This window comes from Corapipo altera, unplaced genomic scaffold (assembly GCF_003945725.1).
Source record: "Corapipo altera isolate COAL_440 unplaced genomic scaffold, ASM394572v1 55, whole genome shotgun sequence".
Lineage (NCBI taxonomy): Eukaryota > Metazoa > Chordata > Aves > Passeriformes > Pipridae > Corapipo > Corapipo altera.
In genome coordinates this window covers 11,039,533-11,182,990 of record NW_020884882.1, presented here as the reverse complement: position 1 = coordinate 11,182,990, position 143,458 = coordinate 11,039,533, and the positions used below count along the sequence as shown (strand labels likewise).

Below are 143,458 nucleotides of genomic sequence, written 5' to 3'. Positions count from 1 at the left end.
CATAAAGGGTTTATTTTGCTACTTCACTGACATCTAACCCAATCCTTATGACAGAAGGGGTACAGGTTGTAAATGACTGTACCAACCATAATGACCTTGCTCCATTACCCCTCATTTGCACAACCCTTCCTGCCACAGCTGTGATATTACCAGGCTGGGACTTCCCAATCTCAGTTTTCACTGTGAGCGTGCCAAGATGGTTTTTCAATAGTGTGCTTTAATCATGTTGCCTCCTTTAGCATGAGTGGAAACACGGCTCTAAAACCCTGGCCCAGCATACATCATGATTAAAAGACCACCTTACCACTATTCTGCTAAAATAGGTACATTCTGAACTGGGACCAGTGTTGGAGATCTCACTTCTGGGAAGCAGATCTGAGCATCTGAGTTGTACCAGATATTATTCATCCTTTGTATCCTTGCTTACTTATTCTGTTTGCTCTTTTCAGTGTGCATTCCCTGCTGCATTAAGGCTATGATGCTAGTTAAAATGCTTCATCATTTGTCTATTAAATTAAAAGATCATCAGGGCATTAAAGTGTTATTTAGTAGCTGCTGTTTACACAGATTGGTCATTAAAGATTCCAAGCTCCATTTAGCTCAGAGCTCACAAAGCAACTCATTAAGCTAAGACTGCAAGGCCTCCATTCAGCAAAGCAACTAGAACGTGCCCACATACCATTAAATTCAGTGAGTTTTAGGCTCATCATTTTGACTTTTGCCATTCTGTTCATGGGACATTGCAACTGTTTCTAGGGGTTATTTGAAGGGATAGCTTTTCTCATGCCAGAAAAAATTCTTAAAATATCATCAAAGTCAGAGAGTTGAAGGCTATTTTAAAAACAGAAGTACATCCAGCTGTACCATGAAAATTTATTTACAGTACTTGTATGTACAAGCTTTATACTTGTGGGTGAAACTCCCAGTGTAGTCTGTGCATTGTTATTTGAGAGGAGGCAGCCAAGAGGCAATGACTGGGATACACCTAGACCAAGGCTGACTAAAGTGTTACCTTTCTGCAAGGCTGAAAAAATTAAACCCAGTCACAGAACACCTGCATCACTCATTTATTATGTTATTCAATAGAGCTTTTTGTGTTGGCTTCCTTGTTTCTCTGCCTCCATTGATGCTATCGTAGATTAATTGGCACCACTGCAAATGTTCACAGCTGTCTACAAGATGTTGGTGAGTGCACTGTGTCAGTCAAGCATGCTATCACCAGGGAGATGAATTTATTTCATTCTTCGGGAAGACAGTTCTGTAATGTGACCTAATAAAATAAAATCTTTCAGCGAGTGTTGGGAGCATATCCATCAGTCTTCAGGTTAAACCAAAAAAGCTAAGCTTGTGCTGATACTTTGTCATTTTAGCAGTTATGCACTGAAGTTTTAATAAAGAGGTCATGAGACAAATCTTGTTACATACCATAAGCAAGATTCCTATTAAGCTTGGGATGTACAGAGGTTCTTACCTTCATGTCTTCAGTCTGGCCACAGAGGGGCTGAGTTTACATGTTTTACCTTTGTATGCATATGTACACAGGTGTGATTTGTCAGAATCATAAAGTAGCATTATGTCTGAGAGGTAAGGGGATTATTATTCACTTAAACATTTCAGCCAAAGTGACTCCATGTTGTGTTTGAGTCAACTGATGTGCTTTTTGTACCTTGCACTGGCTGAAGCAGTTGTTTACAGTCATTCCAGATTCAGACTTTTTCCTCTGAGAGGAGAGGATAACGAAACCATCTGATGCTTATGGTGGCTCCTTTTGGTTGGAGGGTGACCTGTGGCACATAAGGCTGGGGTCAAAGAGGTACTTCTATGTTCCCAGGAGAAAGTTCAGCACCTAGGCTACCTCATGACCCTTTTTACACAAAGACAGAAGATCTGCATACACGTGTTCATCCCAGGTAATGAATTTTTTGTGCCTTTTAACCTAAAGTGTTGATGGAGTTAGAATACTCAGCCCTATTTTGCTCTTCTAAGGAGACTTTGCAGAAAGTTTTGGGTTGTGCTTCCTGAAAAAGTGTGTTTCTGTTTTTTTGCTATTGGCTTTTCATAACAAAGGCACTATAATATATCCTGTTTAATGTTATATTGACTTACCATAACAGACTGCCTGTTAAATGCAGCTAGAATGGAGTCATTACACCCTCTATCAAGTTTCATAAAGTAGTAACCTTCAATTATGTCTACAGAGACTTGTTTTTCAGATGACAGAATAATTTATCTAAGAACACTAACCAGATTCATTTTGATTTAGTTCTATGATCAGAAAGAACTGAGCTACCCAGAGCAAAAGCATTTGACCAGTGATGAGATTTTTACTTTTTAAAGTCCAACCTAAAATGCCTTTATTGCATTTGCTCTATGAGACCCCTCCTTAAAAGTACATTACAGGGTTATTGTAGTATTTCTCTTGAATTATGAGTATTATTTGAAATGACAGTGTATCAATGTCAAGCGCTGGTATGCTCTCAGCATTTCTAATTTTTTATTGGAAATAAAGTAATAGAAAACCTAGGCAGTATGTGTATGTTGGGGAAGTACAAAAGGAGGAAAGGAAATTGGCTCATCAAAACCATTTTACTTTATTTTTTAATGCAAATCTGAAGAATGATTCCTTCAAAATAGTGGTTTCCTGAAGGCCATAAATCTTTCTGCATTGGCAGCCTGTCTTAATTGTTCCTAGCTTTGAGCTATTAATTCAAAATATGTTCTCTTAATAATATTCAATTGTGATTTTTTTAGCCCTCACAAGAGAGAGATGTGCAGTTTTGTCAGTAGCCCGTGCTCAGCAGAGATGTCCACATGCATAACTTTGACAATAGCTGGGATTCACAAACCCAGGGCTTTCTCACAGCCCCCCTGAGCAAGCTGTGCTGATGCAATGTGTTGAGTGTGCATTGGAGGTGGAGAAGGTGGTTTGTGGGACAGTTGGAAGAGGTGGACTTCGAAATAAATTAGATGATCTGGAAATGTGCCCTTCTCATTAAAATTGTGACTGTTGCAAAAGCAATTGAATCCCCATACCCTGTGTGGCTGTTTTTGTGCTTTGCACAGGAAAAGCACTGCAGGGGGATGTTTTGAAGGTCCCGCTAGAGAGGCAGCAGAACTTGTGCTGCAAAAGACAGGACACAAAAGGTCCTTGGGAACAGAGAAGCAAGGCTATGTTTGTGCTGCAGTGGGCAGCACAGTTGTCCCACAAATGGGTGAAGGTAGTTCAGGTATTGCATAGTTCCTTGGTCCTAAGGGAGAAATTATTCCCCAGCCTCCTTGGGCTCTTCTCTCCTGTAATTGCTGGGGGGTGAGGTGTTTGCCTTTTCCTTCTCTTTAGAAGTGGTTGCTTCCTTCTATGGATAGGCAAGCAGCTGAACCCCTGGCTCACTGAGGCTCTGGCATCAGCAAGGTGGACTGTGTGTCCCATCTTTTGGGTGAATACTCTTCCCTGGTGTGTTCTTCTGCTCCTGCAGCTGCCTGCTCTGACCAGGTAGAAGGTTGGCCCTGGAAGTGCCACCTAGATCATGTCACCTGCCCCTTGCTCATGCACTTCTACCCTCTTAAGCTCTCCTGAGACTGTGCAAACAAGGAGCAATCTATTGTCTTACTTTTCAATGTGTGAGAAGTGCTGAAATTAAATATAGCTTCTGCAAAGCACAACTCAAGTCAGTAGCTTGCTATGGTGTAACAGTTAAGGCAACAAGCTCAGCAGGTGTCAAAGAAAAGTTAAAAATGAACAAAACCAAATGAAGATATTTGAATATTCCAACTTTAGCCTATAAACAAATGACCAAATATATGAGGTGAGAGAAGAGTGTTCCCCAGCACAGCTGGTGAATAATTATTGATTAGGAGTGTAATAATTTACACAGTAATGCCAGGGACAGTATTTGACTAGAATGGACATTAATCTCCTGGTAGAGGAATGGTCTTGTTCCTTGTCTTCTGCAGTAGAAAGAAAATTGATCAAATGGCTTAATACATGCTAAACAATCATATTTCAAGTTCAGACATTTGTATTGCTGTCACATGTAATTATTGATTTCTTTGAAGATCTTTTAGCCAGAGTTAACATTCCTCTTGTATTGACCTACTTAAATCTTTGGTTTAGATTCTCAGCTGCCATGCAGCAGTTGGTGTGCCATGTGAAAATCTACCTGCTTTCTTCACAGACCCTATGGATTAATGGCAGAAAGATCCCTAATTCTCAATTATGTTGGCTTCTCATGGTTTAAAGAGAAAGGGGTGAGGAAGACAGAGTACTTGGTGTTCTTAGCCTGTCTCCTTTTATCGCTGAAAGCGGGCAAGTTTGAGTCCCCACCCCGTGGGACTTCATTAATACTTCTCCCAGGTGAACTTAGCCCCACACAAAAGGGTTCTTTGTATTTTGTCTTTAACCAGCTCTTTGTTCGGGCAGATATCCAGGCCAGCAGGAAAAAAGTCAATATTCTCTGTTGAATCAGTGGCTTTTTCCTGCTATAAGTTTCAAAAGAGAGTTTCAGAGACAAAATGCTTATAATTGGCTATAGAAATAAATGAATACAGTATATGTGTGTGTGTGGAGATATATATATATATATGCATGAGGAAGAAATAGACAATTTACATTGAAAAATGTAAATTTTCCTCAAAGAGGAAAACTAGACACTGGGGGATTTTTTTCATTTAAAAAAACAAATAAATAAAACCACACAAACACACTAAAAAAGCCACAAGGGCATTGCCCAAATGGATGTGGGCCTTGCACAGCTAAGCAATTGCAATTCTTATTTACAGTACCTGGTAAGATGAAAATAGCCAGAAGTTGCCCTCATGCCCCCTGACCTGACACCAACATTTTTGCTGTGTGTATGTGGTTATGGATGAAGGGAGAAATGCAGAACTCTCTTAATCCAGGCACGTTTTCCAGAGGGTAGAAGCTAATGGTGTATTTGGGAGCATCTGTACCTGTTAGTTGCTGCTGGCAGAATTCACACTGCTTGTTCTGTGGGATGCCTGGGACCACCAGCAGCAGGTCTGTGTGCTGCTGCTCTGAACCACTGAGCGTAGGTCGTGTGTTTAAAGCCATAAGTGGCTCAATTGTGTTCATTTTTCTTCTTGCCCCTCTACTGATAATTAATATTCCAAAGAGCCTTGTACTGGTAATAACTTCTGGAGAGAGACTGAAAACAGGCAGCTTTAATATGAGCTTCTTTTAAGGCTTGCAAGAACAGAGGACAGGTACTATGCCATGCAGAGCTGTCTGGTGCCATCTTGTCTCTTGTTACTGTGATACCTGAGCATCTGCGGATTCAATGTAGTTATTCTCCTAATACAGAATGTCCTCATTTTAAAGGTGTGGCATGAAATCAGTGGGAGTCACATCCAGATTCATCAACATATTTCAATGCCTAATTAAGGGCATAATGATGACAGAATGTTTTGGGTTAGAAGGCACTTTAAAGATCATCTAGATCCAACTCCCTTGCAGTGTGCAGGGACACCTTCCACTAGACCAGGTCGCTCAAAGCCCTGTGCAGCCTGACAATTTCCAGGGATGGGGCATCCACAACTTTCTGGGCAACCTGTATGACAATGAATACAGTAGTTTAATTAGGAGACAAGTGTCCTATATGCCAGACCAAATTTCTTTCTCTAAAACAGTTTATAAGTGATTGTTTTACCTTGTAGGTGTTGCAGTGAGATTATTCTTCCTCAGTGCAGGCATTTTTCAAAGAAAATATTTTTTTTTACTCAAGTAAACTCATGTCATCTGAAAGTGTTATGGAAGCGGAAGGAAGAAAAAGAAAAGTGTTATTGCTAGAGTAATTTTAACTTCTGAGTTTGAATAGACTAAACTCCTTCTGGAAATACCCTCTACACTCAAGGATGGGAAAATTTTTTTAATATTCTTTCCTTCCTCCTGTTGAGAGAACGTGCAACAACCTTCGTAGACAACCATCACGCTTTATTATGCTAATCCAGGCCTATCAGTGGCAGGTCTTTTTCTAAAGACCAAAAAGGAGAGGAGGAAAAATAAATTTAAAAAAGGCCCAAACAACTTGCTTTTACATCATCTCACCAGAATGTAAACTAAAGTGAATCTTTGATGTTCCATGCACAGATGTTGTAGCCGACATGTCTCATGGCAGGCACCAAGCGAGAAGTGACGGAATGGCAGGAAGTTGAGTAGACCACAAACATCCAACGCTACAGGGATGGCCTGGAGCAGCAACTTACACAAACACAACAATCTAAATCCATTGTTAATCAAAGCAGTGCTTTCCAAGGTTCGATGGAAAATTGGTGTGGTGCTCAGGACTCTGATTTTCAGTCGTGGTTATTGATGCTACAGTTCTTGGTCAACGTGGAGGCACCTGCCCAAAGAGGCATGCATTTGTTGCAGTCTGCCTGCATGTAATAACCTATGATACCTGGGTGCTCTTTCAAGAGTTACAGATTTTTGGATAATCAAAGAGTTAACATATGTCAGTTGTTTGCCCATGGATTAAACCAATATTTTGTTAGCTAGACTGATACTCCTATTTCACGATTTATTATGCTTATTTATTATGTTCTTGGAGTATCAGAGGGCAGGGAGGATGTCTTCCTCTTGTCATACAAATAAACTTCCACAAAAATTATTTTAAAGGATATTTGGACTTAATCACAGACTTCTGACTACACATATGCTCAGTCTTAACAGGGAGTTTAAATCAACCAGTTCTCATCAGTTACATTCATATTTCAGGTCTGAGATTTGAATGTGCAGTGTTATAGAATCAGCTGCATTATAAAGGGGTGAAAGTAGGAAACCGGATTTAAAGGGCAGTGTTGCATGAGAAATAAGAGAAACTGTGAATGCCTGTATTCAGTAAAATGCACCAAAAAGAGCCAGCAAAGAACAATACCCAACACCATTCCTTTATGGGCCAGCAGAACTTGGCTGCAAAATGACTGCATGTGTTTGCACAGCCATCACGTGAAAATATGTGTTCCACCTTCATGTTGTTCATTTAATTTCCCTTTTGAATCATGAGCAGCTTTGGGAGCAGTACCTTGTACCATGTTAGCAGCAGTCATCCGCCCTCTGAGTGACTTCTGGGGGCAGTGCTTGAGCTTACAAGCTTAAAATTCTTACTGCACTCACTGATGCAGCAAATGCCAGTGGAAAAGTCTGGCTGGAACAAGCTCATTTCAAATGCAATAATAATGCTCACAGGTGATTTTTGTTTTTCTCGTGCTCTTCTCTCCACTGCCTGTGTGCTTCCCTGTGTACTGCTGGAATAAGATGCCAGCATGCTGGATAAGGAAAATCTGATGTTACACCATGTTACAAGCATAGGTTGTTCTATATGATGGATGCAGTAGGATTCTGTTGAGTGCATCCATAATGCTACTGGCCAATGTCCTCAGTACTCTCCTTTGGCTTTTGATGGGTTTGATATTGACAGTGGATTGTTCTAATTTCTCCAGACTTCAAATAAAAAGTTCAAGATGGTAGGAGAGTGCCCAATGTACTTGGACATAAATATTACAAAAATGTGTATAAAAAGATGTGTGCAATCTGTCAAGAAATGCAGCACAAGAGCTGATAAATGTTACCAATTTATCATCAATATTAGTATCTCTGAGTGGGGGAATACATTTCATATCTGTACTGCTGGGAGTGTTCCCAGTGGGGAGTCAGAGGGGACATGCTTGGGACAATGCACTGTTTTAAATCAGCTATGCAAGTGTTGGTGAATGGCAGCAGATTTATCATCTGAAATTATTCCCTTCAAGTAGTTTCTTTATTGTAATACCAGGAAACTAGTCCCTTTTTTTTTTAAGTACTTTATTGAAATCATCTGGCTATACTCTACCTAATAAAATGGTAGTCTATGGCTGCTGGACTTCCTGTGAGAAAGAAGAATTAATCAGATATGCACAGACACTATAAAGGGGAATGGAAGTTGTATCCGTTGCTGTAACATAATGGAAAATACGTTGGATCCAGGCATCAGTGGGTGTAAGATGGTTTAAGCACAGGACAGATCACTGGAGCCACATCCAGCTGAAGATGGCGTGTTTGTGTAGCAGTTGCTCATGTACTCGAGAAAAAACAAGCAGGAACACTGGTACAAATGTTTTAGAAGTTGCTTTTGCTGACTGAAAGGGAAATAAAATAATGTTTGAAAGCTGTTCTGGGTGGAAATCCTCCCAAGTGAAAGGCATTGTTGTTTACCAAGGGCCTCTTGCAAAGAAAAACTTGTTGCATCAATGGGTGCTTCAGAGATGTGTGCATGTTGAGCCATCTCAGATGGTGGTGAGAGCTCTCTTTCTAGAACCACTTGTATAATTTAGGTTTGTATTAGGAAAAACCTTGCTTCTTGTTTGCTCTGCATGTGCTATTGCAGTTGTCTTGTTGGTGTAATATCTAACAGCTCACTAATCATGCACTAAGTGACATGGCTAATAAAGACCCTGTGTGCTTCTCATCGGGGCAAACCTCTCTTTACTGTTTTGATTTTAGGGAGTTGTCTGTTTGTTTGTTTTCCTGAAAATTGTTTGTTGCTCGTCTCTTGCAGCAAAGAGAACTGCTTAAAATGCATTAGGTCTCTCTGAGAGAACTTCTTTTCAATGGATAAGGAGGAAAGTCAGTAAAATAAATCTGTCATTGTTTTAAGCAGATTACTTCTTTCTTTACCCCCTGAAGGTAGGGAAAAAATATTTTGTTTTTCCAAGAACCAGCAAGGGAATTTTAAAAAACGTGGATTTGGTCTATCTGAACATTCTTCTCTCCCTGTTACCTGGTGGATCAAGTGAAAATGATTGTAAGAAGGAAATAAATTCATAGAAGACCAAAATGATGAAGACTGTGAGACCATGAGGAGACCAGGCTGCAAGGCAGACTGATATGGGAAAATGTAGTGTCTGGCAGCAAGATAACAGGACTTGTGGTGTCTGTGGCCAGATTGGTTTTGATGAATGACCAGCTTAGTGGTGTTGTCTCTATGACTCACTTCTTAGCTATCTAAAGAGGTCCCAGCTAAACTGTGCTTGCTGTTTTACACTCAGCAGTTTTCTCTCTCCCACTGTGAACTCGTGGTTGGAAAGCACTTGAATTAGCTCTGTCCAGGGTAAAATTTTGGTTTGGAAGGCTTGTTTTATATCAAAAACATATTTTTATTGTTTGAAAGAAAATAATTTCCACAAGTCTTTTGTAACATCGATCTTAAATAAGCGATAGATAATGTGGTGCATTGTCTCCGGCTAGTACTTGTCTTCAAAGGCAGGAGTACTTAAACTGTAGCAAGGAATGGGCCATTCCCTCATTTGCACCTTTCCCGAGACGCATACATTAGCAGTCACTCTGGAAACGTCATGTGGTCGTGGATTCTTGCTTTGAGCTGATTTTGTCTTATTTATCCCTTGCTGAAGCCGGGCTGGCAGCTGCCTGATTACTTAATTCAGTGGTTCCCAGACAGAGAGAGCAGCCTTCCTGGCAAGCGGGTCACTGAGGAGGGACGAGTTCAGGGGCTTTCTGTGACTTCCCGGCAACGCAGAGAATAGTGGATAAAAGGCTCGCCTCTTTGGTCGCTGGAAACTACATACCCCTCTTTTTTGCCTGTGACCACTTTGAAGGAGTTGGACTCGACCATCCTTGTGGGTCCCTTCCAACTCAGAATATTCTGTGAAGAGAAAAAAAAAAAAAAAAGAAAAAAAAAAAAGCCCTTCCCGTGCCACAAAGCCCTGTGAGAGTGATGGATACTGTGAAAATACTCGTGTCTGGTGGATCTGTCTAGAAGTTTAATGGCATGCCTGCATGACGACATTTAGGCGACATAATCCAGGGTAGTTAAAGTGTGAATTTAAAAGGGCTGCACAGCCTTGTAGTTAGAGTAAGACAGCTTCCATTCTGGATAAAGGTGTCTGCCCAGAGGTCTGATGTAGTCTTAACTCATCAGCTGTGAACTTGGAGTGATTTTTGCCAAGTGTCCCTGCATAGCTGAGGAGAGGCAAGATGGAGAAGCAGACAAAGGAAAGTGCTTAAGATTCCTTTCTCATCGGTTGCATTAATTTTAGAAGTTTCCTTCAGCCAATCCCCACCCACCCTTCAGCCTCAGTCCTGGTGGCCTCTTCCTTTTCCCTGCCCCAGAAGGTCCCCTTCATCCTGCTCACCCTGTATACATTGCAGTTGTGGAATTGCATCCATGTTTTTTATGGTAAAGTTGCAGTCCTTTATGCCTATGTGAATATTGCACATAATTTTTCATATTTTTGAACTATGTCCACAAGCCTCTGGGTGCCAGTATAAATCTTTTCTTTTATTATTTTTTTTTCTTCCCCTGATTGTGCAAAGAGTTTGTTTCTTATTTGCAAGGGTTAGGAGAAATGCACTTCAGCTGTGAGCTGTAAGCCCTGTGCATTTTTATATGACTTTATTCAGTAGCACCTCTGAGTAATATTTACAGTGCCTTGCAGTGGGCTTCCAAACTTTGACTTCTGCACACACACAGGCAAGACAAAATATCTGTGGAGGAATATTAACTCTTATATTTAACTGCAGGCTAGTTCCCCAGGCTACGTGGGATAGGAAGGCAGGCAGGACCCCAGAGCTAAAGCAGTCACCCTGCTTTTATTGGTAATTTTTGTCCTGTTGAAGACAAAAGTAATTTCTGGCATATGGGTGATATCTGAGGTTCAAGGACCAGAGATGGCACAGCTGACATGGGGTCTGCTGCTCAGGGAACAGTCAGTGACCAGAGAGGAGGCCTCTGATTCAGAGCCTGGGAAGAATCTCCCTCCTGTACCCTTCAATGCTCCATCAAAGAAAGCTGTCAGGGTTGAGGTTCTTTTTAAGACTACTCACAAACAGCCACCTATGAATCTGTTCATGAGCAAGACGAGCAGATTTGGTGGTCTGTAGAAAATTACTCAACTTCAGGCAAGTTATGAATAGAAGTTTCTATTAATGTCCACCCCAGCCCTTCACTAGCTGAAGTCACTGACAGTGGAAACAGGCTCTGAATCAACCTGAATGATATGAGTGAAGTAGTTTTCATTATTTTTTAAAGAAGTCTTATTGTGTGGGAAAATCTTATTGTTTGGGGGAAAACATTAACAAATAGAACTGGATTAGTAACTAGCTTTGCTGCTTTGAGGCTTTCCCAACATCATCCTGGGTTTTGCCTGAACTTTTATTTTTATTAAAATCAAGGGATGCTGTATTTCTCCCTGATTCATGATTTGCAAAAGTGAGGGTAAGGAGTCTTTTCACATCGCTTGTGCAAGAGGTGCTGGAACACAGGTTCTAGTGAAGATCACTGAAAATGCAGCCTCTGCTCAGGACATGGCTCAGCCTACTGAGAGAAACCACACTACAGCAGCTGGAACAGCTGGAATGGGGGAAATTCTGCTGTGGAGGTTGAGGGGAGACAATCTGGACTTGGAAAAAAGGTTCTGGGAAGAAATACTCAATTATGGCTTTTGGTGTAAGCTCAGGACTAACAGTCTCAGTCTGGCATTTGGGAGGGGTTTTCTTCTTTTCAGTGTGTTTTGGAAATACATCTCCTTCTTTCATGTCATTATGGCAGACCCTTTTTCATGGATTGAGAATACACGAATTCTGGGGACATGCTTGTGGATTTCAGAATGCAGGTGACTTGTAGCCTGTAGGACTATGTGGGATTTTGGCTGTTAAGTGGCTGATCTGGGAGGTGGCGTGGGTAGAAGAGAGATTCTGGTCCCTCAGGCCAGGGAGATATCCTTTCTTATCTTTATTTAATGAAGGTGGGTCTGACTTTAAACATGCAGAAGTCTAGTGAGCCCTCAGGATGAGGATATGAAGTGACTTGTAGTTGAGCCTTTTCTTTCCCCACTTTTTGTTCAACTAGTTCCAGCTCACACATTGTTTCTTTGCCTGAAAGAAAAGCTCTTGTTACACTACTGGAACACGCAGTGTGGGTGGCTTTGGGAAGCCTGTTCGAACCCAAGTCACACAGGGATGTGGGAAGTAGTGATAGTAAATGTTTGTTTTAAAGCAGAGATCCTAGGTATGATTTCCTTCCTTGATATTCTGTTCAGTGTGAGTGGATAACAGAAATCCAATGAAAATGTACCACACAACCAAGGAATATCCTGCAACGTGCTCTCAGCCATTGAGTCCAAGGTTTGAAAACTGTTGGTATTTCACTGTTTCCCTTGAGAGTTATACAACAAAGCACTGTCCACTGGAATATCTTGAATAGGTTGGTGAAGTAAAATCACTCTGACAAGGCAGATGCTGTCCCTAGGGCAAGCTGCCCTCTGGCTCTGTGGAGCGGTGGAGCTGCTACCTGGAGCACAACGCTCAGAAGATGCTGGGTTGGCCTCCATGCAGCTGGCTCTGCTCCAGTCCCCTCCTCCCCTTCAAGGGAAAAGGGAATTTCAGAGACACCTTGTATGTGGCAGGATCAGCTCCCACCATACAGATCCTCTGCACCTGCTGCCCTGGGAAGCTGTGTAACACAAAGGTGGTGTACAGCCATCTTTGCTTCCTCTGCCTGAGTTTTGCATCATGTAGCTCATCCTGACCTCACCTCACCATGTAGCTCATCCTAACCTTCACCTCTGCCCCCACTACTTCAAGAGCTTGTTTTGTTCTCTTTGACATTTTCCCAAGTACATTTTAATTGATTCTGCTCCCTCCTCTTCTTCAGTCTCCTGGCTACTGTTCATCTATTCTTCATGTACAAACAGAAATAAACAGTTGGAAAGTGGTACAACTCCAGGTCAGAGCTCAGCTAATGCCTTCATCTTCAAAGGCTTTGTCTATCTGGACAAAGAGCTGCTGGTCATGGTTGCCTTGAGATGTCTTTGGCACCAAGGCAGACACTTCTGTCTACTGGCCAGGATTCTACATTTTCCCTCTTGGGTTCAAAGGCAGGGCTGTTACCTCCAGAGCTACTCACCACTTGGAAATTACTTAGTGAATCATTTTCCCTCTGTGCAAGACCTTTGTTTCTAGAATGAAATAATCAATTCCATTTTGTTTTTTTCCAAGAAGAGGGTAGTTGTCTGGGCGTTGTATGTGAGTTTGGTGGGAGGTCATTCTCTGTGTTGTTTCAAAGAGGTAATTACAATAAATCATTGGGGAGGTATAGGACTGTCCCCTCCTAGTGCAGCCTTTTGCAAATGAGTGATGATTATTTGCTTCCTGATGGTGCAATTGTATCTGCTCTGAACTTACCATTTGGATTGCATGCTGCTGTGATTATGGAATTGCCTCTCCGAGGCTGCCAGACACGTCCAAGGAAGCACATGTGAGCTGACCTCTAGCAGAGGGCCTACAATTGTTGTTTCTTGCCCCTTAATCCCATTCCCAAGATATGGTATTGCTAAGACAAAGTTTACCACCTGAGCTACCTCAGCAGGGCAGAGGACAGTCATGCTGGGGTACAATTTATCCTGGGGCAGGATATTTCAGTCAGTTTAACTAGTCTAAGTGACAGTGACATTGTTAGGGGACTCAACCTCACAGGTTATAGCCAAAATACAGTGGCTTAAGTGGTGTATTAATAGACTCATAACTACTAATGACATTTCAAGGATTAGACACAATATCACTCAAGTTTGAACTTGAGGTCTGGGAGCAAGCTGGCAGAGATTGGTTCTAGTTGTGAAATATCTGCAATTGTTAGAGTATTATAAAAGGGGTTGACTCTGTGATGATAAATGATGGTGGCTTACACAAAAGAATAACACCAAGGAAAAAGCTGAACTGTTTTGTTCACAGTATTTCCTCCCCTTACAAACAGAGGAAGCAGTGGCTTTGGAATTAACAACTTAATGCAACAACAATGCTACCTATATTTTCAGCTGGGCAAAATACTGCAGGAAAAATAATTTATTGTTCGTTGTGAAATTGGCAGTGAAGGCAACTGTGACCCAGGTCCTGTTAAACCCACCAGCTCCAGGATTGAGAAGGTTCTCCCTCTGGTTCTGTGTCCCCACAGAGCAGTTACCTCCTCTGCCCACACCAGGGTCACGTTCCAGTTCCATGTTCCCAAACCACTTGGCTATGAAGCAAGCATGGCAGAGGCCTCTTTGGCTAAAATGCTTCTGAATTTCACTGAATAATTAAAAAAAGGATGAAAGGAAGCCTGAAATGTGTTGGTTAGGATGCTGATCTGGAAGAGGAGATACTGGGATCCAGACCCTAGAAATAACATGGTATTGTTCAAATACAGAGTAAATAACTAGGTTAGGCTGTCGGATCCTGCTGTGATGGCAAGGTACTCAAATACTTTGGTACATTTAGCTATCTAAACAGGTGTTTATCTATCTAAATTTGGTATGGTCCCAGTGATATTATTCTAAAGTATCAGGGACACCTGAAACACCAGCTGTATGTTGGCCTTTTTAGATAATAACAATCTCTTTACTGTTTGTGTTCCTAAGGCATAGACTTTAGATGCCTGGGCACCCTACTTGTAAGTCACTTACATGCCCCTCATCCTGGAATAGGGTAGGAATTCAAAACAAAAGTTCATAAATTTCAAGCTAATATTCCAACTGAGATACTACCTCTGCAAAAATGTTTTTCATTCCCAATAGAAAAGCAGACAGGGAAGGAAGAAAAACATGTGACAAAGGGAGAGGGAAGAGGAAGAAAGGAAACCCTTTATCCAATTTGGTAATACTTTTGTTGGCTTGTTTTTCTATTTAGACCTTCCAGATATAGACAATCCATAGAAACCACTAGTAAAATTCACATAAAGATAGTAATTTGACCCATCTAAAAAAATGTTAGATCACATCATCTGTAAATTGAGAAACTCTATGGTATTGTTACAAAATCCATTAAATTCAAATGTTGTTTCTTCATATCTGAAATAAACCCTTGTTGACTTTGATCTTTACTTTATTTAGTTATAAACTTTGAAAATAGCTTGTCTGTATGCTTATGTAACTTCACTGTCTTTCTGCCATGAATTTTCTGCAGTTTCTCTGATGACCATAGTGTTTAGAGAAGGGATGATATTTAAATCCACTAGCTGAATTTTGCGGAGGTCTGACATCTGATTCAGCCCCATTACACTCACAGCTGGTGTATTTCTCAAAGAGCCATCATCAGCTATGCCCAACTTCAGGGACTTGCATCTCCAGTTAGGGATGATACAACATTTTCCCTCTACACTTGGTGATCCTCATTATTTGCCTCTGTGCTCCATCCAGTCTGGTCACTTGCTGTTGCTGATGTTGGGTACCCAAGAACCAAAACTCAAGGTTGTGTGTTCAGGTGTGTTGTTTGAAGTGCAAAGTTGCCTCAGTCCACCTCTGAAGTGGTCCCTGTGTCTGTAGCTTCATGCAGGCAGAAAGCTGATGGAGACACGGTTGAGTGAGGAGGATGTGAGTCTCTGCTGTGTATGATTTTGCTGGCATTGTGAAATCAAGCCTTGCAAATTGAGTGCTGTAATTGTGCCTCATTGTGAAATGAAGCATAATATGCCCACATTCATGCTTTGTGTTTTGATGGAAAAGACACTTGCCAATATATTTGGAATTGGGTGATGCACACAAAGCCAGGAAGAATCTTTTCTTAACCTTCACACCTCTGTATTTTTCTTACATCCAGTCAATGCAGTTGTATGTAATCCAGGAGGGAAAATTTCCATGGGGAGAGGTAGTACGTTCAGTCTTACCTATAATTATAAAAAAATAAACCCAAAACCCTCTATAGAGCAGAAAAATTTTGTGTGTTTCTAGATGTTAGGAAGAGAGCAGGGGAGTATACACCCTAAAAAGCACCTGCATTTGTTAGGTGCACACTAGAGTGTGAACACAATACTCAGACAATTTGGATTGTTTTATTGTGCATTCAATTATCCCAGCTCATGGGAAATTGTTGCAAATTAAAGTGAGCTAGTAATAATACTCCAAGTATCCATCAGTGCAGCAAGCAGCACAGAAATAGGCTTTAATGCTTTGTATGCACCATGTGCCTCTTGGCATGACAGCACGAGTTGGGGTTCGCTGTTGTAGTCTGTCTTGGTATGTCAATAAGTATTGGAAACTGAAGATAGATAAATCTTTCCTCAAAATGCATAGCCAGCATGAGAGAAATGGAGCCAGACAAGCAATTTGTAAGCAGTTACTGCAAATCAGAGGATGGAAAAAAGAAAAGGTGTTTAGGGGGACGTTAAGATCATGATTATGTTGTTGTCCATCAGTTAGTTCTGATCTATGAAGCAATATTGTTCTTCACAAAATCTCACTCTTTTTACTCCTTTTGCATCTCCAATCCTGTCACTTTACCAAGGGGAGATCCTGGTTTTGTGCCCCACACCCTTCCTACCAATGGCCCAGGTCTGCTACCACTTCTGCCTTCTGGTTTGGGGTGAAGACTTCTCTTAAGTTGGGCTCCCACTGAGTCAGACATATGTACCTCCTTTCCCACTCCCCAGGCTTGGGGTGATATTCCTGTGGTTAGATTTTAAAATTCTCTAGCATGCTTAACGATGCCTAAAAGAGAGCTTTTGGGACACACTGAATCTTTCAAAATTGGTTTATTTGCATGTGTGACTTGAAGAGAACTGAGTTCCTCTTGAAAAAGTAGAGCAAACAAAACTCCCATTTAACCTCCTAGGAAAGATTTAGTTCCTTGAGTTTAAATGAAAAAAAAAAAATTAATATAGATACATCCTGAACTTCACCAAAACTTGTTTGCCATTAAAAGTTATTCCTGAGCTTGCAATTGCAGAATTTGATGTTGTAAGCAAAGCAGAGCCATATAGCACATACTTTAAAGCAATTTACAGTACTGAGAATCTAATAAAGGTAGCTGACAAGATAATTGCCAAATTATACGAATGCATTACCACCACTCGCACACAAGTGCTCTTTAATTATTTTTTGGCATCTGAGGAAAGGAAGAGGAATGCTGAGTTAATAGACAACATGTAATCCATCTGTGTTTGTTTTGGTGCATCCTGGATTTGTGGAAGATACCGACATGAGATGTTGCCTGGGGTACAATGACCTTTGTGAGCAGGAAAAAAAATTGCCACTCACTAAACTAATAGCGTAAAACAAGAGAGTTGCTTGTCTTTGGATTATGACCCGGTCACCTAAAGCATGTGGGAAAAATGCATTCAGATAAAGGCTACAAAATTGTTAACACTTTTAATTATGTTTAGATTACAGAGCATTATACAACTAGCAGAGTCCATGTTATTGAAAACCTTATCAGCTGCCATTCAGTGAATGCCCCCACTAATAAAGTGCTTCATGGAATTTCTGCATGTATTTGTGCCTGGTGTTTGTCCAGCCACATCTCAGGGATTTCCTTCTGAGGCATCCATCTGATCCTAATCCCAACCAACAATAGCCATTTTATTCTATTATACTCTATCACACAGTAATTAAAGAAATTATTTCCATGCTATCATTATTATTGTCTGTGGATACATCACAGATGAAAATAGGAAAAATTTTTCTTGTTAAGACAGTCATCTGCAGTATTATTCAGCCACTTGTCTGTTATGCTGTCTTGATCCATTTAGAAAATTACTTCAAGTTACAATGATATGGAACTCTTTAATAGCATTATTGTCTGATTTCATTCTCTCAATTTTTATTTTTTTTTAAATTAAGTCTGGAGTCTATTCTGTGAGGGGCGAAGGTAGAATGATCTTCATTTATAATACTCTGTTCAAAGCTTGCTGCTTCAGATGGTGGAAACAAAGACTTAATGAAAACTGACTTAGAATAGGAAATATTGGATATGCATTTCTTATGGATAGGATAGATAGATGGATAATTCTTCTTGAGAAAGATGGCTCACTGGCAGTGCAGAATACCAGGATTCTGTGACCAAATAGCTCTCCCTGATTAACGTGTTCAGCATCCCCAAAGTACTCTGTGGAACCAAACCTGAAAACCTTGAGCTGGAGGTTTGGTTCTGCAGAAGCCAGGCTGGGGGGTCAGTGTTAGTGTTCAGCATTGTCCTTTCAGTGTGCAGGGAAGGGAACACGGCAATAGAAGGAGAGAGTGGGAAGGCACGGAGAGGAGCTTGGAGGAGAGGCAATTAATCTTGAGACTGTGCCACAACCTCAAGCACAGCAGGCTCCTTATCTGTAAGGAAAAGGTGAGATCGTGAACACAGCAGGCTGGAGATATCTGGCACAACCTTGTTGTATGTGTTCTGATACCTGACACAACCAGGTTCTTGGGGAGAATAAAAGGGGTAACCCTCTCCAATAGCTGCACAGAGCAGGGAAGTGATGACAGGTAGTAGATATCTGCTCACTGAAAGTTTGTTGGAAATCCTTTCCTCTCAGAATCCAAAAGCTGGGACTGTTTTATGGTCCAAATCTATTAGTCTAGGTTTCCAAATTAAAAGCTTCCAAGAAAAACAAAGACTTGCCTGAGGCATAATTTGAAAGCCCTGATTTGGACTTGCAGGGATGGGAATATACTTGGGAAAAGCTTTGGATGGTGATTATTGTTCAGGAGGCTGCACCTTTCTCCCCCCCCTCCCTTTTTTTCCCCCCCCTTTTGAGCTTCTTAGTTGCTTTTTCCAGCAGTGCAAGGTGATCACTTCTTCAGTCACTGGTGTCATGCTCTTTGGTGATATGTAGAATTTGAGCTTGAGAGGGCAAAAAGAATTGTAGCATTTCATGCAGTTGTAATATCTGGAAGAAAATGAAAACCCATTCAGAGGATTTGTGTTCACCATTCCAGCAACTGGTAACCCTGGGAGCCAGCACAGCCTTCAATGTGCCCACTATCGATCTGCTCTCCCTGGGACGAGTTCCCAGCAGCTGGCTTCACTGGGCATGCAGATTCACTGCTTCTGACTGTGCTACCTGAATGCAGATGTTTCTATCACACAGCAGTTTTCTGACGTGGTGTGGGTACAACAGCACTACGAAAACAGCTGGATCAGCTTAGAGTGCTGATGGGACAAGGTACCATCAGCTTTGTTCCATATGAGGTCACCACAACCATTACACTCCATACAGGGAAGCTCCTGATAGCAGTGTAATTGTTTTGGCTAAAAACAGTTGTTTGGTTTTGAAGGCATGGGACTTCCAAGCAGGTCTTCTCTTTGTTCTCTGAGTCAGGACTGTGGTTAGAGCTGTAGACATGACATCTGTTCTCATTAGTTACTCAAACTCCATCACCTCTCTGATCTGACCTCCAGATTTACCCCTGATTCAAGTATATGGTTCAATTGCAAGTTCATTGGCTTCCAGGGTGCTTTTCCTAGATAGGAATTTTGAGACCAGCTTTCTACTCAGTTTTGCTGTTTCCTTCTCAAATCCAATTTCCACTGCCATCATTGGTAACAATGGGAAATCTTCCTCCAGGTGTTTGTCAAAACTAGAGCCAAGCCTGCAGCTCTCAAAGCAGTGTACATCATTTTGGGTGACGGAAAAGGGATGTTTTCAAGAACATCATATCAGCATCATCTCCAGCACAGAACAGTTTATCCTTACATTGATTTTTTTTTTTAAGTGCTCAGAAATTCATGTCTGAGGAGCATTAGCTGGTTTTCCAATAGTATTGATCCTCTAGGGTACTTAAACATGTGAACTATGTAGGCACCAATACATAATGAATAACATAATTGCAGGAGCTTTACCAGAGCATTGGTACTGAAGTAATCTTGGTCTGCAAGTGTTGACTTAAGAATTGTTGTCTTCTCTGATCACTTTGGTTTGCAGGTTCATCAGGCAGAGCTGTACTGTGGTTGATAGGGAACACTGTAAGAGCATTTTATCACCCTTAAAAAGAACTTGTTCTATTAATTTTCTTTATTTCTTTAGATTTTTGCTCACTCAAAAAGTGGGGCTATGATGACCATGTCCTAGGTGTGCAAAAATCTGTGGAGGGTGGGAAAATAATTACCAAAAAATCTTCACAGTTGCTTTAAAGATTTCTGAATTTCTAATTTCAGAAATCCTCCAAGTGTAGGTTTTTACTTCTGCTTTGAATAATCCATACATGTCACCAAATTTTGGTTCAATTTTGCTTTCTCTTTTTTTAGTAAAAATAGGGTAAGATCGACAGGCCATGTTTTGTGCATCTCTAGTTTTAAACAACTTTCCAATTATGAGTGAATAATTTCTCATGATGTTTTTCTAATCTCATGGGGTCTCTGAATTAGATTTCACACTCATGCAGCTAAGAATTTAAAAACACTGGAGTAAGACCTAAATAGGTGCTTAAAACTAAGGGTGTAAGCAAGTGTTTCTCTCAGATGTAAATGACTGTAAATTCATGCTGCTGTTATTTTCTGAAGGGTCGAGTATGAGTCATCTTATTTGAGCACCACAGTGGTCCTGAGGTCTGTGAAATCTCTAGTGCACGTAAAGTTAACCTTGGATAAGTGGTTGTGGCATCTGGACTTGGGTTTCAAGAATACATTTTGTAAATGTAAATCTTGTCTCTCAGTATGCTCCAAGGTTTGCTTAAAAACATTGTTCACGTGAATTTCCTAGCGGAAAGACTTGCTAACAAATTATACTTGGAGAGCAGCAAAACTGAAGCAAACTCATTTGCAGGGTAGAAAAAAAGACACACAAGGTACTACAGACAGCAGCCATTCAGTTTTCACTGACAGCATTTGCGTTTCAACACATCGGTGATTAACAAAAAGTATTACAGAGCACAATAAGAGCTGGGCTAGACTCTCTCTGTGTTTTCATAGAGAGAGCAACTATGAAGACTCCCTTGCTCTCATAATTTATTTTTCTGTTTACTACTCATGATACTTTAAGTAGTTACACTGCTAGCAGGTAGAGTAACAACTGATTAAAGCTATTTCGGAACTACTTCTATTTAGTTGTAGCTAATAGGCATAAATATTTATTCTGTAGTTATCAGTAAAATATATTTTTCTGTAAGTACCAATAACAAACCAATCCCCTAATTACGATATAAAACAGCTGGTGGCATTCACAGAAACATTTCCCTTTGACAGATAGAGCAGAGAACAGAGCTATTTTCATTTGGACCCTTTCAAAGAAACAGGAAAATAGGAAGGGAGTTTTAAAATTGTATTCTACTTGCACAGTAACTCCCACATTGTTTTCTCTCCAAGATTATAAACAATGTTTATTTAAGAGGCTTTAGATTTATTCATATTTCAAATACTGTAGGGAATGATTAAAGATATTGAACATTAATCTTGTGGTGGTGCATCAGAGGCACTTCCAGCTTGTGCCCCACAAGCCAAACCCTGTGCAAGCACTGAAGTCTGTAACCTTCCTGCTGCTCCCAGATCGTTCAGTAAAATTTTCATCAAATACCCAGCTCTTTTTGATGTCTGCCTACGTGGTGCCTGTCAAGAGCTAGAAAGATAGATTGGCGCTGGATAACTACTGTTTGGATCCAAAAGGCTTTTAATAGCTGCATTACGATCCCTAGAAACTGCTCAGGGATTCTTTAACAGTAGTTAATGAATGTGCCTTGGTGACAAGAACTAAATAAAGTCAGAGAGGGCCGAACTGTTCCAAATGGTTCGTAAATCCTAAACACGAAATTGATTCTACTCTTAACTTCATCCAGCAGTTTATAAATTGATACACGAATGAGGGTGATAGGAAGATATGGCTTATGGTCAGCTGTTGTCTCATGCTTTAGAGAACAAGCAGACTCAAATTTAAAGCATCTGTTGCAAAACTAAATGAATTCTAGTTGAAATTTATTTCTAGAAAAGTTGCCCATTGGGACATTCCTGCAGTAAGTTGAATATTTATTTCTGCTGTGAGACATAATTGCATCTGCTGTGTGTTTTTGATTTCTGAATGTTTGCGGGCCAAATCTCAGTTGCTCTCAATGGGTATAGCTGTTCTCTCTTCTTTTGTTGTGGAAATTTTTGCTTGAGATCTCAAACTGTGGGAAAGCTTATGTTTTGTTTCAGGGTTTTTTTGTGAGAAGACAACTTTGGACGGGTTCATCTTTGGGTGGCTTTTGGTTTTCTTCCTTATGGAGACAGGTCAAACTGCAAGTAGAATACATGCAGAAGTGATGTTCTCCTGTGTCTGGTAAAAAACCTAATTTAAACATTATCCTTAATAAAAAAAAAAGAAATTGGACTGTTCTAGTAAAAGTTATTCTTTTGTTTTGCTCAAGCTTCTGTTTCCTCTGGGCACAATAATATTTCATTGACAACCTAAACATTTTCATTCAAAATGGTGCCACTGCTTCCTGCTGGGAGTGTGAGAGCTTCATCCTCTGAACCTTCCCTGTGGGCCAGGCTCCCTGACATCCATCATGGGAAGGAACATAAACTCTTCCTCTGGCTGGTTTCAAATGACAGAGATTTGGGGCTTGGGAGGTCTTTTGAGGGTGTTGTTGGAGTTTTATGTTGCTAGGTTTCAGGGGGGGGGTGGGTGTTGTTTGTTTTTATTTCTTTTAGGAAGAAAATATTTTGTTTTTTACATTTCTTGTGTACTTTTTATCAAAGTTCACAGAAGGCTTTTTGGCTCAGTAATCATTTTGCCCTTGAGAGAAGGGTTATGTATGGGGCTACTTCCATGGTCTCCCAAAACATCTCCACCAAGCTTCTCCAGTGTCATTTATTGCATGTTGGAGAAGGTTTTTATGGAAACAGGGGCATGCAGGAAGAGTAGGTACATACCACATTGCTGGTGCCCCATGCTCTGTGGATCTCAGTGTGAGGGTGGTGAGATACCTTTATAATGTTATCATTGCAATGCAGAGGGTTTTGTTGTTTTCAGGATTTTCAGCTGTTGTTTCTTAGCTCTTGGTCTAGCTACTTCATGCATGAAATAATTCATGTGGTTTGGACATCTATTCAGGAGGAGGCTTTAAGTTCAACTTTTAAACTGTTTAGTTTGTGTATGAGAAATTTTTTCCCACTAGCTTTACTTTGGGCTATTAGCCATAGCTGTATCTGGGCCAAGCTTTTTCATGAAGGATCAGGAATTTACTGAGTACATATGTTCATTTTCTTTCCCTTGAGACTACCTTTCTCCTGCAACCCAGCCTGGAAAAGGAACTTACCACTGAAATGGCCTTGACACGATGCACAACACTTCCTATCCTCCCCCTGCTCATCATCTTGGGTTTCTTAGGAAACCAACACCAGTGGGGCAGCGTACAAAACTGCAAGTTAGATGCTGCCTTACAGTTATACAACTCATGGATAAAAATCATAACTTAAATCAATAAGTATAAATGTTGGACATGTGCCAGGAGACAGAACAGAACTGGTTAACAACTTAGTTGATATGCAGAAATCTTTCCTGCTTCGTTTGCATTGATACCGTGTGCTAGTCCAAGCTTTAGAAACTTGGAAACAAATTTCTATTCATGGAGGGTCAAAACTGGGAAACTCAACCAAGACCTCTGCCAGGTGCCTGCTTATTCCAGGCCCTTAATAGCCAGTAGATGTAACCAGGCTGCAGAGCTGGATGTCTCTTAGTTGCCAGGATTTATCTATCATCAGATTTTATTATGGGTTATAGTTGTCATTTTTTCAGAATAGATGGGAACCACAGTTTAATGAATGCTGGAAAGGATGGGAGAGGCTGAGAGGCAATTCAGCTCACAGAGTGGTTGCAGGGATGCATCTGGGGGAGCTACATACAAGATTTTCCTTGGTAAATCCACAGTCAAGGGTGCTTTCCGTGAAGGGATGAGCCCTAAAGCCTGCTGTGCGTTGGAGAAGCTGGTTTCTACTGGATCCGGTTGTACAGCAAACGTCTTGTGGAACTGCTTACCTTGTTTCCCAAACCCAATTCCTTCTAACATTTCCCTTTCAGTTTTTCATGAATACTTGTCCTGACACAGGATGCTGGATTGACTGCTGAGCACTAGAGACCCAACAGCATTTGCTGTTGGGTTTGACTTGGTGTAGTGATTTATCAGCATAAGATGTTTCTCCTACTTCTTGAGAAGGTGAAAGTGCCAGCCAAGTGAAACCTGATGCATTTTTAATGAGGTGTTTCTTGGACACTGATGTCCGTATGCAGAGTGCTCAAATCTCTTGCTCTGAGCTGTGGACCCACTTCATGCTGAAATTTTTTTATTTTTTTTTTTTTAAACCAGACAAACTGAGCATGCTTTGACTTTCAAGAGAAGACAGGGTTCCGAGGAAGAACACAATAACCCTCAGCTCACTGATTTTTCTAACTCCATCCTCCAAAATCCTGTCCTTTGCCACTAGAATTTCCTAGGAAATGTAGCCTTGCAACAGACACGGTTGGTGTCTGTGAATTATTTACACTATTTAAGATTGCCCAGCTTGAAGCAGATTTTCCAGAACGGATGGAGGGCTCCAGCTGCTTAGGACTTTTAAGAAGTCTTAAACTTGACAACCAAAAATCATGTAAGCAACTTATTCATCACACCTGAAACTCTGGGCTGTTGTTTAGTCACTGGAATTTGCACCAGTTTCCTGTTTCTGCTCAAGCTGTGCATGGCTACAGTAGAGGGACAGAAGCTCTATACTCCTGCATAGCCCTTCTTGGTGCACCTTCTGGGTCCTCACACTATGGTGTTTTCATAGCTCTTGAGTGCAGCTGGTTCTCATCTGCCTTCTCTCTTTCCTAAGCAAAAACTGTGCAAGTTTCTGTACCGGTTTTAATAGGGTACTATGTTAGTGTTAGCAAAAAGGAAGTTGATAAAAAAATCTGGATGTGAAGCAAAAGTTTTCATGGGTTTGGGTTTTACCATAGTTGGCTAGACATCTTGGACTGAAAGCTTGGTAGAAATGAATTTTACTTTTAAAAGAAACAGTATCACTTTTTCTATAGCTGTTGACTGTGTCCAGGGGCTCTTGTGTTTTGATTCCCAGTCACAGAGTGTGATTGGCCAAGGACTGAGTACTACAGGTCAGAATCACTACAGTAATTCTACCTTCTCCTCTGACTGATTGCCAGGCAGGATGCAGATGTTTTCAGGTTCCCCTACTTGTTGATATCAGGACATCAGTTTGTAGTTTATTGCCTCTGGCAAATTCTCCAAGTGTGTTCCAAGTTACTGGTCTAATTTTTTAGGAATCTCAGTGTAGTATCACTGGAGTTTGAAATCAGTAACCTTCCTTTTTCTGTCCTTGGGGGCAGAGGGGTAAAATCCTATCTATAGATTAAGAAACAAACAAAATCACCCAAAACTGCTTTGATTGCAAATGCTACATAAATATATATCAGAATGTGACAGACAAAGCAGAATAAGTCACTGTAATTTGGAGAGTTCGTGTTTGATATTCAGCTTGCAGCAAGAATAAGAAATTTGATGGTTTTGTCCACTATTTTGTTGAGGACTGTCACTAAAAATGATAAAAATGACAAGATGACAAGACCACATGTGCACTTAAGGGAGGAAAAATGAAAGTGCAGGATAATTCAATCCATAGATTTAATTTTCATGCTCTCGCAGTCTCTAAGGACTCGCATGACTGACAACTCTAATAGCAAAAATCTGGATCTGAGGGTCTTCCTTCACTGACCCAGTAAACCTTTGCCAAGTCATGATGGCTGCCTGATGCACAACCTGAGTGTCAGCTGAAGAAAGAGAAACACCTGGGATCCAAGAGCTGAAAAAGACATTTTAAAAGGAAATATGAGATGAAGTAGAAGAAGGTCACAGGCAAAAAGCAATGACTGGGGTAGCTAAAGCTGGTAGTATAGAGAAACAGACATTGTTAGAAGTGACTGTTCCTGCCTCATGGATCATACAGGTTCCCAACGTGGTCCAACCCTTAAGTGAATGGCCCATACAGGGATCAAACCCACAATCTTGGTATTATTAGCACCATGCTCTAACCAACCGAGCTAATCTCAGGGGTTAGTCACTGTTGATACCATACTGTTGTGATATTACTAGTTCAAGACTGGATCTTCTCTAAATGTCCATCATGTAGTGATGCTCTGGGCAATGGGCAGTTCTCTAACTCTGAAAGGAGTACCAGCTTCACATGTGCCAGGATGCACCAAGCAGCAGTGGGCTGCAAGGAGAGAGGCTCTGTTGCCAACTGGGAATGCCACAGAGCTCATCTGCAGTTTTTAGCTCCTATTTAATGTGATTTCCAGCAAATCTTTAATGGAGTTCACGATTATGGCTGACTAGCATTCTTACGTCGCTTTTATCTGGATCTTTCTCGTCTCACCCCATAAAAAGTGGTTTTTATGAAGATGTGGAGTAGCCTACTGCACAAGTGACACATCACCTCCTGAAATCTAATAGAGCTGTCATCCTCGTGTTGCTGTTGTATCTGTTAAAGCGATCAGCTGAACATCTGTCCCTCTGTATTTTATACATTACAAACCACGCTGCCAACTCCCTCCACCCAGCCAGGTTCCCGGAAATGCTGCATTTTAAATGCTTTTAGAGTGGGAGGAAAGAGGGAGTGTTTTTTTCATTTTTCAGTCAGCTGCATCTGATAAAACAACAATTTGTAGTGCTGGGTAACCCCAAACATGTAAAACCTAGCTTGCAAGCCATGCTGCAGTATTATAAAAAGCATTGGAGCTCTTCAAACTCATTCGATTGGAATCACATTGGGCCCAAATTTGGCAAGAAAGCTGCCTAATTTCAGTGCTGAAATCTGTAACAAACTGGAAGGAATTCTCCATTAGCATGGAGTTCATATAAATCAAGGCTTCTGCTTCCAAAACTGAATTACCCATAACAGCACAAGCTATTGTTGCTTTTAGGAGCAGACATCCAAATGCAAGCATGTCCAGTTCCAGGTGTTCAATGCTGTAATGGAGACCAGGTTTTTTTGAGACATTTGGATAAGTTAAACAGCATGTTAAGCTTTCCTGAAAAATTTCGTCTCTCTTGAAAAGGATTTTAACTCCTTAAAAAAAGAAAAAAAAAAAAAAAAAAGGAAGAGATCTGACCTGTTTTTTCTGATTCTGAATATTTTTGGAAAGTCCATTTTCTGACAGGATTCTTGTATTTGGCTTGATGATGGCCACAGGAAAGAGTTACAGAGAGCTCAGAAGGCTGGAGAAAGCAGTGATGTAACAGGGAGCAGGAAGGGGAGCAGACTGCAGGGCACAGCCAGAAGAGGTTCCTTGGCAAGTCCCTCTTTCCCTCTTCACACTTGGGTGACACAACTTCATCACATTCGCCTCAAACAGAATTTCATCTTTTTTTAAAGTGAAGAGCTGAGTAGATTGCTATTAAAATCAATCAGATTTCACAGAATTAGCTGTAAGCTGGCAAACACAAAATAAGTGACTGCTTTTTTTACCCTTGTTTTAATGCTTTTTTGCCTGAACGGCAGCAGGTGTTCTGGGCTGCCCTGTCAGCGTTTCCATGTGGGTCAGAAACTAAATCAGCTACCACAAACTGAAACGAAGTAATTAATTACTGCTGGAGTACTTATCTTTCTTTGCTGATATTGCATTTGTTTTCGTTTTGGGGCTGTACCTGCCTATGAGGCAGTTTCCAGATTAGTGTCCCTGACTTTTTGTTTACAAGCTGGTATGAGTGAAAAGCAAACATTCTTTCCTATCCCTAATTCTAAATGTTACTAGTGTATTGTGGTTTTTTTTTTACCTGAAACTTCTTTGCTTAGACATTGCTGGAGAGTCAAACCACTTGCAAAGATGCTGTATGTTTAGTACACTAAGATTGGGATTGACATGGGATATGGTGTATTTGAAAGTTCATCTTGAGGGAAAAGTCATAGTGCAGCTAGTTTGTTAGCTGTGATGGCTCTTGATATCTTGAGAAGCTCACCCTGTTACACCTGCCAGGAAAAGATTGTCTCCTGGAAAAGCTAAGGCAGTTTATCTCAATAAATACTTGGATACAGCATAAGGTACACTTGCTGGCTGTGTACCTGTAATCAAAATGGGATAAGACTAAACTGTGTGTGTCTGCAACTTGATTATGTGCTACTGATAATCTCATAATCAAAGAAGTAAAACCCTTTTGAAGATCAAAGGAACTGTTGTTCATGTGTACAATGCATCTGATTATGAGCAATTTGCAGCAGCAAATACAATCAGTGAAGAAACAGCAGTGGTTGGGACGGATGGAAAGATGGGGCTTTAGCACTCCCTTCTCTGGCCTTGGGCACTCTGACCCAGTGTTAGTGAAATACATGTTGTTGCAGCCAGCATACCTCCAGTTCCTCTTCCAAACTGAGTTTTCAGACAACTGGAGAGACCTAGGAGAGGCAGTGAAACTGTCAGACATGTTTTGTTATGTAAAGCTATCCTGACTTCTAGAGAGAAAAGAAAGCTGTACTTTCTCCCCCTGCTTCTCATTTTTCTGTTGTAGACATGGCTAAGAACCAGGAAAAAAATATCATACTTAGCTGTGACATGTTTCATCCTTACATTTTCCAATGTTGTTCATGTTGCATGGTTTAGGCTTTGTTCTAGTCCTAACATACTATCTAGTGTAGCAATGCTAACCATCAAGAGCTCTCACTGCTTACTCCTCCTCAGAGGACATACTCTCAGGATCCCCCCACCAGGACATAACCCTGTCTGTCTCCTGAGGTTTGGGAGACGGGGAAGTTTTTATAAACTCAGGGCACACAGTTCAGGGAGTCCCTGAGACAAAAGTAGCTGTGTGCCAAGATCAGCGCTGATGGGGTGTGGAGGAGTTTGATTAATATGCTTAATTGTGAGCTGTGTCTGCCAGAGGCTGGTACTAAAATACCAAAAAAAAGTTTAACAAGATAGATGTTTGAGAAATCCTATAGATGGCCTCATGTTGTCTGGGGCACAGGGAGGAGAATACTTCTGCACAGGCAAGATATTATGTTGCTGATAGATTTTGAAAAGCATGAGGAAAAGGGTAATTTGAATATTTGGCGACAGGGATTTCCACCAGAGCCCCCTCAATGGCAATCAGAGAGCAGGTTTTTCAATCTGAAGCAGGTCAGATGGACTAACATGGGCCATAACTAATCCTTCCCTCCCACATGCTCCATTCTAGGTGAAATTATCTGTGCCTGTCAACACCTGCAGGAATCATGGTGTAAAGGGTCTGTACAGTGATTCCAGTCTCATCCAGGGTATAAAGTGATCATGCTGTCTTCCTCTCACCTCCTTCTTTTTCCATATATTCCAGAGCACTTCTGTCTTTGTAATAAGACATGCTGTCACTCTTGTTTGCCTGCCAGAAAAAGTGCATAACACCTGAAAAGCTGAAGGGGAAGAAAATAATTATTTCATTATAAGTGATTTCTAAACTAACAATTTTAGAACAAGTGAGTCAAAAGTATAGGTGGAGGAGGAGGGAGGTTCAGTAGGGCACTGTATGTTGCAAGTTTTGGCTGCTCTAGTTTTGTTATTTGTGCAAAATGCTTCATAGAATCATAGCACAGCTCAGGTTGGAAGGGATCTTGAAAGATCATCTGGACCAATCTTGTCATGAAGAAAAAATGCAATTATAAGAATGTCCTGGTCTTGCTATTTCCTGGGCAAGTTAGACTGTGCCTTGCTTTTGTGAGGTCAGATGGTGTCGTTCTGATAAAGCAGAGTGGGAAATAGGACTAGTAGGCCACTTCTCCCCTGTCAGTCTTCACATGCTCCATGTAACCAAAAACTGAAGCATAATCTGTTGGCACAAGATTAACTGAACTAAGTGTATACAGAGAACTTTTTCGAATACTTGACATTTCAGTCTCAACCACGATTTACATCTGAAGCAATTTGAAGGTTTATTTTTATTAGAATCTGAATAGTCATTTTTGATTAGCAGTCTGCATAGATCAGAAATGATATTGCAAATCTGAAGCCATGCAGATTGCCAAAGGTAACACACTATCTTTGCTTACTCAGGTTTTCAGTGCTGAACTTATTTGAAGTTGAGCTGAACCATGGAATATTTGTTTGCTTTGCAACTGTTGTCTACCCATCTGCTTTAGGTTTTGCTTGATTTCAAGAAGGGTTGGATTGTTTTGGCTTTTTGTTTTTTATTAAAGACGTTGGGTGCATTAATCCTCTGAAAAATCAAAACACCCTCAAGATTAATTACAGATATGGGTCAGCTATTTGTTGCATTCTACCCATATGAAACAGGTGTTTGGGTTGGCAAGTCACCCAGAGTCGAAGGAAGGACTTCATAGATGAGAAGCAGCCCTGTGACTTTTTTCTTTTTTTCTTTATTTTTTTTTTTTTGAGTTTATGGTGAAACTGAGCTTTACACATTCTCCAGGAGTCAATTACTTCAAATGTCGTGTTCTGCAAACAATTCTTACTGGAATGGTTTCATAGAATCAAGGAACAATTGAGTCTAGAAAGAAAATTTTCAGGTCGTTTAGACCAATCCCTGCACTAAGTGGGACCATCTGCCTTTGTTTTCCTCACAGCCACCCATGAGGTAGCTGGAGAAAGCAATTAGGTGTACCCATCTTCCTTTTCAGGCTGAAGAAATGCCATTCTCAGTCTGTCCTGTCCTCCAGCCCTTTCTGCCTTGGTCAGATCATATTCATGTCCTTCTTGACTGCAAGGGACTTCAGAGTTACATTCCTATGGGAATACAGAGTAATCTCTTCCCCTGAACTGCTGGCCAAGTTCTCGCCAGTTCAGAGCAGTAGGTGTTTGACCTTTGGTGTACCACAGGCTCACACTCAGTTCCTGTCCACCTCATCCCCAACTTCTCTGCAAAGCTGCTTTCTGTTTAGAGAATCTGCAGCACATGTGGGGATTGCTCCTTCAGGTGCAGGAGTTTTTGCTGGGCTTTGTGGAATTGCAGGAGGTTTCTGTCAGTCGACCTCACCTTCCAGTCAAGATGCAGCTGAACAGAGCCCTGTCCTCTGGCATATCAGCCATTCCTACTAATTTAGTACCTTGTGTGAGGCTGCTGAAGGTGCAGTCCATCCCTTTGGATAGGTTAATGTGGCTAAACACAGAGCTCTGGTATCAAATTGAGAGGAGCCCCACTGCAGATCAGCCACCAGTTGAGTGTCAGGTCCACTATTCTCTAAGCCTGGTAGCCCACCTGTTTGTTCCATACATCTCCACATGTTCCCTGAAAGGTTGGCTTGGGTTAGAGGGCAGTGCAGGCAAGTTGTGGGGAGATAAAATGGTAAAGTAGTAAATTCACAACTAGGGCAGACACCTTTTGCCTTTCAGTGGGAGGTGATGAGCTCCATGTTTTCCCTGGGGGAATTCTCCAGTAGCACATTTCAGTGTTTCTGAGACTTGGAACCCAGATTTGTTTTCCTAAGATCTATTTGGTAAATGAATAATGCTTCCAGCAGCCAACAGTGCTGCAAATTTGATACAGCAGGGAGCCCCCTCATTAGGTGGAAGAGATTCAGACTGCAGTGGTTAAACCCAAGCACTGGAGTCCCAGTTCAGAGCCACAGAAGACCACTCACTCTTAAGAAGCGCTTGTTTGCCATATGCTGACAGATGACTGTCTTTTCCTCAACAACTAAACTCTTGTTTAGCTTTGTTTCAAATGTTTACTTCTCTGCTGGGATTTCAAGAAAAGCCCCTTGTCTTGCAGCAGCAGCAAGTCATCCAGGACAAGAATAGGGTCTGTAAAACTGTCCTCATTCTGTGCTTGTAAAGCTCTTTGAGACAGAGCACACTACCCATCCTGTGTTTTGCTTTTGGAAGGAAGTTAAACATACATTATTTAAGTTATTTGTGTTATTGTTAGATCATGGGGACAAAGGGGCTGACTGGTAGCAAGCATAAAATAGTTGAAATATATGCCCCATGATTCTTTTTCTGAAAAACTAAACAAAACAAACTCCCAAAACAGGAAAGGAGGTGGGGGGAAAAAGTGAGGATCAGTTGTTATGTTTTGAGTTCCTTTGGTTTATGGGCTGTCTTTTTCCTTTTGAGCTCCTGTTAGCCTACTGCATCTCAGGCTACCTCTTGTCCCCAGAAATAAGGCCACTTATTCCATTTCTCTAACATAATTGTTGCCTTTGAAAATTAAATTCTGCAGATAGATCACTGGTTTATTGGTCCCCCGAGGAGGAGTGCTCCAGCACAGTAGTGTGCAATCACTCCTGTTTCCTGGTGGCTTTTTCCTCTGTTACTGCACAGTGATCATCTCCCTATCACTGAACAAGTGCTACAGCAGCTCTGGACAGGAGCAGAAATCTGTATTTTAAATTTCTATTTACCTTTTCTGTTTCAAGATTTAAATGGTGCTGAGTAGTGAAAAACGCAAGGCTCAAGATTAGAGCAGGAGCAGCTCTTGAACCCATGAGTGCTGCTGATGCAGCCCCCAGTACCTTTGGGTGTACTCCGTGTTCTGCAACTTCCACAGCTCCCACAGCATCCAGCCCCCAAGTGCAATGTTGAATTCATCGCTTCTCCCTGACTTCTGAAGAGCAGGGAGCCACCGAGGCAAAACCCGCGGGTCCTACTCCCCCACTGGTGTTGACTAAATCATGTGAGAGGGATTAAGGAGACCAGTGAAGCATTTTAACCCTGCCCTCACCGCAAGAGCAGTGGGGACCTGGCATGTTTGCTTAACAACCGGGCATGTGTATCAAAGAGTCTGGTACATGAGAGGGGGAGCAAGGCGGAGTTTAACAAACAGCACTTAATCCAGTTAGCTCTTGATGCTGATGATGGGGCCACAACATGGAACTAAGGAGTGTTTGCTTCAGGATTTCCTTTAGGTGAAGTGTTCCCTCTGGAAGGCGAGCACTAAGGATCTTTTGCTGCTTTAGGAAGGCAGCGGTGCTGCAGCAGATTTGTGTGGTGCTCTCACAGCCATTCCCACTCCTCCCCGGAGTTTTTCTGAACCCCCTCTGCCTTTTGATAGTAGCCCAGCTCCCCAGTTCAGTGCCTCCTCTTTGTGCGGGCACCATGGAGTCCGGGCTGGAGGGAGATAATACTTCCTGAAGTGCTCATTTATCCCAGCGGGAGAGAAGGAGCTCGCAGCATCCACACGGGTTATTAATCTGCACTGGAAAGAAAGAGCAAACTGCAGAGTTGTATTAGTTTATGTATTATCAGCATTTGTAAGGTACCTGTTGCCTTAGTAACAAGGAACAATGCATATAGCTTTGACCAGGCAAAATCACCCTCTGGTCAGGGAAATATAAAATTCATGGCCTTTCCTCCAGAGCCACTCCTCCAGTGCTTGGGGAGGGGGGCTTAGGAGGCAGAAGAAGCTGAGCTGGTTGTTATGATCATACAATCCCGATTTCTGTTCATTCACTGCTCCCGGGAACCCTGCAGAGCTGCTAACAAGCTGTGTGTATATTGAGAGCACGTAGGCAGGGGGGACAGAGGGGTGAGCTCATGTAATCCAAAACCTGCACAGAGCCTTTCAGTGTAGTGGGTTTAGGGTTATCTTGAGCTGTCCTTTAGGTGTCCCTCTGCCCTCATCTCCAAAGGACTGGCTGGGGAGCACACCAGTGGTGCTTCACCTGACCCCAGTCACCTTGGAAACTAGGCTGTTTGGGCACGAAAGGAGTGACAGGCTCTGCTGTTTGTATGGCAACTGCATGTGCTGCCCTGTTCTCACTTCTCGGGGCTTAGTGTTTTATCATTAAATGAAAATCATAGCTTTGCCCTACCTTAGAAGCTACCACAGGTCTCACAGTAGCAATTGCTCTTTCAATGTGGGGCTGAATAAATGAATGATTAGGATGCTGCTGCTGTTGGTACCATGAGAAGGTCCAAGGGCCATCATGCTGGGCACTGGGAGCTCAGCACTGCCACGGTGTTCCCACTGGTCACCCCATTTCTGGAGCAGGGAGCCTGGCCGAATATATGGTCCTCTGGACTTTCAGATGCTTGACTTGATACTTTCCTTATGGAAAAATAGTCTGTTCTGTATAAATAGTATAACAAACATTGCGCTCAGCATGACAACTAAGAAAAATATTGCAAGGTCACCTTACAGGCTGAGATGGGTTCAGAAGACAATGCTGACTTTGTGTCAAAGTTGGGGGAGAGTCATTGCTCAGGTCCTGGCAGTTGTAGGAGATAAAGCAGCACTTTCTATCACACTTGGGTCAGCTAGTATGGGCTTGTTCCTTGTATTTATTCTATATGCTGGCTAATGACAATGTAGTTATTGTTCTTACACCTGTTTGCAAAGGGAAATGAACTGATGACAGAATTTTAGAGCCTCTCCATGGGGCAAATGGGTCAGGTTTCTTTATTTTTGATATTTAGTGCAGTATATCTGATCTCACAAATCTGAGCTGCAGCCCAGGATATACATAGGCAATTCAGACCCTTGCTTTATCATCTTCTAAAAGACAATAAATTAAATCATTAAAATCTCCACTAAAGTGAAGTAAGAGGTGAGATTCTGATAGCTGTAAACCAGGCTGCCAGCTAAGGAGAATCCAATTATTTGTGGCACTGCAGGGTTTTGCTGCAGGATCACATCACAAGCGGTAGCCAGCAGCACAAAACTTATTTCACTCCGGCTTGACACTTGTCACAATTGCTATACAAACAGTAAAAACTCATTGCCTACTGCTGTTCAGTGCTCCTGTCTCTCTCTTTTCGTTGCATCAGAAGAGATTTATCTTCACTCTCTATGAGCCACCACAACTGCTGGCACTGCTACTTTGACTGTAATTTTAATTGTCTGTAGATGCTGCACTGATCCTTCTGACACTGAAAGATTTAACAGTGGAGTTAAGCTCCAGAATCGATGTTAACAAGCCTTTATTTGGGACTATTTTACTTAATAAACTCTCATAGCTCCTAGGAGTGATTTACGAATTTGACCTTCACTGACTGTGGAAAAAGAGAAAATCAGGGAATACGTTTCTTCAGAAGGTAATGGGATCCCTCCTTACTGGGAACCACCATGGCACCTAAGTCATGGCCACAGCTTTACCTGCCCCAAAGCATTATTGCTCTAACTTTTGAGTAGATGATTTATCGCCCTGTGAAGGACAGAATAAAACCTAACTTCTTATTCAATACACATTAAGATGTGGCAGTAGAGTTTAAAGTAGCTGATTACTTACAGTGCAGGGCCTCTTCCCATGTCTTGCTAAACTGACAATGTAGTTTTAAATGTTCCAAGTAATAGAAGTCTAAACCAAATGTTGTAAAAGATACGGCATGGAACAGCCAGGCTTTGATGAAGGCATAGCTGGCTAACCTAACAGGGATTCCTTGGCTTAACAACCCTGCAACAATGTGCAATGACTTGTGTGGCTTTGAGTTCAATATGAAGGTTTCTGCTTTAAAAAGTAAAGGGAAAAAAGAAGTAATTGCACTGGCATTCTGTTCCGGCAGACAACGTGCCATTGGGACTGTGCTCCCCAGTGAAAATGCCATAGAGACAATCTGTCTGCTCCTACCCATCACATCGCTTTCCATGCCAGTGGCTGACAGGGCACTTCATCCATATGCGAAATCCAGGCTGCTGGCTGCAGTGGTATTTGCAAAGGTGAAATCATGCAGCTGTTACAAAAGCTTGCTCGGTCCCGATCAGAAAAGTCGATGAGCATTTTACAGATGATGGGTTTGGGCAGCAGTTCTGAAGTGACTCTGCTCTGCTTCCTTTTGCCCTCTGATTTGACTGCTGGAGATGTAGTGTGTACTTCACAGTAAATGGTGTAATAAAGGGTTATTAAGTGATACAAGTGTGTTAAGAAGTGCTATCCACAAATCAGTATAAAATATTCCAGGCTATTATAAGACCCTATTACAAGAAAATGGAAGGATTTTGCATCAGTTGATTAACCAGTTATGAAACTGTGCCACTTATTAAACTTTCATATGACATATGAAATGTACAGTTGTAAATGAAAGGTGACTAGGCCATTTATTGCAAAACAAATGGATTGATATGATAAAAAGGGGGCTGTGCTTTTGTGTGAGGATACTGCCAAGAGGAATAGGAAGAGCAGTCCCAAAAATGAGAATGCTACGATGTGCTTTTACTTCAAATCACAGTCCTGAATCTGCCCTGTTAGAAAAATCTATCGTTGGGACTTGAGTGAAGTATTATCTAACCATCTGAGACACAGCCCTATAATTCATGGGTCATTGACACAGTAGAGAAGATCAGTTCTGGCTATTGTAGCAGCAGAGGGACTCTTAATCCATGGATTATTAACGTGGAAAATTGAAGGGGCTGTTACAGGCTTGTGGTTTATTAGACTATTGTGGATTTAGGGAGCTTTAATTTGAAGATTATGGACACAATGGAGTGCAACAGATCCCTTGACAATGTCAGTGGCAAGGCTTTTGTACAGGAGAAAGCTTCTGCCTGAATTCTGGCCTTTCCCCATCCCACAGGATACTGCTTAGGAAAACACTTATGGGGCTATAATCACCTTTGAAACTCATTTGATCAAAGCAACTCAGAAACCCACTTCTCTGAAGATAACGTTCCCTGAGCTTCCAGTCTGGAAATTATTTCGTTCTTGCCAGCACTTGTTTTGCATCCCCTGTTGCTGTTTTGTCTTGCAAAAATTTGATACTGCATCATATGTGACATGGTTAGGTCCATGGGATATTTTGCAGTACAAGTGAGCTGAATGTGTGTTATGTGTTAGAGAAGGACCAGGGAGTGAAACCTTGGACCTCCACTAGCAACAACTTTAAGAAATACCCTCCTGCCCCTGATCACCACCTCAGAGGCACTGAATGAGCTTATCTCTGCTTCCCATCCACCTTGAAGGACTAATAGAGACGTGAGGACTTTGTGGGTATGGAGAGACAAAGTGAGGCTTGAATGCAGCCATGGTTCCAAAGATAACCAGCCTGCTCTGAAAGCCCACAGGAGGAGTTTCTCCCCTGCCCAAGCATCTTGCATGTTGCACTGTCTCCTTTTATCCTCTCTGTCCCAAAAGCAGGGAAGGGAAATGGAAATCATTACAGGAAGGCTTGGGGTTGAAGGGTGGTGAGGGAGACTCTGAGCTGGCATTGGGGTAAACTCTGTAACTGCAGTGATACTTGAGAACGGAAATTATTTGTCTCTAGAGGGTACAAACTTCCACTACTGGCAGGGTCTGAGGGCAGGTAAAACACCTGCTGAGAAGGTCTCAGCAGTAACATACTCCACTGCAGAGCACAGGCATGAACGGGACAACCTTCCCGCTTGATTCTCTGATTTACATTTGCAATAAGAGAGGAGGAGCTGTGAACAGACTAGCAGAGAGCAGCTGGTTGGATCAGGGACCTTGGCGTGTCTTCTGTGCACATGCTCAGCTTGGTGTGTCTGTGCTTGCACAGGTCAGAGTTGTGTCCCTGCCATCAATGTGTCCCTGCAGCTGTGGGTGGACTGACAAGGCTAGGGAGGAAAGCCAAAACGCCATCTGTCCTGGGCATTGTTTGGTTTGCTGTGCTCTTGTCCAGAAAAAGCACGATTTGGTCATGGAGCTTCTTGCTGCTGGAAGCTGAGGAAGCCAAAGCATGAATGGGATCAAAAGGAACTATGCAAACCCATGGCCAGCGGCTCATGAATGGCTTTTGAATGATGTCTCAGACACAACATTGAGACCAAGATTTTCAGAAAAAACAACAGTGAGACAACAGGAAGAGCAGCCATACTTGTCCTCTTGCCTAGGCTATTTCCCAAAGGTAAGTACTGCCTACTCTTTCTGTTTGATTTCATTTTAGGGCCAGGCAAAACCTTACAAACTTTCCCAGTAGGGAAAGGAAGACAACAACTATACGAAATAAATTAGTGTGTGTGAACTGGGGAATGGGAAGAGAAAAAGAGGTGGGGAGCTCTCCCAGGCCAAGGCAGGTGAACTGAACGCTCTGGTTTCCTTGCCCAGAGTCAGTGGAATAGAGTCACAGGCAGCATGTGATGGCATTCACAGCACGAGGACAGGCTTAAGTAAGGAAAGCTCTGTTTCTCCTATTTGTCTCTACTTTGCAAAAGGGAGGTGCTGGAGGAGAAAGCGTGTGCAGGACTATAGAAGTCAAAAGTTTCTAGGGTCAGCCTTGAGCACTGGGAGTGTCTCTATCCTCTGATGTTCCAGTGTGTACCAAAGCCTTGGTATATACAAAAAATCCCAGCAGTCACACAGGGCCTTGATTAAATTGTAAAATTACTTGAGATATTTCACTAGCTTGAGTGATTATTTTAATTGAAAAATATGTATTTACTTGAAATAAACTCCTGTTTCTCAACTATGCTTATGTTTTGCAGATAGTTTGGTTTATATTTAAATAGAAAATGTTTAATATTCAGCCTGGGAATACTTATTTAGGACAAATAACTATTTCTTCAATATTAATTTCCACTTAAAGTATTTACATTTTCTTAGTTTCTCTCCCTTGCCCTCTTCCATTCCTTTCCCCATCAAAATTTACTTATATCTCCTAGGGAATATATGTGGTTTAGAGTAATGCAAAACAAATGATGGATTGAGTGTATTTGCAATGCCCTTTGAAAACTGTCCCAGTGTCCAAATACTGTTCAGTTTTATTCATCTAAGTGTTCTGTGCTTACTGCTGCAACATGTCAACTACACAGCCAGGAAGTTGTACAAGATATACAAGATCCAAGCCAACAGGATAAAATCCAACTGATCTTTTAGCCAGCTTTTGAAATGAATAGAATTTTGTGACCCAGAACTCCAGAAATTAATGTTATCTGAGTGGCCAAACACAGATGGTCCACTTGAAGTTTTCTGTATAACTTCTAATTTGACACGTGAAACATTTTATATAATTTTAAAATATACTGTGATTCTGAGCCCTATGCTATTTAAGAAAGCACATATGGTTGTAAAGGAATAAAGACCTGCAAAGTGCTTGGTTAAGGAACATAGCTGGGTTTAAGCAGCTTTCAGAATCTATGTAGCCAAAGATGCCTGATTTTTGGCAAGCACTGTATGTGCAACTCCATGAAATGTGACTGCATCCTTTAATGGGGGTGTGCTGGACACCTGCAAGGGGTTCTGAAAACTTGGGTTGCTCTGACACCCTGAACTTTAAAGCAATGGGAACCTCTCTTTTGATTTCAGCAGATATCTCCCACAAGTGTGCAAGAAAATGTTTGTCTTAATATTAGCAGGAGTTTTTAGGTTATGAAATAGCCAAAGGTCAGAGCTTCATTTTCTCTGGGGCATGGTGCTGAATGAACATTAGCTGAATAACTTTATTTGGATTTGTAGTCACTGATTATGCTTCCCTCAAGATATTTTCACTATCACTTATTCTTCTAGTTCTACCCAATAAAGTGGCTGGAGTTTGGTAAACAGCTGGAGTGAAAGGAATGTGGGAGGTAAAAACACTAAAACTGAGGTAGGTAAGATGTTCTTCTGGTGAGAATATGAAGGAAGGAAAGACACTGTGTTCCTGGAGCTCCAGGCATCACCCTCCCTATGAGATGACTGGAAAACAATGCATATTTTGGTCATTTGGTTGCTAACATTCAGAGCGTAATTATATCCTAATTTTAAAAGTTTTGCCAGCAGATGAAGCTTTCCTATCCAACTCTATGAAACAGAGTGGTCCTGATTGACACTCACATTCAGAGGGGATACCCGGGGCCAGTATGAAAGACTCCCCACTGTGTGTGGTGAATAGGGGCTCCCATTACCATTGTCATGTAAAACACTGAAAATTGTCTCCATGGGTGCAGGGGAATAACACTGTCTGGACAAGGTCACCAAATTACTTCTACTCAGGATACTGCTCTCCTCTTTCTTGTGGCTTTCCTGTACAGCAAGGTCAGATGGGGAGCCATCAGGAGATTGCTGACACTGACTCAGAGCAAACCTGGCCATTTCTTCTCCTCAGCTTTGCCAAGATGACCATCTCTGCTGTGAAAAGCCAAGGTGGGGATTTCTTTCTTCACTTGATCAAAGCAGTCCAATTACATCCTTTCGGAGCTTTATGTATTAGCATCTCTTTTCATTTAACTACTCCAGCTACTCATCAGCCATCCAAATGGAACCTGGCAGTGCTCTCTGTATTCAAGTTTTTTTGGATCAGTAGTTATATCTGTTGTCGGTCCAGGAAACATCAGCTTTCATCTGAACTCTCCCTCGCACAGAGATTTTCCTTTCAAACCAAAATTTTTGTTTAAATATTTAAACATTTATTTATTTAAGTAGCAAACCCTTGCATCCTCTCCTCTTGTCAAATTTCACTGGACTGCATTTCTCTGTCTTTGCTTGTTGTCCTGTGGCCTAGCAGATAACATACTAATGGCCTGTAAAAAAACCCAGCAGGATGTATCCTAGCAAGAAAATGGACAATATCTCAGTTTCTCAGTGGTTCTTCATTTGGAAATGTTGCTCAGAAAGATGTTATGACTCCGATGGAACACATACAGCTGCTTCTTTGCAGGTACTACATCCACAAGGAAAGATCTTCCGTGTTCCCTTGTCTTGTATCAAAAGTTGCTGATGTTTCCTATAGGAACACTAAGCTCTGTGTTTATTAGTCCAATAAATGGCTGTCATTTAGTGCTCCAACCAATCCTCCTAGTAATTACAATCAGCAGGGTTCCCATGCTGTGCATCAGTGATGGTTTGTGAACTTGCTTCAGTAACTTCCCATGAGTCATCAGTCGAGTTGATGCAGCTGAAGTAGACAAGTCAAACTACAATTACTTAGTTTTGTTGGGGGATTTTTAAGCCTGGTTTCCCAAAGAGATTTCCACCATCACACTGTAAGTCAGACTCTACACCTGAATACATTAAGTTTCATCCAAATTTGACAGACAACTAGATCTGTCAGCAATAGCAAGATAAGCAACTGGGAAGAGATTAAATTCAAATCCCCCAAATCAGGAACAAAAGTTGTTCTGTAATCTCAAGTAAATCTCCAAATCCCACAAACTACTCATAGGAAAAGTATTCCCGCTATAGGAGATGTTCTGATTTGATTTTGTGTGTTACTGCCCAGAGACTGGCCCAACCCTGAGCCAGGGAGCCAAAGGAAACAAGGCTTTGCAGCTTCTGTTGCTCACAGGTTGGCTTCTTGTTAAACTCTTTCCTAACTTCACTGTTAGAGATGCGTGTTGGCTTTTGGGCTTTTGTCTTAAGCACACAAAGGTGGTTTTTCCATTAAATGTTGTGTAACTGTGCTGGGAGGTGCATTTCCAGTACTTATTTAGTAATAATTTCTGAGCGTGATCAGGAAACGGAACCTGAGGGCAGGGAGCACAGAAAGCTTTACTGCAGAGGGTGACAGCCTGAGAACATCCCTGTGTGGGACCATGGTTTTGTATAAGATCAAAACACAAAAGTGTCAGATTCGTGTGACATGGTGCAATGACTCCATGATCCCAGAGCTCCGCCTGGGACATTTACATTTGCACCATAATGGTGAGTTTCTGACAGATCTCAGGCCTGTTGTGTGGCGGGGAACAGAGTGGGGCTGGTTTTCATCCCTGAGGGTTTAGTGGACCCTCATGACCAATGGCACAGCCCATCATTGCTGAGAAAAGGTGCTGGAGCTGAACCCCCCTTTCAGAATGTGAAGCTCTCCTCTCCTCCAAGTCTGCACAAGCATTTCCTGCTCAGTGCAAAAGAAGGGAAGCAGCAAAGCCATAGAGGCCCTGAGTAGCATTATCCATATGAGGTCAGTGGTTCTGATGATAAATATCTCAGAGGTCATTCATGTCTGGCAAAGGTGAGCAGCAATACATGAAACTTTTCAGATTCCTTCATCTATCCCCTTTTTTTCAGCTGACTTATTTGCTGGAGCATGTCACTCTCCCCATCCTTCCCGATGAGGGACGAAATCACTGGATTTGACATTTTCTTAATGGGAAGAGCCAAGGCAGAGGAAACTATGTCTGTTGAAGCAAATTAGGAGAGAAAGAGGCATGCAGAGCAATTCTCAAAAGCCTCCTGAGATGTCCTGTTCTCCTTGGCATCAAGCATTAAAGAAATTCCTGTAAGTTTTCTATTCACGTCTTTACAAACCTAAATCCCTCTGAATGTCTGTTGCTGAATCATCTACCCATGGTTACAGAAGGAATTTTCAGTGTTACAGGAAACTCATCCTTCTCCAGCAACAAAACTGGTGTTCAGTTGCTGCCCTTTCCATCTCGTGTGCTCCATTCTAGTGAGTTTGCCAGCTGGACACCTTTCAGCTGCCAAATTATCTGTGCAGGGAAACTCTCAAACTGCTTTGCATCAGGAACAAGTATATATATGTATATTAGTATATATAAGTGCGTGTATATATATATACATAGTGTGTGTATGCAAATGTGTCTGTAAAAAATATATTTACAGTACTAAGAAAATAAGAAATGAGAGAGAGCTTCCAAGATTGTAAATTCTCATGCAGAGGAGAGTTATGCCTGTTGCCAGTGGCTCATGAAAACCTTTGAAGTGCAAGTGCTAGGTTGCACTACATTTCTCCCAAAACTTAAGGATGGTAAATGAACACTAGTAAATTCTGAGTAGTTTTCTTTTTTAACTTGTTTAATTTTGCCAGTAAATTCCCTCCCACCAGAAGCTCAGCTGGGACTGCTTACTTAAATTTATTTTGCTTAAAACAGGAACTGAGCTTTAAAACCATTACTAATAAACAGTTTATTTTTTACCGTGAGGCATCCAATATAAGTCATAAATTATTGTCTGTTTAATTAAAGACACTCACCTTTCCAGCTGTTGCTCTAATCAGCTCAATCTAAAGCAAATAAATTCAGTGGTTTGCCAGTACTGTCAGAGGCTTTGGTGCAGGCACAAGGAGTGTCAGGGCTCCTTCCTTCATCACCCCAGGTGTTACTGGGCCCTGTTGGAGCTGATTTGCAGAGGCCCTGAGACATCCTTAAACTTCTGGGGACTCTGCCTCTTTGCCAGCAGGTTGTCCAAGGTGGGGACTGCTCAACACAGTGAGCCCACCCCTTGTCTTTATTTTTTTCTTATTCTCCTTTAATCCAAAAGTGGACCTGTGAGCAATTAAAGTAACTTAGCCACAGCTATCTTGGAAGAGCAAGTGTGCCATTGATGTAGCCAGCAACTTGCTCAATGACCCTTCAAGCTAACCCATATACAAGATCATTTTCTGAGAAATGGAGTGGGATGTTTCAGGCAGCTGGTTGGAGAGAGGAGCCCGTCTATGACTATTATCCATAGCAAAAAAACATTAAAAAAATTTCATCTTCAGTTCTTTCTACAGCTGACTTTCTGTGAACTTCCTCAGTTCAGGAGTAACCAAACAAGTTTATGGAAAACAATTCTACTGAGAACTATGATATATAAAGATACCACCCTGACCCAAGAAATCACCCATGAAGTTTGTTAGAGAGGCTTCAGGAGAAACGAGATGAGAAACAGAAGATACAGGTAGCTGGAAATGTCTGGGTCAGTAAAATTCACCCCACTTTTAGAGTGACCTGTGAAAGAGGGGATGGTGGGTTAACCTTTGTTTATAGAGATGTGTCAAAGGCATACATTCTTCTTCCCTGCATCTCACCTTCAATTGACTTCTGTTCCTAGTCCTGGCATGCTCCAGTGGCATCTGATGTGATTCAAAGAGGGGTGAGGGAGAGCCTGTGATGTCTGCAGACAGGAGAAACCAAAACAGGGCAATAATTACAGGTAGCTAGGTATTATTCTGAAATAATACAGAATTCAACTGCCCAACTGTCTCTGTCATCTGCTCTAATTTTGTTAGGCCCCAGAAAGCTGCCCTGATCCTCGGTGTTTGTGTGTGAGGGCAAACAGAAAGGGGATTAAATGCTCCTTCTGCAATGTCTTTCCAAGCATCTGAGACATCTCTGGTGCACTTCAGTGACTGTATCATCTGCCCAGTGACATCACCACTGGTTTGCCATTAGATAACACTTCTCAGAAAGGGAAATTTAATCTATTGGATTGCTTGTTCTAAGTAATTTGGGTAAAAAACTACAAACAGGGAAGTTTTGCAAGGCCAGAGTTTGTTTTCACTTATGACATCCTTCAAAACAAAGGTTGACCTTCTGCTCAGAGAACTCCTTGTAGGGCTAAGGTTCGAAATTGAAAGTTGAAGCCCAGGAAAAGTGTTTGTAGTAGATATGACTTGGAGTTTTATAGCAGGCTGGGGACTATGATAAATCTGAATTGTTATGAGAATATATGAGGGCTTGGGTGCTGGCTATTTTGGATTAGTTTCTCACTTTATGAATTTTTAATGTTACTTACTATCACAGTTGAATGCTTTGTTGTTTATTTTTTATGAAAGAAAACCTTTTTAGGTTGGAGAGAGGTGGAAGAGAAAGATGAAGGCAGCCTGGGAGGGTGTCCTCAGCTCCTCCCTTCTCAGAGTAGATGTCCTCAGAGCCACTTGAGCTGGTTTGGGATTTTTCCCCTCAGCAGCCCTGCCCAGGGCCTGTTGCCATGGGGCAGGACCACCAACTCTAAAGCCTGAGGGACCATGTTGGACCAGGGACATTCTCTACAGAACAGCAGTTATGCATTGCAGCAAAACTGGTGCCACTGGAGCTGGTGCCACTTGACTGCATTGGGTCCTGTGTTTGTGGATTTAACCTCATTTTCTGCTACAGGCCTCCTGGTATGTAAGAAAGCAAATTCAAGCATGTCACTGTGTTCACTGAGGCAGCAAACTTGGGTGGGGGGGGGAAATTCCCCTTCTTCTGCAGTTCATGGTGTTCTTCTAAACTATTTATAAATAGGTCTGCTGCAGCCAGTGTTTGCATTTGGACGGCTTCACTGTTCTCGTTTTCAAGGCTTCTCTCAGATCTGAAAGTAAAGGTCGGGTTGACTCTCCTCATTTGACATAAAGAGGGGAAGAAAGTTAACCCTGTAAGCAGGTGGCTCTAATAGAGTAATTCCCACGAAAATGAGTGTGTTCTCCTTTCCCTTTGGCTCCATTTTCATTTCCCTGCCCTCTTCATTAGCTGATGATAGTTCTAACTTCCCGCACCCTTTTAAAGAGATCCCCCTGCACATCATCTGGGATTCATGAAATGCAGAGATCTGGTAAGCAGCACAAATCACACGCTTCTGGCCCGCACTTGCCAGAAGCCCTGGATAAGTTTTCAGCTGAGTTTATGCTTCACCTCCTTCCACTCTACAGAACAATAACATATGGCTCCATTTTCTCAAAAAAATTTGCACCAAAACCCAACAATCTATTTCATGAAGGATTATTTTTTGCTGATTGAGAGGCTTTTGGAGATGACAGGCATCTGATCTCATCTTAAGCCTTAAATTGCAGTAAAGCCTGTATTTGTTTACTTTTTACTTCAACCAAATAGAATATTATCCTGCCTCTGAGTTAACACTTTCTATGCTTGACTCAGCTGAGTATTGCAAGCCAAAGGCATTATTCTTTGCCATCACTGGACAAGGAACTGCTCAGAGCCACCTATTCATGTATGACACAGCTAAAACACTAAACAGGATTATGGAGCTCATAAGGCAGAGAGAATGAAAACCAGCCTGTTAATCAACCTTTAAGTTGTACTACATACATGTACCAAACATTTTGCTTCTGCATGGGGCACTTGAAGGACAGGCAAAACACTGAAACAGCCTGAGGTACTGTTTTGTGCATGTGGGCACAGGATGCGTTATTTCCTCATCTTCCAAATGTTGGCATCCAAAGGCTGGGAGTAAGACAGGTCTCAGTGGATATCTGTTTGAGGTCACAACCTATATCTGAATGAAGAAAACAAGACTTTGAAGAAAAGTGTGGGAAATTCACTTCTGAAATGGAAAACACTTGATTTTTCTTTTGTTTGTTTGGTTTGGTTGGTTGTTTTAAATAATCATGTGCACCTTATACTCCTACATCCCCAGGACCTGTCTAACACCCTTCTTCAGAATAGATTATCTTTTACTCAAATAGCACATTTATTTTGGGCTGAGTTACTAACAAATAGAGGTTTCTTGGTGTTCTGAATGCAAGGAATGTAATTGTAGATAGGTACATTATGAACCTAACCAAAGAAGTCTTGCGAGACTGAATGTTGTTTCATTGCCTGTTTAAGAGTTCGAGATGAAATGTTTGTATAAAAAAAGGTGCATTATCCCAAGACAGTGGTTTTATTTCTGCTATTATTTAACACAGTGTTACAAAGACTCAAGAGGTCTCTATAAACTCTCTGCTCTGACTGAGCTACAAATTAAGGCCAAGATAAACTTCTCCCCAGTGAGTCCCAATCATTGGAACAAGGCTCTCCTCTTCAAGGAGGTGTTCTGGGTGAATAGGTTAGAAGTGGTCTGATCAATACAGAGCTAGTTCATATGCAGTTTTACTGATGATTGTTTTTTCTTTACCCCGCAGTAACGTATGCAGGTGTAATTTCTTCTAGCATGGAAGCACTAAATAATTAAGTACCGCTGTTCTTCTTGGATGTGTTCAGCTGCTGCTTGTTCTGAACTTCCCATGGGCTCTGAGGGATGGTTTCTGTGCAGGCAGTGGCTGTTACATGGCAAGTAAGTGTTCACCCTCTGCTTAGAAATCTAATTTTCTTCGCTGTTGTGTGAAAAATTGCGTAGCATTCTTGTCACATAATTCCTTTTCTAGTTCTTCTGTGTTTTGCACTCTCACAATTATCTTTGGCACAGCAATTATTATTGTAGCAGCTGTAATACTTGTAATAGGTGATCCTAATGAAACCTTGGTAGGTGTCTTGTGAAATTGCAGCACTGGTGAATATGGACCCCACCAGAGCTTTTATTGTGGATTTTGCTAATTTGTTTGGATATGCATGTGAAGGCTTTGATGCGATTTACCTCACGTGCTACAGCCAAGCAAATTGCCATAATTATTTACCTCTGGATCATGATCTTTTATCTGGAAAAGTGCAGTTTATGGCTGGTGTTTAGGGATGAGTTTCTTCACAGTGTGTTCTTTGAACTACTTGGCACCTCAGTTAATGACACAGGTTTTAGTTTTATACATCACTGAAAAAAAAGCAAACTTATAAAGCACTGTTAATGAGAACCAGCTCTATATTTCAACAACTGTTTTAATTATTACTAAATAATTTATTTAAATATATTGTCATTTCATTTTTTTTTTAGCTCTGTTTCAAGTATAGAGACTAGCCACATTTATATACATATATATTTTTTCATGGAAACCTTAAAAGTTGAATTTGCTTTTGTATTTCTTCCATTTACGTTGATAAAATGTCATACACTGAGTAATTCCCATACCCATTAATATATGATTTGCCCACTAGTAATTACTTTGTCATCCTTACTTCCTCAGGCTATTTTCAACTTTAAGCCATGGCTAATCCATGACCTTAGTGCTTTTGTCTCCAGGTCTGAATTATATAAGTATTATGGAACAAGGATTGAAATGAACTACTCTTGGCTTTATTGTACAATAATAGTCAGCTGATTGGCTTTTCTGTTCCCACTAACTAGAATAATAAAGCAAATTTAATTCCTTTATGGAAGGATCATAAGAATGGCAAGGCTATACAGGAAATATTTCTAAGGAGAAAGTGAAAATGGAGGAAAATACCAACTGTTTGCTTTGCTGGGTGTTCAGAATTGCTGCCAAGCAGACACAAAGACGACTGAAGCAGGAATGTATCCTGCACTCCACAGTGGCCACTGAAATGGTAATTGAATAAAATCCACTAAGAGGAAAAAAAACCCAACAAACCAAACAAACAAAAAACAAAAAGCACTTTGGTCATGGAGCTGAAATGGAAAAGCAGCAGCCTTATAAGGACCTTTTTGTAGTGTATCTCCTCAAACTCTTTCTCCTTCCATGAGACCACCCAAAAAGCAGAACACCTGTAGAATGTCAGGTTTCCTTTTGGATGCAGGAGAGCAGCATCACATGGCATGGTCACATCTCCAACAGCCTGGGCAGTTTGTACTGCTCCAGTTCCAGGCAAGCTGTCTGATTCTCATTTGAAATGCTATCTCTAAGCTGCCTTTGTTCATTTGCTTACTTTCCTGAAAGGTTATAATCAAAAGGCCAGACTTCAGGAAGAATTTGGCTTGTATCCCTTATATGATACTGGTTTCCAAGCAGCATGTAAATCAGGGGTCACACTTTCCAAAGGGAGTACTGCCCCACCACCAGCACTGTGAGAAATCTGCTTTGCAGCTCCATGGCTGTATTTAGGGGGAAACATTGCTGACAGGCTGAGTCAGTGCCCCAAATTCTCCTCCCTTTATCCATATAACCACATGAAAGCTTGTGCCTCCTATCCACAGAGTGTGCATGAATAATTTGCTTGGCATGGGACTGGAGCTAGCTAGCACAATAACTATGCTTTTGTAGGCTCCATATGTCCCTTGCCTTGGAGCTTTTCAGATGATACAAAACTCTGGTACTGTGACTAAAATGAGAAAAGCCTGGGCAATGACTTCAGAAGAAACTGGGAGTGACCTAAAGCTCATGAAAGGACTCTTGGCTTCAATGGTGTTGACCCAAGTCCATCAAACTTACAAGTTACATCCAGATCCTATGGAGATCCTGGAATGACCCCTGCAGTCTGCAGAGAGATGGGTTTTTAAACCCTGCAAGGGAGTCCCAAGTTCCAAACGCCTCAGAAACACTGGACTCTTTAACTGTACTTTTTGAAATATGCTCAAGAAATTAGTGAACACACATTGCCTATCCCTCTCCTCCTCTTTGCACTGAACATTTTTGGTGTAGGAGAGTTCAGTAACGGAAGCGCAAACCTTCTGTTTACATCTATAAACAAGATAAGGTACAAATTGCTGCAATACAAACTTCCTTGCTCTGGCCCTCCGCTGACCTCAGCTATAAACGACAAGGAGCCTCCTTTCTCACAGTTGTAGGAGTCTCTAGTCTCTAGGACAAAGTTTAAACCAGCAAATACGCTTGGAAAATCTTCTGTGTGAATTTTTCCAACTGCTGTGCTACTCACACACCACCCAGGGCCAGGGGGCTCATGCCTGTGACATGAGGGACAGATGCAGCTGCACCCACACTTGCAGCGTGCTCCAGACACCTCCAGCTGCACGGTGAGCCTGGGTGCATTTGCACCCATTTTTCTGAAATCAAGAAATGGACTAGATACGCTTTTGCTGAAGGGCTTGGATGGAGAAGGGCACAATTGTACCACGTTTCAGACAGGAGACATCCATGTCGCTGTATCACCCACTGATGTCTTCTCCTGGAAGCTCTTTGCTGGGTCAAATAAATTGGTTGCAAAATATCTAAAATTCTGCCAAGTAAACATAAGTATAATTAGATTAAAAAGCTGCTCATGCATTGTCTTATTTTTATAGATTTCAATGGGTGCAGAAAGAAGAGCTGCCAATAAGACAAGAACTGGTTCCAGGCATAGGAACCCAATCCCTTGGTGACCTGGACAGATGACACATAGCCTGAGGGAAGGACACAAGGAGAAGGCTGGGGCATGAGAAAAATCTTAGGAAACAAGGCAGAGAAGTAAAAAGGGACTTCTGTCCTTGACAGCTGTAATTATATCTTCATGCCCTAAGAGATCTCACAGCCATTGGCAGTTCTACACACACATGCCACTGACACTGTGGTGAGTGTTTTTAATCGAAATTTGTAAATCTGGGATTTCCATGGCCTTATGTGTCCTGGGTGATCAGTGGAAGTTAAACCATCATGTTTGGTATTAAGTCAGATCATAGGGCAGTGCAAGGTTGAGCTTTTGAATGCCAGCATTGCATTTGCACAAGGGTGAGAGTTACAGTGATGTTTCTATCTCTGCAGGCAGGACTCGTGTCCCTCTCTTCCTGGAGCAGCTCAGCAGAAGAGCACAAGGACATCCCCTCTGGTACAGGTCCCCCAACTGCAGATCTTTGAAAGATGGACTGGTGCTCATGTATGGCCCTGCTGTAACTTTCCTCATTCTTACCCTGTCATCATTGAACAGTCACTATTGGCATGCCCTGGAGATAACATGAAATGGCCCTAACAGGGCCAGGGCAGTAGTTCTTCTGTGTTTAAGCAATGCAGAATCTCCTCTTCTGTTTCTTGTGCTGCAGAAAGGTGGCTCAGGGATGGCTTCAAGACAGAAGGGCTACAGGGATGGTTCTTGGTCAAAAATGTTAATGATGCTGCCTAAGCAGCAGAGAGGTAATGACACTGGATCCCTCCTGATGCTCTCCGTAGAAGCAGGTCAGATCCTGAAAACTGACAGTTCCTGGCCCAGCGGCCTATTTTCTCTACATAATTGTGTTCAAAAAAATTTCATGCAGTCAATTAGATTCGGCCGTCCTAAACCAGATGGTTTTATATATACATAGCCAGGGCTACAAAGTTACATCCTCACTGTTCACAGGGGTTAATTAATTCACTGAATGAAGCAGGATAACAGACATATTTTTACATGAGCCTGGTACTACACATCTGTTTGAGGGAGGTTCTCTTCTGGCTCTTGTGGTGGTTGGTTGACCTGTGGGTGCTGGAAGATGCCAGCATGGCTCACAAGTTAGGACAGCTCTAGGAGTCTCAGCCATGGGCCAGCATCTCCTTGTCCTGCTGTTGTATAAATGCAAACATCCACTTTGCCGGTAATAAAATGGCTCAGATTTGGACAATTCTCTTCTGACTATGGGCTTGACTTACAAAGGGCCATGGGCAGGAACTTACTATGAAAACAGTAGAGAGAAAGAATGCTGCTGGTGTGTATGAGTTTTCCCTCTCCCTGCAACAAATGCTACTCTTAGCTGGACGGCTGGTGTGGAGTAATGCATTAACTGAGTGTGATAAGGCAGGGGAACTCCGATACCAGCTCTGTTCTCAGTCCTGTGTTTGCTCTGCAGTTAGCACAAAGGGGTTTTGGTCCCTTGGTAGGCCCTGTCATGTCAAAACAATGTCAGTTAAGTCAACAAATCTCCTCGTGTTACAGTAATTTCCAAGTCGAGTTTCCTCTCTTTAAAAATTCAGGATGGAAATGTTAGAGATATTTAAGAATTAAGCTGATAAAACATGGGGAGAAAACATGGAAACAGCTGGCTCACAAACATGAGCCTGATTCCCATCACCAGCGTTCGGTAATGTTATTTATGTCATAATATATACAGAAAGTAGAGAAGTCCGAAAAATATGACATGTATATCCCAACATCCCTGCATTGTAGGGCAGGAAATCACCTCCTCAGCAGAGCTGCCATATCTCCAGGCCTACAAGCTGTGCACATCTCCTCGGGTCTACCATGCACCTGCAGGTGATGAGGAGCTCCAGCAGGGTTGTGGTTGTCAGGAAGACCTAAATGGTCCAAATCCTCTAAATAAGTTTGGGTAACACTTCTGGCTGGGAAAGAAATGTCAGGCTGGGTATATGGGAGGTCAATTCCTACTGTCATCAAATTCAGCTTGATACTGTAGGTAGTAGTGCTATAATCCTTACTGCAGACTGATCACATTTGGTTTTAGAAGTAAATTGGGTGTATGAAAGCAACATCGAGATTACTGGCAGGCTGCTTATTCCTACTGGCATTCTGATGGATCCTGTCCCAGTGCATCCCTCTTTGCAACCAAAAGACAAAGTAAGGCTTGGTGGAAAAGTCTTGGGAGTTTTGATGACTGAACCATGTTTTTGTGTTCTTTGAGCTGACAAAATTAGCTGCTCGCTTCATTGAATGAAGACAGATAAAAAGAAATACCTACTTGTGCAATGAATAATTCATCAGTGAAAGAACATGCTGCAGGATAGTATTTGGGATGAAAGCTGCATAAGGTTAGACTGAAGGAGTCAATCTGCTACCTATAAAGGAAGGGATTTCTGCTGGCTATTCTCTCTTCAGGAAAAAAACTAAGACAGAAAAAACCCTCCTCTTATCACTGTCTGCATTTGGAAACAGCCTACATTTTAAGTAATTAAAACTGATGTTCCTGACAAACATTTGCCTCCAAAGAAATAGTCTATTGTAAACGTAAACTCTCAAGATCCTTCCAGGCATACCAGCGTGACTGTCTCCTAAAAATTCTTCCCAAGCCATCTGGTGCCTTATCTTTGTAGCCAAGCCATACAATAACTTTAAAAGAGGATTGTTGCTAGCAGGGTTTAGTCTCAGGACTAGAGATTCCCTTGGAAGTATCACAGCTCACTCTGAACCCGTCAGCCAGGCAGGTCTGGCTGTGTGAATTCTCCCCTACTTTCTAAAATGACCCAAAATGTCCAGCTGTGGTTCTTTGGGGAGATCCCTTCCTCATGTGTTTGAAAAGGGAGTGAAGGAGTTACAGGGAGAAGCTGGAGACTTCCAAACAGGGATTTACACTCCATTAATTCTCTCTCTCGGCATCCCAGCCTGAGTGGCATGACATGAATGTGGTTAGGAAGGCTGCAGCCAATTCACATCATTCCTGTAGCTCTCTCCACACCTGCAAGGGAACGTATGGATTCCAGGTTTGCTCCTACACAGCCTCAGTCATCAAAAAAAAGGTATTTAGTGAGTGAGAAGGCAGGAAGGCTTAGAGTAGAGGTGGCTGATGGAAACAGCAGGCAAGGAAAGGACAACTCTGTTTCAGCTCTGTAGATCATCCAGTTTGCTCTCCCTCAGTTGGTTGCATCCCGCTACTTCTGTGGCTGCTCCTTAACATCTCATTTATGCTCCATCTCAGAAATGCTGAATTCTTACTGTTAAATACCCTATTTTGGTTACAAAAGCAGGGCTTGATAGTATATCAGTAACAAAGACAGGGCTGTGGGTACCTGACAGCAAAGCAGTAATCTGGGCACGAAGCAGAGTGAGGGATCCTGCGTTAGGTGTGCTCAGCCACTCAGGCGGGTGACAGCCATCGTGAGAAACAGGCAGGTTGTTGCAGAGTGTGCAGCTGAAAATAGAACGTGTTCACCACTCACTCATCCAGGGCAAACATACCATAGTTAGGGAGATACCAAATCCCTTTTTAGAGTTTTGTCACGTGTTTGTATGCCAAGTCTTCACCACTAAGCATCCCTAGTCTGCTCCTTATCAATGCTGCTTTCAAAGGATATGAGGAAACTGAGTGCACATGTAGGAGGAGAGCTGTCTCCTCAGCACATCCTGCAGAGGAGAAGTTGGAGACTGCAGACAAGTTGCAACATCACATTAAGCAGCATCTCTCACTCCTTTAGGCTGGAGAGAGCAATCCCACGTGGCTGCTCTGGTCTGGTGCACCTTCTGGCTGTGGTAATGATATGATGCCAGCAGTGGTACCAAGTGATGGAAAGGTCATTAGATTATCTTCTCCCTCCCTGTGCCTGTCTGTTCTGGCAACCCTCAGCTACCTGGGCAGCATTTTAAAATGCTCTGGCTTCAGGTACTGCAGCTTATTAAGCAGAGACATTTTTCAAAGTCAGAATGAAATGGGTTTTTTGCTGTTGCATCTTAGTAACAAAATACTGGGTGTTATATATGCTTGTCAGGTGGATATTAATGAACGTGATGTGATGCTGTAAAAGCTTCTGGAACTGACAGAGATTCTGCACTTCTCCAAGTCAGTGGAAGTTTTTGATGATGAGTTTTGACAGAAGCCGGATTAGGCCTAAAACATTCCCACTTTTTAGCCATTGACAATTTTTTTGATGGTTTTATAACCAGTAGAGACTTCCTACCACTATACAAATACAACAACATTGCAAAGACTTCCCCCAGGGAGATGTCTTTGCTTTTAGCTGCATACCTTGTGACACTCCAAGGGAAATCATACAGCGTAGGGAAAAAGAACTTGGTATCTGTAAAGTTGCTTAGCTTTTTCCCTACTCTAATGGATATTTGTATTTTATTATCTCTGGAGAAAATCTACTATTTGGGGAAAGAATGAAAACAACCCTTCTAAAATGGAGTTTTACAGTTTAATGATCCCTGCACTGAAATATTACATTGTACACTTAGGCTGCATGGAAGCTTGAGAGGGAGGGTGGAACTATCACAGGATCAGAGCTCCACGACCCCGTGTCCTTTGCCATCTCGGTCTCCTCTTCATAAGGTGATGGTGACCCCTCACGGAGCTGTTACAATAATTAGTTTATATAATACAAGTACATGGCTCGAGGGGTAAAGCTTTTTGTACCTGCAGAACTTCCAACATTCCCAGGTTGCCTTTTGGTGTGGGAATACAGAACATCTGCTCTGTTTAGTCCTCCTAGTATTACTGTTAATGTTTTGGCAGAGGCACCTGGAACACAGCATAGATGCACATGTACATAATATCAAAAGTCAAAAGGGGTGTATTCAGGTCCTGTTTGATTTATAGCATGTCGAATACAGAAGATAAACTGAAATAATGTTTAGCTTGATGGCTTAATTTACACAAAAATGGGAAGATCCAGAAATAAATGTTTCTCCGCTACTTTAGGACCTGTCCCAGATTGCTACCTGTAGTAAAAAGGGGGATGGGATCTATAAAGGCTTGTCAGGCCAAAGGAACTGCCAGGCTGCAGTGAGACCCAGAAGCTGGGCTACTCTGAGCATTTTTCCCGTGGAAGATAAGAGGTGTAAGGAAAAGGAGCAGTGTGTGAACGGTCAGCAGTAATGCTGGGAGCAGGGGAGGGGTAAGCTGGAGCCAGCAGCTTTAAGTGGAGAGCCTCAAGGGATCATTATGTCCATCCGTGCTGACCTGAAGACGAAAATCCCACACATTTGCAGCGTCTACGTGGGCTTTGCTGTTCCTCCCACCCAGTCCCTAGTTCCTACTCATGTATCTGTTTTCCAGGGTCAGAGTTGTTTCTGAGGCAAACTGAGAGCCAGTTTCCTTGCATGTGAGTAGAGCAATACAAGATACTTGTTTGCTTTCTCTCCTTCACCTTCTGTTCCTAAACGGTGGTTCCCCACCCAGGCAAGGAGCAGGGGTGAGGTCTGCAAGAGCACAGCTATACTTGAATTTCCACCGTGCCCCCCCTTGCACCTCTGTGCAGAGCAATAGATGGTTCCCACAGGACACAGCTCCTGCTGCAATGCACTGGCTGGGAAGGCATCAGAGCTGCAGTCTGACACAGGACCAAGTTGAAGCAATTTGGGTCTTATTTGCCCCTGTGACCTTGGATTAGTCACTTCAATGTGCACATCTCAGTATTCAAGGGAGTGGGATGGCACTGATGGCACTGCAGCATCCCAGCACATCATTTCATGTCTCCCTCAGCCACTGGCCCTAAAATGGAGACCAGGATATGAGCCCATGGAGGCAAGCTGTGACAGCAGTGCTGTGCTGGTGTTGCTGGGAATGACATGTTGCACTTTCCAGCCTCCTAGAAGGAAGGAGACTTCAAACAACCCAGTGATTCAGCCCTTGATGGCAGCAGCACACTACCTGGGGGAAGGACAGAACCCCACGGAGGAAGCAGGAGCTTAAATGGCTACTGTAGATGTGCTAAACTGAATATTTAAATCCTTTTAACAAGGATCAAAGAGTTGGCTTGGCACAGATAACAAATCTGAAAATTAAGTATACACCAAGAACTTGCTAATCTCAGCCCCTCCAAACAAATGTGAAAGACTAAAAACATCTTTAAAATGCAGCCATAACACAATTATTGAAAATGTCCTTTAAAGAGAAGCCTTTATGTGAGCAGAAGAGCTTCCCCAACAGAGGGAAAGGCAGCCCAGAGTGGTATCCTTGTTACCAGCATCAGCAGATGAGTGAGAGAGGCAGTCGGCTGTTTGAAGGGAATGAAATCTTTCACTTTCTGACCACACAGATTAGACACGAGGAGAAAATGTTGGCTGTTTTCAGTTATCTTGTGGTATTGAGGAGAAACCATCAAAGGGAAACTGTCTGCTTTGTGGGATAATCATTGGGCAAGCAAGAGGATGCTGCAGATAAAGGAAGATGAGGCTTACCCAGAGAGGCTGAGCCACAAAGAACAAAGATTAGTATTGGGGATGGCCTCACCTACAGGGGAAAAGGAAATGGTAACATAGGGGAAAAGCAGTGCAAAAACTTCAAGAAATCTGGGTTCCTCGAGTGTATTCTTGCAGCAGTGTGCACTGCCTTAAATTTCTTACTGAAGTTTTGCTGTTGTGATAATGTTCTCATTTTGTAGTTTATAGAAGCATCATCTGCAGCTCAACTTTTGCAGTATTTATGTAGGCAAAATTCCCAGTGTTTTAAGGGGATTTTTCCATTGGTAGGTATGGGCTCTTAGGGCTTACTTTTGACTGGGTGAGAGCTTGGAGTCTGCACAATTACCATGCCGTAAGTATTAACAGATCCTTCCTAATAGGAAAGTTATTTAAGATTGTAGCTTAGCTTCTCTAAACTCTACATAATCTATTTACTTATACTACAGCTTTCCTTCTGCACTTCCTAATCTGCAGCTGTAAAGATTCAAAATGGTTCACAACCTACAACTTGTGTATATTGATGGAAATGGCTCTGGAAGTCATGCCATGCTGCTGGAGCATGCCTAGTGCCATTTCAAAGCCAGAATTTGGTCCTGGAAGCCTTCAGTCTGCTCCCAACTCTGCCCCATAATTGACTTCCAATTAGTCCCATGGGTCAGCTCCCCTCTTTTTAGTGATGGAGTTTTGTTTCATGCCTTCCCTCAGGTTGATAGTTTCAGATGAGCGGGTGAGCTCGTGAGGATGCTCCACAGGACAACTTTGTTCCATTCAGCTCAGTGGCAAAAGGAGTCCTACCCAACTAAGTCACAGGTATGTGCTGCCACTTCTCACCCCACGCCAGCTTCAGACCTCCTCTGAACCTCACCCCAGAGCCAAATTAACTGGGTACCTTGCAGAAAATTAAGGAGAAAAAAACCCCAAGGTTTTGATAGGTTTTTCTGTGACAGTGAGCAGAACAGAAGCAAGGCAGCTCCTGCCAACACCCGACGTGGCACAGGGGGATGCTGAGGCTCAGTGGTGGGACGAGGGGTGTTTGTGAAATGGGGATGCCCTGGGGCACTCTGCAGCCCAGATAAACCAGCAGCAGACCTGTTTCCCAACACTCTCCTGATCCAAGGACAAGGAGATGAGTGAAGGCTGCACCCCTCTCCCCCAGGACACTGGCAGGACTAGCTCCACGTAAGCCTCCTCCCCTCCCCTCTGACTCAGCTCTAATGCTATGCTTACCTTCTCACTCTCTCCTTCCTCAGGCAACTTGGTTCACTGTTCTTCACTCCCCCTTTGCTGACCGGCTGCTTGATATCGCTCCACACGCCCAACTGGCAGCACCGGCTCCCTCCAGCACTCCCAGGATACATCCCCACACCCACCTGAGCATGGGATACAGCCTCCCCTTCCCCTGCCATTTCTGGGGCCATATCCCAAGCTCAAGCACCCTGTATTCCTGTGAAGTTTGAAAGCTTTGGGGCACATGGAAGTTGTAGGAAGGTGCTGGAAGAGGGTCAGGGTTCAGGGTGCTCCTGCAAGCATCATGGAGCAGCACCGCAGTTCAGGGAGCAGATGTTACTCCAGCTATGAGTCAAGTCATTTATTTGATGAGACAAAGAAAGAAAGTAAAGAATCAGGGTGAGAAAACACACCTGGAAGGAACCTGGGCTGCTACATGATGGCGTTATGAGATTCCCCTTTTTGTTCATCCAGTAGCCTAAAGACCTTGGTGCCTTTTCTGACTCAGTTGGGACACAAAATGGTGTGGGATAGATGGGAATTCCACATGCTTTCATGCTGAGCCAGGAAAGGCCATACAAGCCAGGGATGTGTGGCAGGCTTTACAGATTGAAGTTATTTTACAGTAGTTTGGTCTTGTTCCTCTTCTGAGGATTGATTTCTTTCTTAATGTGTGTGGATGAGCAATCAGCTGCAAGGACAGGAAAATGTTACTGTGCAGGCCCTTTGCAGCAAGAAAAGCAAATCTGGTCCAGGTTCACTCATAAACAGGTGAGTGCATTGGGACACAACCATGTTTGGTTTTGGGAAAACTTGCTCCTGGCAGTAGATGACACATACCAGAATGGGCACATCACCCCTCCTACACACTCACCGTGGAAGCAAGGGACAACTCTGTCCCCAGAACTCAGAGACCATCAGGCTGCTCACACCAGGCCGAAGGCTGGACACGGTGAGAAGACCCAACACTGCTGTCAGACTTGTCTGCACACAAGGCAACTCCACTCTGGAAGCACCTGAGCTTTGTCAACCCCCTCCCAGCCAATATGGGTGAGTTATCTTATTGTAAGCATCCGAGACTTTAATTAAACCATGCTTTATAAGCGTGGGCACGATGCCACATGGGGGGGTTATGTGCCATTACACCTTGCCCCAAAGGTGTCTTGACTTGGGTCTCCACAATCCTGGAGATTCCTGCACTGCTGAGGGCCTGCCTCCAGCCCTCCAACCCCCAGAGAGTCAACTGTAGGGTTGAAGATGCACAGCTTTACAGGTGATGCTTTGCTTACTCTGACTTTTATATTCATCATACAAAATTAATAATTTACTGCTAACAGTTGAGGTTTCTAGGACTTCACCAATTGTTTTGAAGAGCCAGGAGGTGATATTTTGCCCAGAAGTAGATCCTGAATTGATTTTTATTTTAAAGCTTTCCCTTTCTGCAGCAAATATTGGCATTCTGTTCTTTGTCCCAAAGTCAAGTGAAGAAAGTACAGAACTTTGAAATTTTCTATGGAAGTGCAAATCAAACTTCCAGATATCTATTTTCTTTTGCCTTGCCTACAGGCTTTGAAGGTTTAAAAGCCTTTTAAACCAAGGTTTGGGGGTTTGGTTTGAGTAAGGGGTAGAAGACAATGCTTAACTACATTTAGTTCTATAGGATGTCTTAAATTTTTACAGAAAACTTTCAAATTGTAAAACAAAATAAACTCAGATAAGGAAATACTCTTTCTTTTCCCTCAGGGTGCCTGAAAACTGCACAACATAAATATAACCCTAAACAAAACTTGCTTGATTTGTCTCTTATCTGAGAAATGCAGAAGAAAACAACTGCTGAAAGAAGGGTCACACGGGGGGATTCTTCGATTACTGGTCCACTTCTTCGAGCTGCCTTAAAAAAAAAAGGAAAGGAAAATCATCAATTATGTAAGAAAACTCAGCTCTCCTCCCGGTGAGTGACAAAGTGGCTCTTCCCCCCGGGACCTGGCAGACCAGGCAGCTGCCGGTGCCGCTCTGCCCGGGCCACTTTGCGATTTTAAAGTCTCTTGGAAGGAGCCGGCGGGGAGCGGCTCCCCCCCGGCCCGCCCCGTCCAGCCACAGCGATGGCTTGTCTTGGCCAAACCCCGAGACTTCGGCGTTTGTCGGGAATGAAAGAAAGTGACATGCTGGAAGGAGGGGAGTGGGGGAGAGAGGAAGGGCTGTCCCTGCTCCTGCAAGGGCGGGATCTTTTCTCCTGCTTGATCTATGGAGCCCGCCCCCTTAAATTGACTCCCGGGAGCGCCCCGTCCACCAGCCCGACGGGGGGAGAGGCGGAAAGCGAGGGAGAGCAGGCAAGGCAGGCGGGCGGGCGGGCGGCTCCCCCGTCCCGGCCCGTCGGTCCCGACCCCGGCCCGTCCGCCCCCGCGCACCATGCGCGGCCCCCGGCGCCCCGCGCCCCGCCGGCCCGCCCGCCCCTAACACCGCCCGGCTCCGGCGCCTTCCCCCGGCAGCGCTCCGGGGGCGGGGAGGGGGGAGAGAGGGGCGAAAGGAAGGGAAAAAAAAAAAAAAGAAGAAGAAAAAAGAGGGAAAGGGAAGAAGAAGAAGGAGGAGGAGAAGCGGAGAGCGGGGAAGGCTGCTCCTCCGAGGACAGCGCGCAGCACCATGCAGCTGGCGCCGCTGGCGCTGGCACTCACCACGCTCTTCATCGACGGCTTGAGGACGGGAGCGAGGAGGCAGAAGCTGCACCCCAGGCAAGGTAAGGGGGTGCTCGGGGAGGGGCGGGGCGCGGGTGGGGGGGGGTGCTGGGCTGCCGCCCTCCCGGGGGGCGCGGAGCTCGGCCACCCCGCTCAGCGACATGTGCATCTCTGTCCCCTCGCAGCCCAGCTGCTGGAGAAGCTCAGCGAGTACGAGATCGTGACTCCTACCCGGGTGAATGAGTTCGGCGAGCCCTTCCCCACCGATGTCCACTTCAGGCGGCGCCGGCGGAGCACCAGCGCTGCCCCCGACGCCTGGACGGCGGCCGCCGCCGCCTCCCCCAAGGCGCACTACAGGCTGTCCGCCTTCGGGCAGCAGTTCCTCTTCAACCTGACGGCCAGCTCGGCCTTCATCGCCCCGCTCTTCACCGTCAGCCTCCTGGGAGAGCCCGCCGCCGACCAGCGGCGCCTGTACGCCGAGGCGGCCGACGCCGACGTGAAGCACTGCTTCTACCGGGGGCACGTCAATGCCCGCCCGCGGCTCACCGCCGTCATCAGCCTCTGCTCCGGGATGGTGAGACCCGCACCCCGCTCCCGCTCCCGGCCGGGCCCCGCCGGGCGCCCAGGGGCGGTGCGCCGGGGCGGAAGCGAGGAGGAGGAGGAGAAGGAGGAGCAGGGCGATGGAGGGTTGGGCAGAGCTTTGGGACCGGCCCCTTCCCCCGCCCTCGGCCGCCGCTGGCGGCACCGGCTCGCCCCGCTCGGGGATTTCTCCCACCCCGCGTTCATTATGCCGTCGGGTTCCGGGGTGAGCCCCCCTGCTCCGCTGTTTTTGGGGGAAAAACTGCCACCCAGCGGCACCCCGGGGCTCGATCCGCGGGATGGACCCGGGCAGGGACACCCGCCTGCCCCCGCAGTGCCGGAGGGGGGTGTGACAGGAGGCTCCCCAGCAGCGCCTGCCCGGGACCACCCGGCACCGCGGGGCAGGACCATGGTCCACTGCCTGGTACCCCAGCTTGGTGCTCTTCAGTCCGGGGATGTTGGCACCAGGATGAGCAGAAGCTCCTAGAAGGGCTGACTCTTATATCTACCCTGGTGCCTTTCAGCCCCCCGGATTACCACTCCCAGGAGCTTCCCAGAAGCCTCTGCTGGCTCTGTCCGGTCCAGCAGCTCCTCTGGGTGCATGCGTGTACCTAGGCTTGGGCATGTGTGTGTGGCTGGGTCGGCCTCCCTCCCAGTTACTGGTCCAGCATCCCAGTCTGGAATGGTGGTAGGATGGCTTTTCCCTTGGATATCTTTTATTTGCCCACCAAATCCCTACATTCATAGTCATGTGCAACTAGGAGCGTTGATGTCTTCTCATAAGCAGGGATTTCAGTGGCTGGACACTGCCCTCTGGTCCTTACATGTGGGTTTAAAGCCTATCTTAGAGAGAAATGCTGTGTGAAACCAGCATGTGATGGGGTCATACTGAGGCCTCCAGCATGTTGCAGCACCATAGCCCCTCAGGCAGGGGTGCCTTGGAAACATCACTGACATAGGGATGGGGTCTGGCACATGTGCCCCTCTCACACTCCCTGCCTATGACTAGTAATTATCTCTCTGTGAGCTCCAGTGGGATGACTGAAGGAAGCAGTGCAGCCCAGTGTGGGTGCAAGCGGTGTGACTGAAGCTGGAGCTCCAGCCTGTACCTTCACAGGGGTCGCTGTAGAACTGGGCAGTCACACACCTCCCTTGTTAACTGCTCACTTTGTGGGGTAGTGCTGCTTGGTGGTTTGTCATCGCCCAAAGCTGACCACCTTTTCCTCTGTCCGGTCCCTTTCAGCTAGGCACGTTCAAGTCTGACGATGGGGACTATTTTGTAGAGCCGCTGCTATCACTTGAAGAACAGGAGTATGAAGAAGAACACAATAAACCACATCTTGTCTACCGACACCGGACACCTCCAACCAACTCTTCAGGGGACAGGCAGACTTGTGATACTCCAGGTACTCATTTTGTTACTGCCCTTGATGATTTGGCACTTAAAAGTGCTGTTTGCAGCTAAAAGGCAAGAGGTTTGTGTGGGACAGAAGGGATGTGGAGTTGAGGGACCCCTCCAGAAATGGTGTTGTGTGCGCTAGGACTGGGCTCGTGATAGTAATGCTGTCCTGGAGAGATGTGGTGTGCCTGTGCTTTCTAGTAATTGGTTATAAGGAAGTTGCGGTCAGGAAAAATGTTCCAGTTTCCCTTTCATCCCTGCTGTAAGGCTGGCAAGAGATCCTTTGGGCTGTCTTGCCTTAAATATCCTATGAGCCTCTAAAACTTGTTTTCTGTTTTCTCCTATCTAACCATCCGTGGTAATTTCTAACCATCCTAGTCTTATTTGCTCTCTGTCTGATTTTCTGTTCCTGTCCTTTAAATAACATCCTTCTGTCTTGGTCTTGCTGTGCTCCTGGTTTTCCCTCCCCAAATCTGGCTGCTGCATGTCTTTTCCTTCTAGTGGAAATGAGAAGGTCCTAACACCAACCCTAACAGTTCTTCCCTTATTAATCACTTTTCCACGGTTCATTTTCAAAGGCTTTTTCTTTTTCCTTGTGGCCCTTCCTCCACCACTACCATCTCCATGACCTCCTCACTCCTTCTTTCTAGTCCTTGCACATATGAAAGAGCACAGGCCTTTTTATCTCCCCTTCACGTGCCTTCATGAGCAATAGCCTTGCTCCTACTGTCTCTGTTATCTGCAGTGGCCTCCTGCTGCTCTCTGCTTTGTTGACTTCCTGATGTTCACAACTAATCCTCTCCTTTGGCAGCAAATACCTAAATTTTCTCTGAAGAAGCTTATTCCTTCAGTCTCCTGTTTCACCTGCTGTTTTGCCTTCTTCCTTTGGCCTGCAGCTAGATCTTCAGGAGCTTTAAAGCCTAAGCAGAGTAGACCTTGACTGGGTCCCCTTGCATGGGCTACAAGCTGCTCATATGCTGCAAAGTAGGTGGAGTTGCTCAGGGAGTGAAGGTATCACTGGAGGAGAAGCATGGTGCCAAAATTAGGATGCATTTAGCATGCGTGACTTGTTTGGCACCCATGACCGTGGATCATGGCCGTGCTTTTGAGCTGTCAGTCTGTTCAGCTTGCACTGATCATGCTAAGTCAGAAGATGCTCTGATGCTCTGTGACCAGCCAGAGCATTAGCAACACGTGTTTCTTCTAGGAGACATGTGGATACAAGTTCACATGCAAGCATATGTGCTGGGGTACAATGGTACCTCTCACAAGGCTGTCATTGTTTGTTCTTCCAAGGGTTGCTGCTGGACTATGCCATTCTGGTTTCTCTCTTCCAGCTGTTTCTGCTCCCTTCTTTGAGATCAGATGCAGGAGACTCAGAACAGTTGGAAAGAAACACGGAATCTGGCACATTGCATCAGTAGCCCTTGGAGGAACGGAGCAGCAGATCACAGGACTCATTGAATCAAAGGTAGCTGGGAGGGCTCTGACTTTGGCTTGTGGACTTGACTGTGCTGCTGTAACAGTGTGCTGTATTTCACCCCACTGTATCATAGCTTCCATTTAGCGTATTATTCTTCTGGATCATGATCCAGAAGAATAATACTCCCTCTGTGGTATTACCTACGTGGTGTATATCTCTTCCTCCTCTTTTCCAACATGCTCTGCTTCTCACTTGCCTTTGTTTTCTTGCTCTGCTCAGTTGCTTCATGCAGTGGAGGGAGAAAGTCTCACCTCTCAAATACAAGCTTAAAGGTTCCTGATAGGTGCGAGATCTTATTCATCCTCCTATTCTCTTTCCCTCCATCTCTTCCCTCCATCTCTGCCTCTCTTTTTTACCATTGTCCAAGCTTTTGAAAGGGAGTGATGCTATGGTCATACGTGTATGGTGAACAAGTCTTGGTCATTTCGTTTAAGGAGCGAGTTCAGGGCAGCTTGGGCAATGCTGAACTTTGGTGTCCTCCCTGGGGTTATGTCTGGTGAGTGAAGGTGTCTCATGTCTTTGGAGCCGTGAACATGCAAAGTCTATCAGCACTCACTGTTTGGGACAGGGTACATCTCTCACTCGTACCAGGGAAGAATGGTTTCATGAGAGTTTAGGATTAGTCATAGCTGTGGGATGTTGTGTGAATCCAGTCTTTTGTCAGAAGAACGTTTGAAATGGTGTGTTTGCACCGCAGGTTTTTGGCAGGGGTGGAAATTCGCTCAAAGAGGAAATTCATGCGCGGGAAATCTGAGGTACCCACCCTGCAGTGAGCAAGGGAGCCCACATTGCCGGGCAGTGGTACTATTAAAAATTACTTTCTGATAGTCTTCTTCCTGCTTCCTGGAAATGATTAATAAGCAACATGCTGGTGTGCCCTTGCCATGATGATGTAATTCTAGACTTCTTGCAGTATTCCAGGAAACTTTCCCTTGTGAATTCATTGACAGATTGAGTAAAAGCTTTCATTTCCAGCAGTCTCCCTGGTCTTACTTTTAGTTTTCAGCGTCCTTGGGTCAGCTTAGAAAAACAGGTATTTGCTTTTGTTACGTTTTAATTAGCAGTTTCTGATAACAGCTTTAGGTCCTCTGACATACAAGATACTCTGCAGATGTTCTGAAAAAAAGATCCTTTTCCTCTGAACACTGATGGATATCGAATGCAAACTGTGCTCTGCAGATGAACTTTCATAGCACAGCACTGAGGTCTCTGGCAATGCACTTCAGCCGTCTGGCGTATAGCTCAGCCACCGCAATAAAAACTTTTGACAAAGTTTTCCTTGGGGTAACAGGTTAATGTAGTTTCAGTCATAGGAAATGGTGCAATTTCTTCTCCTTCCCTTCTTTTAGTTAGTGCTGTGAATCAATTTGTCATCTGGCCGAGGATCTGGCAGAGTAATTAGTTGTGTTGCACTGAATAGCCCTGACGGGATGAAGGCTTGGCCGGGCTGACAGTGTGATGTCACTAGGTGCAGCGCCGCTACCACCCATCGCTTCACGATAGCAGGCTCTTCCGATCCCAGTTATTAAATATCCGCCTTTTTGAGGTGGAGGAGGAAGAGAAAAGAAATTGCGATCCTAAAAAAAGAAAAAAAAGGAAGTGGCTCATTGCGAAGCTGGAGCACGGAGCTTTCCTGCGCCCTGCAGAGGAACAGTCTGACTCCAGTGATAAAAGGCGCGGAGCTGCATCCTGTGGTGCGGAGGGAGCCATGTCCGCGTGCCGGCTGCCTTCAGGGGGCTGGCAGCAGCTCTCCAAGCCCCCCATCCAGTATGACCCTCCGCCAGGAGCAGGCCAGTGAGCCCTACCCACTGGTTTCCACGTGAAACCCGGAAGGTTTGGTCTTGCAGAGAGATGTCCAGCTCCAGGTGCCAACAGGGCACTGCCTCTGGTCATCACCTGAATAAACCACTTCAGGCCATCTCTTGCTCTATATCTTGTGTCTTTCTGCTACTTCTCCTTTCTCTCATTTTCCTTGTTTTCTGTTGTTGATGCATTTGTATATGTGTTTTGGTTGTTGGCTTCTCTGGAGCTCTTCCAGTTTTGTTGGGTTTTATCATAGCTTTAGCCTTTTACTGAATGTTACCCAATCATTCTGTCTGTCAGCCACCCCTTGTTCTGAAACAGACATGGCCTTCACATCCACTGAGACACAATTCCCCTGTGTCCATGAGTATAATTGTGAGAACTGGGCTTTTTTGTTGCCCCACTTCTGCTGCCTGCACAGCTATTGCTCCAATCTTTGCAAATTTCTTGCAGCATTTTCTGTGACTCTGGTGCAGAACTCCTGAATGAACTTTATTAGGCAGCTCCTTCTTTGTACCCACTGCCTTCATTTTGCTGATCTGCACTTCCCATTTCCTTCCCAGCTTCATTAGTTAAATACCTCCCTGTTCTTTCCTCATTTTTTATAATTCTTTTATATTCAAGACCCACTTGGGTCTGAGATGAATAAACCAAGGACTAAATGTATAGTGGGTGCCTGCTGCTTCCATGACTTGCTGCTGGCCAGCTGTGTCTGTCCCTAGGCTGGCATTAGATGTGGACTCTGGGGCTGCGTGTGAGGATCTTGAACAAAGTCCTTGTTCCTTAATGAGAGCGTTTAAAGCAGGAATATCCACCACGGGCAAAACTCCTCAGGCAGAAGCAGCAATAACACTGGTGGTGCCAAACTAGTAGGAAGATGATTAGAGCTGTTTCTGTTTCTGGAGGGGAGCCAAGGGGCTGTAGCCAGCAAAGAGGCCTTGCAGCAATATGTGCTGAGGTGGTGAGGTTTTAGAAATGGGCTCATTTGAGTGCAGGACAGAGCAGGTCTTACCTGCACTGCGCTGGCTGTGCCCCCTCGGCTGCCGGCAGAGGTGGGAAAGCCCCGTGACTCACCTGCTGAAGTTGCTTCCAAAAACCACTAAGTACTACCAGCACAGATGGCTGCAAGGCACAGGCTCCAGGCTTAGCACATCATGGTACCTGCCAGAAACGGATGCAAAAGGATCTCAGATTTGCAGCTGGGCGTTCAGTTGCGGTGTTAAAGCAGTTCAGCTACTGGAGAGCCAGTACATGTGTGGCAAGGCACAAAAAGGGAAGCCCCATGTACCCATCCAGTTGAGGAGGAGAGAAGCTCTGCGTCTAAGTCATGCTGAGAAGGGTTCCTAAGAGGCACTAGAGAAACCAGCAGTGTGAACCAAGTCTTGCCATTGAGCTAGCATAATCAGTATGATTATGCCACTGGCATAATCCTACTATACTATACTGCTCATAGCTATGTAGCTGTGCTTTCTGGCCTTAATATTTTTACATATTGCAAACACAAGTTCCAGGCTTGACATGTGGGACTGACTTCAACAGCAGGTGCTCCTAGACATGGACCAGTGGCATAATCAGTAATATGTCACTGATTTTTCAGTTGCATTAATGAGTAATTTGTAATAGATTACACTTTCATAGTAACTTTAACAACCTTTCCCACTGAATGTGACACTGGGAAACCACCAGAGCAGAGGATTGCTGTCCTGTGTCTTGAGCAACCAAATGCCTGGTGCTGCCAGCTCAATGACTGTGATCCTGTTTCTGCTTGATAATTAGCACAAGCCCACTCAGCTCATACAGATGGTTGTCATCTCTCTCCTAATGGCACCCAGCTGCATGAGAAGTCACTGGTGAACCCATGGCACAAGCAGGAGATGGGCCTGTCACTGTGTTTCCATGTGCTTGGGAAGGGGTGGCCAGGTTGAGGTTGCCAGGATATGGGTTTGTTGAGAGTGTTATCAGGAGACTCTAGGGAGGATGTGTTGGAGATCTGGCACTGTGGTTAAAGCCTCTCCATGAAGCATGGCCTTTCACTGGTGCAGGAAGGGGATGAGCTCTTGCTGTGGGTCAAGGTGTGTACTCAGTGTTAGAATTGGCAATAGAGCAGAATGGGGCCAGGGGTGGAAAATTTCCTACTCCTTCTACAGACTCTTTATATTTATTTTATAGCAGTTTTGAGGCAAAAACTTTGAATTCCCTTTCCACAGGATTCAGTGTTTATATTCTTGTGAGTGGTCCATGGTGAAATCACAGATCCTTTGCAGCCTGGCTGTTGGTCTAGAGCCCTTTTGTATTTTTGCTGTTTCTTTTGGACTGTTTGTCTTGGTTCCAACTGTGTCCCTTTTTTTTGTTTTCAACTCCTTCATCCAGCAGAATTTCACATTCTAGGTGTCTGGTTTCCAGGCAGGTCTTCAGGCAAATTCTGTACTGCTGGGTGTCACGTAACCCCAGGGTTACAGAATGTTTGCAGGGAGGTTTTCCTAAGCCTTTGCTTCCAGGCTGAGCAATCCTTGAGCTCTTTCGAAAGTCTGTTTAAGCTGTCAGCTTTGCTTTTGGCCTCAGGGTAAAACACTGACTTAGTTCTTTCCCTCAGAAGAGTTTCTCATCTTAAGGAAGTGAATTGTAATTTTTAGTCAGATACTAATTATTTCAGGTTTCCTTCCCTCCTAAAAACAGCAAAGGAGAGAGTTATGTCACAAGTCCCATATGCCAATGTAATTAATTCTATTTCTGGCATCCTATTGAGGTAAAAGCACAGTAAGAGCCAACTAGTACTTGATCAAATGGGCCTGGGATGTCAAGCACAAGCTTTTCCCATGCTGAGCTGGGGAAGGGATCAGTCTGTAATGTTTGTGGTATATTGTGATGTTGGCAAGTGAAATAAGGTAATAGACTGACTTCAGTTAAAAAAATTGATCACAGTCAAGGATACAGCTCCCATAACTGGTTTTGGTTTAAAATTCCTTGTTGAAAATGTATTAAGCATCCATCTGGCACTCTAAAGGAGTAAGACTAAAATTGTGACCAAACAAATTATTTTTGAGTGGTTATTGTTTTGCAACTTAAACGTTGTAACTGAACTGAGTTATATTATTCTCCTGGAATCAAAATGGATATACTTGGAGTTCTGCGTCTACTTTTATCTCATCTGTGTGGACATCCACTGAAGAAGGGCAGGTGGAAGAAGCAGGGAGGAATCACTTTGATGCTTTCTGCCTGTTCCCTTTGGCATATACTACTGAAAATAGACTGACTCTTCTGTGACTTCTTTTCCCACGTGCCTGTATTGTCATTGCCAGCATTCCTGTGGCCAGTTGCTGGGCAATTTCTTTCCTTCTAATGGGATGTTTTTTCTTACCTTTTACTGAGTGACTGTACAATGTTGTGGTGATCTCGGTGTTGTCCTTGTTGGCATGGTACCTCATAGGTATCACTAGACACAAGTGGGGTTAACATGTTGGTGGACTTGTGGCTGTTATGTGTTGAAAGTTGCCTTAAGAGAAAGCAAGTGTGGGAGTTTGGGTGCTCAGGCGCCTTACAAGGCAGAAATCAGGCTCAGCAAGTGTCACCTCTAGAGATCTGCAGACAAATAGGTCCCATTAGCCCAGGCAGTGCCAAAGGCACCAGCTCTGGCTGTTTTCCTGATGTGCTGAAAAGCCACCAGAGTAGGTCAGTGTGCCTGTATTCATACCAGTTTGACCCCCACAGCCTGGCTCAGACATGTCTGCTCACAGGAAAAAACACTGGGATATACTTTAGAAAACAGTCCCTTGCGAGGTCAGGGTGAATTTCAGGGTGAATTTTTTTTTTTCATTTTTTTTTTCCTAAACCAGTAAATTGTGGAACTGGTTTGCAGTAATTTTCAGCACTGTATGTTGTACCAATTCAGTGGTGAGGCGCGCTTATTTAATTATCTTGCTTATAAGATGATCTTGAATCATTTTCTGCCACATGCTCAGCTCATCTGTTAGTATTTCCTTTCTTAAAGGCACAATTTATTGTTTTGTTCATTAATCTAGTTTCTGTCTACTGTGCAAAATTGATAGCTTTCACGTACAACTTTTTACCCTAGGCAGAAAAAAGGTCTTTTAGGCTGGAATGCATTCTGATATTCATCATCAGGAAAGGAAGTGTCTAGAGTATGTGTGGCCTTTGGTGTTTGCATGGTACAAACCAGAGAATATTTTATTACTGAGAAAAGTTGACTGGTGCAAACTGCAAGTTTGTGGTTCTCAAGTGTTCTGGTTCAAGTAAGCAGAAATGCAGGGTCACCCTGAAAGACATCAGGGTTCAGCATCACCTTGAGCTTTGGTACCTCCAAGGCTGAGGTGTCTATAGCCAAAGCCTCCAGAGGTTGCAGTGGGTGAATAGGGGTGGAACTGTTGATTTTTCCATCAGCGATGCTTCATGCCAGTTTGAACTGCTCATAGCTATGTAGCCGTGCTTTCTGGCCCTAATATTTTTACATATTGCAAACAAAAATTCCAGGCTTGACATGTGGGACTGACTTCAGCAGCAGGTGCTCCTAGACATGGACCTGTCTGAGAACCTGAACGTTGCTCCATCTGGACACTTAGGAAACCACTTTCTGAAGTGTATGTGCGAAGTTCAAAGTGGAGTAAGGGTGAGAAAGTTAACAAGCAGGAGTGCCTGGTTCATGAGGGCTTATGATTCATCCATGCAAGTATTTCTCTTGGTAGCAAAGAAGAGTTCTTTTTAGAAGCCCAAGATTTTGATCCTCCTGTGTAACAGTTTGGGAGGGAACTCTTCTGAGACCAGACTGTTTCCTAATTCAAAGGAAAGTATGAACAACATGGGGAAATCACAGCTTCCCTCCTTTGTATTGCTCTAAGAGTGGTACTTGTGAAAGTGCAGATATTTTACTGCATTGCCATTATTCCAACCATGAAAGCTTGATCTGTGCAGTTTTGTGCAGTTCTTGCTGACAAAGGTTGAAACCCTAGTTGGTCTCTGTTGAGTGGGTTCAGGTTAATTAAAAGTTGAACACTTTCTGGTTTGCAGATTAGAGAAATTGAGCAAACTTTCATTTACACCTTTAGTGCAGAATATCTTTCTCTGTGGATCCAGACTGGCCTGGATCCTTCATTTCCCTTCTGATGTAGGCCATTATCTGTCAATAAAATCTGTTTTCCCTTTCCATCTATAGCAGCAGCTCTGATTGCACAGTCAAGGAGCTATCCAGAGGGAAGGCAGGATTAGTCCTGCTCGTAGAACTGGTCATATCAGTGTGGTACAGAGTAAGGCAACAGCTGGTCCCCTGTTATTGTTTCCATCCCTGGCTGTTGTCTGAGAAGCTGCTGTCAGAGAAGGTGTGTTCAGCTCTGGCTTATGCTTGCTACAACAGCACCCCCACAGTAACAGAGGTAAGAATTTGGCCTCATGCAAATCCATCTGAGATATATCTGGAGATATATTGAAAGGTAGATAGAGATATAAAACATACTGGTAGAGAACTAAAACAGAGCCAGGGCTAGAAGAATCCTTTGGTCCAGCTTAGGACCTGTTTGTGTCCTAAAGAGGAGCCAGCTTCCATCCTTTTTCCTGGCAAGAAGAGCCTAAAAATCTGGCTTGATTTCTGCCAGTCTGATCTCTGCATGAAGGAAAATCCATTTTGCCTCTATCCCCTCTGTTTTCCAAGTGATGGCAGTCACTTAGACGGCTGCTTTTGTACCAGCTAGAGGCAGTAAATTCCAGCCAGCCACTGTAGCTGGAACTTGTACTGATGCATTTGGGCAGAGCTTGCTGCTGGGGCTCCTGCCCAAGTCAAGAGAGATGGGTCACATGCTGACTGATTGCCCTGAGGGAGCTCAGCTGAATTTTGATCTGCTTTATGGGGGTGTGCAATAAATAATTAGCTTCCAAATGATAGTTTTCTCATCTGCCCAGCTGGATCAGAGCAGGTCTAGGAGTGTTGTGGGCCAACCACTGAGCGGCAAACTTTGTTAAAAATCCTAGGTCACACATTCAGAAAAGTTATTGTTAAAGTTGGTTTGAAAGGATCACATGCCTTTTCTAGCAGGGAGATGATGTTAATGTTTGTAGCTCAAGAAATAGATTTTTTTGCCCCTCTCTTGCTTACTCTCTCTTTCTCTTTCACATTTTTTTCCCCTGCTATGTGCAACTCTTATGAACTTGGAGCTGAACTGGAATTGCTTGAATTGTTACATGTCTTATTTAATTGAGCAAATTGCTTTCTATTCCAAGGACAAGTTAACATAGAAATGGAAAGGATTAGAACTGTTGGGTTAAGGTATTGTTCCTTCTTTTAATCTTTGATTTTAATGTAACAATAGCTACTATTTCAAAAGCAGTTCCTGACTCTGCCTTGTCACCCTTTCATGCAGGCCAAGTACTCATGTAGGGCCAGAGTCTTCCCTGCCCTCTTTCTTTGATAGATCCAAAGTACATTAACCAGCAGGAATCATCCATAAATCAGCTGAATGAGTTCTGGGCTGAGGCTTCTTGCACAAGCAAAAATAAATGGCAGGAGTGGGAAGATGCCATCAGAGCAAATATCCCTGTCACAGAATTTGGTCTCTATTTTAAGTTCTACATTACAAAGGAGAAACCAAGCAGAAAAAGAATTAGGATACACCTCCAGGTCTTTTAAAGACAGTGGAAATAGCGTAGATTGTCTTAGTAAAGCATGCAGTAAAATGGACATTATACCAGCAGCCTTTATCCACCTCTCAAATGAATATGAACTGTTGAATCAGTGCATGGGCTTGTCTGATACTTGAATTATTGATCTGTAGTTTGCATAGTTTAAAGGGTTTGTCTACTCATTGGGGTTTGATTTTTCTGCAAATTAAAAAAAAAATGTTTTGTTGCTTAAACCCATCCAATTACTGCCATGTGTAGGTAGATGTTTTTCAGGTCATTGCAGGAATTGAGAGCCTGCCAAGCAAACCATTTTTCTTCTTGATTTCTGTTAATATGTTAACACAATAGGAAAAAAAAAAGGAAAACAAGTTGGAAAAAATATCACACCCTTTTTTTTTGGTGCTGTGTGTGGCAGTAGGAAGCTGTAGCTGTAAAATTGCAGTTTTCTTGTGTAATGTGAGAGATTTTCACTTCTGTCTGATCGAAGGGCAGCACATTGCTGTTGTGGCCATCGTAGTGGAGCGGGATATCACCAAAATCAGGTACACAGAGTACTGGCAGTGCCTGTGTGCAGCTCCCATTAATGTGGGGGTTTTATGGATGGGCTGAGAGCAGTGCACAGCCATTAGCATTCAAGTTTTTACAGGTGAATGTGCATCATCTCTGAGTGTAGTTATATGCAAGAAAGATGGGTGAAGATAACATCTCACTACTGTCAAAGTCCGGAAGTGCCTTCATGAGCAGTGCTTCCCCATCACTGGTGCCTGGTTTTCCAGTAACCAGGCTGGCAAACACACAATACATGACCTGTCCAAATAACACGCTCCAAGCGCTGGAGTGGCATCATGCCTGGAAAAAAGTACGATGTTTTTGAAGGGATGATTTATCTGATTTGTGTGCTGGATGGGGGAAGAACACTGATACTGTACCGACACTTGGCAGCATTAGGTTAATGATTGGACTTGATGATCTTAAGGGTCTTTTCCAGCCTAAATGACTCTATGACACTGTGCCAGATCTCTGCAACAAAAAGGAAGGTAGTTTTTGCTCTGTGCTGGGCATACCTGGCTGTGCTGGGCTTTGATTCTCCTGCATGGTGGGTCAGGTCAGGACTCTTGGAACCAGACATTGCATTTCATGTGGGCCTCTCTGGGTTATGGGTGGGTTTGTTGGGGTGCAATACCAGCTGCAGGTTTTCATTGCAAGCCCAGTGAATATCAGTTAATTTCTTTTATACACCTCCTGTGTAATAGGTGTCTGCAAAGAATCCTTTGCGTTTCCCTCTTCTTTTGCCATCTAACCTCCCTCTGCTAGACAGGCTGGAGAAGAAGGCACCTGAGCCTCATGGTCCCATTTGGGGCTCTGTGGAGCCATGGTAGAGGATGGTGCAGAGCTCTGGCTTCACACCACAGTCGTCAGAGCCTCGTTGAGCATCTCCTCATCCTTAACACATTTTTCCTTGAGCACCTACTCCTTTTGAAGTTAGTTATTTAAAAGGGAAATTCAAGTGGCTGGCTGAGGGTGCAGAGAGGAGGGGAACTGGCTGAAGGACTGAGGTTAGTGCTTTCTCCTCAGTCTGGTCCTCTTCTCACCTTTAAGTTATTTGTATGCACAGTTGGCTTCCCACACTGATTGTCACTGAATGAGTTGGGATAATGTCATGGTTGCCCACGAAGCTGTGCCAGCATGAGAGCACAACCTTGCCAACACAAGGGCATTGATTAGAGCAGAGGAACTAGGGCAATCCAATTATAACCACAAATGCCATTGGCTTTCTCGAATTCTTACTCAAATAACTGCGGACTCTCTGCTGTATTAAGGTGGTCTGGACTATATCAAGAAAGAAGAATTTATAGGACTTTGGTAGTTCACAGTAAACAGGATTTAATTCTTAAATACTCTGTTGGCTATTTACACATAGGGCAAAAGGATGGTATTTTTCACATAGGTAGAAGCTGGCTGATCTCCTTTGCCTGCCGTGATATTAGAGAATGTATTTCTTTTTGGAAATTATTACAACTATTCCTAAAAGGAAACTACCCAGGAAAAATAACTAAGAAGTTTCCTATCATTTCAATCTTGTTTGAGCATTGAATATTCCTTTGTTCCCTAATATTATGCTTCCTCTAACCTACTCAGTGGGTCAGATAAGGAAATCTGATATTTTTCACCACCGTGAAGAAATTAAACTAAAGCTACAAAGAGCGTGAGGGTTGTAGCCTGGAGTTGTAGATGTGTAGTTCAGATCTGGCTTTATATTAAATGCAGAAATGAACAGTCTCTCATGGATGAATCACATTCAATTAGCTACTTCCTATGATGAACTGATTAAAAATTAAGTGGCATCAAATAAGACTGATTTTGCTCTTACATTTAAATAATGCTATAATTACATACTAATCAGATGGTAAATCTTAATTGTACATGTTCCATATGTTTTATTTGCCTGTTCTCCCTCTTCACTTTGTCGTCTTTGTATCAGCATGGAGTATATTTTCAGGCTGCTTTTATGTTTGGCCTAATTGAATATCAAAAGCAGTATATGTGAAACTTCCTGAATTCTATTCTTTCGCCAGTGGCAGCTGTGCTATTAGATGACCTTTACCATTCCTGTAGCACAGAATAATAAAGGGAGGGGGGGAACTGAAGCCCAGCCGTGTTATTGTTAGAGACAGAAATAAATCATATATAATTGCTTCGCTATGAAGGCCAAATCCTGCCGTCCTTCATGCCTGAGTTAGAAATACAGGATTTGGACCTTTGTTTCCTGTGGTTTCCTGGCCACCTTGGACGTGCCCAGAATCCTCACGCGGCCGCTGTGGTGGCTAATTACCATCACCAGGCTCCATCCCTCCTGCATGGGCGAGGAGACAGCTCTGCTGCAGGGAAGCCTTGACAGGAATGTCCACCTCTTAAGTGCCACTGGCTTCCCCAGGATGACTTTAAAATTTAAGCCTTGGATGTTGGATTACATGGTGAGCTTCCACAGAACGCTTCTCTTTCAGTTAGCTGCTAACTCTTTGTTGAAGTAATAATAGGTATTTTGACATAACATATATGTGGTATTTTATTCATTCCAGAACGTACTTTGTTTTTATGTGTTTTTTAACCATAGATCATGAGCACAGTCACAAAAAGAACAAGCGGAAACACTGGAGAAGACAGTGGGCAGAAAGCAGCATGTTATCTGACGTGGAGATGTTGAAACACAGCCTGGAAGTGAATTCTTTTTCTGGCGATAGCAACAAGACTGGGACCGTCGGTGAAAAGAAGAGCCACAAGAGAACGAAGCGGTTCCTCTCCTACCCGCGGTTTGTGGAGGTGATGGTGGTGGCTGACAGCAGGATGGTCGCCTACCATGGAGCCAACCTACAGCACTACGTCTTAACACTGATGTCAATAGTGAGTATTCAACCAGGGATAACAGATCCACTCACAAATCGTTCTCCAGTGGTCACAGAGCCCCTTTCTGCTGCATTCATGTGCAACGCCATTAATTTGCCTTGGCTAGGCATGGAGATAATGCTGGGATTACAGTAAAAATTGGTAAAACTTGGCTGGGAAATATTGGTTGGAGTCTTCTTTCCCAGACCCATCACGTTTCCTAATCCTTCCCACACCTCTCCCATCTTTCTGAACGCCAGGCAGCATGAGAAATATCACTGACCCTTTAGTCCACACACTGTACTCTTCTTTTTATTTAAATTCATGTGAAATAGCTGAATTTAAAAAGGTTCTTTGGGCACTGTGCCTTCCAGGGGACTGATGCTCATAGGTTATGCAGTTACCTCACCTCCCTTGCTCTTGCAAGGAGAAAAAGCCTGTGGTCACCTTGATCCTTGGCATAGTTGTAGAGTTGGCTTTCCAGGCTGAGGACAAGCATTTTAATAGCTGCTGGTACTAGGATGCAGTAGTGCAGTCCCCAGATAAGCAGCTCTGTAGATGCAGAGTGACTGGAAGGGAGTATCCTGCACAGTTGTGTCACTGGAGGGATGTTCATCCTGTTTGAGGGTAGATGTGCAGTGAATATGGTCTGAAACTGTCCATGTCAGAATTAGGCACTCGAGAAAGTTGCTTTTGACAGTCTTGGTTGGTGGTCTTTGAATGTCAGAGCAGAAAGATCCTGTAATTTAGTGAAATGTGTGATAAAGCAAAAGGAAATGCTGGGTTTCTGTGATACCAGCAGGTTTGTTTCATTCTAAAATTGTGCTTCTGGCAGGAGGTCTCTCCAAACAGCATCAGAGCGCTGAGTGGGGTAGAAGAGCAGCTCAGGAGAAAAACAGTTACAAAATGGAAAACATGATTGTGTTCTCTTAATTGTTTGTTTCCTTGAATGTTAGCAATAATTTCAAATATTGCTTTTTGCAACAGGTGGCTTCTATCTACAAAGATCCAAGCATTGGAAATTTAATTAATATTGTTATTGTGAAATTGGTCGTGATACATAATGAGCAGGTAATGGAAGTGATTTTCTTCACCTTCTGTTTGGCAATGGCATTTGTAGTGAGCATTGTGATGAATAATTAAAATATCTGCTTTCTGTGTGTTGCTTATCAGGATGGTCCTGCAATATCTTACAATGCCCAGACTACATTAAAAAACTTCTGCCAGTGGCAGCAATCCCAGAACCACCCAGAAGGAAGTCACCTTCAACATGATACAGCCGTGCTTGTTACAAGGTGTGGTGAATATTCTCATAACAACTGTAGCCAGTTGTGTGTCAGACTGTGAATGTGTAACACATCCAGCTGTGGGAAATGTTCAGGTTTTGATGTGAGTGTAAGGACATTTTCAATTGTGGGAGTGGTGTAACTGTGAGCAGAATTGGGATGATGTGTCCACCATAGCAATAGATGACTTTGAGAGATTCAGGACTGTCTAAAGTCTGCCCATGGGTTCAGCATAAGATGAAAAAACTCTGACTATGGTAGGGGGTTAATTTGGACTCTGGATGATGTGGCAAACCTGCATGAGAAGGTCCCTTGAAGGACCAGGAGTTGTTTTTTACTGCTGCTGTTATTGTACTTGTGCCTTAACTCACTGCTGCATTGAAAATTAATGTGTCAGGTCTGTTCTGCTTTCAGACAGGATATTTGTAGAGCGCACAACAAATGTGATACTCTGGGTAAGAAAAACCTTTTCTTTGTCTTTTAGCAACTTTTTTTGGTAGTGACAATGTTAGTTGCCTGTGCTGAACCATGGGTGACATTCCTTTTTCTATTGTAATCCTCTTTGTTCTCTCCTAGGTTTGGCAGAGCTGGGCACAGTCTGTGACCCATACAGGAGCTGTTCAATTAGTGAAGATAACGGACTGAGCACTGCCTTCACAATAGCACATGAACTTGGCCATGTGTATGTTTTATGTAAATACATTTACATTTAAATAGCCCGAGATTTGTGCTAACTAGGGCTTGCCAGCCAGGCTGGGAATTGGTACCTGCTGAGCCTAATTATCTGAGAGGAGATAAATGTACCTGGGTAGAAGATGCACCACTGAGGAAGATGAAACTGTGGGGTGCTCCAAAGCCTATCTGAGAGCAGCAAAACCAACAGGGCCATGTTTTGGAGAGGATGAATGACAGAGTACCCCAAGCAGCACCTAAGCAAGGGAGGAGAGCTAACAAAATGTCCCTTATTACTGTCTTCTCATGTCTACATGTGGATGTCAGCAGAATCTGCCCCAGCAGACATGGTGTCCTAGCCAAGCCACTGGGACTAGCCCGTATTTGGCTGGAGCTAGGAGGTGCTGGGTGCCTTGGGGAGGACCTGGGTGAGGGACACAGGCACATTTTGACTACCTTTTGAGACTGAAGTCTCCTCTGAGAGCAGGTCCTCAGCCTGCCACAGCTCATCCCACAGCTATGTGTGGTGCTGCTGAAGGCAGTGGAGCAACTGCGTGTGAAGGTGGAATTTACCCAGGGCATCTAGGAGGTGATGGGGCTGTATAAGTGAGCCTGACCCACCTCCTGAACTGTTTCACCAGGGAAAGTCTTGTGCTGCTGGACATCCCCAACAGAGATGCTGTCATTCAAGATACACCTCCTCCAGTGAAAATTTCTTTTAACCGATTTTGACATTTTTTGAGACAGGTAGTGAGAAAAATCACCTTAGGTCACGTAGTCCTTTACCCCGTGGCTACATCCCTTAGGCAGCTGGTTCAGTCCCAAACCATCTCACGCCTGGTTTGCAGCAGGGGTCTGTAAGTGTGGGATGCATGAGTACTTGGGAACAGATCTCTCATTGTTTTAAACTCCATTTTTCTTCACAGAGAGCTGGCTGAGACACTATTTTTAACCACAGTAGTATTTGTTTAAATGACACTTCCTGACAGAAAGTCCCTAAAGGTTTGGCATTCCCCACACCTAACCTGTGGCTAAAGCCTTCACTAATGCTGCCCCATAGCTGCAGGGCAGCTACAGGAGGGGTTAGCAGTGCTTCAAAGCAGGAAATACCTCTGTGCCCTTTTATAGAGAGTAAAGGTGGTTTGTTGGAAGTCATGTTAATGGAGTATAAACTCCCCAGCCTTGGAATACAGGATCACACCAGGTCATTTCCCCTTCTCCACTTCAAACAGCGCAGTGCTTTAAGCCATTCTGTCTCTTAGTGTATTTACCACATTCTTCAAGATGTCATGTGCTGCAAACTTTGCTTGGATTTCTGCTGATATCGATGCTTGATGGCATTTTGTAAACCTGCCACATAAATGTAAGAGCCAACTCTATCCCTGGTGCAAGGCTATTTAGGCAACAGCATGGCTCAAGGCATTCAACTGCATTAGAAAACATTTCGCATCCCACACAGGGTACTGCCGGTGTCCCCAAGGGTCTTCAGCCAGCAGTGGTTGGTGGGCTCAAGTCATTCATCTCCTTCAGAAACTTACTCCTTCAGATCAACTCCTGGCTCTGGCTCACTTCCAGAGTATTTGCCATTTTTATGAAGGTGGAGCCAGACTCCAGCCTGTCTGCATGATAGCAACCATCAGCTGAACAGGAAACTGCAGCTGGAATTGCGTCTTGCTCCAGGCTCCCATGAGGATTTGTCTGACTAAATATATGCAGTCACGGTGTGGAGAGCTTAGCAGGGTGCTGCACAGCTTTTTGCACATGAGTGCTGGGACCCCTGTTTGAGCAATGTTTGTTGACACTTGTGAATATGTGCATATTAATACTTTTATTTTGTAATATCTGTCAGCAGCAAATCTAGGAAAAATTCTTGGGTTTGCTTGCATTTAGTTCACAGTGTTGCTCTTGCTATGCTAAATACTTGACATAAGCCTCTTAAGTGACTCTACTTTTCTCTGCTCTTTTTCTCTTAGTTTTAACATGCCACACGATGACAATCTTAAGTGCAAGGAAGATGGGGGTAAAAATCAACAGCACGTCATGGCACCAACACTGAATTTCTACACCAATCCCTGGATGTGGTCAAAATGCAGTAGGAAATACATCACTGAATTTCTGGAGTAAGGCCTTGCATATGCATGTGTTGGGCTGTTTTTACATGTGCATGTGTCCCATGGAGTTCTTCAGTAATTCTGAAGTCCTAGAGTGCAGCATTTGGAGGAAATCAGAGGGATTTCTGTGTGCACACATCCTTTACAAAGAGCAGGAATGCACCCCTGGCATCCAGTCCCTGCCGGTTCAGCCTCTTGATAGGCTGGCAAGGACCGGCCTCTCGATGGGGAAGAATAAGTCTTCCCACATGGATATTGCTTTTAAGGACTATGTGTGCCCCTCAAACCTGAAGAGTGACTTTTCCAAGCCCTGTGGCCCAGATACGGAGCTGTGTTTTAGAAGGCAGATTGAATCTGCCTTTCTGCTCCACAGGTCAAGATAAAGCCCTGGCACTAATCCATGGTGGGAACACCGTTCCAGGAGCCCACGGGTCAGTTTGATGCACAGTGATCACCCATTTTGCTGTGATGTCTTCCTGTGTGTGCTGATGTGGAACAGAACAAGAGCCACAATGGTGTTTTGGCAAATCCAGGAGCTCAGTCCCTTGGGCAGTTCTGCTAATCAATGATTTTTCTTCCTGAATTCTTTATAAAAATGTACCAGTGCTTGCTCAGCAACTAAATGCAGGTTGTGCACATTCAGAAATGCTTTTGCCAGGGTAGCTGACTGTGCTGTGGTGGATGGTTGCTGTCACAGCACAGGGGTGGTGGTGGATGAGTAACATACCCTCCTGTGCTTGAGTTTGCAGTAGCTCTTGTAGTGCTTGTTAAATATGGCAAATGTGGTGTGCAGCTGCCCTAAGGCTAATTTGGGCAAACACCAATGGGATTTAATCTCATTGCCTCCTATTTTAACACCATTTTTCTGATTTGTGTTGTAGCACTGGTTATGGAGAGTGTTTGCTTGATGAACCTTCATCAAGAACTTACACGTTGCCTCAGCAGCTCCCGGGGCTGATTTATGATGTCAACAAACAATGTGAGTTAATTTTTGGACCCGGATCTCAAGTGTGCCCCTATATGGTAAGTGAAATTTCGCACCCTTTTTTTTCCCGCTTTTGCCAGAGCAAAATAAGGTCTCTTGGGGTTGGATGAATGGCAGGCTCACAATCCATCAACTTACTGTCAAGCTTGTGAGTTAGTGATAAATCCTAGGGGGATAATTTCATAAAGAATCATCTATCTGATAAGGCCTGTGGCTCATACTTAGTACTTTGATCTTTTCAATCATTTAAGCAGATGCAGTGTCGACGACTTTGGTGTATCAACGTCGATGGTGCTCACAAGGGATGTCGAACCCAGCACACACCTTGGGCTGATGGGACAGAATGTGAGCCTGGAAAGGTCTGTAGTACCTGGTGGCTTGTGCCTCATAGCTGTATTTCCTAGGGCTCAGCTAAGCATATCAGTCAAAATCATCCTATCCCAGTGCCAGCTGTGTGGGGTACAGCCCTGACTGCAAGGGTGGAAGCCCAAAGCAGCTCTGTGTGTTTTAAGCCTGTTGTGCCTGGATCATCTCTAGCCCAGATAATGTGATTAAAATTGACTGCTTGGCATAACATTGTTTAAAGCAGGTATTCCTTCTGGAGTGCTTATCTTTTTAAATTAATGCCCTTGAGTGAACTTTTGAGCAAAACTTTTGCAAAGCTTCCCTAAGCTTTTGTTAGAAATCTGCTATGTGATGTGAGCAATTAGTAATTTTGTGTAACATAAACTTGTCAGCTGGCTTCTCATCTTGACAACTTCAGAGTAAAATATAGAATTGGTTCAATACATTTTCTGTATGGAACATTTTTGGCAGTAATTCATAGAAACTTTTGATTTCCATGTGCAATGTTAATTTCCAGCTAGCATTGTGGTTTTTAGAGTAAGTATTTAATTTTTAGTTGTTCAGATCTGGAGCAAAGTAGTTAGATGATTTTTCTTTTTCTTTTATTGAAATGCTGAAGCTTTTGAATAAAAATGCTAACTGTTTCTCATCATTTGTGTCTGAACAAAACTATTCTCCATCTGGTTCTAGTAAAAATAGTGTGATGTTATTCTACATGGTACATTTTTCTACATGGTACATTTACAGAAAAGTAAATTTTACTTTTCTGGCTCTTAAAATCAACAACAATAATAATAATATTAATAAGTTTTCTTTAGAAAGAGGCAAAGTTTTAAATCATAGTCTTTCAAATGTATTTTAATAAAAATCGTGGATGCTATTTTAGATATAATTTTCCATACAGGCTGTGGAACTCTCTGGTAATTTATCTTGTGTTGCATGCATCTGAAAACTTGATTGTTCAATGACACTTGACTGATTTCCTTCAGGACAATGAGCATTATGGGTCAATTTGCCTTCCTTTCTTAGGGAAAAGTGCAGTCAACATGTTTGTTTTTATTGTTGAGAATGCACATTAGAGATGTGGTTGAAATCTCTAATGTTTTTGTGTGAAATCCCCCCTGTTTTGAGACACAGGATAAAGCTTAGTTATCTGTGGAGTCCCTGTGACTTGAGACCTTGTGTCCTCAATTTCTCTGTTGGTGAGCTTGGGGTCTGCTCACTGCTGGAAGGTCAGAAATTACTATTTTCTTGAAATTCCAAAAATCCGGGCTGCAATTTTCTTCCAACAAACCTGCAGTTACCCTTGGATGTGACCAGAGTGATGTGCAAACAACTGCAATTGAGCAGATTAGCACTCCCTCAGTTACCCCATGTCATGCAAGAGGCACTGTCCAGCTGCATGGCTCTTAATAAAGACCGTGTGAGCAAAAACATTTCAGCCCACAAATTTAGACAATTTGACAAGTTTAGACAAATTAGACAAGTGTGACCTGAACTTCTCAGCTGAGAGCAGATGGGCTCTTAAGAAAAGCTAATGCAGCCTACTTGTGTTCAGGCATTTGAATGTGTTCTCACAAAAGGGCTTTACAGAGTAATTCTTGTATCTGTGTGTTGGTCTAATTCAATGTTAAAGTTTGGATCATCATAAACTCTCTCCTCTTTGGTGTTTACTTGGGCTTGTAAAGTGCTGAGGTGCGAGTCCGGAGTGCTTTTCCTAGGAATAAATTGCTATCTTGGTACTCTGCTGTGGCCAGGAGCCCTGTCAAACTGGTGCTTGCTGACTAATGCCTCAAGTCTGTATGTTTAAAGCCTGTGATGTATGGGTTGGCAGATGGAGAAAATACCATGCCATTTTTTATGGAGATATCTTTGGAAATGAGGGAGCCTGAGTAGCTAAAAAAAATCTAGCTAAAACTACTGGGATGTAGATTTAACCGGGCTCTAAATTTACTCCTAAATCAAGAACACTAAAACAACCCGGGAGTATTAACTTACGCATATTTTGCATGTGAGAACACTGAATTTGGTCTTGTTAAATCAAGCCATAAGCCCAGCTCAGAGTTTGGCTTTGCTGGGTGAGCACCATCGTGATGGTTTTACCATTTCACAGCACCAGCTCATTGTTGGGTGGAGATAAATCACTGAAAGAAAATAAAGAGGGTCATAAATTTGGGCCTTTCTCTCTCTCTCTTGTGGTTTTCAGGGCTGTTTAGAGAATGATAGCAGAAGAGTAGAGAGGAATAGTAATCGTTTGTGTCTCCTGCCGTATGGCAGCAGGTAGCGTATCTGTTATGCATGCATGGAGCTTCACAGCCCTTGTCTGCCCCCTGCTACTCTATTCAGCCAGTCAGCCCAAGGATGGGAGCTGGATTTGGTGAATTATCTGGGACTCCAGTGGCAAGACAAAGGAAAGGAAAGTCTGTTGTAGTGTCTCCCATCCCTGCCAGTGCTCTCCTGCTCAGCTCTGTGTCTTAAGATATTTTGAATTTGCTCCAGACAAAACTCCTTTTTATTCTCTTCATTCTGTGATCTGTAAGCTCATAGGAAAGAGAATCCTGGCAAGCTTTTTAGTTTTTCTGTTGTATCTCAACATAGGAATTATTTTTAAAAGGCGAAAGGCACAGAGGTTGTGCAGCCAGACTGTTCACAGTGTGGTTCCGAGAAACACCATTGCGTTTCCATAAGCTAATCTTGCTGTTTATTTAAAACAGCTGCTCTTTTCCCCACCTTTGAATTGCCATCACCTCCAACCCCCCAATTTTTAATAAAATCAACGGATGCAGGTGATTTCCTGGTTAATTCTCAACCATGGGATGGGAAACATATAGGTCATGTCGCGGTCTGTTAGCTGTGTTCATTCACTAGTTAGCTATTCAGTCATCTTCTCTGGGTCAGTGGTGCCAAGCATGACTCTGGTTATATATTTAGCTGTGAGCATTGATGTTGCTGCAAGAAGTTCTCCTCTGGGACAGCTCTGTTGGATTGGTGTCATGTATTTTTGTACTTTGATGATAGTTGTGGGACCTCTTTGTCCCTGTACAGGGCTGGCCTAGGGGTCTCCAGCCTTCAGGTTTTCAACCTCTAGTGCCAGGAGGAGTTGTGCATCATAAGGGTTTGTCCTGCAGCAAAGAAAGAGGCATTGCAGCTGATTTTATTGCTGTCCTTTACTGTAGCAGGTGGTTTTTAGCCAGTTTTTTGTCTGGGGAATCAAATCTTCAGATGGAAGCAAACCTAGGTCATGTTGCAGCCCAAAGACCATGCTTGTGTCTGAGCAAACATCACATGTAGGACTCAAGCTATGAGTTCTTCAGGTGTCCTGCAAACCATGCCTGTGGGCAAATGCACCCAAGATCAGCTTTTTTCATCAGCAAAGCAATGCAACAGGTCAGCCATCGTGGCGGAAGGTGTTCAGTGTGCTGCAGAGCTGGTGTCCTGTTGGATGCACAGCCCTGTGACAGCTTGCTTTTGCTCTGTTTTCCTAAACAGCTTTATCTAAAGTGGCTCATAAGGATGTCCAAAAAAGGAGCACGAGCTCATGGTGTGTCGTGACACAACCTTGTGCTATTAGTGAAAGGGCTGGAAAAACACTGTACATCAGTAAATTTGACCCCGTTGCCATAAAGATCATCAGGTGTTTCCCTGCTTGATGCAGCAAAGTATTGCAAGGGAATATTTTAATGATGCTCTACCTATATTCTTCTGTAAGTCTGTAGCCTCTTCTAATCTGTGAGCAATCAGCAATGTTTGGGCTTCCTATAATTGCAAAGATTTAGGTATCTGCATGTCTCTGGGTTTAAATCCACTTTAGCAAGCACTGTTCAGTGAGAGGGAAGTCCTGCTCTCACAGGTCTTGGAGACTTTTTTCCGTCCACTCTGGTGGGGCCTGAAGGTGACTCTCCCCTAGAGCTCACCTCTCCAGAAGTCTGTGTAGTCAGTCTAGCAAACATACCCCAAAGGACACAATTTATACCATGAGAACGGGGATGGGGGCTTGCCATGATGACTTTATGCAGTTTTCCAAACAAAAGAAAACAGGAGTCATAGCTAAAAAACAAAAGTGTAGACCAGGTCTTGACAAGTCCCATGTTATGACTGAGTGAAAAAAAAAAAATACTTTGGATTGAGGAATTCATTTTTCTATTTTAATTGCCTTTTAGATTTGGAAGTTTCCTTTCCTGCTTTGGATAGCTGTGGGGAGGTTTGAGGTTTCCCTGGTGTTTTGTCCTCATTGCCTGTCTCCTCCCCTGACACGGCACAGTTCCTGCAGCTCTCCAGGAAATCAGATAAGCAGCTTTTTGAAAAGCCAGTGCCATGAGCTTTGCCGTGCTGTTCAGCACCAGTAAACAGGGAATATTCAGTGGTTGCTGTTGTCCTCAGTCTTCATCCCATAAATCATTCCATGGACTCAGCACCTTGCCTTCACTTTGCCATTTAAGGGTGCAGAGAAACTAAAATACGGGGTGACGGAAAAGATATATAGAGAAGTTCAGCTTTATTTGATTGCAAAATCATTGTGTGTGGCTGGGAGATGAGCGAGCCTGAGTCGTCGCCCGGGCTGGGGGCTGTTGGTCGGCTCGTGGTGCAAAAGCAATGCAAACCCACCTTTCCCATGTTTCCCTGCACGCAGCACTGCCGTTTTGGGATGTGTGTGCCCAAAGAGCGAGAGGCACCAGTGATAGACGGAGCATGGGGGACATGGAGCCCTTTTGGGACCTGCTCGAGGACCTGCGGTGGCGGCATAAAGACGGCGATACGAGAGTGCAACAGGCCCGAGTAAGTGCACGGAGGGGAAGTGCCAGTGGGTGAAATGGGGAAAAGCAGCTGGGCTGCCCAAATGGGCTGAAATCCCCTTTTTGTCCGTCCCCAACCCTTGTGTGCCCTAGGGACAGGTGACTCTGCTCTGGGGATGGGTGGCTTTGCCTGGCATGGATGAGCTAGGATGGGAACCACGGAGGAGCCGGGCACAGGTTTGGTTTGTGGGTAAAGTGCTCTAAAAGGCATCCATTCGACAGTGAGCTAAGGAAAAATCTAATACCTGCATGGGTTTATTGCCTCCTGTATTCCTGTGGAGGCGCAGCTGGGATCCCACTTCCAGAGGTGTTTTTCTTCCTCCAAAGTTGTGATTCAGAAAGGAGGGAGAAAAGAAGGAGCCATGTTTTTATCCTTTTTCACCATTTTATCCCTGCTTTGACTGCTTTTGCAGCTGTTCCTACCGGCTTTTATACAGTTTTCTACCATTTTACTCCTGCTTTGACTGGTTTTGCAGCTTTTGGCTCCTTTTGCATCTGATCCTTTATACAGTTACATTTCAACTGGTGCAGACTAGCCAAACCTCAGCAGAAATCTGTGCCCCATTAAAAAGTGGCCCTCAAAAATGTTTGCTGTCAGCCTGGAATGCAAAATCCTGCACTCTTTGAAATGGCAGGGAATTTTGCCGTGGGCTTCAAGTAGACAAATATGTGCCTGACGAAATATTAGTAATAGCTTGAACAACTGGTATGAAAACAGCCTGTTTACATAAATTGTGAATTGTGCTGGTTTCTGTTTAACTACCTTCTTTCAGAAGAAGGGGTGGGCAGGAGGCTTTCTGGGCTCTCCTTTGGGACTGAGACAGAGAGTAGAGGGGTCTGCAGGGCTGGTTGCACTGAAGGGTCTTGAAAAGATTGAGCAGGCTGACTCCTCTTTCTCATCATTGGTGTTGGATGGCTTGCTGCCAAGGAAGTTGCCATTAGGGATGTGCCAGTGACAGTTTCATCACTGCTAATGGGAGAAGGGAGAGATTGTAGCTGTGACACCGGTGGTGTAGTGACAGGAGAGGCTGCTCAGCACGGCTGGGCAAGTGTCGAAAGAGCGAGGTCAAAGCTTAGGGAGTAGGACACCAGCACATTAATTAAAACAATGCTAAGAAACACACAAGTGTAAAGGGATTCTCCTCTGGCTGTGTTGAGTCAGCACATGCCATATGGTCTTCCAGTAGCCACGGAGAGACAAAAATAAAGTATCTTTCCATGTGCAAAAATAGCTCTGCTGCCGAAACTTGGATGCTGTCAGTGAGATGTATTCCCATCTTATGAAGGGGCATCTGTTTGGACTGATAGCTTTTTGTGATAGAAAATCTCCTTTATCCTGAAGGTTAGCCGAGGGATTTTAAATTCCATCTTCTCTCATAGCTTGTGTTTTGTCTCTTGGTGCTTTGGGAGGTGTATTGCTTTGGCTGGGATTTGCAAGAGCACCTAAATACACTCGGCACCAACCTGCCCGAGAAATCCTCTGTGCTTATCATTGATAGTGGTTCTTTCCAGGCCGCTTTTCATGAGCCATATGCTGGGCATGGCCTCTCTTCTCCAACTCCTCCCAAGGTCTCCACAAGGAGTCGTCTGTCCCAGCACCATCGACACAACTTTACACTGGCTGTTGTTTTGTGCCTGTAATTTAACATCACAGTGTGAGCTCCCACCATCTGTGTCCCTGTCGTCATGGGACTGCTGACACAATGCAAATGGATGAGACTCCACTGGGTGCTCTCTCACCTCACTTGCTTTTCAAAGTATTTAAAAAATATACAGAGTTTCTCCTCTGTTGTAGAAGGCAGCAAACCCAACCCGGAAACCTCAATGAAGGTCTGAAATAGTTCTCAGTAAATCTTTTATATTCAAAGATGGTTTAGCTTTTTAAAGCTTTTTCTGTTCACAGGGGTCTGGAGTCGGATCTTGCATCCAGTAAAACCTGGCATTGAAAATGACATCCATTCCCATTGTAGTGCAGAAAGTAAGGCTGCAGCTTCTGCCTCTGTAAAGTGCTCTGACACCTACCTGGATGAATATCTTGCAGGGATACAGGAAGAGCTATAAGCCTCTGGAATGGCAGCAGACTGTGTTTTGACATACACTGAAGGAATGTATTCACTAACCAGACCAGACCCTTCCCACTGAGTTTGACCACTTGGGAATTTGAGGCTGGCTGGTAGACAAAGCCTATGACTGCAGTGTGTCATGTTAGAGGGTCTGCAGTGTAAGCCCTGGTTTCAACAGAAAGACATAGCTGCAGAATTATGGGAAAGGATATATTTGATAAGGTATCAATACCAGGAGCCCTGTTTTCAGGAATGGCTCTCTGTATGGGGGAGTGTTATCTCTGGATGTGAGTCAGATCACATTTGCATTTTAGTCCATCACAAAAGTATCCACCTGTGCTGAAAGCTGTCTCAGCCTGACATGTAAACACATCTATAGATGACTGTGCTGGCCACTGGCAGCACACCAACCAATTCCCAGTCCCAAGGCTTCCCAGGATATCTCAAACTGATCTGTGCACACTAGAGCTTCACAGATTTTTCTGCAGTCACGCACAGGTACATGGTACATGTACAGGACAGGTACATGGGCAGATATGCAGATGAACACACATGCCCTGCAGTTAAAATTCTCCAGGGGCCTTTCGTTGTGGCTGCCTGTGCTCCCAGGCAGAGGTGCCACCCATGGGGGTGAGCAAGTGCAAAGCAGCCCCAAAACAGCACTTCTTGGAGGGGTGCCTGTATCTGGTGCTCTTGGAGTCCTGGGAGTTGGGTGCTGCCACAAGGTCTGCAAGTGAAAATATTCAAAGTTAGTGATTGCAGGTGATGCACTAAGCATCGCATATTTAAGACCTGTTGGGGTGGGAGTGGGGATGAGACCCCACCATTCCCAGGGCCTAAGAGTTTCTGGGCTACTGGGAAGAGTGCAGTGAGGCTGGAGTGTGTGGAGCAGCTTGTAAGGGGAATGATGCTGGATTGAAAGTGGGTCCATACCAGCTGTTAGTTCATCAAATAGACGATTCAGAGAGAAGGGAAATTGAAGCAAAACAAGGAGATTTCTATGCATGTATTGCTTTCCCTTCTGTCTCTGTGGTACATTGTTGTTTATCCATAAAAATATTACGTAGAAGGAAGTATGCAGTATTTCTTCATGACACTGAAAATCAATGTCACATAAGGCTGACTTATTTTTCAGGTTCAGCTCTTTCTGTTTCCTCAGATGCTGTGAAAAGCAGTGTTGGTTTAAAAACACCCTAAAACTGTCAGGGTGGTTTGGAGCAGTTTTGAAATGTCAGAACTGTGAGTGTACTTCGACTCCCAGCTCTGTCTGAGGGGAGATTTAATGCCACAGTTATGACGCTGACAGTTTGCAACACAATGGCAAGTTTTAGCATCCTTCAGTTCATGGTGTGTCAATGTTATCTCAATCTCAGGGGTCATGTCTAGTGAAGAGGAAACTAAAATCTTTGGATTTTCTTAGACATACCCTTTAAAAAAGAAAACGCTCCTGCAAGTTCTTCGTAACTAACTTAATATTTAAAAGTTTCATTTTAATTAAATTGATTTATATTGGAAGCAATGTGGTTACCATAAAAATGTTGTAACTGCAACTTTTTTTAAAGAAATGCCCTCTTCGATGTTTGTGTAACTTAGAGCCTCTGTCAAACTGCAACAGTTCTGCTGTGGTTTAAATGCTTTCGAAATGAAAATGAATCCCCATGGATGACATGGACTCACCAAGGTCTAGAGTGTGCTGCTGCCACAGCTAAGTTTCCCTAAGTGCTGTGTAGTGAGATTGTTGAGATGTCCCTTTGTAGCTGGAGGTAGCTAATGTGCCTGCATGGGAATAGTCTATAGGATGGGCTCTGGGAATAGTTCCTGGGATAGCCTCCAGTGGTGGGAAAACCCCAGCAATTACAGGGACTGCTGCACTGGGTTAGCTCTGGAGTGGTCCCAGGTGTAATCAAGTTATTTTAAGCTGTGTGACACAACAAGGTGGAGAGTAGGCTAAATCAGTAGAAACCAGGCTTAGACTTGCTCCACTGGGAACTGGTGTAAAATCAGTATGTAATTAGAAATCTGCACTGGGCACTGTGTGGTTGCTTGGGCTTTTTATCACGGGCACTTGCTTTAATTGGAAGCATCACAAACCTTTGCAAATGGCACACATTTCATTTCCAGGTGGCACATGAGAGCTGCCCTCAGAGCAGGTAGAGCTGATGTTACCAGCTATTGCTCCAGGCTGTGCCTGAAGACAAATCATAACCCTTGGCATTTGGGATAGGACTGGAAGGGTCTGCACCACAGCAGCATGGATCTCAGCAAGGAGAGGATGCTGGCAGGAAAAATCCCACGTTTGTTGCTGGTAGTTCTCATCATCTCATCTGGAGCTGCTTAAGGAGGCAACTCCTGCCAAATGAGTGAGCATCCCTAGTGTGGTGCTAATGGAGAGGTGGGAAGTCTGCTTGCCTTTTCCTGCTTTGCAGGCAATCTTTCAGCAAGGGCAAGCTGTTCTATGCCTCTGTCTCCCCATTTGTTTCACAGGAACTCTGCTACTTGAGTCACAAAGAGTTTTCAAGCGTAAGAGTGAAGAATTGTTATTTTTGGGAGAAAAGGCACTGCTGGGCTTCCTAGGTGGTGGATGTGTAGAGATGCTAAAAAATTCTGTTCAGCTGTAGGAACTTGTTTCACTGTGTGTAGAGACCCTCTTGCATGTGCAGGGGGGTGCTGTCCCTTTTGTTAGAGGTGCTGGCTGCATGCAAAGTGGAGAGCTCACAGTGAGCATCTCCCTGCTAAGGGCAGGGGTAGTTCCCATTTATCACGCGTTCATTTGCATCTTGAAGGGTCTCCAAGTGTGCAAAACAACTTCCCTCCCAAGGGGGCTCCAAGGGAAGATGCGCTCTGACAGCATCCCTGGGGCACTGATGGGTGTCTAATCCCAAGGTAAGGCAGAGCTGATCCTGAGGAACAGCCTTGGAAGGCAGGAGGTGTGGGTGCCAGGATAGCAGAGCCCAGTGAGTTGCTCTTCTAATCTGCACTTCTTGCTAGCACTGGCACTCGTTTTGTTTGGGGGTGGGTAGAAGATGTAGGTTTGGTGGTTATTTTGATGTGCAGCTCGCTCCTGCACCACTGCTGACAGCAGCTGGAATGGTAGAGGCTTTTTCAGTCCCCAAAGTGATCTGTTTTCTGGCAAAGGCTTCGTCTACATATGAGGACAAAAATAGTTTTATGACTACAGCCCTGAATCTGGGAGTCAGGAAATTCAAAATGACAGTTTCTCCTAGGCTTATCCACTGGCTTTTATGTGGCTTGGATGGTATCTCTCTCCCCAGTTTATACCACTGTAATCCTGCTATAAAATGGAGGTAAAGTATTTATTGGCCATGTTTGGTGCTTTCTGGAATACATGGAGATAAAATTGTTTTGAAGTGTCCCACATTACTATTTTGAACATTTGGGGCTAGAAATCCTGAAGGACTAAGTGCTGCCTGGCCTTTCAGCCTCTGCAGGGAAGGAAGCCCTTTCTTCCTTCTCATGTGGTATTTAGTTATTTGCAAACCACTAGATTAGATGCAAACTCTGAGCCATCAAATTCATAGGACCGAAGGGGTTGTGGAAGTATGGTGCTGGACAGAATCCCTTGGTGTGACAATAAATCCTCAGATGAGGAGGAAGATGTTGCTCTTCATCTCTAGCTTCTGTCACTGTGTTGTCATTCAGCAGAAGGCAATTCCCTTTTTCATCCCTTTTTAGCATGACATATACGGCCTCTTTTTGTTAGACACCTGCATAACATTTCCTGCTTGTCAGTCTAGGCTAATAATTAAAGGTATGCACTGAGACAGAGCCCACAAAATGGTGTTGCAAATCCTGACTGTGTTGAGCAGGTGCAGAACTGCAATTTCATCTCATGGCTAGCCTGATCTTGTCTCTGCAGGCCCAAAAATGGTGGGAAATACTGTGTGGGTCGCCGCATGAAGTTTAAATCCTGCAACACCGAACCATGCTCAAAGCTGAAGAAGGATTTCCGGGATGAGCAGTGTGCTGACTTCGACGGGAAGCACTTTAACATCAACGGGCTGCCCACGAACGTGCGCTGGGTTCCCAAATACAGCGGCAGTAAGTGGCTGGGGCGGGGATACAGATCCTGCCTCCTGCATCGCCACCTCGGGGTGATGACATTCAGATAACACGCTTCTGGTTTTCCTCCCTCCCACGCCCAGTCTTGATGAAGGATCGGTGCAAGTTGTTCTGCCGGGTGGCGGGAAACACGGCGTATTACCAGCTGCGGGACCGCGTCATCGACGGGACGCCCTGCGGCCCCGACACCAACGACATCTGCGTGCAGGGCCTCTGCCGGGTAATTATCTCCCACCCTCTTCAGCAAAGGGGGATTGCAGTTTTGCATGGCAGGATGGCACTTTTGCACTGTGCTTCACGCAGTTGTTGGCGTGTCCTCTTTGCCCATGGGCTGCCAACGTTATCACCAGGCTCTGCCAGCCCCAGCTGGTCTGAAACTTGTGCCAACCACCAGATTTGCAGAAGAGCCTCACGTGGAATTATTTAGGTTGGAAAAGACCTCTCAGTCATCATCAAGTCCAACCATTAAAGCAGCACTGCCAAGTCCACCACTAAAACATGTCCCTACTTGTCACATCCACACATCTTTTAAATACCTCAAGGGATGGTGACTCCACCACAGCTCTGGGCAGCCTGTTGCAGTGTTTGATAACTCTTTTGGTGAAGAATTATTTCCTACTATCCAATCTAAACCTCCCCTGATGCAACATGAGGCTGTTTCTTGTCACTTGTTACCTGGGAGAAGAGACCGACCCCCACCTGACTACATCCTCCTTTCAGGGAGTTGTAGAGAGCAATGAGGTCTCCCCTTGAGCCTCCTTTTCTGCAGGCTGAGCTCCCCCAACTCCCTCAGCTGCTCTTCATCAGATGTGTACTCTAGACTATTCACCATCTCTTCTTGGGACACACTCAAGTGGAGGTTGTTTACACATCTGCCCTAGGTTAGTGAGGGCTGTGGGGGTCTGAGTGTAAATCCAAATTATACTTTCTTCTGTGCTCTGCCATGATTCCTCCTGTTCAGGCCCCAGAGCCCTTTACATTTCCATCACAATTATTTTTCACACTTTTCTCTGTGTGAACAACTGATGCAAGAATTTTTCTCTAGTGAAGGCACTGCCTGGTGCAAACAGCGGTTCTGATCCTTGCTTTGTGAAAAAGCCTTTTATTGGAAAACCTTGTGGGATGGCCACACTGTAAATCAGTGGAAAAATGTGGGGAAGCAAAACAATTTGTCTCATGGCAGCCTTTTGCATACACAGCTTTTGTGTGCCTTAATTAGGAGGCTTGTAAATGCTGTTCTAGTCTGTATTTGCTCAAACTAGTTTTTTCAATTTTTCTCTTAAAGCAAGCTGGATGCGATCATGTGCTGAATTCAAAAGCAAGAAGAGATAAATGTGGTGTTTGTGGTGGAGATAATTCTTCATGTAAAACGGTTGCAGGCACATTTAACACGGTGCATTATGGTAAGAATCTGTTGCTAAAAACTTTACAGTGAAAAATGTGGGTCCATAAAAGCCATTACCACACTTAATCTACAAAAACATTGATGTAAAACACAAAACCCTTCTAGCTATAGTATATTCCATTTTATAACTATTTATGCTATCCCTAAATGAAAAGTATCGGCTTGTGTAATGTGAGGTAATTTTGCTCATTTCCCTTCCCCCTAGAAAGCAAATGAAATGTCTGTGTAATGGCCTTGACTTTCTGTTAAATCTTTCCTAGGCTATAACGTTGTGGTTCGCATCCCAGCTGGTGCAACTAATATTGATGTGCGTCAGCACAGTTACTCAGGGAAACCAGAGGATGACAACTACCTGGGTGAGTTGTAGTCCTTATTTCGGTCCAGAAATCTGCCTTGTTGTCTGGTTGTGGTGATATATCTACTGACTGCTCTTTGCTTGGGAGGATGAAGAATTCATTTAAGGAAAATGTTTTCTTGACAACAATTTATCTATGTCTGCCAAACATTCAGCCTTATCTTCTTCCTTCTTTTCATGCATGCCATCCTAGATGCAAAGTTTGGGAGGTTCCCAGATTATAAGAAACACCCCCTTAGGGTGTGTGTAGGGCTGGTAAGGACTGTTGAGCCTGGACTGTGGATGGGAGCTGAGGCACAAAACTGGGAACCAAACAGGCTTCTGAGCTCTGCTGGAGTCTCCACACTGCGACTTTATCTCTGCTGTCACCATTCTTTGGCTGGAGAGTAAATATACCATGCCCTGAAAGATGTGTGTACAAACACGTAGAGAAATTTATTTTCTGTGCTTCTGAGAATAATAATTCTGATGTCGCTTAAGACTGAACCTTTGACAGTGATACGTAACCATAAAGAAATACCCTGCACCAAAAAGACTGGTTTTGATCATGGCTAGGCTTTGCGAACAAAGATTAAGGAATTGGTTTTGATATAAACCTAACAATAATTTGGCCTTTAGGTGTTGGAGTCCCGTAGTCACTATTTTCTCTAACCTGTTGGTATGCCTCTAGAGGCAGATGAACGTGCTTGTGGTGCTCTGTTAGACCACTCTGCTGCACACATATATACTTTAGAATGGGCTTGAGTCTCTCTTCCACCATGCTGATCAGTAATTCACCCCATAGTTCTGTTTGGGCTCAGTAGCAGAGATAACACAAATGCACATTACAGCTGATATTACATCTGCCAGTTGAAGGCTGGTTTTGCCATTAAATCCTGTTTGGGGTTCCTCAGAGTCTCTGGTTCTCCTCTTTTACATGCCCTATGCCTGGCACCACCAGCTGTGCTCCAGTAGCACAGGCTCCTGTATTTACATCTCTGAACAGGGCACTTCATCTTGTTTTATCTTGCAAAATTCCTGTAACTGGGTATGTAAAAAACGTGACTAGGCTGGTGGTCCCCATCAAAGGCTAAAGGACTCACTTGAGGAGCAAGTAGAGGAGACTACCATGTACCAAAGGGAAATAATGCTGACAGCTTTGGCTCTTGCTCTGAAATACTATCCTGTTGCTGGACCCTTTACTGAGACAAAAAGCTAAGTGGGTGTTCCCTGTCCCCATTCCCAGGAGGGCGCCGTGCAGGGCTCTCTGTGCATTTACAGCTGCGTCACATAATTTTTGCACATTGACATCAGTGAAATGAGATGGTGCAGCATGACTGCACATCAGCACCAAAAAAAACATAATGTGGTGTAATAGTTTTCCCTGTTGTGGAAGGGAGTTAAGTTTTATTATTCCTCTTTCCTGGAAAAAGCAATCCTCCCCATGTTGTGCCTATTAAAACTGGTTCACCCTAGAAGGAGCCCCAAACTTCCCAGCTCTTCTTGGAGGGCCTTTAATCTTCTTGGGAAGCAATGAAGTCAAATCTTCTTTAATGTTGCTTTAATATTGCTGGGAAAGCATCTCTTCACATTAGGCCTGACTAGAAGCAAATGAGAAGTGTGCATGTGTCCACTTATTTTGCAGCTCACTGAGTGTGAAATCTTAGGCCCTTGGTACTGTGAACCTTGTAGTTGCTTAACAATTTAGGAGGAATTTAATGTTGTCATCAAGTCCAAGACATGTACCTACTGTTGTAGGAGATCCAGTAAACAGGAAGGAGTCCTTTAGTGAGTTTTACTACTGCCTAATAACATTAAAGCCTCCAAAGTGTGGGATTTGGATGAGTATAGCCTCTGCTTTGTGAGTTTTTCTCCATCTATGTCTGTTTGCTGTCAAGCAGTGTTTTACTTCATTATCTCTCCTCATTCGATGGAAAAACCTTGGTGTTTTGGTGTTAAGTTTAGATTTTTCAGTACAGGGGCTTTGTAGTAACGTAGCTGTGATGGGTGAAATGGTGGGGAAACTAACTTAGGAAATTAGCTACATAATCGCATTAGTGTGAAGTTGTGCAGCAGACTGCTGTTTTCAGGAAACTGTTCCTTTTATAAAGCATTTAGGCTTTAAGCCTTCAGTGCTTTCACATACCTTAAGATTTGGAATAATAAAAAGTATGGAGGGAGGAGAGAGATGGAGAGAGAGGGGGAGATACTGACCAAACTCTCTGAAATTATCTACTAGAAAATGATGTTTAGGCAATTAGGGTACAAACATTTACCCTAAGAATACACCTGGAAACAACAGGGAAGCCACTCTATCCACACAGCTTATGAAAAGGTTTGGACAGGATTATTTTTGTGGTATATGAGGGGATACAGCCTGTGTGTGCTCCGTACAGCAGCCTTTTGGATATCTCTACCCAGGGTTATGGGTGAACTGTTCAGCAACAACTTCAGGCATTCAGCCTTCATTTTAATGAGGCTTTCCAGTGGAAAAAGGAGAAGGAACAATATTTGCAAAAGCTCTGCTGCTCTCTTTACATCCTTTCTGTTTGAGAGAGCTAGTGGGTTTTTCCTCCCAGCTCCAAAGGAAAGGAGCACTGAGAGCGCATGACCCACGTTATTGTGTACGTATGAGTTAATTCTGCTTCTTTAGTTCTTGTTTTTTGCACCTATGCAGCCTTATCTAACAGTCAAGGAGACTTTATATTAAATGGAGACTTTGTCGTCAGTATGTTTAAAAGGGAAATCAAAGTTGGGAATGCTGTGATCGAATACAGTGGATCGGATAATACTGTTGAAAGGATTAATTCTACAGATCGGATTGAGCAAGAAATAACGCTCCAGGTGAAGTATATGTTGTGTGTATGGAAAAGTCTGCCCAGCATAATTGTGATGAAAATAGTGGCCAGTGATTTCTGTTGGTTTACTCTGCCTCACTTTTCTTCTTCTCAGGTTTTATCAGTTGGCAATTTGTACAATCCTGACGTTCGTTACACATTTAATATCCCCATTGAGGACAAACCTCAGCAGTTTTACTGGAATGAGCATGGCCCATGGCAGTCCTGCAGTAAGCTCTGTCAAGGTGGGTGTTTGGGAAGGCTAAGTTTTGTCCTGGATTCGTTTGGGATCTGGGCAGGGCTGTGAGATCCCTCTCTGTTTGATTTCTTTGAATTCCCACAATATGGGTGTGATCATTTCACTGGGCTTCAGTAGTAGGTAACATGTTACAAGGTGCTTATGGGTTTCAGAGCAGGGCACTTTACAGCCCCTCTGAGCAAGGTGAGCCTCACGACCTGGTTTGCAGGTGAGGAAGCCGAAGCACAGAAAACGTTACATGACATTTGCTAAGGCTGCAAAAGTCATCAGTGTCTGGTTTGGGGTCTGATATCCGATCATTGCGACCTGCCAGTGCCCACCCTGCTAAACACTCAGAGCCCATTCTTGCAGGGGAGGCTGCAGCTCTCTGCCTGTGTCCATCCCTTCTGCAATAAACCCCTTCTGCTCTGCTCAGTTGTAACCCCCTCCTGTTTCTGAAAGAGATGGAAAAGCACAATTGAGCATCTCTTAAATGCTACCATAAAAGGGGTAAGAGAAATAACTGAATTGATCACTTTCCTGCATGGCAAACAATGTGATGGTTTTCTCTATGCAGGAGAAAGAAAAAGGAAACCTGTGTGTAAGAGAGAGTCAGATCAGCTCACGGTGTCAGACCAGCGATGCGATCGAATTCCACAGCCTGATCCTACCACTGAGCCTTGTAACACTGAATGTGAATTAAGGTGCACTCTGCTCAGCTGTGTATATACATTACATTGTGTATTTATTGTTTACTCTTTCCTTTCACCTCTCACCACAATTCCTTTTCTCACTAGCCTGTATTAGATTTTAAAAAAGAAAAGGATTAGTAGTTGCCTCTTTGCCAACCAAGAGGGAACCAGCAGTGTTTTGAGAGACACAGTTGTACATTTTCACATTTCTCTTGTTGCACTGAATTAGGACTAACTATAACAAAAATGCTCCTAATGTTGAAAAATCTCCCTGTGCAATACAGTGCCTGAAATCTGCATCTGCCTCTGTCAGAAATGCTGAGCACCATCCTACAAACAGCCTGCAAAGATGGAAAAACATATACTTAAAGCAAAGAAGTAACTAATATTTGAATTTATCATCATTTATTTAAAGCAAAGAATAGGCTTTATTGTAGAGTGGATTTGTGGCTGTCCCCAGACAATTCCTGGCTTGCTGGAATTGATGGAGCACAACCTAAATCATCACAACCCATTTTCCTTTAAAAAGCAATCTGTTTTCCTTTCCAGGGCTTAAATATGGTGGCATTAAGCGGCTGCTGGTGAAGCAATTCAGATGGCCGAGTTCCCGAGGGGTTTCTCTGGCTCTGTTAAACCGGGGCCGTGCAGGGGCTGTGTAGGGTCGGGTTGTCGCGGTAACAGCTGTTGCCATTGCAACAGGTTGGAAACTTGAGAAGGGCAAGCGCAGGAGTCTGAAAAGCAGGCAGGGATGTGAGGCTCCCACCAGTCAGGAGCTATTGACTCCAAATCCCCTTGATCTTATTCTTCTCTGGGCTGTGTTCAAGTTTGCTCTCTTGGCTTGGGAGTAGGGCTCTGCACTCCCTGCACAGGCACTGACAACAGCCCGGGGGTCTCCAGGTCCCCAAGGGGGAAACCCCTGCCAGGTCTGAGGGGCAATGGGCTCCTGTTGGCTTCAGGGTCTCCAGTACCTCCCTGGATCAGGCCTCATATCCAGGGCTGGGCTGATATGAAGCAGGGGTGTACCCCCAGGTGGGTCCTTGAGGGCCACCAGCACCAATCCTTGTTGTCCATCCCAGGAAGGAGGCAGCAGAGTGGAAATCTGTCTGTTGAGAGGGAACACCTCTAATCCCCACTGACACCACTGGGGCTCAAGTGTCTTGTAGCAAGTCATTTGCTTGTCCTTTGGAGAGCTGAGACTGTTTTGCGGGTGTCCTGCCATGCGGAACACAATTTGAGCCTCTGCAGGTCATTTTCTGATGCTGTATTTTCCAACTTTTAGTTTTTAGAGGCTGAGGTGGCACTCCTGCAGGGGAATGTGGGGTGCAAAGCATTGCTCCTTGCTTGGCCACAGATTCCCCTCCCCACTTTGTCTGGTCCCACAGAGTCACAATGTGACTACACTGTCTGCAAGAGGGACCTGGCAACAGCTCCTTCCCTTCAAGGAGCAATGCCAGGATTAATTGACTCTGATTTTTGGAAGTCACAAAGCATTGGGAAGTGTTACAAAGAGCCAAAACTTCCAGTTCAAGAGCATATATTCCCATTATGTCAAACACCCTCAAGCATGTCACCTGCAGAGTGCTGGAACCCCGCAGCTGATGTTTGCTCTCCTCGGCGCAGGTGGCACATCGCGAGGAAGAGCGAGTGCACGGCACAGTGCGGGCTGGGCTACCGCATCCTGGAGATCTACTGCTCCAAGTACAGCAGGCTGGAGGGCAAGATAGAGAAGGTGGATGACCGCTTCTGCAGCAGCCAGCCCAAGCCCAGCACCAGGGAGAAGTGCACTGGAGACTGTAACGTGGGAGGGTGGCGGTACTCGGCCTGGACAGAGGTAAGGGAAGCTCACTGGCATGGCAAACACTGTCTCCCCCTTGCACAGGGGTACGTCGGGCTGTTTAGGTTGCAAACAGCACATATGTAAAAGTTGGCCACCAAAGTTGGCCATGATTCTTCTTTGACTGCTTTTTCTGGAGGACACTGTAGTCTAAATCAGCCCAGTACTCCTTATTTTCCCCTGCAATTAATTTATGCTTTTAAGCATCCCAAAGTCCTCATTACACTAAGCTCTGCTAGCTGTCTTCTCCCATCAAAGCCATCACCACTGCCAGGAGCTGCTGAGGATGCGTTGCCATCAGCAGAAGACTTCTAAAATTTGTTTCCTTAACACATTTTAATTTTTACTTGAACAAGAAAATTCCTGAATGCAGGCCTGGCGCTGAGAGATTGACAAGCCTGGGGCTTTCCAGGGAGGGCATGGTGAAGGGGGGCTGGCTGGTCAGAGAGAGTTAATCTCTCCTAAAATGAGAACGAGCAGCAGCCATTTAGGAGAACTGAAAGGCAACACTTGTAAAAGTAATAATGGGGTTATAACCTGAAATAAATTTGTGAAATGCATTGCCGTGACATTTTATTAAGCTTTAGCAAGATTGGCTTTTTAAAGGAATACATAAAGTAAAAGCCTGTTACTTAAAGTACAAATTGTTCTTCCGGAGGTTTTCTGCAGTCACTCTGCAGTCCTGGCTGTGAGGAGGGAGAAAGGCAACAGCATTAGAGCGACAGAAAATACTTACTTGTTGTCTGTCCTTCGCAGTGCTCCAAGAGCTGCGGCGGGGGCACGCGGCGGCGCCGAGCCATGTGCGTGAACACCTACAACGACGTCCTGGACGACAGCAAGTGCAGTCAGCAGGAGAAGCTGACGGTGCAGCGGTGCAGCGACTTCTCCTGCCCCCAGTGGAAAACTGGAGACTGGTCCGAGGTGGGTGCCGGTCCTCCACCCTGAGGAGCTGCAGAGAGATCAAAGGGATATCTCTGTCCGCACTTGTCCCCTGTGATTTGTTTGTGCCTCTTGCAGAAGGTCTCTCTGAGCCTGTGCACAGTGAGACTTCAGACAGGCAGCAAAGTTACTGGCGTTGTTGCCAGTGGTCAAGTGGCCACTTGCCTCCCTGCAAAGCTACCAGGGTGTTAATTCCTCTCCAATCCTGCAGTAATTTCTCCCTAGTTTTTCCGCAGTTCCTCTATAATGTTGGGAAGAAAAATACCTTCTGCCCTCGTTTTCCCTTGAGATTGTCCTCAAAAGCCCTGGCAGCTCTGGCTGTCACTGGAGGGCAGGATTTCACCCTACTGATGTCTTGCTCAGCCTCTCCCTGCTGTCTATTACCTCTTCTGTTGCTGCTGGTGTCCTTTGCAATGCAACAAAACTGTATCTTGATAGGCATTTTCCTGCAGCAGCACTGGGGACGCTGGAGAACAGTCTTCAAAGGCTGCTTGTCACCTTTGTGGCCAAATTGCTCTTGTTTCTGTGAATTGTATTCTTTTAGGACATAATGAAACCAATTAAGTAGAACAGGGATTGTTCTCTGCAAAACATCTGTCTTCTGAGTCTAGCTGCTGGCAGGCCAAGCTACTCCAGGGCGATAGAAGAGGCTGTTGCAACCTGCAGAAGTTAAGACCCTTAACATGCACACTCAGAGCTGAGCAAGTTTTTCAGAAGCCTTTGGCACCCCACTGTGCACAGCTAAAACCCCACAGGACAGTGCTGTGCCTTTGCCCTGTGTGTCACAGGTGCTGGAAGACAAGAGCCTTTGTGGACTCACTTTGCCCATGCTGAGGGGTCTCAACCTGGCTGTGCTCCATGCTCCAGCCTCTGCTCCAGACCAGCTCCTCAGAACAATCCTCTCTCATTGCAAGACACTTGCCTGTCTTCCAGGACATGTTACTGTTAGCTGAAGAATTGCCTCTTGGCACCACTTCTTTTTTAAGCAGTGGTTGCAGTGGGTCTCCAGGTTTATTTTTCAGTGCCAGGGCAGGTGCTGAGCTGGCAGCGCATCCCTGGCACCGCCTGAGCTTGCGCTTTTCTCCTTGCAGTGTTTGGTCACCTGTGGAAAAGGGCACAAGCACCGCCAGACCTGGTGCCAGTTTGGAGAAGATCGATTAAATGACAGGTTTTGCGATCCCGAGACGAAGCCGGAGTCGGTGCAGACGTGCCAGCAGCAGGAGTGTGCATCGTGGCAAGTGGGGCCATGGGGCCAGGTACTGCAGAGCCCCGAGGGGCTCTGAGCCAGTGGGACCTGGGCGAGGGTGGCTGAGGCTGGGCGCTGCCCTTTCATCCACATTCAGCAGCATAACTGTGCTAATTGATTTGCACACCAAAGCAGCCCTCTGGTCGCTTGGGTTCAGCGGATAGGCAGCAATAACAGTACCTGCCCTTTGTGCTAAATTTAATCTCTGTCATACTAAATTGGCAGTGATTTTCAAAAAAGGGGTTTCCAAGGTTACGCTCCTAAATCCATATTTAGGCATATAAATACATGGCCTAATTTTCACGGAAAAGCTGCCCCCATTGAATAACTTTTGTTGCTTTTAATGTTTTCCAGTTTCTGGGTTGCTGAGGGTTTTTTTTTCTCTTAAAATACAAGTTGCTCATTTCTCCCAGAGTGTTCTGGCATCTGCTTTTCCACGAAGCTGTTAGCTCTTGACTTAAAAAAACAGCAACAAACCCAGACCAGTTGTCCCAGTCAGACATATTTCCCATCAGCAAAATTATTCATTAGCTGCTTGTGCTACCATGGGGCTGAACAACCAGTTTTAAAGAAGGATATCATGCAGGTTCTACCCCAGACTCTGATTCTAATGTGTGCAGCAAAGTAAATCATTTCAATGCTCACACCTTCATTGCTGAGGAAGCAAGTGAAGCGTGTGAGGCACTGGTGGGTGCAGTGAGTTAAAACTTTGACCTAATTTAAAGCTGAAATGCATGAAGTGGAGAGAAACCAGAAGGGAAGCTGTGTTTTATTTTTGCTGCTCTTGCTGCGTGCCTAAATACAGACTGGACTGATTAATACTTTCTAACCGAAGCAGCTACTCAGACCCAGCACTTTTTTCTCCCATCTCTCCTCTCCCAGTGCACAGTGACTTGTGGCCAAGGCTACCAGATGAGAGCAGTGAAGTGTGTTGTGGGCACCTACGTGTCAGTGGTGGATGATAATGAGTGTAACGCTGCAACCAGGCCAACAGATACCCAGGTAAATCCTGCTGCCCTGTCTCCATCTTTTGCCAGCATGCATATGGAGGCATCCAGGCTGTAGCATCAGGGGACACCTTTCTGCAGCAAAGCCTTGCCCTGAACACTGGCCCATGCAGGGCAGTGCTTCAGTCTGCTACATGGCTGTTGAAAAGGTGCAGCACAGCACCCTGCTTTGGTAGAAGTGGGACAGAGAAGCCATAATCAGAGATTTCCCATCCAGACTCTCTCCATGTGTGCTTGACCTTACACTCTGAAGCAATAAATTGCCAAAAAGGCAATGGACAACTTGTTATGAGGGCATCAGGACTTCATAGAGTGAAGATTAATTACCTTTGCTTATGGTTTATGTTCATGGAGCTCTAGCCATAGGATGGGATGTGAGGGGGGCTGTTCAGATGCAGAGCTAAAGCTGGTCTCTAGGAACTCATGAGCTAAAAGAAACCACAGTGGATGAATATGGGAAAACAACCAGGGACCATAAGGTTGAGACAGTATTCACTGGCCTCAGAGGCTGTGGTCTCAGACACAGCAGACACCTCCTTTGGCTTGCATGGAGTTGAGGATGCCTGGCTGCAGTCTGGGCTCATGTGGCTGCAGGATTTTTGCTGTGTGATACAAATGATGGTGAGGGGATGTAATTTCTTGCCTGCCACATGTGACATGATAGTGTTTGTGGCAGCTACAATTCCAGGGACATCCTCCCTGGCTAGATAAATTGAGAAATGTTGTACGAGTTGCAAATTTGCTGAAGAGGCTTTCCATGCTGTGTACTTGGAAGCAAACATATGAATTCCCCTTTCAAGCAGAAGATGTGTCCAAGGTGTCTGAAGGAGTTGAATAAAACAGAACATTACTATCTATCTGTCATAGAAGAGTCGTAGTGCTGATGCCCTGCCCAGCTTCAGTCCTGCATGACCTCGCAGAGTTTAACTGAGGCCACGATTTTTGGGAAAGAGCTGCTTTTCCCATGTATGGAGAACAATTGCACTACAGTCAAGGGGTAACAAACCCACTTGTCATCAGCCATCATTTGGCATGCATGTCTCCAGTGTCAGTGAAATCACAACCATCCAGAAATCATGTATGCCGTTTGTCAGGAGCTGCACTCTCCCTCGCGGGGACAATCAGTATTAATTTCCTTTTTGGCAAAGACTACTCATGGAGTAGAGTCATGGCTATTCATCATTTCTGTCACCAGACCTCCCAGGAGGCCCAGACAGGACCAGAGCCCTCCTGTGAGGCGCTGTACCAAGACTGTGCAAAATGACATGCCTGTCCCCAAGCCCTCACATGCTTGTTGTGTGGTGAAGATCAGCACATGGATATAGGCGGGCTGGTGGGCTGCAGGGAATCAAAGGGCTGCAATCAGCAGCATAACCTTTATTGTGTGGGCTGCAGGTCTTGTGCTGAAGGAAGGGAGCTTTGAAGGGAGATAAAGTTGCTGCTTTGCAGGTGTGTGTTCATACCAGAACTCTTAATGAACTTTCATCTTTTGCCTCAAAAACATCTGGTTTTAATGCGTGGAGATGGCACATGGTTATGGGGATCCCTGTTGTAGAATTCCTCATAAGTCAAAAGTCCACGGAGGGTTCTGCATATAAAGGCCTTGGGATGTTGATACTGAGTTTTGCTGATTCACCAAGAGGATGCAAGGAGGAAGCCTGCCTCCACACAGGCATGCAGGTCCCAGAGTTTCAAGATATTGCATGTTATTCATAATTACATTGAAGAGGAGGTGGTTTAAGCAAAACATCTGCAAATTCTTTATTTCCCAGTTTTCCCTCATTTATTTCCTGCACAGGACTGTGAAATAGCTGTATGTCCTCCCCATCCAAATAGTCCCGAAGCCAAGAGATCCATATCAGGCGTTCACAGGACACAGTGGAGATTTGGATCCTGGACACCGGTAAGCACGTGTCATAATACTTTCAGGATTATTTTACAGTAGACAATATGATATTTTTAAGTGTGTTTAAGCAGCTTTTCATTCCAAAGTCCTTGCAATGTATATCAGGAAACTGCCTAGCAGAGTGCCTGTTGCTCTTCCTAGTGCTCTGCAACGTGTGGGAAGGGTACCCGGATGAGATACGTCAGCTGTCGGGATGACCAGGGCTCTGTGGCCGACGAGTCAGCTTGTTTCCACCTTCCAAAGCCATCAGCCACAGAAATGTGCACCGTGACACCATGTGGGCAGTGGAAAGCCTTGGAGTGGAGCTCTGTAAGCATCACGCTGTCTCTTGCAGGACAGCCTTATAGACCTTACTGCTGGAAATGTGCTTCATTAATCTGTCACACTTGCGCTTTTATAAGTGAGGATATTAAGGTTTTCTGCTGATTGTTGTTAGCAATAGCCGTCTTTCTGGTTTTCAAAGCTGGAAATGTGACTGTCTCCTTTTCCCACTGTAACGCAGTGCTCGGTGACTTGTGGTCAAGGTAAGGCAACGCGACAAGTGATCTGCGTCAATTACAGTGACCAGCTGGTGGATAGGAGTGAGTGTGACCCAGATGACCTCCCCGCCACCGAGCAAGACTGCTCCATGTCTCCTTGTCATCCAAACAGCCATGACTACGGCAGGCCCATCCACCCTTTCCTCTATCCGGATCATCGCCTGAAAGTGCACCCCGGGGGCAGCCCGAACCGAAACCGTGCGCATATACCGGGAGGCAATCAGTGGAGGATTGGCCCCTGGGGTGCTGTAAGTGCCCTGTTTTTCTTACTGCTGGGTTTTGCTGTTTGGTTTTGGTTTTCTTTCTGGACTAGTCTGGTCCTTCCTTATAGTCACTGTGCAGGGAAAAGAGAGACCCTTCTTCTGCTCTCTGCTCACAGAAGCAAGTGTTGCAGTAGCGCTCAGGCTTCACCTCTCAGCCTCTCACACCTCATATCTCCAAGGCTCTCTAGGCAGAAAGCTGAAAGCATCATTTTCTATGAGGCAAAGGCCAACCTGTGCTTCTTGGCCATCTCCCGGGTTGTTTACAGCTGTGCAGAGTTGTTGCCAAAGCATAGCAGAGCCTCAATGCCAGTTCCTCTCACTCCAACCAATATGCAGTGCTTTAGCATGGAAGTCCCTAAAGGGAATTAAGGACAAATGGGATGTCAAACACTGCATTAAAGTCAGTGGGGATTACTCACCTGCTTAAAAGTAGGCTGGTGTTTACTTTCTTTGCTTAGTCAGCACCTAAGTCATTGCGCTGCTATTAATAATAGCTGGGGTTTGAAGTTTAATAATGCCTGTTAGCTGTATTAAATTTCTAGCAGTGCATTCCCACGGTGCAAGGCACTGGGAAGGAGCTGGGAATGCACACGTATTCCTGGACTCAACGAAGCTGTGGGCAATTGTGTCTTGCAGTGCTCTAGCACGTGTGCGGGGGGGTTCCAGCGGCGGGTCGTGGTGTGCCAGGATGAAAACGGATATACCGCAAATAACTGCGATGAGAAAAGCAAACCCGTGGAGCAGAGATCGTGCGAATCTGGCCCCTGTCCGCAGTGGGCTTATGGCAACTGGGGAGAGGTGAGTGCACCATCCATCCTGGGCTCCCAGCACAGGGGGATGACTTTCATTAGCGGGCGGCTGAAAAATGGAAGGAGAGAGGGATATTGTGGTGACATTTATTAGAAAGATTGGAACTTGAAAGGCAGCCTCTGATAAATGAGTGAGCCCTAGCAACTGCTTGGTGTTGTTCTCCTTTCCATTTGTCATGGGAAAATTTTCCTCCTGAGCAAAAGCAAATTCTACAAAGATGGAGATTTTTTTTTTTTAAGGGAAGCCTAGTTTAACATAAGTCCTCTTTTTTTAATAAAAACACTGCTCCCTTCTGAAAATTCATCTGAGATGAGCAATTGGAGATGTAAACCTCCAGTATCTTGTTGAGTCTGGCAGGATCATGGTGGAGCAGCATGAACAGTTTCAGGAAGAGAGAAGCTGAAGCAGCTGATACCCCTTCTGAGTCTCATATGGCATTTGGGGGGGATTTGGCTGGAGTGGGTTTGTTGAGAACAGAAACAACCATTAGGCTTCTGAGGTGCTAATGCTTTGAGCAGCTGGTCAGCAGTATTTTTGCTGCCCCGACAGTGATTGCTCTGTCCTCTGCTGATTTCCAGTGCACGAAGCCATGCGGGGGAGGGACAAGAACACGGCTGGTGGTGTGCCAGCGCCCCAATGGAGAAAGGTTTACGGATCTGAGCTGTGAAATCCTTGACAAGCCACCTGACAGAGAGCAGTGCAATGTGCAGGACTGTCCTAGAGATGCTGCCTGGAGCGCTGGTCCTTGGAGCTCGGTACGACCATAAACTCTTTCTCTTTGTGAACCGTTTTGTGGATATCCCGTAACAACAGATTTAATTTGCTTCAAACCGAGGTGCTAATGCTTCATGTCTTAAAACTGCACTTAAAGAGGATTATTGACAATATATTCAGAATAACACCTGTTCAGGAAGGGCTTACATTAGAGAAGCTCAAGTCTTTTAATTTAAAAGGCACTTTCTGCTAAGTAGCCACCTTTGTCCATTTTATTACACCGTGCGAGCGCTGTGCATTGTGAATCTTGGTTCTGAGTTCTTTGCATATGAATTTAAACCTGGCATTCAAGCAGTACATTGCCATTGAAGTTAAATTGCTCTGCTCTTTAATGGTAATACTGCACTGTGCACCTACTGGTTTACCAGTCGCGTGTTCTCTGCCAAAAGCAAGATGACTGGGTAGAATGTACTAAATTGCATCAATTCCCAGCCATGTACAAGTGTGTACAGATGTGTGTGCAAGTCCCTACCTGCCCACACATAGAGCTATGTAGAAACATGTGTGCATTCACACCTGTGCTCTAATTTCTGTTCCTGTGTATATAATATGAGTGTGATGTACAGTGCAAAGGCACCTCTAAGCTGTCCTTGTGCATCGCTCTGGTTCTGGAGAGTGATTGTCTAGCCTGATCTCCAGCTGCTGCTCTGTCATTAAGTCGGCAAAGGATCAGCAAGGTGCTAGAAGGCTTAAAACCCTGGGAGTTTTCCAATAACAAAATAGTGTTTGGAGCAGAGGTATCTTACACTGCTCCTTTGCTGCTGGAGGACTCTGCTACAGAGATGCTCTTATGAGGGCGGAGCAGCCCTGAACTGCAGGGTTGGGGTGCTGTTTTGGGTGCCACAGCTTTGAAATTCTCCCTGCCCAGAGCAGCACTCTCTGCTCTGAGCCCTGCACCAAGGCAAGTGCCACTTGGGGTGCTTCTGGAGCGCTGGAAACTACAGACCTGTCTGTTTTGGAGTGGCCTTTAAACAAATGTCAATCTTTATTGTGTATGTTGCTATAAAAGCATTTGAAGAAGTTTAAAAAAAATAATCTGACTCAAAAGCACTTTATAGGAAAATCAAAAAGAGGCCTGTTTGTAATGTATTGGACTTCCTTAATTGTCGCAGTTCGAAAAGTCATCTTGCCAAAACCACCTTTCATTCTGCGGGTGCTTTCAGTGACATGGATGCCTTCAATATCCTCCTCTGTATTTTTACCATACCTCAGTGAGTTCTGCAATAGCCATAAAACTGCTGAACTGGTGTTTATCCGGTGCTTCACCAGTACAAGCAACAGTGCTATGAAATATTTCATTTGAGGTGCTAATGTGTCCCTTGTCTGGCTGGTGCTACCCATGAGCGAGGGGAAGTAAGCAGAGCTGGCGATGTGTGCACTGGCTGCTCTGCAGGATTTACCAGCTGGGAGGTGCTGCCAACCTTGGCTACCTGTGCTGGACCACTTGCAAGAACCAAAGGTGTGGACAGAGTTGTGTGGCATTCTGGTGTCACTCAGCCTCTTCACAGCTGTTTCAGGAGCAGGCTCCAGGTCTGTGCCTGCTCCTCGCTGTTGGAGAGGCAGGGTGCAGTCCTCTAGTTTGGTTTTAAGTTGTTTTCTTTTCATCCAGGAAAAAATTCCCTTGACTCAGTCACATTAACCTCGGTGGGTTGTCCTTTCCCGCTCTCCTGGGAGCGGGTGGGGTGTCAGACAGACAGGTGGAGGGCAAGGACATCCTGTCCTGCCTGTGGTACCTCTTCCCAGCTGCCCACAGGGCTCACAGCCCTTGGCCTCCACACGGGAAGGTGCTGCAGGGCTGAGCCCCGATTGCTGCCTCAAAGTGACTGGATTTTCCAGTCTTATTTACCGAGGTGTCCTTGGGCTCTGACCTAGGGGACCCCAGAGCTGTCTGAAGACTGAGAAGCATCTATGGGGTCCACAGGTCTTCATGTCCTTCCAGCAGAACACTCCATGTGTATGTCTACCTCGTGCTACTACTGTAGGTAGTAACGGCCAAACTTTTTTCCTTTAGTGTGGTGTCACCTGGATTTGCTTTAGCTCTGCCATTGGTTGCAAACATCATCCTGTAGCTGTACATACTTCATCTGTTGAGATGGAGTGTCACTACCATATTTTCTTGGTCACTTTTGAAACAAGAGTATAGTATTAGCTGAAACTTTTCAGCAGTATGGATTTATGTATTTATGTAAAAGTGTATTTATTTTTCCAATATTGTTATTTAATTTTATATAAATGTTGCATACCTTTACGATGTCTAATGTTAATGTTGAACAGTGAAAATTAAAGACAAGTAGAATGTAATGAACAATGAATTTGTATAATGATTTCTTGAGTCTTTTGCTAAATTAAGATCGTATACTTAGTTTTGGTAACTTTTGCTAAATTTTCTGAAATGGTACTGCAACGTTCCATTTTTTACTGGCTTTTCTTTTACTTGCTTTGTTCTCCAACAGAAATTGTTATTTTCAACAATTAAACACAGTTAAAATCGTATGAATTGCGAAGTTTGGATAACTAATTTCTCACAAGCATCTGACTGGCTTAGCTTTACTCAAGTTTCAGTGAAATTAGTACTATAAAATACATACAAATTAAAGCAGAGAGAGTCTGAAGAGTCCAACCCACAGTCCTTGGGCAGAATTCCACTGGGATTTTATACAGTAAACAAGTAATTTTTATCTGGCTGGTTAAATCCAGGTTTGGAAGAGATAATTAAATAGATAAACAGATTGTGTGTTTAAATGATAATTTTGTAAAAGGAGACTGGTGAGATGTCATGTCATTATAATGTATGTTCAAAGAGGACTAAGAGGAGGTGACACTTTTATTTCCTTGCTTATTTAAGAACATGTATTTACACACTACAGAATTGTACACCATGTGATAGAACTGACCTTTTTATTAAAACCATGCTTTAGAAAACATGCACAGATTGTCACCAGAATAGAGAGTGTTTTTTCTCCTCTGAATGCCTTATGGTATGAACGCACATCTCCATACACGCTCTTGAATATCGAGAGGAAGTCTTACCATGTCCTCCAGAATGAGGGAGATGTTCACAGAGAGAATTGCCCATCACTTCACTTAAAACCCAAGTCTGGTTTTTAACATATATACTCGTATATATATATATATATATCACATATGTAAAATATACCCATAGCCTCACTTAAAACACTTCTCTTGGAGCAGATTTGTTCCTTACAGTAATCTCTGAAATTCTAAGTTTACCTTAATATCCAACTGTATCCTGATACAATTTATGAATAATGCTGAATTAACTTGGTGTGGGTTTCTCATTCTTTCTGAGTTAGGAAATGGGCACAGAAAAGGTAAAACAATTATATCTCACAGCACCCTGGTTCAGTTGGGTGACTCATTTGGGCTTCACCGTGCTGGGACAGTGATCATTTGACTTTGAACTGTGTAAAACAGGTGGGTGGGGTTTTAGATTGTTTTTTTTCCTAAAAAGTATTATAATTTTAAAAGTAGTCTGATTTTTCAAGTAGTTGTCACTCTTGGGTATCTAAAGTTTGAACTGCTGATGTGATGGTTGTGTAGCTCTGACTGCCTGCAGAACAGCAGTGTGTCCTTCCCAGCTTCTCCCATAGGCAGAGGTGCTGGTATCATAGTCTTTGAGGGGCTTTTGCTCTAATGAAGAATTGGAAGCCTAGTGTAAAATAATTAGAATATTAGCTGGCTAAGCTCCAAACTCTGTTGTGGATGTGAATTCAGGTTTGGGCTAGGACAGCATTGCTGTATCCCCTTGGCAGGAAGCTGGTGGCATTGATGGCTTTGCAGGGCTCTTTGGCTGCACTCAAAGATGTGGTAGCAGCAAAGGGTCTCTGAGCTGGGTGGGAAGTGGGAGAACTGCCTGGCCAACATCTGTTTCAGGCAGCTGGCACTCAGGAATTTTAATCTTAACATTGGTGTCAGTGGAAACTTCAGGTTATTTGTATTTAATTCTGTCAAAGCCCCAACATGTTGTTTACAAAATGCCTTCCCCATGCAGCTGGCTGAAAATAGGCTGTTTAACAGCAATATTCTCCGTGTCATTATTCTGATAATGTTCTTAGCAGGCAGGATGTCAGCTCTTGCTAAGACAGAAGTGAAAACCAGGGACAGATTTGGTTGCAAGTGTATATAACTCTGCTGTTGTCTTCCTCTCTTCTGCAGAAAATGAATTTGCTCTGACAGCAGCACTACTAAGCTACTGTGTGATTCTTTACACATGTTTTGCAATAACAAAGCCATCCTTGAAAATGAAGTGATAGGCACACTAAACTCTCCAGTCACTCAGTGATTCATATTGCTTTTTCTGTCCTTCATTCATACGATGAAGGTTTGGGCTCCAAGATTGCAGCAGCAAGTCTGTATTTCTCTGTAGTGCCAGGTATTATCAGAAAACTAATAAAAACAGTCCTACCCTGGGAGCCTGTGAGGGAAGGACAAATGTTGCTGCAGCAGAGGATGGCTGCACATATAGCCCCAGCACCCATAATCCAGACAGAGGAATACAGTGGGTGACTTGCATGCCTTCAGAAAGCAAGTAGAAACAGATTTAATAAAGCTGATCCTGACCAAAATGAGAGTTTGGTAGCCCATAGATATCCCCAGACATCTGTCTGAAGCTGTCTCTGTCTCAGAGCTGTTTACTGTGTGCTTAGGCTGGCCCACCAAGGCTGTTGTCCCTCTTGGGTTCCTGGCTGCCTCCCTCTAGGATCTCGCAGACCGACTGACTCCAGGGACTGCCTGTTCACTGTGCTGATGAAAGGCAAGAAGTTGTCTGCTTTGGTTCCCTAGTCAAAAATAGGCCTTTGACAGCGCAGCCCTCTCTGTTTTTGTTTATAAAAGCAAACCAGACCCTTTCCTGTACTCCCTGCAGTGTGACACTCATCCAGAGCATCCCACCACCAGTGCCCAGCTTCAGCCAACCTCCAAAACTGCTCATCCCTGGGCCATAACTGGGAATTCACCAATTTGCTGCCTTGTGCCCTTCTCAGAGTTTGTCCCAGAGGGTAAATGCAGTTGGGGTTTTTGTGTGAAGTGTTTGCCTGTTGCTCCTCTGAGGCTAATGCATCTCTTTCCTCAGCTCAGTGCCCGCTGTTCCTGTTAAGGCTCAGACCCACAGCTGATGGCTCCAAGCCAATCACAGGTGGGTGAAGCCAGTGGTACCCGGCTGCCTGGTAGGGGAACATCCCTTTATTCCTTTCTTGCTGCCCTAAAATCTCCCATTTTTATTTTCCTTTCCATTTTTACTTTTTGTCTGCCATCACCATCTTTCATTGATACTTCTCTTTCTCCTTAAAAAAGGAGAACTATATAGGTGTACTTTTTCTATCAGTTCTCAGTTTCCTGTTTGCGAGTGTTGATGCTCCATGAGCAGGAAAACAACCATGGAATTCTGTCTGCTAACCTGCAGGTGAGGGACCACCCTGGGACACTGTGTGCTTAACACTGAGCCAGCCCTGTAGTGATTTTTCTGGATCCACCCTTCCAAGGACTGATTTCCTGCAACTTAAAGCTCCAATTTGCTTTGCAATCCAAACTCCTCCCTTGAAAGCCCCTATTGGCCCTTGCACCCCTCATCATCTGACCTGGTGATTAAATCGAGGGTCTTTTAGTCTGATGGAGAAGTAAAAAGACTGGGCAGCAGTGTCCTCTCTAACCTCCCTAATCCACTGACTAAATGCTGGGAAATGAGCTGCAGAGAATCTCATCTGCTCTCCTTTGTTAGCCTCTCCTGTTGCTACTGCCAGGACAGACGTGCTGGGCCAGTGATTAGACTCAGGAAGGTTATTTTCTTCAAAATCTTCTCCTCCTCTGCCCCCAGATGGTGCATCTTTTGCCTAAGTTCCTCAGTGCACCTTCCCACTCAGAGCAGGTAACTCCATTAGTATTCACTGATGTTTCTTACCATACTTCTGTCCAAACCGTGCTTCTGTCCTAACACTGTAAAATGCTTCTCTCCTCCCAAAGAAGTGCAGTGGTTGTCTGGCTGCACTTGGTGTGCCTCTGTGCCTTTTTACGCCTCCTCTTACATGTTTTCTCAGCTAAATGGTCATTTTCTAGGCTGTGCATGGCTGGCTTGAACTCAAAATGGTGGAGCTGCTGTTCAGCAATGCCTGGTTTCAGTCTCTATGTCATGGGTGGCCCATCTGTGGCTCTGGCTCCATAAGGCCTGCAGACCTCCTATACCTGCACCTCCACACATGCTCACACCCAGGAGAAATAAAGCAATACTTAAAATGGCAATTGCTGGGAACATTTGTCTCCCAAAGCACTGTCTCTGAGTGCAGGAATCACAGTGTGTGTTAGGCTGCAGGGGACACTTTGGAACAGTAACACACTTTCAAGGATGAGCTGTGAAGTTGAGCATCTTCAGGCAGATCCCTGAGCTGGGCATTGAGAAATCTGTGTGCGGTGTTGCTCATTTTTCAGAGTCATGCTGTATACCCCTCACTGTAATAATTGCTGTTGCTCAGATGCTAGGGATTTAGAAACAAGGATGTGTAATGATGAGGGACACCAAGCACAAAGAGATTTACTATGTTTCTAACTTTCCTTGTGACTGATTTGTGCAGTTATTAAGGGAAAATGTTTTAGTCAGTCCTGTTCTGAAGGCACTTAATTTTCTATTCATGTTTTAATTTTACTAGCTCACAGGGGAGGTGAGTGAGCCAGCAGCATGGATGAAAATCTGTCTGATGCCCAAGACCATGTGCAGGCTGACAGTATCCCTACTGCATTAAGCCAAGATTTTTCTTTATAAAACTGGAAAGTAAGCAGCAGCCCAATGCTCCTACAGCCCCCGGTGTGATGCACACCTGTGAAATAGAGCTAACGATCCTTGGAGAGCTCTTTACTTTGTGTTTCACTCCATCCAACATGGAGAAATTCTATTCTTGAATGGAACATCTAAATGGCATTATAATACAACTGTTCACTAGAAATATGAAGTGTCAGTTAGCCGAGGCGCCTTGCTGCTTCAATTGGTACTGTCCTAGAAGTGCCACAGCATGGAAAATAGGCTTCATCAGTGCCTTCCACATCCCATTATACTGGTGTCCTTGGGTAGCTCACACATCTCCTAATTTGAGGAAATGCCATGTAACATCTCCCCCCCTGGAGAGACCTGCAGTGGCTGTAAGGGAGCTTTTGCTTTTTTTGTTGTCTAAGGTAAATAGTGTGGAGCAGGACAGGGATGCAGCTTTTAGGGCAGCTCTGTGTGCTCACAGCCCTGCTGATTTCTATACATGGTGAAGTCTTTGTACATGGTGTAGCAACAGGGCAGGGGAAAGGGCGGGGGGAGAAGGTGCTGCTTACTAGGTGGATGCTGCAGGAGAGGAGGATGCATGGCTTCTCCTGCTGTAGTTACCTCTTTTTTCCCCATATATCTTGTGAGGTTTCCAACCCCGGGGAAATTATGGTATTGACTTCGGCGCTCAGGGCTTTAAATCTTGCAGAAGTTAAAGAGACCAAGAGCATCCTTTCTGCTGGGCAATCTGTGCTGGAGGAATGGGCTCCAGACACACCAGCCTCTTCCCTCTGCTGCAGCAACACATCAAGTTGGACCCTTTTCTTTGAGAAATTTTCCCTTTTTTTCCTGTTTTTTTTTTTTTTTAACGTGTTAAGAGACATCATCCAAGGTCACTCACTGGTCCCTGCAGCTGAGTTTGGCAGTGGGAAGGTGAAGATTTAGTGGACTGTGTTATTTCTCCCTTTTGCAAATAATCACTTGAGAAGCTCTGCTCAGAGCCAGGAACAGAGCTGTGGAGGATGGAGACCCTGAGTGCACTGGAGGGACAGGGCAGGCCAGCATGGATGTTCTCACTTGCCCATGCCCAGGGCAAGGAGTGATCCTCGGGGACAATGGGGCAAATCCTGCTCTTGTGCACACCAAGGGCTGTAATGCAGCTCCTCCAGACACTTCCACAGGGGTTCTGGACAATGCTTACAAACATACTCTGACTACACCTTCTAAAATCCCTAGTGTTCATGTTTTGGTTTTTTTTTTTTAATTGTCCCATTTCTCTGGGGAGTCAGCATGGATTAAACATTCCCAAAGCCTCCTTCAAACTATGATGCAGTGCTTTAGTGTGTTTTGCTCAGGTCTCTGGTCCATTTGCCCTCCTTTGAATGTAGAGCTTCCCCCTGCCCTTTTAAATATACAAAAATCACATGTATTTTCTGGCCATGTACCAGCTAAAATCACCATGACCATATGCTCTTGGGTGTGTTGAGGTGTGGCTCTGTAGTTTGTCAGGAAAGGAAAGCCAAGTTGGGTGACTCCTGCCCTGCACACATCTTGCTACCCCATAGACATGGAGTTCTCACTGTGCTGATGCAGCCAGGCGTGAGACAACGCTAAAACAGAGCAGTGGAAGGAACAGGGCTTCAAAGTAGCAATAAATATTTCCTAAGTATCAAGTGCTGCACCCTTGCTTTCAGCTTGTTGCTTCTCTCACTGAAGCCAAGGGAGTTACCTGCTAAAATTCGTTGCTGTCGTGAAGCTAATTTGGTTTGGGTGCCACAATACCTCTGTTGCTAGATAGCTTCAGGCATATTAAGACTTCTAGTAAAGGTTCAGCTGGTGAGGAAAGGTTCAGGCTTTCCTTGGTGGTGTGTCTGCTGATGTCCTTTGTGCTCAAGAGACTTCAGAAGTCGCAGGGCAGTGGTTTCAGCATCTGACAGGAGCAGTGTAAGTTGTAGTAAGAGCTGACATAGACTAATATGATGCTGAAAGGTAACTATGAGGGTGCATAGTTGGGCTCTGCTCATAGTTGGTGAAGTTTGCTGACATCCAAGAGCACTCCCTCATGGAAAGGGGGTATAAAGCATCGTAGGGTGCTGTTGCTTTTCTGCTTTATCTCATCCAGCACATGTTTTGTCTCAGACTGTTGGAAAGGATGAACCATGGCTTACTTATGAGTGCTTACTTTCCATATAATAGTTAATGTGGGGAAATCTAAATCTACAAGGGTTGATTTTAATTTCCTCCAAAAAGTTGCTCCTGGCAGAATCTGATAAAGCCATTTTTGGTCTTAATTCTTCCCAGCCCCCAGCCCTGCTGTTGGTGAGCTATCAGAGCATACCTATCTTTGGGAATTCATTTGGTGATCACCACAGCTTGCATTCATTATGTCAAAAACCTCCCAAATCGTCGGCTGATGCAAGGTGGACCTGAAAAGTGGTCTGACAGCATTTTCTGAAACTTTTTACTTCTGGGGGAGAGTGTTCCCAGGTTCTTGCTGGGGATATGCCTTTCTGCCCTGTGTTGATCTTCCCTTGAATGCACAGCTTACAAGAAGCAGAGTAATTCCATTTCTTCTTGGTTGCTCTGTGCTGCCTCTTTCTTCTCACCAAGGTTTGCTCATTTGTGCCCAGGGCTGTGGAGTCCTTTTGGTGCTGGACTGACCTCGTTCCCAGCCCTCAGCCTGGCAGCAGCATGGCCACAGCATGAGCTCCCAGTGCAGAAGAGCAGGTCATGGTCTCTGGCAAGAGGCTCAGAAACTGGCCCCAACCAGCCTGAAATTCTGTACAAATTTTTAAGAGCTTTTGGGCGACATACTCTGGGTTTTTTTCCTGCTACAAGCCCAGCGAATCAAATAGCAGCCTTTCTATTTTAGAGAGGTCTTAATGAACAAGATGTACCCTCATCTTCCAAACGATCAGAGTAGGAAATGCATCAAGGGTCGTTTTAAAGCAATTTGCACGTACTTGGTAAAACAGAATAAGCGTCGTCATTCCTGAACTCTGAAACAGAAAACAAATTTTTTGTGGAAACAAAAACACAAGCTTTTCTGTGTGCTGGAGCAGAGCAAGGCATTGCAGGAGACATTTAGCATCGTGTTCTGACCTTTATGGAAACAGTTGATATGGAAATATTTTTGTCATATTTATTTAAACTATTTTCTTTCATTTATTTAAACTAGGCAGTATACTTATTTGAAAAACTCAGCAGCATGCCAATCTCTAGTTCTTGGCATGTTAACAACACTAACCGTGCAATAAATAGAAACCCCTCAAATCTGTGCTGAGTGCTTTGATCCTAATGCTCTTAGGGAAGTCCTTTTGTTTTTGTTCTCTGCAGAAAGTACCAGGTGTGACTGTGGTGGGTTTAGGAGATAATAAAGATAACCAGAGGAAGGTCTGGTAGAGTTTTAGTGTGATGGCTATAGTTGATTTTTTGAAATAGTATTTCCCTGTTATTTTACATGCCACAAACATTTTGGTGGATTTTTAATAGAAACACCACAATGTGTTGTTTTCACACCCTCCTCCACACCTGGCTGCCCTCCCAGGTTCTCCCATGGGTGCTATTTGCTGTTGTGCCTCAATCACAGGCTGCAAACAGCCTTTCAGAGCAACGTTTTCCCACACGAGTGTAGGAAAAGGTGGGTGAGCATGGGTATACCCAAGTGCACGTGATCCTTGACTCTAGGAAGCTGCTTAGTAAAAAAAAAAATCAATAGAGTACCTGGCTACACCTTCAGAGCTGCATCAGAGGTGCTTAAAACCAGTAGAAGTTTTTCTGTTGACTGCAAAGAGCCTTGGATGAGGCTGGTATTCCACCTGTCTGTCCCCGGCACTTGGAAGCATTTTCTATAGGGGGTGAGGGAAAGGAATCAAGAAAAAAAGAGAGAAATATGAGAGGAGTGGTTTTGTCTGTTCTAGTCAAATGTTTCAAGGAAAGCATGATCCAAGCTTACCTCACTGTGGCACTGCTATTGATGGGTACCTTAAGCAGCAGCAGCATTTGCAGCGATGAAGAGTCCTGATAATGAAATGAAAAGTTCCTCCAGGGTCTCAAATAGATGAGACTGATGGTGGTAGCTAGGTGTAGCACTTCTCTGACTCACATGGCACTGAGATGAAACCCACTATTAAATTATTCTTTGCATGTGGCTCACATATGCTTCATATCTACGTGCCAGATAAAAGCTGAAAATACCTGAGATGAATTAGATGGCATGAAGTAGACTCTTTGCAAAGGAATTTTTAGTCTCTGATACTTGTTACATTAGATTATCCAACCTTTCTTTTCTGTCAGTGCAAATGAGATCATAACTCAAATGTGCATGAAAGCAAATGGGTGGTTTAGATCTGAAAATGCACAGCTGCCTAACTTTGATTTATATTAAAGGCAGACATAGAAATGATTAATTCCAGCATCTTGGGAATTACATTTAAGTATTAACAAAATTAGGCAAATTATGCCTCAACCTCTGAGTGCACCAAGGTGTTCATGCAGACTTGTTGTTTGATCATGGGATCACAAGATAAATGTCAGAATCAGGCTCCACGCCACAGCTGAACATTTTGTAAATGGGGAATAATAATTTTGGAAATGACTAGCACCACATTATTTGTGATATCAAATATTTATCAACCAGCTTCAGATCCCCAGAGATGTGCTTGCATTGTTGCACAATGTGGTTAGTCTTCCTTTAGGATAAGTAATGGATCCAATGTATTCTTTAACCTAAGGAATGCTCTGGGCTGTACCAGGTCAGGATGTGGGGCAAGACAGAATCCTGATGAAGGCTGTAAATTTACTCTTTAGCATGGGTTGTCACAGTAAAGTGGCATCAACCTGCAAGGAGAGCACTTACAGAGGAGCACTTGAATTTTTTCCTAAGTGTCAGTGTTGGTGTTTAGACCAAAGACAGTAAATGGATGAAAGTATTAGAAGTTTACAACTGGGTTTGGTAAGATTTGACATTTCCTTCTTACTGACATTCATTGCCTGGGAAGAGAATGAAAATATGAACTTAAGATGAAATTTAAAGGCTTATAAAAATAAGATAAAATTAGCTTGATCTTTTTTTCTGTTGATACTAAAGAAAAAAAGGAAGTTTATGGATGTGGGTAACTCATGGAAGTTTTATTTTATTACAAGGGACAGCATTTCCTCTATTTCTCAGTGCAAGATTGAATGTTGCTCGTTGGATTTTTTGGCCTACCCTGAAATTGGATCCGAGCTCAGGAGAACTCAGAGTCAGCCATCCTTGCCTCTCAGAGGAGCACCGTTAATGGTTCTTAAACCCTACTGATCACAAGGGACCTCAGCCATCTTTCCTTAATCTATAATGCTTTGGCAGCAGGAAAACAACCTTTTTCAGGGCATCATTTGTACAAGCTTTTAAGCAGCAATGTCTGATTTTAGGAGTTATATCCATTTCTCTCCACGCTGGTCTGACCTTTTCCATTTAGGAGCAAGTTACTGCTCTCGCTGGTTCTTTGTGGGCTGAATGAGTTGTAAGTAGGGCTGTAATATAAAATATTCACAGGTGTCATTGTATATGCCAATTTCTATTCTAGTGGATCTTCCAGAGCTGCTACATATATAAATTTTTTAGGTTTCAAATGTATTCATAGGCTGGGAAGAGCTTGAGCTGTAATATATTTCTTGGGAAATATGCTGATGGAGTGGCTTCAAAATGAAGGTAGAAGCCTCATTTCTGTGTGTTTTCTCCATTTTGAAAAGAAAACAGAACATTTTCTATGGAGAGATGGTTAAAACAGTGTGTTTGCACTTGAGGATTAAACCAGTATGCTTATGACATAGCATGTAATGAAGAAATTGAAGTTGAGTCTCTGGGTGCATCATGCTGAGTAAGAGGCTTGTTCTACACGAAACTGTCATATTAAATTCTTGTCGTGATTCCAGACCCCTTTGATTCCTAAATCTTTTGGAGGAGACTAATCTGAAATCAAAGTGAAGTTGCTTGGGGTTTGCATGCCAGAAGTGGTCACATTTGAAAAAGTTCAGTGAACCTGCAGAGGGAGGTTGAAATTAGTTGCTTCACTACAAAGCTTACAGCTAACATACCTGCTGGTTTGCTTTTTGCTTTGATTCTCCAGGCTCTGCCTTCTTGCCACCTTCTGAGTTGTTTTCAAGATGCATAAATCTTAAGGATGAGCATGTCCTGGTTTCGGTCTATTTAGTGAAAAGTAAAAAAAAAGTCAGTCTACAATGGTAAAACAAACACAAGCTTTAGTACCAAGGACATGGAAAGGCTGCCCTTTTCTCTTCTGCCTTGTCTTTTGTGCAGTTATTTCCCTCTGTGAAGGTGCAGTATCACACTTTAGCCTCCTGATTTACCAACATTTGACATCCCTTTGTACCAAGGTAAATGGAAATGGTTCCTTTCAAGTTCTTCTAAGTAGATACTGAGGGCTCCTGCCTTGATCCCTGTAAGATGACTCTGCTCCTTTGAAACCACTGGAGCAATGCCAGGAATCCAGCCTGTTAGCCCTGCTGAATGTCAGCTGCTTTCTCTTGTTTTGATATTGGCATTTTTGGGGGCTCTGACCAAGAATACCATGGAATATTAAATGTAATTGGTAGCATTTCCAGTGGTTAAATGCTGCCCTTCTGTACCCACCTCAAGCTTTTGTGTAGGCTGCCTGGGACCTGGGAAAGTGCTTTTTGGTCCAGTTGAAAGAAAGTGCCCTGTATAACCATGGCCCCTGTATGACTGTGTAGACAGCCCTGTGTGAAAGCTGATCTGTTGTTACTTTATATTTACAGTGTTCTGTCTCCTGTGGAAGGGGCCAAAAGCACCGCAGTGTGTACTGTTGGTCAAAGGAAGGGAGACATGTAGAAGAAGAGTATTGCAAACACCTTGCTAAGCCCAACGTGCAAAAGAAATGCAGAGGGGGCAGATGTCCGAAGTGGAAAGCAGGAGATTGGGGACAGGTGAGACACACTGTTTACCCTTTTGCACCCTTTGATGTTCTTCCTCCCTCAAATCAGTTAGAACTTGGTCTTCTGATCACTTCTGTCCTCTTGAATTATATTAAAGGATAAAAGTTTTAGGCCAGATCCTGGCATAAAATAGTGTAGCTTCATGGACAGCAGTGGAGTAGCACTGATTTGTACCAGCTGAAAACATGGAAACTTGCTTTTGGTGTCTACCTGAAAGTAAATTCTTTATTGTATATTATAAGTTTCTGCTAGAAACATCATTAGTATATAATATGAAAGAGAATCTACTATTTATTCATGTTTTTAATATCATTATGTAAATATCACATCTCAAGAAAAATCTTCCTTAGTTTTGAGAAATCTGAAACTCATTTATTATCAGCTTCCTGAGGAAGCTTAAAGAATAATCAGAGCTGTTCATTAAAACTGCTTTTCACTCCCTTTGTTTCTTAACAAACTCATCACTTGATTTTCCTCATTAAAAAGTCAGACAGTGATGTATAGAGCAGAGTCTGCTGGAAATGAGAAAGTGCTTAGAGTTATTAAGCATCTTGCTTGCTGAAAGCATACCTTGAGTCCTTGTTTTCCTGAAAATAATGTCTTTGTCATCACCTTGAATCTGCTGCATCACATTTTTATCTCTGAACCTTGCTTTTCCCTCTACCTCATTAGTGTGCTAATCAGCAGAATTATTGAAAATCCCAGACTAAATGAACTGTTAACTTGTAAAACATCATGTTCCCTTGCACTCTATCTTCCAAATTAAGGCAGAAAACACCAGTTCTTGCTATATGCAAGTTCCCTGGAAGACAAATCATTAATGTTGCTACAGACACACATGCAAATGTTAGGACTGGGACAGCCGTGCTGTTGTTTAATGTACACTACTAAAAAAGACAATAAACCCATTGAAGATCTTTATTGTTTTCAGACTCCTATTTTTTTTTCTCATGCTTACCTTTGAATTCATAGGATAAGAATTATTTGTTGTTAAATGCATAAAGTGCTAAGTGTTCATTCAGTATGGAGGTTCAGTTACTGAGGTTTGGGCTCTTTACCTGAGGAATGGCTGGGAGCATCCAGCCTGTGAAATCCACAGTGCTGCTTCCATATTGGAAATTAAGTCAATATTATTGCCGTTATTACCTGCAGGACTGAAACCTTAATTTTATACAAGAGCTGGACTGAAATGAAAGGAAATTAGGTAGTCTTGTCGTATCTGATTTGCACCTTATTTAAAATGAATGCTCCTGAAAGCAGTTTTTTACAGCTAATAATTGTAAACATAATAACGTGATGATTTGTCGATTGCATTAAAATACACTAATATTAATTGATAAAAGTGTTCTAAAATTCCCAGCATTCCACTGCATGATGGTAGTTAATTTTATGCAAGTGGAGAAAGAAACTCAAGTTAATAGGAGAAGGTGATTTATGGCCTGAGGTAATCTCTCATGACTGGGCAATTAAGGAATATTTGTATGGTAATGATAAGGCTAAGAATAGGCATTTCCAGGAGTAGCTCCTTGGCCAGTCCCTGATGCTGGATGTGCTCAGCCAGCCAGGATCTTGCTTGGGGAAAAAATGAAGGGATAGAAATACTTATTCTACAATATCAAACTGGGCTTTTTAAAGCCACATGAAATGCTGTGACACGGATCTCTGAGCCTCACTGGTGCTGGCAGCGTTTCTTTGTCTGTGACAGATGAAGAGTTGGGTCTGTCAGAGATTTGGAGCACTGGCTGTGGGTCCCTGGCTATTGCAGGGCTTTGCCAAAGATTTAATGCCTTAGACCCACGCTGGATTTAGGTGCTGAATTTCTCATTAAGACCATGAAATCGACCGGGGTTTGGTGCTCTGAATATCCAGGAAATCAGGGCATAAATGGGCAAAGAAACTCTGTGTCACCTTCCCTGTCACCAGTGCCACTTGCAAATAGGAGCCATGATCAGTTTGCACTTAGATACTATCAAAAAATATAAAGCTTCCTGAAGGTCTAATTGCCTCAGAAAGATAATCCCAAAGCTGAGCTGCTGTGAGCTGGCTGCCTTTTCTCCTCGGTAAGTCAGCAAAAGTCTGTGTGAGAATTAAGCCAAGGTTTTCCCATAAAAATACATCTTTGTGTTGCCATATATGCACAGGGCCTGTTGCATTATACCTTTAGGGTCTTTTTTTCTTTTCTTTTTGGGAAAAGGAATTATTCAGAAAATCAGGATTAAAAAATACAGGAAGGGTTAAAAATTAATCCCAGTCGGACACTGGCTATGCTGATGCTCCGCTCGCAGATTTTTTTCTCTTTGGATGTTTTATATTCAGAGGGTGGTAAATTCTTTTCTAGATTGTTATGAACTCACCTCCCTGCAGCAAAGCATTTTTAATATACCTGTAATAATCAGAAGGGAAGGAAAAAGGCTTTTTCTCCAAGTTTTAAATGTGCCTGTGTCTGCACTGAAATGTCAGATTTAATGTGTTTGCTTCTCCTAAGTGATATCAATTATGGCCATTTACCTTTCACTTAGCAAAAATACCAATATTTATTCTGCTCTCTGGTATTTACCTATTTCAGTTACAGGCTGAAATCCAGCCTTGTTTAAAAACACAGACAGAACATCAGGTAATGATTCTACCACAGCACAGGGCCCACCCTCCCTCTCTCCAAACCCAGGTGTCACACACAGCACAGGCCACAGTAAAAGAGCCACAGTGTCACCTATGCTCCTCTATACTATCATACCCGGGCATGTGCTTTTTAGCTTGATGATAAATGCAAACCAAAAGGCATTTTAGAGCGTGGTAGGCATCCTGGTGTATACATTTCTCCAAGTTTGTGGCCATTATTCAGTTTAGTGTCCCCTATGGAATGCATAGGACAAACAGCACTGTTAATCCCAGCGCAGCATATGGGAAGCGTTTGCATCACCAGTGACAGAAATCCCTGTCACTGCTGCCTTCAAAAAGCTACACAAGGATACTCCCACCCTCTCAGAAATATCAGAAGCAAGAGGAATATTCAGAGTCAGCTTTTCTTTGGTCCTCTTGGCTTTATGGGGCATTAGGATAGTAAAGCAAACAGCATTATGGAGGAACACTCTGCAAAAGAGGGAATTGCTTCCCCATTAGGCACCTGCCTTAAGAAGGCTTGGTTTTATTGGTATTGCAATAACAGGCTGTGAACTTGTTTTCTTAGTTCCTGATATATTAATAAGGTTGCTTATATTAGCTTTTAATTCAGCTGTGTTCTAAATGCGTACCTTTGATTTTTACATGCTTTCTTCTATAAATGCAAATTCTCTTTATTTCAAATCTACACAGTATACTGCTCTAGCCAGAAAGAATCTATATCAGAGGGATATTAAGTACTGCTAAACATTTTAGTGAGCAGTCACAACACTAAGAAATGTTGCGTGAAAGAAAAAATAAGCTGTTAAAAGCATTGTAGTATAGGTAATAATTTGAGAATGTCTGAGAATCAGGGTAATTCAGGAATTTCTTGCTGTGCCTGGAAGTTGGGAGTTGAGAAAAACTCCACAGCGTAATGGAGGAAATATGAAATGCAGTTAATTTCAAAAAGACATTTATTTTCACAAACTAACATTATTCCCTGCCTTGTGTGCATGTGCGTGTTTAGATGCTTGCTGAAAGAAATCCCAGCTGTATCACACCTTTCCCCCTCTACTGCTACAGACTTTCTTCTATACAATCCAAGTTTGCTTTCCATTAAAGTCCACTCTGTTTGTGGCATTTGATGTATTTTGAACTATTACTTTTTTGAGTGAGTGCCTGAGCTGCCTCTGGCATGTCGTGATGGTTTGGCAGTGCCGCTGTCTCCAGAGGATTTTGCAATAAAAATCCTGGCTGGGGAAATCCTGACCCCAGTGAAACCAGCGGCAAAAAATTCCCGCTGGCTTCAGCGGAGCAGGGATTTCAGCCTGTCTGCAATAATTTCCCCTTTGTGCAATGTAAAGCCTCACCTGGAAGTTTCACAGAGCATCGCTGCTGTCGAGCCCAGAGCAGAGGGTGAACCCCACGAACTTACCGTGAGGGGTGTGATGGGCACCGACACTCACCTTCTGTCCTTTCCTCCAGTGCTCCGTGTCCTGTGGCCGGGGTGTCCAGCGCCGCGCCGTGCACTGCCACAGCGGCACCCCGAAGGCAGCCGAGGATGCCGAGTGTGACCCGGCCAGCCGTCCCCCTCCACAGCGGGACTGTCACCTCCCCGAGTGCCCCACGCACCGCTGGGCAGCCGGCGAATGGCAGCCGGTAAGCGGGGACCCCCCTTCACCCATCCCCGGGGTCACAGCACTTGTGCTCTCAAGCGTGGGATGATGCTGGAGACAGGGTGGAGGAGGCCAGGGATTGCTGCTGGAGGGTCGGGGTGTTGGGGGGTGCAAGCAGGGCTTGCCAAAACAAAAAAAGAGCAGAGGGAATGCTCATGCGTGCTGGCTGGAAGGGGGAGAGGAGAAATACCTCAGTAGGGTTAATTTATTGCTTCGTGCTGCCCTGTGTTTGGCTGGGACCTATGCAAATATTGAGCAGGTTTTGGGTAGGGCGGATTTGGGTCTGTTCCCGGAGGCAGAGCCCTGCCGTGCTGCTGCAGCTTGAGTTTTGTGCTTGTGGGTTTGAAGGAATCAGGGAACAGTGGTAATTCCAATTTTCCTGCACCATCACCCCATCTTCTTTTGATGTCCCTCTCCTTTCACTGAGCTCCCAGTCCATGCTCTTTTGTCAAGCCATGAGCAGTGCTGAGATGGGGTCTCCCAAAGGACACGGTGCTTTTCTGAGTGACTAGGATCAGTCCCCAGCAAAAACAACCCTTTAGGCTGGATCAGGGGATAAAGCTGCTGCTCCAGTGGTTCAGGGAGTGACTACAACTCTCCTGCATTGTGGGCAATGGGGGGGCCCGAGGCTGAGGGGTGGTAGGAGAATGAGGGGACTCTGAGCAGGAGGAGCCCTCCCATGCGCTGCCGAGAAGGTGCCGTCTCAGCCTTCAAGTGCACAACAGGTTTTGGCTGAGAGAGTTCAGACTGGGTACCAAAATTATTCTTTGCATTCTGCTTTTGTTCCATTTTTAGCCAAACCTGGGTGAGAGTCCTGCCCCAGTTCTCTTCCATCCCTATCCCACTGTCCCAGGCTCTTCCCTGTGGTGCAGTCTGCCAGCCTTGGAAATGGGAAAGGCAGCTCTGGGGAGCTGACTCCTGTGTCACACAGGAGAGGCCACCACTACTATGGAGAGGGTGTCCTCATCACACAGGGAGAAAGGGATTGCCCATCATGGGCCCTCCAGGATGCAGGGGGTGGAGGGGGCAGAAGACACCCTCACTCGGGTGCATGAGCCTCCCTGCAAAACTGTTGCTGGCTCCAGTGGCAGAGCAGCCTGGGCTCGACCCTTCACCCTTGGAACAGCAAAGGTCTCACTGACTTTGGAGGCAGATGATCAGAGCCTGATCCTGGCCACCTGGAATCCTGCAGTGCACAACTTCAGGGAGCAGGAAAAATATTAATCAAACGGGGACCCAGCGTTCCTTGGCAGTCAGGGGGCTTTTACAGTGCTCCTGCATGGCCCAGAGAGGTCTTGAAGAGGGATAAAATTGGTCCAGGTCCCTTTGCTGTCGAGACAGTGTAAAGAGGCCACGGTGTGAAGGAAAGCAGGGCCTCCTGCTCTGGTAACAAAAGATGGAGAGGAGCCACGAGCTTCCTGCTCAGAGCTTTGGTGTTTGCAGACACTTCCAGAGCCTTTATGGTGTCAATAAAAAGAAGAAAGAAAGAAAAAAAAAAAAAAAGAAAAAAGGGAAGACTTTAGAAAAAGCAAATTTGATGAGAGAAAAAGCAGCTCGCACATGCAGAGGCTGTGCAACTTTTCCTCTACAGCAAGGAAAAATGCCAGGTTAAGGCAGTGTTTGCTTTCCTCTCATCTCTCCTTCCCCACAGGCTTCAAGTTTAGCTTCATTTCCCCAGTCTCAGCAGTGCTGGGAAGCTGGCTTTATAATCCTGTGTAACCTGGCCACAAGTACAGGAGGCCAGAGGGGACTGTGCCCTTTCCCAGCTGCCTGGGAGCCAAGGTGAGATGGGAAGCAGCAGGAGGCAAAGCCGAGCTGGCCATGCAGTGGTACCTGATGGAAACATCCCAACCTGAAAAAGAAATGTAGGAATGGCTGAGGGGACTCCAGCAAATTCCTTGCAATGAACTTTTGGTTCTACAGAGCCCATTAATTTCTTCAGCTAATAAATTTACAGTCAGCAAAGTAGGTCACCAAACAGCATGCAGTGCTAGTCCTTACCTAGTGGTGCAATTAGTCCTGAAAAGCCAGAGCTCCTGCCCCATCCTTTCATAGAATCATAGAATCATTAAGGTTTGAAAAGACCTTCAAGATCATCAAGTCCAACTTTAAACCAAATTTTGCCCTCTCTCCCTTATTTTTGCAACTTTTCAAACCAGTGGTGAGAGGCCTCTGTCTGCTTCCACCCTACCTTGGTGAGAGGTGAATGCTGATATTTTCCTAAGTTTTCCAGAGCTCCCCCAGTTGCACTGGGGAAATTTTTAACATATTATAGAGATACTTTTTTTCCCCAGAAGAGCTTTATTAGGGGGATGGGCTGAAAGTTTCCTCACCCATAGGTAACCATCAGTAGGAGAACACCAGAGATGCCCAATGTGAGCTCACCCCTTTGGCTGACTCCAGGCAGTTCTTCTTTCAAGCTCTTCTTATTTTGTTCTGATATACTCAGTGAAAAAAAGAAATAGCCCCTTCTTCTCAGCCTTTAAGTACTGTCTGTGTGTTATTTACAGTGAGGAGGCACAGATTACATTAGTATTCTCTGAGCAGGGAGCAGCAATGAAATCCCTAATTGACATGAAAGCCAGGATGTAAAATAACATCCCAGCGCTGTCTTGTTCTTGATTTCTTATCTTTAAAGGGAATCTGTCAAGAGGTTTGGGGGTTTTTTATTGTTCTTTTTTGTTGTTGTTTAGAAAAAAGTTGGTCTTGCCAATGTGAAGGAATAGGGAACTTATTGGAAAGCCTTTACTCCTCTGTTGGTATATCACCATTAATTACCTGTTCTCAGTGCCCACACCGGGGAGAAGGAAGTCAATAGAAAGAGCCTTGCTGATGTCAAAGTGAAACTCAGACCAAAGTCATGAAGGAAAAGAGAAAACTGGGAGAGAGAAGGGTTTTTTCTTTAATATGAGCCTCTGTGGAAGGACAATGCATGGTTCTGGAAGCTGCAATGCAATTCTTGAATCTTTGACATTTGCCATTTGGGGTGAAATTATGCCATCCTTGCCTGATTTGAATTGCAGAGTTACCCAAGGCATGTTCCAAGTGTTTGTGGCATGGCGAGTTCATTTCTTCTCTGTGTCAGATGGTGATTTAAAAAAAAAAAAGAAGAAAACAATGAATGCTTTTGCAAAGCAATGCCTTTGGGGTTATTTTAATTATTGTTATTACTCTTCTAAAACAGTTGCAGAAGTGCTTGAAATGGTCCTTAATTTGAACTGCCAGGAAAATAGTTCAGAATTTGGGAAATGAGACGCAAGAGACAAATATTGTCAAATGCTTGACCTGTTTTTCAGCTTTTGCTATCAATAGCTGTTATACCCTGGCCCCACTGTTTTTATGTGAGATTTAAATCAGTCTTGAACATGAGATTTCATACAAAATCTATCACTGTATTGAAAGGAATAATAGCCTTTCCATGCTATCTGGACTGTCTACTTTCTACATTAATAATGTTTTATAACCTTGGGGGGGCTGATTGGAACCTCTGCAGTGTTTCTCTTTGATTTAGTTTATGACAGCCTCTTTGAGCCACATTTAATATTTCAGTGGGATTATTTTAATCCCCGGTTACCCCTAAAAAATACAAATAATCAAACGTTAATTTACTGATTATGACAAAATGCACAGAGCTGGCTCAGGTTTATTTGGCCATACAACTGTTATTTGCAGAGAAACCCAAAGCAGGCTGGCATGTGCTTGAGAGTGTCAATCTCCCATCAGCAAGTAATGACTTTAAAGGAGGAGAGGATGGCTTTTGATGCGCTGTAAACAAGGATGAGGCTTTTGATGTGATAGCTCTTCACGGCCTAAGTCAGAAAATGCGTTGATGGCATAGAGATTGTTCACCCTCTTAAAATTAAGCCTGAGCAAATGAACTTTGCAAATTTAGGCTTAAACATACATTAAGGGGAGGAGACAAAATCAGCCTTTCTTCCCACTCCTTGCAAGGTGACTCCTGTGGCCATCAGTAGCCGAGGGCTGGAACCATTCACCCCGTGCTGGTGACCCCTTACTAGGCTGGCAGATGCAAACCAAAGACAAGGGGAGCTTTGAGCATCCCACTGCCCCACTCCCACTGTGCTAGAGAGTCCCTCATTAGGGGGGAGCAGGAAGGTCGGGGTTCAGGCTGCCCCAAAAGGTGCCTGGTGCTTAGGGAAGCTGCACCTTCCAGATGGAGCACGAGTGATGCCACATGCACATGCAATGACCCCCTTTCAGTTTTTACTTATGTAATAGGGACATAATCAGAGATGGGCAGATATAGCACAGTTTGTTTGCTTTCTGGGGAAATCACACTCCAGCAAATTCCTCCATCCCCTGTAGGATCGCCATGTTTCAGCAAAGACCTAAAAGGAGCTTCCACTCCAAGGACTCAGAGCAAGAGAGTAAATAAGGTTGAAAGCACTCGGAGCCCTTGGGGTCTTTTGGCAGACTGTGGATTTTGCAATGTTGACTGTTGCCTAAGAGCTCCTAAGTTATTCTTTTGGAATAAATGCTGCTTTGTGGGCCTCCCTTTCCTTCCCCATCACTCTCCACTTTGCCCCAGTACTAAGTATTTACACCCAACATGACGTTGCACTCACTGCGACTCCTCTGGTTTGCTGCTCCTGCCATGGGCTGATCTGATTTTTCAGAGTTCTCACATAATTTACAATCTTGGTTCTGACAGCTAATTACAGAAACAGGGCCCCGACAGTGCCTGCGTTTTGCAATTAGCTGAACCCACTAAGATCTCGCTAATTGTGGGCCAGCCAGGGGAGCAGGAGCTGCTTCAGGGTGGCTGGAAACAATGTTTGGAGGGTGAGACCCTGAACAGATTAAACTGGCACAGTCCTCCAAGCCTAGGTGACTTCAAACAGGGCTTCTGTACAAATAGGGATGGTCTGATTGAATGTTTTATCCTTTTCTTTGGGGGAAGATATTTCCTACATGTTGTATAAAATGATTATTTTCATGCATTTTTCTCCTTGTTAATCCAGTTAGTTGAAAGTGTTAGAAGTCCATTACAGGCGATAACTTTAATATAAAGGGTTTTATCCAGACAGCTGCTCCTACGCTGATTTATTTTGTTTTATGTGTATTTCTTCTAAGATGCTCTCCAAGCACAGCCTCACAGTCAGGCTGGTTTTTCCAAGATGAGAAAGAACTGAGTCCTTAAAGTCTCCAGAAGTCCCTGGGGAGCAGTTGTGCTCAGCTGGCATGGGTTGCTCTTAATATCAGGCAGGGCAATGTTTAAAAGAGAATAAACCCACAGGGCTGCCTCCAGTGCAGTGGCTGCAGAGTTATGTTCAAGGCCAGGCTGGAAGAAGCTCTGAGCAGCCTATTCTAGTGGAAGGTGTCCCTGCCTATGGCAGAGTTGGAACTTTAAGGTGTCTTCCAACCCAAAAGATTCCATGATGATTCTATGGGCTCCATGCCAGGGCAGGGCGTTGCTGCTTGCCTGCTGATGGGGACTGGGGAAGTGGGTCCCCCAACACCAGCCACTGCCAAAGGTGTAGCAGTGTGTTTTTTGGAAGGGGGATGGTTGAGCTGTCATTCTTCAAACAGCTGTATTTACTAGAGGCTGAAATGATGGGGGTTGGCCCCTTTCTTTTCCCCTTGCCCCATCTCCTGGCCCACCATGCCCGTTCCCGCATCTCTTGGTCCCATCACAGCTGGACCCTATATCTGCCCCTTCCCAATACCTCCTACCTCAGTTTCTTCTCTCTCCCTACATCTTTGATTCGGGTTAGTACCTCCAGAAGTCAGGAGCAGTTTGTCACTGGATGTTCCCACAGCACCTGACACAGCAGGGCCCTGGTCGAAAATTTGCCCCCAAGTGATACCAGTGGCAGATGCCAACATGAGGCACAGAGCCACCACTCAGGCAGGCTGCTGGGAGGAGGGATCCCTCCAGATGGCTGTTCGTTTTCTAAAGTCCCTCGTGGGTTGCATGAGCCGTTGTTTCTTGCACACAGTGCATGAAGACGTGCGGGGAGACGTCGCGGTACCGCAAGGTGGTCTGTGTGGATGAGAACAACAAGCAGCTGCAGGACAGCGGCTACTGCGATGCCAGCAAACGCCCCCCCGAAATCGAGAGCTGTGGGCTGCCACCCTGTGAATACATCTGGATCACGGGGGAGTGGTCAGAGGTGAGTCCCCATCCCGGTCCGTGCACAGGGACTGTGCCACTCAGCACCGGGTCGTACTCTCCTTCTCTCAGTGCTGCCCTTGCTGAGGTATTGCAACCCAAATCAACACTGACAGGGCAGTGCTGTGTGCTTTAATTATTATTTTTGGGGCTGTTTTCCTGTGCAATCTCCCTGTTGGAGAGAAAGGAACAAGGCTGTGGGAGATGACCAGGATATTAAAGACTAAAAGCAGCATGCTCAGGGTCCTAGCTAATATCTGGAGGCAATTTCCTTCCAAAGCACATCGTGTTCAGCAGGCACCCTCTTTGGTTTTTTGCTGGTTTATTTCATTCATTCATTTATTTAGGGGATTTTATTGCCATCCCCTCCTGGATGGCTCCAGGGCCCTGTGGGCTGTGCAAGGGTCCAGGTGATCATCACGGGGGAAAGGTGAGCCTGGATGTGACCATGGGGACACATCCTTCCTCAGTGCTGTCTTTGGCAGGAGCAAGGACCCAGAGTGAGCAAAGGCAGGAGATTCACCCTCACAGTTGGGAGAGGGCTTGGCAAGGAAAACAGATGAGTTTTCCTTGCGGCAGGCACCGCATGCAGGAGGACCTGGGCTAATCTCAGCCTGTTTCCTCCTGCAGCCAGTGAAGGATTACTTTCAGTTGGAGGAACAGCAGAGGGAAATGACAAGGCAGCTGCTGACACAGCACTGATTAAAAAGAAAGAACAAGAAAAGGGAGAAAAGAAAACATGCCAGAACTGAGGGGGAGGAGACAAGCCACCCAAGATAGAGCAGGAGAGGGAAACATGGTGACATGATAATATCTCAGAGCAGCCTGGTCTCCTGAGTGATTTCCTAAGAGAAATACTGAGCTGCCTGTGAGGCTGAAGCCCTGGCTACCCCTTGCTCAGACACCCTCTACCCACTCCCAACATCTCTGACCCTCTGGGAGCACTCTGGTCCATGAAGACAGAGAGGTGGGATAGGGCTCTCAGAGGCAGAGCTTGTCTCTCCTCAGCTCCCACTCAGCCTTTTGAGGAAGGCAGAACACTGTTTATCTTCTAATTACAAGGAAAAATTTCTCGTTCTTCCGTTGTGCCAAATACCTGCAATTCAGGGTCAATCTTGACTGTTTTCTATCTCTGTGTATCCCATGGAAAAAAAAACTAACAACAAACCAAACCAACTAAATAATAGAGGCATTTCTGAGTTCCCAAGGATCTTCTGCTCCTTTCTTTGCACTTGGGAAGAAATAACATGTGCCCAGGAGCCAGCCTGGCATAGAGAGTCCTGGAGCACCTGTAGATCCATTCCAGAGAGGAACTGGGTGCTCAAAGACAGTGTCAGGCACCAGCTCACTTGTAGCAGCCACTCACGATACTCATGACTGGCTTAACTAGATACTAGTGATCCCCTGGAGCAGCTTGCTGTGTTACAAGCTGACAAGGTGTCTTTTCCTCCCCGTTTTGGGCAGCCTTACTGAAGGCATGTGGTGCTCACTGGTGTTTCCTCTGCTCGCAGTGCTCGGTCACGTGTGGGAAGGGATACAGGCAGCGCCTCGTGTCCTGCAGTGAGATTTACACCGGGAAGGACCACTATGAGTACGGGTACCAGAACATGGTCAACTGTCCTGGCACTCAGCCACCCAACATCCAGCCCTGCTACCTCGGGGAATGCCCTGTCTCGGCATCCTGGCGCGTCGGCAACTGGGGAAGCGTAAGTTTGGAAAACTTCTTTTTTTAACTGAAAAGATTGGAACAAACTGGTATTTTTTTTATGTCAGGGACACAGAATGAAGGTTTGGAGGGGGAATGTTTAAAAGCTGCATAAATTAATGCACTGAATACTCTGGTGGAGCAGCAGCCCCACTGTGTGTAGGGCTCCATGCTCCAGACTGAACACCATCGTATGGGGGAGTCCCACCAGCTACAAGTAGAGTCGTAATCTCCATGAAAATTTGGATGTAGCCAAAATTTGTGACGGTGTTGATGGTCATGCTGAGTGCTCAGCTGAAGAGGGGGGTCGTTGCAGAAAACAAGAGTTTGAAAGTCTTGTGCTGGAAAAATCGATGGATCGCTGGCAACTGCAGTTGATCCCACCCGGCCACGTGTATGAACAAGACTTTGGAGCCACCGGTAGGCCAAAACTGGTGGCCACCAGCCAACTGGTGACTCATTATTTGAGCCTTAAAATTATTTTTTTTCTTTTTTTTTTTTCCTCCCCCTCCTTCTTGCAAATGCTGAGACAGGGGAGGGGAAAGAATTTGGCCTTTCTGCTAAAGTTATTTGGGTTGAGCCTCTTCTGGGGCCTAAACTACAAGATCAAATTTTAGTTAAGGTGATAACATTTCACTTCTTTGGGCTTCTGACATTCTTTGAAATGTGATGTTTCTCCCATAAACTTGATTTATTAACCCAGCTCAGGCATTTGTAGGAATTTGTCAAACCTTTACAAGGTAACGAGGGTAAAGCCAAGCAATATGTAGTGGAAGTTGTCACAGTAACTGGCAAAGCTGTTTGAAACCAAAGTTCCTCCTGCCCCATAGGAAGCTTCAGATCCTCCCTGAGAGTCAATGCAGAGGATGAGCTGCTGTTTGGTAGCTCTAGTAACCTGTGCAACTTCAGCCTTAAGATTGCCCTTGATTTGGGCTGTTTGAGGATGACCCAGTATTTGCACAGATTTATCTATTTTTCCAGTGGGTGAGGGGAGAGAAGATTGAGGCTCCATTTTTTTTGTGCAATTTGGGTAGAAAACAACAGCCATGTTTGTTCAGGGGCCCCTGGCAGCGACCCAAGCAATGTCTCACAGCCACCAGGAGAGGATTTCTACCATGCAGGCCTTCTGGTGAACATTTCTCTCTTGTGTGACCTTCCTAACGTGAAAAATAAACCATTTCACTTGAGCACATGGTTCACTTTAAGCAACTGCCTCATCCAGCAAAGCGTGCAAATGCTGAGCAAAGTATGGTAGTCTTCTTGAAGTAATCAGTGTTGGTGATAATAATGAAGGGATTAATAATCAAAGGGACTACTCATTTGATTAAAATTAAACTTGTGTTTGAACACTTTGCAGGATTGGAGTCTTTCTCTTGATGCAAGGGAAACATCCTGTCTCTGTTCTTCTGGAACCCAGAAACTGTTGAGATAAACCCCAGATCTCTGTCTTGTGTCCTGCAGTGCTCTGTCACCTGTGGAGTTGGGGTCATGCACCGGTCGGTGCAGTGTTTGACGAACAACGACCAGGTCAGCAGCTTGTGCCATGTGGATCTGAAACCTGAGGAGAGGAGGACATGCCACAATGTCCATGACTGTAAGTATGCAGATTTGCACCTTCCTTTGCCTTTCTCATGGCTTCAGCATCTTTTCCCGTCAAACTGCTAGAGATCTGCAGTCTTTCCAAGCATTGGGAGCCATCCAACTAAGCACTAAGGCACACCAGGGAAACCTCTGAAAAATAAACAAGATGTTTTGATGTTTTGGATGCCTCACAGTGTTCCAAAAGAAATTTTGATGTACAGTTGCTCAGTAACTACAAGTATTTCTGTTTTGTTTCAGGTGAACTACCAAGGAGTTGCGAAGATGTTAAAAATCTCAAAGGTGTCACTGAAGATGGTGAATATTTCCTGCAAGTCAAAGGAAAGACGTTAAAGGTGCATTTCAGCAACAGAATGATAGTTAATGTTTTCCAAAGGTGCAAGAGGACCCTAGATGTGCTCTTCACTTCCACTCTTGGATTTTCTACCTTTGGTTTTCTCAGCGATGCCTTTGCCTTGTGACAAAATTCTGGTTTCTCTCTCTCAGGTGTATTGCTCTGGGATGCAGACTGACAGCCCAAAGGAGTATGTGACCCTTGTAAATGGAGATGCAGAGAATTTTTCAGAGGTGTATGGATACAGGTAAGAAATCCTGTAATGGTGAGCTTCACAGTGTTTTTTGTTTTTCATGGCAATATTTTCCGGTCATGAGTAGAAAGGGTTTTCTTTTGATTTAGATTGCATAACCCGACCGAGTGTCCGTATAACGGGAGCAGACGAGAAGACTGCCAGTGTAGGAAAGATTACACAGCAGCTGGGTTTTCCACCTTCAGCAAAGTAAGGCTGGACCTGAACACTATGCAAATAATAAGTGAGTAAAAACAGGGCCTTGCCATTAAAAACAAAATGTTTGTTTTACACAAATATAGCTGTAACTACAAGCAAGCAGTAGTACTCTAGTGAGCAATATTCCTGAGCTTTCCTGTTAAAAGCTGCTTTTAAACTTGGTCACCTGTTTGCTGCTTTACTCTTGGAGACTGCAACTTGAGTACATCAGAGATGCTTGTATCATTTCTCTGTAAAACAGGACAATATTAAGACAATTGTTGGCACATCTGCTCTGCAGAATGAGTATTTGCATGCACCTGGCAGGCCAGTGTATTTTTTGAAGGATTTTATTTCATTTGATCTCCTATTTTGAGACTGGACTCAGACACAAAGCTTAACCAGGGAGGAGCTGCCCCCCATTTTGCACAAAGGGGTGTCAGGAGATCCCAGTGCAGGGGATTCCACCAGGGTGGGGATGCTGCTCCCTATGGTCAGGGCAGAGGAGGCTCTTGGCAGAGCCAGACCATGGGGAAATAATTTGTGTTGGTAGTGATGGAGGTGGGGACATGGATTAGCAGGGGAGAAGAGGGCTGTAGCTGTGCAGTATAAGTGATACCCTGTCTCTCTTTTAATTCCTTTGAGCTGGAAGCCACCTCACCACCACAGAGCCTGTAGCATCCCATAGGGTTACAGTTTCAGTCTCCCTGACTCCAGGGATGCTATCAGTTTCCAGAAAATGTTTTAAAAATACAACATATCGTTGGGAGTTCATTCAGTAAATAGCTGAGGGTTTTTTAACAAATCAAAATCCTTCCTTGTAAAACGACTCTTTATCTGATAAGTGGGTTTTATCACTTAATTTTCAAGACCTCCCAGTCTATTAATCTGTAAAAAGCTACTAATAATCTGTAAAAGCTTCTAGGTAAAGATCTGAAAGGAACCACCCTCGGGGAATTTGATACCAGCTCCCTTTGAATTTCAAAAGCAGCTGGGCACCTTCCTCTGTTGGGCAGGAGCTATCTCACATCCCCATCTAAATGAGTCTCAGTTACTTCAGATCCTTCCAGAGCAAAATACCCCAATTCCCTTTGAAAACCCGACCCCTGGGCTGGGGCAGCCAGGAGAGCAGAGATGGTTGTTTGCTTTTGTTTAAAAGAGAGATTTAGGAGGTCCTGTAGCCTTCTTGAAAGTGGGGAATTTTCTGATAGAAAAAGAAATCCCAAGTCATAGGTTCAAGTTTTGTTGTTATTTATACCTTGTTCTTAAATTACCAATGGACTTAAACCAAATTGTAAACACTGAGTGTATAAGTTTTCTGTTAAATTCAGTGTTCATGTGCTGGGAGTCACATGTGGGATGAATTGGGAGATTAAATATTAAAGATCTAGTAGTCTTCACTCTCAAGATTAATGTGTGAAACCAGGTTCAGTGAATTTAAACGTTAGCAAAGAACACGTTTACATTTATTTTGTCTCTCTCCCTGCATCTTTCTTTCCATGTTATTCACTGACTCTTCTCCACAGCAACTGACTTACAGTTTGCAAGGACACATGATGGACGACCTGTTCCTTATGCCACTGCTGGGGACTGCTACAGTGCTGCCAAATGCCCTCAGGTATTTGACAAGAGGATTTCATAGGAATTGGTGCCATTTGTTATGTTCAGGCCCTCTATTAATTACTGCTGATCACATCAGCCCAGCTTCAGTGTGTGGCACATTCTTATCTCAGTGATCAGAAACTTTTCCCTCTGTGAAGATGGAGAAAGTTCCCTTTGTGAAGACGGAGAAAGTAGTTTCCACTTTCCATATTATCAGGACAGTGGCTGCCTAAGGGACATTCCCTATGGCCTCAACCAACAGTAAAGGAGAAAAGGAAGAAGAAATAGGCTGTGGGAGAAGAACTGGGCTTTACATGGGTAGTTGAAGGCAGGGGGATCAGTCCATGACAGGGATTGGTGGAAATGCTGGGCAGGGAGAGCAGGAGGGAGTCAGGGAACCTGCCTCTGTGCTCTGCAATCTTGTACCCACTTAAACCAGTTTGCAGGGGTGCAAGAAGATGGGTGAGACAGCCCCTCTGGATAGGAAGGCAGCAGACAGACAGCAAGACTCCTGCCATGCCAGCTCTGGGAGAGGTGCCTGAGAAGGAGAGGGCATTTGCGGGGCAGGAACAGTTCAGATTTCTGCTGCTGGAAAGACAGAGCCCATCTGTCAGAGACCACAGTGGTACCTGCCAGCTGCAGCCCCAGTGTCCTCTCACCCTGCTGTTTATTTTGACAGTAGCCTCATGGGACCATCACTGACCCCACTTTGGGGCTGCAAAAACACTGACAAAATGAAGGTGGTGCCTGTGCACCAGGGCAAATCCAGCCTGTCCCAGCACCACAAGTTGCCCAGCCATGAAAGCACGGAGTAGGACACAGGCTAAGTTGCCTCCTCAGTAGCTCTAGAAGGTGATGTAGAACATCTAGCCCAGCTGCTTGGAAAAAATATGCTTTTTGAAAGTCTTTAGGAGACAACACTGTGTTATAGATGGCTTGCTGCATGTCCCTAGCACGCCCAGCTTTTGTGGGGCTGGGGGATGATAAGTGATAAGTTTGGATAGTCCAAGGTGTGGGATGGACCATATTGGCAAATGGCATTATGCAGGGAATTGCAGCAGCAGACGGCAGAGGGCAAACCTCTCCATCTCCTTCCCTCCCTGCTTTTGGAGCTGACACTTTTCTGCACAGCTCAGCAGCTTAGGGATTGACTTCTTACCTCAGGAATCCTCATGAATGTTAATATCTGTCTACCTGACCCAGAGAGTTTGCTCCTCTCAGAAAATCAGCGTTCCCAAGGCAGCAAGTGCAAGGAGCAGAGCTAACAGCCATCTGGTACCTCGTGACTGTGCTGGGCTGTGGGTCAGCCTGGGGATGTGTCCAAAAGAATTCTTCCGTGGGTCCAGAAACAGGCAGGGCTGGAGTCTGCCATGGGGGTGAGGGGAGGGCTGGGGGGCTGAGCATTGGATGCCAGCATACTCCTTAATTTTCCATTTTTGAGAAAAGGGGGAATGAAGTGTTTTAAAGAAATAAGCAAATGAAAGAGTTTTTATTTTACTGAAGTCCGGGGGGAAACAAACAAACACACAAACAAACAAAAAAAACCGAACAATGAAAAAACCCAGTGAAAAATAAGGAAAATAAGGACAAGTGTGCCCTCTCCAGTTGAGGAGGGAGCAGTGACAGTGGCTGCAGCACATCCTTGGAGTCCCTTCCCATCAGCTGCTGGAGCATGTCAGGCTCCGCAGTTTGCCATGGAAAAGCCAAGAATGCCCTCACCTGGCAGAGAAAAAGCAGTGCAAAACCAGGAAAAAAGTGCAAAACCTGGGTAAGGCAGTGAAAACCGGGAATAAAGGGTAGTTCAAAAGCAAGCTGCAGCCCCTCCTTCTCTGCAGCCACCAAGCAGAAGGAAATTCCTAATGCAAGCCCTGCTGTGATTTGTACAATGGGCTAATCATGGTCACAGCGATGGAAAACAAGGGAAATGTTGCTGGCAAAATCCTGTTAGAAAAGTGATACTGTGACATGCCAGGAGGCCAAAGCACAGCGTTTTGGGATAACCAGGCTCTTCTTGTTTTTTAGGGTCGCTTCAGCATAGACCTTTATGGGACAGGCCTGTCCCTAATGGGAACAGCCAAGTGGCTCTCACAAGGGAATTATGCGGTGTCGGAAATTCAGAAATCCCCAGTAAGTTGTAACTTAAGTTATGGCTGTACCTGCTCATCAGAAGTTTTTAATCACCACATTGTCATTCACAGCAACATCTTCCAATAGAGACTAATAAAAAAGAACATCTGACATTAAAGTGTTGCCTGTAATGGTAGTGGGGGGGAAGAGGCCCTCGCGGGTTTAACTTGATCAGAGTTATTGCAATTAATTAGTGAGCCTGATTAACTGTGAAGCTGAAAACACTGAGTGCTGTGGGGCAGAGATATCCTTAATTAGTTGTCTGAGATGTCCATCATGAAGTGTGCATCACAGGGCTCGGCAGCAGGACGAGGGCATGTGGGGTCAGGGCTGCAGAGCAGGGTTGGACCTACTGGAGAGGGTCTGGTGCCAGGCAACTGCCCTGAGTAGGAATTGTTCCCAAAACACCGCTGATAAAGTCTGGAGGATGTGGACCTTCCTGCTGGGCTGGGCTGGGTTTATCTTCTTGAGAGTCACTCAAGTTCAAGTGGGCTGGGGTGCTGCTGGCGTGCTGGCAGGGGCACCATCCTCTGCCACTGCCTGTGGCTCTGCTGACTGGAGGCCTCAGGCTAAGCCAGGCAGCCCTTCAAAATCACTCCACAGCCAAATTTGAACTTGTACTGCTTAATTTGCCTGCCATTGACACCTCCCTCACTGTGTGCCATCACTCTGTTGCTTCTGTGTCACGTTCTGAAATGGTAGAATACTAGGATTGCTTTTTTGGCTGTTACTTCATGTGAGTCATCCTGATTGCCCCTGTTAAAACTCTCCAAAGGAGGTCACTGTAACCATTTAACAAAAAGCAATTTGCAAAATATTCTCTCCTGCACTGCTTTCAGTCTCCCTGGCTCTGGGGAGCTCCATGAACCCCTAAGCCTCATCTGTTCTGGTGCTCTTAGGGGAGAATTAAATACTACTGGTCTGACCATGCTGCAGGTAGAAGAGGACCAGCACAGTTGTTAGTTCTGTATGTCAGTTCTGGCAGGTGCTTTGCTATTCTCCCTTTCAGAAAGGAGAAGCCCGACCAGACAACTTTGGGCTTGCAGAGAACATCGTGGCTGGCAGAATTAAAACAAACTTTAAGGGACAGGGTTGCTTAAAGATCCTTCATCACCCGGTAGCATCTGTCAAGTGCTGTTCCAAGGGTGTAATTGCCCACAGGAGTAGAAGAAAGAATGGCATAGTGAAAAGAGATGATAGCAGCCTGCTGCAGTCCCAGATCAATAATGTCAAGGGCAGGGTGGAGCTCGTTTAAAAATAAATGCTTTGTGCAACCTTGTTCTGTGCTTACGTCCAATTTTCTGGTAATTGAGGGTTGAATTCCCCTCAAGGACTATCTGTCCATTGTAATGACCAAGAGGAGAAAGACTCTACAGAGATGGGATAAGGAAGACCAGATGGAGGTATTGATCTCCTGACTCAAGCTCAGAGTTGCACTGTGCTTGCAGGGCTCACCTGGAGACCAGGCCAAACTCAGGACCACTCCACATTTTCCTTTTCTGGCTGTGGGAAGGGGAGGAGGGATGGTACCTGAGCAAGTAGGATTGCCTCATTCCATCACTTTCCCTCCCATCTTGTCTCTGGAGCTGGTCCAGGCTTTTCCCTTCCAAATGGATGTTTCTTGGTACTGCCTGCAAATATCCCTCCCATGCCCTTCCCATGTTCAGGCACAGCTGAGGAGTTGTTATTGTCCAATGTGGTTTTGCTCTTGCATGAGCCAAGTTTTCCACTCATTACTATTATTCAGTGTGGGGCAAGTCACAGAAAGCAGATAGCCTTGAGATATCCCTCCAAACAGCCTTCTCCTTGGGCAGCTTTCAATGTAATAAATCAAAACTACCCTTTCTTATTTGTGTCCACCATCTGGCCTGGTAGCACTGAAGAGAATTACATTTGTGTGTATTTGAATATAGTGGTGATTTTGTAGATTGATTTAAGCATCATTTGTTTTCCTTCCAAGCCATTTTCTATTAAAAATCCTGGCTAGAATAACCTGGATCTGGCCCTTCCACAATGTGGAGTTCCTGAGCCCTTACTAAGATGTTATTTCTGATTTTGCCTGCAGGATGGTACCAAAGTAGTGGGAAGATGTGGTGGTTACTGTGGGAAGTGTACTCCATCATCTGGAACAGGCCTCGACATTCAGGTGTTATAGCGATGGTAAGTTCTCAGCAGCTTCTGCATGAAGGGAAATATTCCCAAAAACATCCTGAAGGAACAGATCAGGCCATGCTTGCAAAAACACTTGTGCATTGAGCGCACTGGGGACAGCCACACACTCCACACAGCATCCCGGTGGGATCCCCTGCTCCCCCAGTAACCCTAATGGTGCTAATGGAAACACACTTCCCGCCTCACTGACACCTACTTTGGCTCCGCTCTTGTGTTGATCTCTCTAGTTACAGGTTCCAGAGGTGAAGATGATGATCTGACTCTAATATGCACCTTGTCTGTCTTTTCTAGGTTCTCTGGGAGCAGCCAGCGGAGATGCGATGGATGAAGGATAGCGATGCAATACCTCTGCCTTCCACTTTTGTATCTGTTTATATGTATATAGATTGCATATTCTTAATGTACAGTATAATATTTATGTTTGGGATTATTTATTTTGATTTAATATTTTTGTACGTAAAATCATTATATTAAGGCTGCTTTTACTATTTTTATTTTTTATTGTTAAATTCTGCAGTCAAACCACTGCATTTTGTATACTCTACATTATATGTAGCATTATGACAAGTGATACTTTATTGTCACTGTATTCAGTTGTTTACTTTCAATCAGTAATTTTCCTTCAGTTATGGGCTGCTTTGGCCCTCCACGGTGCTACACAATCTGCATAGGGGTATTTTTGGCATTTCAATCTGTCTTTATGTAAGGAAAATAGACAAGATGTGCTTAAATTTTATTTTTAGGGATTAGGCTGACAGCACTCAAGGAAAACATGACAATGAATACAGTGCTAGTTGCATTAGCAATCTTTATCTTTTAGGTATGTTTTGAATTTCACATGACCTCTGTGGCCAGTGCTAAAAGCACTGGTTTGGTGCTAACATGATATTTATTAATGCTCTGTAGTTTTAGTTAATCCGGTGCCTTTATCAGTGAAAAGGGGATACAGCAGAAAAATTGTCAGGCGATTCAAATCTGTTAAGATCTACCCCAGCTTTAGGAAGATTCCTGCAGATGGATCTTCAGCTCAAGCCCCTTTTCCGTAGGGCTCTGAAGTGAACTCACTTTTTAAAAAAACATCTTTGTCTCCTAATTGCATGTGCCACTGTGCTTCCTGGCTCCATCTGGAAGCGGGGTATTAACTCATCCCAGACAGGCTGATCAGGCCATATGTTTCCCTGGACTGTGCACTCAGAAGTGATGCAGTTTCTTACAGACTTTGTCACAAAATCCTAGCGTGAAGCTGAAAGCATCCCTGCCGTGTTCCCTCCACAGCAGGGGATGGGGGACAGCACGCCCAGCCAAGCCGCCCCTTCTCTTGGCCAGGGCACTCCACTGCAGGCACCTGCAGCATTTCCCCGGCTTCCTACTCACTCCCAGACCATCTGCAAAGGGAGGCTTCAGCGCTGGCGCTGCCTTGTTTCAACAAGATCACTCTGTACTTACAGATGACTCTGCTCCCCCTTCAAAAACAAGCTGCTTTACGCCTACTTCTGTGTTGCCTCGGATCTTCCTGGTAAGGCATCTGTGCTCCTTGCTTCTCTGCCATCCCATGTAAAACCAGACCTTTAGCGCTGGCTTCTTTTTTAGTATAAATTGAGGAGCCATGTCCCATAGGTGCCATGGCTCCTGCCTGTACATAGCCCTCCACTTGTGGCACGCCACACTTTTGCAGAGCTTCGTAGCACGTTGAACGGGGGTGATGTGACCAGATTATTTTTGTAGTCTATGACTATGTCCCTTATCTCTTTCTCCACAATTTTACTTAGTGATAGGAAGATGCTGCCCTCTCACCTTATATGTCAGGGCAGCCAGGAGCACAAAGTACAAGGAAAGGAAGCTTTACAGCACAAAATTGCCAGCAGTTTGGAAAACCAAAGAGGCTTATCTGCTGCTCCAGATAACTCTTGCCATTTTGGATGCAAACAGTTAACAAACACAACCTCAGGATCTTGTGTGAGTCTTTTACAGAGCTCCCCAAAGGATGTGTAATCAGTCTGTTACAAAACAGTTGGATCAATGGTGATAAACGATCCGATCCCTGGATTCATAACCCATGTGTGTGCTGGGCTGTGTTCAGCCTTTGGAGTGAAACCTGTCAGCCTGACAGTCAGGGATTGACGTGTTCCTGTCAGCTGGGAGACATCTCACAGGCAAGCAGCTACAGAACTGGTGAAAAAAAAAAGGGAAAAAGGGAAAGGGGAAAAGGGAAAGAGAAAGAGGAAAAAGGGAAAGGGGAAAGGAGTAGTAATGGAATAGTGATTTTTTTTTTAATGATAATTGCTTATGTATAACTTCTGTAGGGGAAAAGGGAAAATTGCACTATGAACTTTAGAAAGAAACAGTGGTGCTTAGAAAGTACAGGCTTATTATATTTTCTCTAATGAAGTGAATGGCTATTTATAAAAAGAAATATTATTTTGACCTGTACATTTCATTTCTACCGTATAGTTTCATAGCAGCTATCAACAGAGCAAGAGAAGCCTAAAAAATATTAAACTATAAGGGAAAAAAATGACAGAGCACTGATCCTGTGGTTCATTAATGGGCATCATTAAATAGAGCAGATTTTGAGGACCAGAGACAATAGACATTTCTTGTTCAGGAAACAACTCTGGATTTTGTATATCAATACCATTATTTTTCTACAAACTGGGGTATTTTTTGCAAGCACTTTCCTGTACAGTGTTTCTTTTCTTTCTGCTTATACTCAAAAGGAAATGAAAAGACTCATAAGACATGTCTGTATGGTCTTGCTGCATTTGCCATCGTATTTCAATGGATGTGCTATTATAGAGGCAAAATACTTTGTACACAATGGAATAATACATTGAATGGTAAACTTCCTTTCTGTGCTGGTGTTTATTTCTGAGCTTTGGGTTCCTTGTTTGATTGTCCCATGGAAAAGGAATGAGGGAGGGGAAGAATGTTGTTTATATATAACCTTGCCCCAAGCCCACAATGGAGTCTGTGGACCAGGGACCATTTTGGACAATGGCCCTGACTATCCACTCATGTCCTTCTGGTTGGATAGACTGATGGTCCCCAATTTCTGCCGAGTAGAGGAGTGCCCCAATGTGCAAAACATACACAAGCACATCCCAGAGGTGCCCCATGAGCTGTTCAGAGGTGCCTGGTGACCAGCTGGTGCTGCCTTCATTGACCAGGGACATCCTTTGCCATGGGATGAATAAGGGAGACAAAACAGTTCATTTTGCAAATGTTTTTGAAGGATGAGCTGGGATGCTGGACCTGGTCCACACCACTAGCAGTGCTATTGAGAGAAATGTGGGGAAAACCCCCAACTTTTCTAAGCTGGGAAAAATAGCATCAAATATACCAGAAAATTCAGGTAGAAGAAATTTGGGTTAAGAGGAAGTAAACGTGGGGACCAGCTCCCAGGAGGACAATCATGTGATGAATTGCAGCCACTCTGACATCACCACTACCCCAAAGACTGCAGGTAAGAGTGAAGAAGTTGCATTTTCTGTCCTCCCTTGTATGTTACTCA

The 143,458-nt window shown here is 44.2% G+C and overlaps 1 protein-coding gene and 1 long non-coding RNA gene across 7 annotated transcripts; one reads left to right on the top strand and one right to left on the bottom strand.

Moving 5' to 3' along the window:
- Positions 1–57,097: 57,097 nt before the first annotated feature.
- Positions 57,098–59,768, bottom strand: LOC113945823. The gene is made up of 2 exons (XR_003527192.1): positions 59,655–59,768; positions 57,098–58,638 (listed from the first exon to the last, which is right to left on the bottom strand). It is a non-coding gene; the product is annotated as an uncharacterized LOC113945823 (long non-coding RNA).
- On the top strand, positions 59,260–142,793 carry ADAMTS9 (ADAM metallopeptidase with thrombospondin type 1 motif 9). 6 transcript variants are annotated; one of them, XM_027640407.1, is made up of 40 exons: positions 59,260–59,485; positions 59,609–59,997; positions 61,246–61,408; positions 74,427–74,713; positions 75,683–75,766; positions 75,869–75,990; positions 76,396–76,436; positions 76,558–76,663; positions 78,627–78,773; positions 79,646–79,787; positions 80,004–80,108; positions 84,725–84,870; positions 90,828–91,009; positions 91,114–91,250; positions 92,316–92,433; positions 92,696–92,791; positions 95,447–95,613; positions 95,722–95,851; positions 96,422–96,548; positions 98,157–98,367; positions 99,127–99,291; positions 100,401–100,565; positions 101,438–101,557; positions 103,361–103,465; positions 103,610–103,777; positions 103,971–104,255; positions 104,907–105,068; positions 105,659–105,835; positions 119,392–119,559; positions 123,655–123,828; positions 129,806–129,979; positions 131,490–131,684; positions 133,145–133,277; positions 133,523–133,617; positions 133,769–133,863; positions 133,959–134,092; positions 135,573–135,664; positions 137,671–137,775; positions 139,841–139,935; positions 140,239–142,793. In XM_027640407.1, the coding sequence occupies exons 1-39, from the start codon at positions 59,392–59,394 to the stop codon at positions 139,928–139,930; spliced, it is 5,796 nt and encodes a 1,931-aa protein (XP_027496208.1). In that variant the 5' UTR covers positions 59,260–59,391; the 3' UTR covers positions 139,931–139,935; positions 140,239–142,793. The 6 variants fall into 6 exon arrangements, 5 of the variants coding, with proteins under 5 accessions (XP_027496208.1, XP_027496207.1, XP_027496206.1 ...); XM_027640406.1 differs by having other exon boundaries at positions 59,260–59,997; XM_027640405.1 differs by having other exon boundaries at positions 59,260–59,997; positions 80,001–80,108.
- The last annotated feature ends 665 nt before the right edge of the window (positions 142,794–143,458 follow it).

Excerpts from the sequence above, each read along its gene's own strand:
- ADAMTS9 (XM_027640405.1), top strand. The coding sequence starts at position 59,392 with ATGCAGCTGGCGCCGCTGGCGCTGGCACTCACCACGCTCTTCATCGAC. Across the intron at positions 103,778-103,970 it reads AAGCCTTGGAGTGGAGCTCT|TGCTCGGTGACTTGTGGTCA; the intron begins GTAAGCATCACG and ends ACTGTAACGCAG. Across the intron at positions 105,069-105,658 it reads CTTATGGCAACTGGGGAGAG|TGCACGAAGCCATGCGGGGG; the intron begins GTGAGTGCACCA and ends GCTGATTTCCAG.